Genomic DNA, 107,042 nt, shown 5'->3' with positions numbered 1-107,042 from the left:
CTGCAGGGTTTTCTCCATTGTTTTTCATTTGACAATTCTTCTTCTTTTATAAGGGTCATAAAGGCAACAGTCTGTAAAATCTATTTCAGTTTTTCCTGCTCAGTTGTACTAATCTCAGTATCTTTTTCTTTTCTGTAAGAGGCCGGTGCGGTGTCTTTCTTTTTTCAATTAGAATTCTCTGAATGATTCTTCATGATGTGGAAAGTCTTCATCTCTTCAAGGAATCCAGTTCAGTTAACCTAAAGTGACCTCAATTTTGTACACAATAGAAATAATTTGTTTTCTTTACCTCTACCTTTTAACACAGTCATGCTTAGATGATCTTTTCTGGTAACCTCAGTAGGAACTTAAAAAGAGGATTTAGGTAAAACATTATAAGAACAGAAAAGCTAATTGAAATTTCAATAAAAAAAATAATTGCCACATCCCACTACAATAAGGAGGTCAAATCATCCTCTTATGCTTATAGTGCACATTGTCAGAAATACACTGATGCAGAAAAAAGACCAGTAATAGTACCATTGATCTTGCATTCATTTGCAATTTGGAGGAGAGTTAAAAAAAAAAAAAAAAAAAAAAGCCACTTTATTAACCCTGTTGTCATCACAACAGAATAAGCATACCCAGAGAAATAGGCATTGTTGAGATCTGCACTGTCAGATCCACAGTATTTTTCAAATGCTTAAATAGAAATATAATGTTAACACATTATATACACATTCTGGGATACTCTGATTATGAGCGTCTATCAAACTAATCAAGAATTAATTCCCTGGATGTTTTGCTTGTATTCCTACAGGTTTAAGACAGTGTGATGGGTCCCTTCTTTTTGTCTCCCATTAAGATATATCTGTTCACAGTGGAGAATCCTTTGGGACCACACTGATTATTGTTTTTCCTATCCCAAACTAATCCTCAAAGCATGGTAGTTTCGTACCCATGACGTACTAAAATTTTTCCCATGTTTCCTCAGCCCCAGCCTGGCACTGGTGGCTGCTGCTGTCAGGATTTCTGATTGACATCAGTATATTTTTCTTATATATAATCTATAGTAGTGATGGAAATGAAGTGTATTATACCTGTATTACTAATGGTCTACTTTTATTACAACAGGAATGTGAAACATCAATATCATATTTTTTTGTAACCGGACCAGTTATATTTTCATTCTGTGCTAATGAGACTTCTACCTTTCATACTTGCTTAATCCACTTATGATACTTGGAGTAACTGTTTAATCAGTAATTTTTCATCCAGGAATGGAAATTCTCCTGGATCTTTTACTAAATCCCATAAAATTTGCTGATGGTGGATATTTGTGTGTGTGTGTGTGCATGTGTGTGTGAAAAAGGTTTTATTAACATCTTTTCTATTCAATTTCAGTATCTGGATAGAACTACAAGAACTATGTTGATACATTTTCCCAAAATATTCTACGAAACATTGCCTATAGACCTGTACTCATGTTGGTTTCTGTCCATTGCTAATCTAAACTCCAGTTGTTAAATAGAAAACTACATTCTAAATTTATATTCAAATTCTTACACTATCTCTGAAGAGGTAGTCTGAAATATTGTCCTGGGAACGAAAAAAAAAAAAAAAAAAAAAAAAAAAAAAAAAAAAACCTTCAAAGTTAAAACGCTGAGTTCAAAAGCATACCAACTTTATTCTGAACCATTATTTTATTGTTTTTATATGGCTCGCTTCAATATTTTTTTTTTCATTAAATGTTTTGTTCTAAACACCCATTTTCTTTTTTTCATTGGTTTATACCAAATTAGTATGTAATGGTCCCCTAGATATTTTTGATCCATTCTGCTAGAAAGTGTTTTAAGTATTGCAACATCTTTAATAGATAGTATTGTTTCTTGCAGGGAAAGTCTGAGAGCACTGCCTAGTCATAGGTGTCATGAATACATCATTGAGTGGAGTTTCATGTTCTTGCACCAACTATTTCCTTTTGGAATTGTAAGGAACTGGGAAATACAAATCTCATGCATAAATGACATTAAAGTAAAAGAAGCTTGACCTGAATCATAGCTGCTTCTGAAAATTACACTAAGCATCTACCTATATATTTAGCGACTTCGAAGTTTGGCTTATGTACCCTTAGAAGCTGGGCTGTGTCTGGATTGTGGAGTCTAATGAAGGATGGTGTAGAAAGATCCCCATGAAAATTATTGTACATACTTTGCATGCATAAATTTGTCAATCCCAACAGAAGACTTTCAAAATCTCATATTTTGCAAGTCACTATTCATGTGCTATATACAAGTCACACAGTCCCAAAAGCGAATTGAGAAGGTCATGGGTTAGAGAAAGGCACATTCTTAAGAAGAGTTAATTAATAAAAAAAGATTTCCAAGCATGTCTTACACGTTTTGAAAAGTCATGGTTTGGGCTAAATAACATTGAACATCAAGTTAAATGGTCCTGAAATAGGCATATGCCACTCCCAGTTTGCCATTCAGGAGCAATTGAATCAGCAGCTAATTGCCTACTATCCTAGCATCAGATCAGGAGTGCAATATCATGCTTTCTAGGTAAGAGGTTTCCCAGAGCTAAATAGCAAAGGCAAAAGGCTAAGTATTGGGATTAGTAAATGTTTATTTTAGTAACACAGAAAATGGGGAACAAGGTGATTTTGGTGCAAACACTGGGAACACTCATTCCTGCTCTTATTCTTCCCTTGCCTTCCCTCTCTTCACCAAAACTTGAAGGCAGACCTTTTCACGTAACTCTGTTGAAAACAGCATGAAACCTTGAAAGTGTAATGGTCTTGCTGCATTCCTTAATGTTTAGGTAAAAAGTTTTTGTTTGTTTGTTTTTGTTTTTGTTTTTAAGTTTTAATCAAACTCAGCATCAGTTTGTATTCCTAATTTGAACAACCAAATGCGGAAAACCTTCAGTTATTTTAAGTGTTGTTTTACTCCTCTTATCTTCCACAGCTAATAAATCCATTTCTACCAAAGAGATGTGGAATTAAACTTAGACTTTAATTACACTACCCCAAGATGAAAATCTGCCTACTGGATAATACCAGCACGGTAATACCATTACCAACCAAGAAGAAAAGAATTAATAGATATTGAATGTATGACTAGTAGGTCACTGCTGATTTCAGCAGGACCAGCTGTATAACAAAGCAGATAATCATACTTAAAATTTCAGACTGAGAAAATCAGAGAAACAAACAGTGAGCCTATAATGGGGAGGATAAAGGAGGAGAGGAGACTGGACAGGATATATTAGAAAACTTTATTCAATCATATTGTTAAAGAACTTAAATCTGGTTATGACCACACACTGACATTAATCAAGAATGGCTTTAATAAAGACAGTGTCCTAAGCACTGTATCTTCTAGGATACATCTAGAATACATCTTCCATGGAATAAACAATCTGTGTTTTGGTTTATCTTGTAGCCTGGGGTTGCCAGTCCAATTTTAAGTTCTATTGCAAAGAATGGTATTCACTATTCAAAGTACAGTGAACTGACTCACTTTTCTTTCGACTGGTTGCATTTAAAAAGCCAGGGGAGTTTACAAATAGTTGTTTTCTTTGTATGTATTACATATTCTTCAGAATTGTCCCAGGTGTCAATACTTACCATATGTACAAAGACAAGTTATAGGTAAGGAGACAAAGTGAGAAAAGGAAATAGATTTCCAGTCCCTTCCTATTAAAAACATAACCATTTTTTTGCAAGTATCTCTGCCAGTTCAATGAAACACTAGCATAATACACTGTCAAGTGCAATCAACATTATTTGCTGACATGAACATTTTAATTATGCATTACAGAAATGTAGTCAATTTTGGAGGATCTTTGTACTTGTATCCTCAATTCATAATTATTTCAACAGTTCCATATGTCATAGCTTGATCAATGGAAGGGCACAGGAAGCACTGATGTATACATTACAACAGTACAATATCTGTAATAAAAATGCAGCACACAGCAATCTTCATTACCACTACTTGCAATACAATTTAATCTGTGGTATTAACACTGGGGCTATGTACCTGGTGATAACAGCAGGCCTTGTCATCATTCCCTTGCAAGGACTAGCCAAATATAATGACCAAGAATTAAAGCCATTTGTTGTTTGAAAGTGTAAATGGACTTCAGAAAATACGTGCCTGCACTGAAATAATTTCCTCATTAGCACAGGACTTTGATTTCCACACAAGGACCCTGCAATCAGAATTTTTTTCCACAGCCACATGAGCAAAGGGTCTTTCTTTCTCCGCTCTGTTCTACTCCCACTTGCTAAACTGGTGTCGTGCATAGTACAGCTGAGCTTTGGCTATGTAATTGGCAGGTCCATCCACGGCAAAGAGAAAAATTGCCATTGCTCAGGGCAGTTCTGGCTGCATGTTTAACACTAAAAGGGGCTGATGCAAGAGAGGTAACATGCCACTCAAATCACCTTTCATTGGAGCTGTGCAGGACTCTGGAGCTTATGCTAGCTTATGCTTAGACTAGCACACAGGTGTGCTAGTTTGAATTTGAGTTGGCAGCAGCACAGCAGCAACAGAAACAAGGCTGACAGAGAAAGGTCAAATGTGATGGGTAGATCTGGAAGGTGTCAGTTCAGAGGTGGTATTTAGCAATTCCATCCCTAAATGGGACCAGATGAGGTGGCCTGAGGACAGTCCATAGGACACAAAGGAAGGAGAATGAGTCTCACAGCTCTAATGGAAACTGAAAGTAGACAGAAGCTAAAAAGAGCTACATTGGTTCCAGGAATAGAAAGGAAGCTAGCAGGGTATACAATATCAGTCTAGGGAAAAAAAAAAAAAAAAAAAAAAAAAAAAAGGACTGACAAGAGTATAGGATTTCAGAAAAAGCTAAGGTTATGAGGCCACAGAAATATTCCCAGCATTGTACCATTTTCATCTATACTGACACAGTTTCTCTGGGGGAAAAGCAAAGTCTGTTTAAAGGAAAATTTGAATTTATATATAAAAGGTACTATAGCTTTTCCAGTTGCTGAAATAAATTACTATTTATTAGTGGAAAAACAAAACAAAACAAAACAAATAAAGAAAAAAAAAAAACAACAACAACAAACACCCATCTTTGCATAGCACTTCCCTCTCTTATGATCAACTTTACACGACACAGCATATTGTACATCAGATCCCTGATACTGCATGGCAGTTTACTAACATATAGATTGCACAATCATGTAACTCGTTAATAGAGTTAATGCAAACTTCATTGTCCCACACTGGAACTGGGATTCCTCATTCCCTTTCCAGTATTGGAAGAGAAAGGATATTCCCTCAAGCCTCTCTTACAGGTCAGAGGTTCTTGAACTTTTTGGCCCAAATTAGAATTTTCCACAAAAGCCCAATAATTCAGGTATTCTCCCAGAAGACAGAGGATGTAGACTCAAACCCCCTCTGAAAAAGCAAGTCTTAAATTTGTCTTCCCCATATCCCAGGCAAGTCTTCTAGTCTTCTAATTACCAAGCTGTTGTGGGAGACTAAGACCACCTCTGGGAAGGGACAAGCTAAAAGAAAGAGTTTTGAAAGAAATCACTCAAAGAGTTACAGCTGGTGAATCCAAAGTGAAGCATATCTATAACACCTTGAATAAGATGCCCAGACCTCACAGAAGAGAAGAATTAAAGATATATCCATGTTGTCTGTGCTTTTCATCTCACTCTACATGAGGCAGCAGTCTAAACGGTGCATCAGTGAATGAAGCACCTCTCAATCTAACAAACATTTTTTTTTGCTACGTAGCACCAGCATAAGAATCCAATCAAAACAGAAATAAATTCTGTAATAAATAAATTCTGTAATATTTTCTAAACTCACTCTTCAGTGTTAAAAACTGTATGGATTTCAGCTAGTCTATTAAATGTAAAGGTCCCTCTTGTAACTCTTCACCTGGAAGAGTGGGACCAGAACCCATCTTGACCAAAGATGGGTAGTGAAATGTTTCTTCTTATTTGCAGCAAATAGGAAAACATTTTGCTCATCTGTTCTTTTAGAAACACTAATGAAAATTAACAGTTCCAGGTGCTCTGAGAGTCTGTTCTTAGCGCTATTAATATGGAAGACAGAATGAAACCACATAGTGACAGTAAAATGACACAGTCCACTAAGTATTCTGAGTCAGGGTTGTGGATTTTTTCCTCAAAAAAAAAATATTGGTACTTTACCCTTGTCATTGCGCTTTTACCTTTTGTCCTTTCAGTTCACTGACATCTTGATACAGAAGATCTATAGCAGGAGCTAAAAATAAAATGTATGCGTTATTAATTTGTATCAGCTGAACTTTTGTCCTATAGCTAATACAGGGAGAAAAAAAGAAACAAAACAAAACAAAACAACTTTTGTATATCGCATTCACAGGACATTTGGTGGAAAGCAATGTCAAACTTAAAATCTCTTCCATTTACTATTAGCATAATATTAACATATTGTGTATTTAACCTGATGATTACTCTCTTGGACTGTCAGAGTAAAAGATGACTATTATTTTTAGCTAAAGATAACAAACATCAGTCATATTAAAAAGACGAAATAAGCCACAGCAGTATATATAAATGTCTAGTAATTGCTATGTCTTAATAGGCTTTATTAATATTCCTAGCATTCAGATACTCATAAAACTTCTGTCAAACCAGTCTGGTTTGGATACCACAGTGAAGCTATTACTAAAAAAAATAAAGACTTTTTCAGTTGCTTTATTTGAAGCAGTTGAGATGTGTGTGTAAGTGTGCATATTTTTACACACAAATATGTATAAAAGCATTCAGAAAACCCTAGCCTGCTTTTGCTAACAATCGTGTTTATATAGTCAATATGGTTATCAAGTCTTAAAAATTTGCTAGTTGTATTCCTGTGAGAAAAATACCAGAAGATACATGCCTAAATGTCTAGACGCTGTGGCAAGATGACCTTGGCTGGCTGCCACATGCCCATCCAGCCACTCTCCCACTCCCCTTCCTCAACAGGACAAGGGGGAGAAAGTAGGATTGAAAAGCTTATGGGTTGAGATAAAGACAGGCAGATGACTTAGCAATTACCGTCATGGGCAGAACAGACTCAACTTGGGAAAATTAATGTAATGTACCATCAATTTATTAAACATATACACCTTAGATTCCCTTCTTACCAGGCCCAACTTTACTCTTGATTCTTCCACCTCCTCTCCAGCCCCAAGCAGTGCAGGTGGATGGGGAATGGGTGGGTGTTGTCAGTTCAAAATGTTTCGTGTCTGGCTCCTTCCTCACACTCATGCCCTGCTCCAGTGTGGGAGCCCTCCTATAAGCCACAGTTCGCTGCTCTAGCATGAGTCCTTTCCATGGGTGCAGTTCTTCAGAAACAGACTGCCCCAGCACGGGTCCCCCACAGGCCACAGTTCCCATGAGAAAATCTGCTCCTACATGGGCTCCTTTCCACACAGCCACAGTTCCCACCAGGAACCCACACCCATGTGGGCTTTCCACAAGCTGCAGCTTCCTTCAAGGCTGTCCACAGGTTGCATTGTGGGTATCCACTCCATCATGGTCTTCCATGGACCTCAGGGGGGCAGCCAGCTCTACCATGGTCTTCTCCGCTTGCTGCAGGGGAAAGATGAATTTTGGTACATGGGCTGTTTCCAGGTCAGAAACACCATCAGTGTTACCCTGCCTTACACAGCCAGTTCCACTCTCCTCCATAGCATCCACCCCATGCACGTGGTGGAAGCAGGCAGCATGGTGGTGAACTGCTGACCACAAACAGGAGACTTTCTTCAGAAGCATTCCCTGTGGAAGCTGCAGGCTCTGCTTTGTTGCACTCTCGGGCCAAAGGTTGCCTTTCCATTTGCCTGCATATTAGTGGATAGTGCCAGAAATAAGATACCACCACCTCCTGCAGAGATAATTCAGAGAAAGGAAGTATCCCACGTCACCCCCCATGGACAGAAACTTCTCCAGGGATGTGCAGGAAGTGAGTGAAAACTTTTATACAAAGATAGTTCCATCAGCACCCTTTTCCAAAAATGCTTCCAGGTGTTCAGGCCTGGAATAGAGGGGATTTTGGATACAGGGATTGAAGTAGAGTGTTCTTGTGCAATCCAGACAAATAGAAGGAATTTTCAGAATTCTCCAATTTTGGCTGGAGGCTACAGGGAAGAAAGAGACATAGGAAGTCAAAGCATTGGCAAATTATATTGCCTATATATATATATAGTATGATTTCATAATAAATAATATTTCTATTCTTCTTAAAATTTCATCCTTGACATCTTTGGCACTATAAAAGTTATTAAGACTTCTCAAGTATAAAGAAATATAGGACCTTGTCCTGTACATATGTCCTGTTTCATTCTGTTGTAGATATTGCATTTTATTTATTTTTCTATTTTGACTTTACCTCTGCATCAGACTGTTCTGCGAGAACAAGATCCCAGAAGATGTTTTCACGTTGCTCCTTGGCAATGTTTTTGACAGTCAACTTATTCATCCTGCAATAGATTTTTGAGGGCTCTTGTTCCTAAATGCTTGGCCACTTGCCGAGGTGATCGGCTCCGGGGCAGATGCATTCTGCAGTGGAGCGGGGGATCCAACAGGCAGGGCTAATTTTTCCGGCACCGAGCCCACTCGAGGGAGCCACCAGGACCCGGCAACCCTTCCGAGGGAGGTGAACGAGGTGAGAAGGTGTAGGCGGAACCAGCAGCGCCCCCTCCCCAGCCGTTCATAAGCTGCCCCTAGGGAGCGCAAGCAAACAGGACTGGCAAACAGGGCGTGGCATGTCAGAAGGGAGTGGCACGGCAGTTAGCGCGGCAGTTCACGCAGGCAGGGCGAGCAGGAAGGGCAGGGCGCTCCCCCCTGCCCATACGAACACCTCCTCTAACGGCAGTCTACCGCTAGCTCAGCTGCAATGGTGTACACCAGGCACAGTGTGCTCTCCAGGAAGTCTGTACACACCCAGACCGACTGCCTGCTCAAAACTGCGGCAGTTCAGGTCTCCGGGTGCAGGGAGTGCCTGAGCCTGTTGCTACCACCTGCAGGGGGCAAAGAGACTGTGTGTGTGAGGTGCCAGCAGATGGACGACCTGGTCCGCCTTGTGGCAGAACTCAAGGAGGAGGTCGAGAGGTTGAGGGATATCAGGGAGTGTGAGCAGGAGATAGACTTGTGGAGCGACTCCCTGCATGGCCTGAAGGACAGGCCCCGGGGTGAGACACCCCAAATGGGGCTGGACCCCCTGCGTGTTGCTGTCGGGCAGAGGCAGGGGACCTAGGAGTTGAAGAGGAATGGAGACAGGTCCCTGCTTGACATCGCAGGTGATGCCCTCCCCCACCAGCCCCACCTTCCCAGGTGCCCTTACGCAACAGGTTTGAGGCCCTGGAGCTTGAGAGACCGGTGGGTGAGGAAGAGGTAGAAAGTCTTCCCAGGAGGATGCCTAGGGTGAGGAAGTCAACTCCACGCCTCAGGACTGCCTCCACCAGGACAGAAAGAAGGGTGATTGTTGTGGGCGACTCCCTTCTCAGGGGAACAGAAGGACCTAGTTGTCGGCCTGACCCTACCCGGAGGGAAGTCTGCTGCCTCCCTGGGGCCAGGGTCAGGGACATTGCCAGAAAGCTTCCCAGCCTGGCTCGCCCCTCTGACTATTATGCTCTTTTAATAGTCCAGGCTGGCAGTGATGACATTGAAGAGAGAAGCCTGAAGACCATCAAATGGGACTTCAGGGGACTGGGATGGTTAGTGGATGGAGCGGGAGTACAGGTGATGTTTTCCGTCCATCCCTACGGTGGCAGGGAGGGGTACAGAGAGGACACGGAAAGCCCACTCTGAGCCACAATGGCTCAGAGGCTGGTGCCAACACATAAATTTTGTTTTGTTTTGTTTTTACCATGGGGCACTTTACTCGGCACCCAGCCTGACGGCTGCAGACAAATCCCTATCTCTAAGGGGAAAATGGATCCTGGGCCAGGAGCTGGCGGGGTTCATTGAGAGGGCTTTAAATAGGTGAGAAAGGGGACGGGGCTGGAACAAATAAGGCTTGTTAGATCTGTGCCAGGGGTAACAATGGCAAGGCTGGGAGAGAAGGCAATGGCCCAACTGAAGTGCATCTACACTAATGCACGCAGCATGGGTAACAAACAGGAGGAGCTGGAAGGCATCGTGCGGCAGGCAGGCTACGACTTGGTTGCCATCACGGAGACGTGGTGGGACCACTCTCATGATTGGAGTGCTGCAATGTCTGGCTAGAGGCTCTTCAGAAGGGACAGGCAGCGTGGAAGGGGTGGTGGTGTGGATCTCTATATCATAGAGAGTTTTGATGTCACAGAACTTGAGGCTGGGAATGATAAGGTTGAGTCCCTGTAGGTTAGGATCAGCGGGAAGGTCAACAAGGCAAGCATCCTGGTGGGGGTCTGTTATAGACCGCCGAACCGGGATGAGGAGACTGATGAGGAGTTCTACAGGCAGCTGACAAAAGTTGCAAAATCGTCAGCGCTTGTTCTCATGGGGGCCTTCAACTTCCCAGATATATCCTGGAAGCACAACACAGCCCAGAGAAAGCAGTCTAAGAGGTTTCTGGAGAGCATGGAAGATAGCTTCCTGACGCAGCTGGCACCTCCCTAAGCAGGGGAGGTGCCCCACTAGACCTTCTCTTCACAAACAGAGAAGGACGGGTGGGAGATGTGGTGGTTGGAAACTGTCTTGGGCAGAGTGACCAGGAAATGGTAGAGTTCTCCATTCTTGAAGAAGCCAGGAAGGGGACCAGTAAAACCACTGTATTGGACTTCCATAGAGCTGACTTTGAACTGTTCAGGACTCTGGTTGGTAGAGTCCCTTGGGAGGCTGTTTGAAGGGCAGAGGAGTCCAGGAAGGCTGGGAGATGAGTGGTTGGAAAGCTGCCAGGCAGAGAAGGACCTGGGAGTATTGGTGGATAGTCAGCTAAGTATGAGCCAGCAGTTTGCTCAGGTGGCCAAGAAGGCCAACGGCATCCTGGCTTGCATAAGAAGCAGTGTGGCCAGGTCTAGGGAAGTGATTGTCCCCCTGTACTCGGCTCTGGTGAGGCCGCACCTCGAGTACTGTGTTCAGTTTTGGGCCCCTCGCTACAAGATGGACATCGAGGTGCTTGAAAGAGTCCAGAGAAGGGCGACAAAGCTGGTGAGGGGCCTGGAGAACAAGTCCTACGAGGAGCGGCTGAGGGAGCTGGGTTTGTTCAGCCTGGAGAAGAGGAGGCTCAGGGGCAACCTTATCGCTCTTTATAAGTACATTAAAGGAGGCTGTAGAGAGGTCGGGGTTGGTCTGTTCTCCCACGTGCCTGGTGACAGGATTAGGGGGAACGGGCTAAAGTTGCACCAGGGGTGTTTTAGGTTGGATATTAGGAAGAACTTCTTTACTGAGAGAGTTGTGAGGCATTGGCTGCCTCACAAGGAATGGGCTGCCTAGGGAAGTGGTGGAGTCACCATCCCTGGAGGTCTTTAAAAGACGTTTACATGTTGAACTTAGCGATATGGTTTAGTGGAGGACTTGTTAGTGTTAGGTCAGAGGTTGGACTCGATGATCTTGAGGTCTCTTCCAACCTAGACAATTCTGTGGGATTCTGTGATTCTATCTGAGCTATTTTTCTGGTCATTATGGTGAAAGAGATGCCCTAAAAATGAAATTACTATCTTGCAGCTACTTTTACTTTATTTTAATAAAGGTGGAACTCTAAGAGAAGAAGAATAAGAATTGTATCTGAATATGGCAGAAAAAGTCAGGTAAGGCATTAAATCTGCTGGGGCAACTATGGAAGACTATTCACATACAATTGGAACAGAGTTTTGGGGCAGAGTTCAAATGCAAACCAGGCTCTACTCCAAGCCCATGTGTTCCTGGCAAAAGCAGCAATGTTACATATGAAAGATGAGCAAGAGCATAAGCCATCACATAAATATAATTAATAGTTCAGACTCAGATGGAAGCAATCCAAGTTCACATTTCATTGAGACCCAAAGTAAGGTGATAGAAAAGATACAGCACAGGAAATTCAATGGCACCGTTTGCATAGAAATGTATTACTTACCATTAACAAAAGATTTAGAATCTACCTCTTCAAAAATGTCCTTATCAATGCAGAAATAACATAAATTTGAAGATATTAAAGATCACTCCACCTTCCCGACCTGATCTTAAGGGTCTGGAGAAGACCACCTCAGGAGACTCTCTTATTGAAAAGGCATTAGGTAGGAAGGCACATTATGAAGGAAAGCACAATCTAAAAATCAAAGTGCAAACATAAATGTCACCTTTCCAAAAGAGGTAGTTATGACCAAACTTGTTTCATGTACAGGTCCTTAAATTTATCAAAGTAATTTTAACCAAGCTTTCTTTTAGTTAACCAGCAAGCTGCCACTTAAGAACAACACAGAAAAATAAGAGACAAACATATTTCCCTGGGTAAATATTGCTTTCTTGTTGTCATAGCCACATGAAAAGCATGAAGGCTGCTTCTGATTTGATATCGAGTGACATGTTTACAATTATGTATGGGGAGAAAAGGTCCCACTTATTCTCCTTTTCTGTTCTTCTCCCATCCCCCACCTTCTCCCTATAAACTTTTGTCTACTAACTGCAGGTTGCTTGCAAATCATTTGTACTCTGTGATTCCTTGAAAAATCATTGTGAGGGAAAAAGGAATGGTATTCAATCAGCCCCTACTAAACCAAGCTGGAACTCCCCACCTCAGCCTGCAAGAACATCAAAAGTTCATCTCTATTTCTTGTCCTGTTGTCTTCTGTCACTTTCTGCTTTGTCCATTTGGCTTTGTCAGTCTGCTGTTTCATTTTTTACTTTCCGTCTTCATTCTCTTTCTCTGCCCTGCTTTTATGGTGGCTCAGGCTCCTGCTCCCCATTAAGAAGACTCCCAGACTTCCTTCTTGAAAAATTGTTCTAAATAGCCACTCTCCTGGAGAGTAATACGTTTTCTCTGTAACTTGATGCTGACATTCATCTGTACATACAGAAAGCCACCGATATCTCCTGCATCTTTCTGAGCAATTTTGTCTGTCTTTTAGCCTGGAAGCATCTCAGAGTAGGTGCCTCTGTTCACGTTTCATTTATTACTCACCTGCTCTTACTTAAACTACTGATTATCCAGAAGTTTTTCATTCCCACATGCTACAGAGTCTATAGGTAGGAGTATTTGGCAGTTAAAATAAATAAATAAATAAATAAATAAATAAATAAATAAATAAATTAAAAGAGCTAGTTAACAGAAAAACATGAAATTTCTAGATTTAGAGCTTGTCTTTGCTTTTCTGTGCAAGTGGACAGCAGTAACCATCAAACAGCACTGAGCACTAAAGTGCTGTGAGTTACACTGGACAGAGAAATTTCTGCACTTATCATTTAGAGCTTTCTCAAGTGGAAGAAATCAGCACAACCAACTGATTACATATGATAACCAAATCAACTCTTCAGATAAAGCAAAAGTAACAACAAACAACCCTTATAATCCCATGTGTTTTTTCCTGAGCTGTTGTTCAGATGATGCACATGCAAAACCCTGGTGTTCTTGTGGTGGTTCTCATGGGAAGTGACTACCACTGGTAGGACATCGCCCTTCTTTTCTTTGCCTTCCTTACCATTTTCCATATTGGTTTATGTGACAGTAAGATAAACACAGTGCAAAACATGGTAGAAAACCACTGAAATACTTCATAAATACTATTCAAGGATACATGAACACAGGAACTTAACAGATAAACAGGATGTTATGCCTGCGCCTGGTTAGCATACTCCAATCAGTGCTAACAGCCTCATAAGAACAACCGCCTTGGGAGACTGAGCAAGTCCCAGTGAAAACCATGAAACCCATTCCAATGCATGCCATCTCCTACAGATCCAACCATGACATTTTTTCTCATGTGACATTGCCTCAATATCCTTTCTGCAACAATTATTGACAAATAGATACCCATTTAACAAATTAATACTATAGTATATAATTGTTTGGAGCACTTTTTTTTTTTTTAATCAAATTTATCTGAAATAAGATAGTAATAATGGCCATTTGTCATTGCCTTACCTTCCTGCACATAAATTGAAACTCAAGCATTTTCAATGTGATGTGGCTTCCAAGCAGTAGGAAGTTTCTTTTAGCTATCCCCTGACACCTTCTAGCTTTAATGACAATCATTTTGATATGTTTCTGGTTTCCTTATGATAACAGAAGAAGCTCAGCATACCCTGAGGTGCAAGGCTGTCTTTGAAGTAGCAATCTTTGCTGGAGACCATACATACATAGATACTCTGGTACATGCTCCAGTATATTAGTGATTGGTGTCTAAAAAGTAAGATATAATAACAATAATTCCCTTTTCTCTAATAGTGTCTATTTTATACAGCATTAAAAAATACTTAATGCTGAATTAACTTATCAGAAAAATCTGTTTCAGGACTGGAATGAGGGTTTTTTTTTTTCTTTTGCTGTCTAGCACTGTCAAGTTGCAGATGTCACGTGCATCATGTGGCATGCCTAAAAATTTCCGTTTAACAGCAAGTAAAATGCTTTGAAACTCCTGACTTGATCTAATGCACTAATAGCACAGCGAGCTTTGGATTTCTTTTGGTGCCAGGTATTTTTCTAAACAATCTAAGTTAAATCCACTACATGAAGAAAATTAAGATGCCAGTCAAGACATCATGAAGCAGCAATGACTTACCACTATATGCAGTAGAGACATGCTGATTATCATGCCTTGTCTGCCTTTGCTACTGTTTTATAAGCTGCTACTGATACCCTGATATGCTCCAGCTTTCATAAACATCCCCAGACCTCTTCACCACCTGTTAAGGTAGAATATTGCTAGATTCTTATGACCGTAACAGCTGTTTACTTACTTTTTATTCTTACTATATTAGGATGACAGAGGAACTCATAAGTAATCAGGCTTATAGCTGGTTCCTCTTAGAAGAAAAAGTAGAGGGAAGCTGTATGCTAGCTTGACAAGAAACCCAATGCACTATGTTTTCTGTCATTCATTTCATTGTTAAAGTTTAACTACATCAGAACTAGAGAAGTGTCACTTCTTTAGCAACGTGAAAATTTGAAAAGAGGATTAAAATATTTTCCTAAAATGTATTTGAACAATGATGCCTCTCTTCTCTCTACATTTCCTTTATTTTCTCTTTGATTGTAGATTAGCCGTACTATTTGTGCACTTCACTCTCAGTTCTTAGATTTTAAATCCACATAAAGATCTTGTCATGTCTTGTATTTATTTCTGGAGAAACATTAAGGTGAATTTTGATGCCATCTACATGTTAGAATAAGAAATGTGTTAAATAATAAAGCACGATAAGACAAAAGGCAGAAAAAAATATATAAAAAAGGCTAATGAAGAGAGTTTCCAGGAAAGCATGCAGGTCTGAAAATAGCAGTGTCCTTTTTATAAAAGGAGGTCATTATTTCCATCATTACTTTCATTTCTAACATTTGAGTCTGTTGCAAGTTGGTCATTTCTCAAATACTATGTTTATACTTGTATAAGTATTAAAGAAATTTTATTCCTACATCAAAAAATCATAAGCTTGGAACACATATATAAGTATTTGCTGAATTACTAATTGTAATTTCAGTCTTTCCTACTGCTTGTGACCAATTCCACATTTCTAGTAGTATCTTTACTATGTATTGACTGATGCACTGAATTGTTCAACAGTTCACATGCAAACAACTTTAACAAAATGGAAAGAAATCTCCCTGTTAGCTAAAAAACTAACACTTTTGTGATTCACATACATTTTCACAGACTTCACATTGATGAGCGGCCCTGTGGAAGAAACAGTACACTAAGGCAGCAGAAGGAAAGTGAATTTTGCTATGATTCAGCTAGCTCAATTTTGAAATTTGCATATAGGCGAATTCTGAGCAGGCAGAGGCCTAAATACTAACAGATTTATACCGCTCATTTCAAACACCTATATTAATGACCATTTTCAACTTTTTGACCATTTAATTTCTTATACATCTACGCCAAAAAAAAAAAAAAAAAATCAAAATACCTTTACATTTTGGAAATATTGAAAATTTAAGCACACGCAAAATACCATTAATAGGCTTGCCCAACAAGGAAGCAACTCCAGAGACAAGCAACAGCTGCTACTGAGCCAGAAATTTGTTCAGTTTTTCTTTCTAAATGGCAATCAGGTTAACATTTCTTAGATATTAAACCAACACTTCCCTTGAGTTAAACGGATGTTCACATTTACTACTACTACTACTATTGAACTCAATATTGAAGTAACCTATTAAGTACAAATTCTTAAATATAGTTATATACACAGACCTTATACCATATATAATATAGGACATGTGTCAATACAGAGGATCAATAAATGAATTGTATATATTATTTGAACATTTCTTTGTCTTATCAAACTGCCGATTTGTCACTAAGCATTCAATTGTGCATTAAACTTGACATCAAAAGCCATAAGAGCTTCCATTCCTCTTTTCTGTGAAATAAATAAATAAACATTAAAAAATAACAAATAGCGAACATAAAAACAGATTTGTCCTCTAAGTGAAAGATCCCTTTAAGCATTGTAGTTTTTGAATCCATTCCTGTGCATTTGAATGGCCTGTTTCTTTCTCTGAAAAAAATCTAAGCAGGAAAGCATTTGATTTCAGTGCAGAAGTAAAGCTAAGCAGGCAGCAGTGTCACTAGGTATGAACAATGCCCTTTTTCATCAAGATGGAGTGTAGTAGAAAACTTGAGCCACCATAAAAATCAGACATATAATATAATACAGAATGCCACCTAAGTCTTGTTAAGTTAAGGTTTGTGATTTTCTGTACTGCTTACTTGTTATTTCTAGTATGTTTTTAAATACAGAGTAACTCAATCAAGAATGGTTTCAGCTTACTGGTAAGACAACCGTAAAAATTCATTAAGAAATAAATTGGGATAGCTGCATGTAGTATCTTCAAGATTCATTAGGACGATTAGACCCTTTAAAGAGAAAAGTCCAACATTAGTCCATATCTCTACAGTCTGAGGAAGATTTTAATAGTCAGCTATTGGCTAGTAAAATGTATTTCCCTTCCGTTTCCCTCATGCTTGCATGAACATACACAGCAGACGAAGTCTGACACTCCTTGTTTTTGACAGTACTCCAAATCTTACCATTAAGTGTTAGGAACATGCTGCACAAAATAGTCCATGCAAAGATTCTATCTCTGTGTCATTAAAAGAGCTTGTCAGCCACAATCTTGATATTACTGCTACCCAAAGCCCTAATGGTTGGGGGGATCTTTTGAGAAGAAAATCTAACTAGTTGGACTTCCAGCTGCTTCCAGCACAATTTAATCAGTCTGCCTCTAGCACATCTGGTATGATCCTTGCCTTCAAAGAACCTTTGGAGCAATAACCTCCAGCATGCAGATCCACCTTACATGCTTAAGGATTTTTGTATTTTATTTTTATTTAAGACTTAAGATGTTATGATGTTGATGTTAAGATGTTAAGATGTTAAGATGTTGAACTGAAGATAGATAGAAGTGATTTAATCAAGATGAGCAACGGAGCTCTAAAGAGCATGGGCCTAGTTTTGACAGTGGTCGTGCCAAGTTGAACTGACAGGAATAACCTACTCTGTAAAAAGCAATGGTAAATAAGATAGAACAGAGCATTACATGAACCATGATTATTCAATAACAGCATTAGAAACACTAGCTTAAGATAGGTGCTTCTGTTCATTACTCAAGGAAAATGTTAGTTTAAATAGGTAAAAAATATATATATATATAAAATAGGAAATTCAGACCGCGACAGTGCTTCTGTGCTGTATATACATTTGCACAGAAGTTGGCACTTATAGATACACTGAAACACCTCTAAATTGTAAGATTAAGAAAGTTAAGAAAGATTTCCTCCCTGAGATTAGCCAATTGATAGTGATTTGTGATGTATTTATTTTAAACAACAGAAGGTGTCCATAAAATAATACAGTCATTACTAAATACAACATTTCTCAAACAGAGGTACTTACTAAAGTTTCCATCTTAAACGAGTTGTTTGGTTGGTTGTGTTTTTAGGTAAGATAGTCATTATGTATCAGTGTCAAACTGCACATAAACATTATATAAACACTATTTAACACAGCAAACAGCTTTGCTGTTTACAAGTATGGCTGCTACTTTGATTTCTCTCCAGCGCTTCTCCTGAAGGTTTTATTCAGTTAAAAGCTTGTATCAAAACATTATCAGTTTCAGCAGATGTTGAAATATGAGGGAGTAAAGAATGGAATGTGACCAGGTCTTGAACTCTTTCTTACAAACAAACAAACAAAAAATTATACAAAGACTGATATTTTGGAAAACCTCATGTGCTTTCTGTTATAAGGCCTGACTGGTGCCTAGCACAAATCTTGTATTTCCAGCTTCTCTTCAGTCTGGGACATATAGTAAGTAATTAGTCATGCAGTCCAAGCCTTCAGAGATTTTAAGCATCTGCTAATCAGCATAAGAACCATAAACAACAGTAAGCACGATAAAATCTGAGCATATTCATGAAACCTTAAATTTAAAGCAAGTATTGTAGCTTATCAGTTTGTTGTATTGTGTTGTTTTGTAGGTTTTTATTGCTTATTCTTATAATTTTTGCTTATTTATGTATCATTTTATTTTTATTTTAACTCTTCAAACAAATATTCCATGATTTGGAAAATTCGCATCCATAGGAAAAGTGGATGAGTGTTGACAGGCAGATACCATCAACTCTATTATCTCATAAGAAGTTATCAGTTACTTCACAGAATCACAGAATTTCTAGGTTGGAAGAGACCTCAAGATCATCAAGTCCAACCTCTGACCTAACACTAACAGTCCCCACTAAACCATATCCCTAAGCTCTACATCTAAACGTCTTTTAAAGACTTCCAGGGATGGTGACTCCACCACTTCCCTGGGCAGCCTGTTCCAATGTCTAACAACCCTTTCGGTAAAGAAGTTCTTCCTAACACCCAGCCTAAAACTCCCCTGGCGCAACTTAAGCCCATTCCCCCTCGTCCTGTCACCAGGCACGTGGGAGAACAGGCCAACCCCCACCTCGCTACAGCCTCCTTTGAAGTACCTGTAGAGAGCAATAAGCTCGCCCCTGAGCCTCCTTTTCTCCAGGCTGAACAAGCCCAGCTCCCTCAGCCGCTCCTCGTAGGACTTGTTCTCCAGGCCCCTCACCAGCTTTGTTGCCCTTCTCTGGGCCCACTTCATTACTAATAGCTACACACCGTAACTTTGGGGGAATTTCTACTCCAGGTAATACTTGCAAAGTACATTCCCAAAAAGTAGCACCTAGAGGACAAATAAGGAGAATCTTAGTCAATTGGCAAATCTCAGTAAACATGCTGAAACTGATGACCACTCTCGCTGCTTGACACATTTTGCAAGGCCCTTTCTATACATAAACTTAAGATCCTCTGGAAATCACTTCTACTGATCACTTTGCTTGTAGGAAATCTGTCAGTTATGAAGTAGGGTTGCTTACATAATTTTGTCTTTCTTTTTTTTTTTTCCCATTTCTCTGATATCTCTACTTGTTTGTTTTATTCATAGTTTCAAACAAGATGAATTATCTTTAAGCATTTGCTAAAATTCTGTTCACATAGGAATTTCACAGAAAATGTCATGCAATAAGATCGGTGCATTTTTCAAAGTCTAATTAAAGCCATCAGAAAGAAATGACCTAAGGGTAGGAAGAGCAGTTAATGGATGTTTCTTGTCAGAAGTTATGAAATGTGTTTTAGCAATGGGATTAAACATAGCCATTGAATCCATCGTGTCATACTAACATTCGTTATTTGCCAGTTCAGGCTATGGGAAAGAGAAATATTTCTCCCTTTTTGTAGTCATGAAGCTGCTACACCTCTGGTGACATGAGATCAGAAGCCTTTCTAAATTAGACAGTTTGACATCTCTCTAAAGCACATAGATTATCCTCTTTGCTCTCCTCAAGCCTTCCTAGGAAATCTCTCAGAATTCCTTGCTACCTCTGGATGAAAAGCCCTTCTTGGTGACAGGGTGCTCTAGCCACATGCTGCACATCTACCAAACCATGTCAAGAGCCTGAAGGATGACTTAGTCCTGTGACCAATATATATACTAATACATGCCACTTGCATTACCCTGAGCTCTTCAAACAGAGGACAAAATATAAAAAGCTGGTTTTGTTACCACCACATTTCAGAAGAAAAGAACAACTCAGGTTATTTCCAAACATGGCTTCAGGTCTGCATATAAAAAACAGAGACAGATCCAAAGTTCTGAGCCATGTGTATGTTCAAGAGTAAGTTTTGGATAACGTATAAATAATTGTATTACCACACTGGGACTCATGAGGTGCTTTACTCTGCTTGCACACTGTGTGGGATGCCTGAGTTGTCTGTGGGTTGCACTTTTGGAAGCATAACCCTGAACACTTCCTATTCTATTATTTTTGCTCTAAGCACTGGTTTCATTTGACTCTGGGACCATTTAGTGGTTGCCATAACAGCAGCAGGACTGCACTCAGAATTGTTGGGATGGTGATTCGCTCAGAAAACAGCTGTGTGAAATGAAGCAAAGGACTTCAAGGGGCTTCTGGCTCCTCTGCTGTGAGGAGCAAGGCATGCAGATGCTGGTGAACAAGCGCTCATACCCATCGTGGCATGGAAAAACAGCTCTGAGCATTTTATGAACCTTGAGGATGTCAAGAACATTCTGAACAATTTTGATCTCATTTAAAGCCAAAGCAGAAACAGAAAATTTGCAAAATTGAAACACTAAAGCAATAATGATTCAAGTACTTAATAATCTGAAACTCATGAGGAAACTTCATGTTTAATTTTATGTGTAATGTGGAGACTAAGTTTATTACTGGGTATCTATTAATCTTTCTATGAGATTTGCTAATATTTTTGCAATGCCCTGTGGACAATGATAAATCTTGCAATTAAGATTGGGATAAAGTATCCTGCAAATTTATTTTTCGTCTGTTCTATCTCACTTGCTTTTGATGATCAGCTTTTAAATCTGGGGTGATGGCACTGAATAGGTAATGTCTCAGCACAGCCAAAAATCCTCTATGTTGCCTTTAATGTCACTTGCAATGTGTGAGTTTACTATGTCTGGTTTCTGTTACTGGCTCCTGACAGAGCCAGACTCATCACAAAAGCTACCTGTAGCCCTACCAGAGACTCCTGAAACTCCAGGGCACTGCCCTCTAGGAATCACAATCATCTAATGAATACTAACCAGCAGCCACTGAATCAGAGAATCTGATCTGTTACTCCTGAAGATGTTTCTAATCCCTTTCAGGGACTAGTTTCATGCAGTCTTATCCCCTCCTAGAGTCCAAATCAACAGTGAGGCTGCATAACCAGTACCAAGGGTGACCTCAGTCAGCAGCTAAAGAGTATCACAGCAGAGTTGCCTGCCCAAAGACCTGAATACAAACCTGTTAACTGGTGCATTATATATGGAAAAGTGCATTTTCTTAGTTTTTAGTCTCTATTGGCTCTCCTGTCCAGCATACGCATACTACAATCTGATCTGTGTCCACCTTTAAAAGCATCACTGACACTCTCAGAGACTGTTCCAGAATTTCACAAAAGTCTACTCACCTGTTTACACTTGGATTGTCCTTTGATCAACTATGGAAAGACATTATTAGCTTACTAGCCATGATATGTTTACCAGCTCCCACTAGTATTGACAAATACAGTAATCAGATGCTGTCTTTTTCAAATCTGCTTTTTACCATCATTTTGGTGGAAATCTATATTCCTTATTTGTTTAAAGGGTATTGAAAAGAAAAGAGAAAAAAAAAAAAAAAACAACTACAATGAAAGCAAGCCTGGTTTTGTTTTGCCAACTGGTCTAATATATGCAAAAGATCTCCAGAATTGCAAAAGCTTTCTCTGGCAAGTCAACATCTGACAGAGTTCTCAAGACAGCTTTCTTCATCTAAGAATAAAAAACCAGCCTCTGCCAATTTCCTTATTGTGTATCTTTTTTTTTTTTTCTACTCATATATTTTCACATGGCATCTTAATAATTCCACGCAGTAGCTACATATCAGTAAAGAATACGTATCATTGGAAATTACAAGCAAATATTCACAAGCAACATTAGAGTTGAAAAATAGTCCATGGTAAGAATAATACATTACATATCCAGAACAAATTATTTGTGATACATTTTCTTTGCATTACATGTTTTGTTCAGGTATAACAATGCCTCTTGGTTGATATAGCACACTCCTAAGCTAGAAATAATTTAAAAAGTCAAGTTGTATTAAACTTATAAAAAAAATAGAAAAAAAAAAAAACAAACAACAAAACAAGCAAATTGGTCTTTCTCAAGGTGCATTACCTATATGATATTGCATATCATTCCAACACTCCATATCTCTCCTCAATGAACATTCAGTATGTATCAGGTCAAAATCTTGTGCGCCAGTTGCTGATATTCTGACATGAATGTCATGCTCTCATTTCAGAGTAATAATACCATTTTAGAAAGACTGACAACCTAAATCCTGAAAAAGCAAGCTTGCGCATAAAAAGACATGAAAGAGTAATTGTTGATGTTTTGTTTTTTGTTTATGTTTTTAATATTCTGAAGTATTTCTGATTATTTTCAGATTGTCTGTTAGCAATTTTTAAAAGGGAGTATGACTACATTTACACATAAAAAAATCAAAGTCCAGTATGGACATCATGTGTCAGCAGACAGCCCAGAACCAAGTGGTGTGGACGGGCAAATTTGATGCGTTGTTGTACATGTTATGAGCTTTTGACGAAAGAAGATTATAAATGAGTAATAATATGCTAAATAATACAGGAGCTAGTGTACGTCTTAGTGATTTTCTAGCTTCTGGCATAAGTGTGTTTATATGTGTGTATACACACACATTTGCAGCTATCTTAGTTTTGCTCATATAGGCAATAGTATCTTGAGAGCTTATTAGAAGTGGGTTAAGTGCTTTTGCCTTCCTAAATGTCATGATTTGATATTTAATAAATGCCAAGAAATCTCACCAGATGTCAAGCATGCTGCTGGCTGACTGCACTGGCTCTTTAACACATAACCCTTACTCGGTGGTATCTCTATGCTTGTCTAATCAGTGTCACCTATTTTTGATAAATTAAGAGGATAGTTGTAAAACGTCAGAAATGAATGACATGTCTACATCACACTGCTACTAAACAATAGGTTACATGTACTACTTTACTGAAAAATAGCATCCTGATTGAGAAAGCTTGAATTCTTGACTAAGCCAGCTGGCTGCTTAAAAACAAACTAAGCTGGGATGGAGCTCCTACACAATGTTGGCATTTAACTTCTCAGTCGTGCAACTTTAACTAAAATTTCTGCAGCAAAACTGTGTTGAAGCATAGGACTGAAAAAACTAATCTTTATCCGTTAATAGTCAGTGTGTCAACAAAAGGGCAATAGGAGATCTCAGGTATGCCCTTGTATTAGCTAAAAGGAACTTAAATAATTTCTGTTCTCTCATGGTTCCCACACTTCCATTTGATTTTTGATATAACATGTTTTGTTAAAAGGCACAGCTTCGTACTGTGAAGCATGGCAGGCCGTACCTGTCTTAAATACACACAAACTGAGTGTCAATATAGGTGATTTTATGGGAATACCCTATTTTAGTGAGCATAATTTGATTTTCATTTCATTAATTACCTTTGAGCTTTTGTCTTGCCTAGATGAATACTAAATTATCACAGGCTGGCTAGATTACTAACAGAAAGGTTATTAGTATTTATGATTTTGAAGAACATCTTTCTGATGCTCTAGGCTAGGGATTCGTACCAGCAATAGCTTGTAAAATGGGTAATTTGGCTTGCAGCTATGCAGCTACTGTGCCACTACACCAAACATTAAGATTTACAGTTAATCAATTCATGTGGCTATGACATTAGTTATAAACGTTTTTAAGAATTTAATGGAGTTAATTTTTCAAAATCAAGACACAATTGCATAATCCTTTTATAAAAAAAAAAAAATAAAAAATAAATTACTGTTCCTTACATAATAACGAATAATGAATACACAAAGCTAGTAGAGATTAGATGTTTTAATATGCCTTTGGTTTTCGTTTGGTTTACTCTGTTAGGAATGTAAAAGAAATACAAAACCTAAGAAATTAGAAAGCAATTGATTAACTAGTCTGTTTCATTTATTATTGAGCAAGAGTTACTTTCATTTGAATCTTAGCTAGAAAAAAGAATGTATTTGCTCAGAGTACTCCAAGGAAATCTCAGCTCATTCAAGGCAATTACATTTATATTTGCTTAAATTATGGGAGCATTAAAAATGCTGCTTTGTTTGCCAGTTTTGTAAAACAACATGTAACAGATGCTTCAAAACTGGTTGTTCTGTTTATTTGAAGGAAATAACTAATTTTTATTTCATGTACCTACCAGAATGCACATACACAGGTGTATTCATGTTTTCTCATACATTTCTCAAGTTGCCTAGGTTACATCTGGGCTGCCAGGATGACTTTTTTTTTTTTTTTTTCCTTTTAATTTCTACTTTTGTTACAGTAGGCAGAAGATTTCTGAAAACCAATTTTGGGCTGAAACTGGCAATAAGAGAAGTTTGGATATTTTTTTTTTTCATGTCTTCTCTGTGGATTTTCTCACTGAATGTACTCTTATACTGACATTGATATTTGCAGTTTGGTGGGGCAGTTTCCATTTTGACCAGCTACATGTGTCAGTTATTAATACCAGCCGAATACCGCAGATATAATCACTTAATGATGGATGGAATTTTCCACTTTTAGACTCTTTGCCAGTAATTGTGATCCATATTTGTCTATCTAATAATATTGGGACAACTTTTCCTTCCTTGGCTATAGTTCCTTACTTCAAGGGAAATTTATTATCATACATTAATCTCTTATATTTCTTCTGCATAGCTTAACTGTATCTCCTCATCTATATTTATTAACTACTTCATTTATATAAGGTAAAGTATTGTGTTCATGACATCCCCTCCTGGAATACTAATTGCTTCCTATATTTTAGGCACTTAGGTTTTTGAGTATCTAGCTTAAAATAACTGAGAAGAAAAACTTTTTTATTTGCTTGCTCCTTCATTTACAGGAGGATGCTGAGGCAATGCAGTGAGATCATTCACACTCCAAGGTGACTCTTCCAGCCATGGAGGCAGGAAACAAGCCAGGACAGGAAAAGTCCTGAAAGTCTTCTCCTGGGGTCTGTGGACTTTGATTAACCCAATGCCAGAGAGTCATAATTTATGACAATCTGAGTGCAAACAGAGGGGGGTCTACACATGTGTCATGCTATTATCCTTATTATTCTTCCTTATTAATTAGAATGATATTAACCTCTCCCATCAGCAGGGTTAAATCTTACCACCTACACACCTATACCACTGCAAGTTGTAATCATTCTTCTCTTATTCCCACTTCAGATAGGTCTTTCTCATTAAGTTTTACATTCTGTTTCATTCTACCAGTTAAATTAACATTTAAATAGCTGACCCCCCATCTTTTTGCATTTTTAAACAATACATTCAATGAATAGCACAGCTAGAAACATTATTTTATGCCACTGTAAAATGTAAGCAACCAAATAAAAGTTCATTTCAAATGAGTTTTTTTTTTCTTTTTTAAAAAAAGGAAAAACACCAAACTGCCTTTCTTCTACCATCCCCACTGGAAAGTTGAAAGTTTATGCTGAAAACGAATAATTAGAGACTACTGGAGCTAGAAGACCTTGTTCCTTGATTAACAATTCCATTTGGGAATAATACATATATATATATATATATATATATATAAAATTTATATATATATAAATATATATATATATATTGCCAGGAGGTTCCCATCACACAGAATAAAGAGCCTTTGTGTAACTGCATCCAGAATGATTACTCATATATGGTTTAGAAAGAGAATAGAACTGACTTCAAAGGAAATTATTTCTGAATTTTCCTAGGTTTGGGTGGGTAGGGAAAAGAGATGGCATACCACTGCAAGATTACCTGGAAAGATATAGTAGGTGCCTGTCTAATGACTTCATACTGATTTGTGCTGATTCATTGTGAGAATTTTGATTACATGAGTTACATGAAATTACAATGATTAATAGCAAAAGTTACTTTTCAAAAACTATCTACAACCCTTGCACTTCTGCCCGTGAAGTTCAGTTTCTAAGCTTTCTGCAGACATCCTGCCTGTGTTAGTTGTTGCAATTTACTTTCTCTGTTTCAGCATTATGTGATCCACAATATTCTCAGGTATGAATTCTGCTCCACAGTGTATGCAAACCCCAGACCCCCTACATGGGAGGAGCAAGAAGAGGAATCCTCTCCCTTGTGAAACAATTTGAACTACTCGAGGAATGAGGGAGTGCCATTCATTTTTACCTTGCACCAGAACTTCTCTGACACTTTCCACAGAGAGGGTCTATGTGAATCGGTATCTCATTTTCTTCCTCCCCTGAGCCAAACGGTTGTCTTTACTCAAGATCAAAAGAAACATCACTTTCTGTGGGAGAAATACTGTGACAGCATCAGCTGCAGTAGTTTTGCAGTCACTGGTGCTGCAATGAGAACAGACGCAACAGTGATGGGACAATGCAGAACAGATGTTACCCATGGCACAAGGCTGTCATGAGGCAGCAGCCAGAGATGCCTTTCCTGCTATGCTGATGGTAGGTTGACAATGAATGAATGATATGGACACAAGCTGTCAAGGGGGGTGCGAATAGACAGGGTGCTCATTAAATAAAGTAATGGTGATACTGATAGCACCCTGCAGTGAGTCATCATATAGATAAATGACCAGATATGGGGCCTGACAGATGGTGAATGACGCTCATATAATTGAAAAGTACGTTTGAAGCCTGCTGAGAATGTTCCAGCAGCAATTTAATGATTCCATTCAGTTTTGAGGAACAATGAATGACTGTTTTTTCATAAATTTCACATTTACTTTTTTTTTCGTGTATGAATATTATAGACACCACTGTATCTAATTCACAGTTATTAGTTCTTTCTAAAATAACTTTCATATTCTGTAAAAAGGAACTACCACATTTTTAGGAAACCTCATCCCTATATTCTGTCAATGTACTAAGCTTTGCAGTAATCATAGTTCTAAATGTAACCAAAATAAATTTAAACAAGTTTAAATTAATGCTGCTATTCTCAAAAGATAATTCATTGTCTGTTTCCCCCAAACATTCTGTCAACTATTTAAAAAATAAAGCCAGCAGAGCCAGAGCATTTACTAATCAACAAGAGAAATTATACTATCCATTTTGCTTAGGGCAGTTGAACAAATCAATATCACTTTATCAAAGTTGCTTGGATCTAACTGCCTTCTAGATTAAATGTATTATAAATATTAAAATGCATGCTTAAATAAAGTTAAAATTATACTTCAGCTTTTTCCCTAAGAAATTATTTATGCAATTACAGTATGCAAGGAAAATGCATATTTCAGAATAAGAAGAGATTTCATGTGAACAAAGAAATAGAAAATGGCTCGTAATATCCTAGGCTGACTGAGGGTTGGTTTTTATTTTTTTTTTTTTTTTAAAGGCACAATCAATGTGTTTCCAATATATGAGAAAGAGAACTCATCATTCAGCTTATAGCGGAGGCTTTGCACAAGGGTAATACAATGATTAGAGTCAGAACAACTTACAGTTGATCTTACTTGTGTGGTTTGCATTTTTTGGTAACAATCATGTCTCATTTATTCTTGAACCTTCAGTCTGTGCAGACCTGGTCTGTCTGCCAAATCTTTTGGAATTATATATTCCCTTCATCATTCAGCACAAAAAAAAATCCCTAAAATGGCTCAGAACTGGCACTCTTTTTGGGTTCATTCATTTACACAGTCCTTTTTTTCATGAATAACTTAGTGTGCACAAAGTGTATTTGCAGTATTTTTAAAACTGCTTTAGAAAATATGTGACTTCAACATGTAAATAAAAAAGTTTCAAATTTTAGATAACTTCCATACATTCATTTTACTATCGCTTGTATCAGTCTATCTTTGTTTAGTGAGAGGTGGACTTTGCTATCTCCAGGACTTACTTACCATCATGCTGGCTTGTGAATTCCTAGATAACGCCACATAAATCATAGAGGTGAGAATGCTAAGAACGGAATAACTTCAGTATCAGAAACACCATTCTGAACTGTAAGTTTTTCCAAATCGCCAAACTGGTGGCATAGTCATCTGAGGAGTCAGACCTTTCCTCCTTGTAAAAAAGGAGAAAGCAGAAGTTAAAAACAAACACCCCATACCCAGAACACTATTTAAGCAATATAATACTGTAGGAAAACAGTACAAAAACACAGTTTTAGATCACCAGTGGTGTTTTTTTGTTTGTTTGTTTGTGTTTTTTTTTTGTTTGTTTGTTTGTTTGTTTTTGTTTTTTTGTATCAGGCTGAGGGAGTGCAGTGATAAAGATAAATAAGGATAGAAGCCCAAACACAAAAAAAGGTTTATACAGGGCTGATATCTACAAGGTGAGACTGATTTATAATCAGAGTTCTATGTCTCTACAAACAGTAAAATATGATTCAGTTGAATTATGTAGTCGAAAAGTGATTACAAAATGAATGATGAAGTGATGTGTGAGCAGGCATATGGTAAAATAAATGTTCACACATGTAGCCATTCAGAAAGTATTCATGTTTCTGTTCATTCACCTGAATAGTATATATATTTAAATGCATAGGGATACAGTCTCACTAATGAGAGAATCCCATTCCTCATCAGATAAGCAACTACATTGAAGCAGTCACTTCAAGTGGGATTATTGAGATTTGAGATGTCTGCTTACTTGTCTCAGACATACATGTATCATGCTGAGTTCTTTTCTGTGACAGGATGACAATCATTTTAGGAACTAAAATGAAACAAAACAAAAAACAACAAACAACTGAAGAATAGCAAATGTTGGAGAGGTTAACGTGTTCTCCACAGATTTCTGGTGAGCAATAAATTCTGGTTGACAATTCATGAACATATAGTAATTAATGAATATTTTGTGATTTGCCAATATTCATCCATATTGACATAACTAACCTCATAAATTGTACAGGACTCAATGTTTCTTTTCTTGAAAGCAGAAAAAAACAGTGATCTGGGGAGTTTGTGGATTATTCCCAACTACCATATGAGCTGTGTTTAGGAAGAACAGCAAACAGAAAAGCAAAGCAATACACAGAGATGTAAATAATGAATGTACCTGGCTGGTAGATGACAAATGCAGATAAATGTAGACTAATGAGTTTGGATCCAAAAAAAAAAAAAAAGAGACACTGTGTATCTACTGAGTGGAAAACAAACATCAGGGCATTGACCTAAAAATAGATTTGGGAACTATTATAGACAAATTCTTGAACTCTGTAGCCTATTAGGTGGTTAAACTGAGAAATACAAATGAGACGCTTGAATGAAGCTAAAAGTGTACAATATAAATCAAAGTGTAAACCTAATTTTGTTAATGAAGACCACTTTTGTTAATTCAGACTACTAAACGTATTAGTTATCACTCAGAGACAGGATCCCAAATCAAACCCTAGGTATGACGATCTTTAAAGATGGGTGACAACAATTAGATTTCTGAATCTGTATTTACACCAAAGGGCAAGAAACTTAATTTCTAGAGTGACAAGCACATGGCAGCTTCCATTCAAGTAAACTCAGATTCCTACCTCTATAATCAGTAAGGACAAAGCACACAAAAAACTATATTCCCCAGTATTTTTAAAGCAGATATACAGATTTTATGGTGAAGCAGTTCAGTGCAAATTTGGAGTAATTAATACAGTGTCAATTTTGAATGAACTCACAGCAGATTTCTAGTGGTAACTGTGCAAAGAAAACTATTGTGATATTACTGTTATTATGTAATGTTGCTTTGTGGTGTGTGGGTTTTTTTTTTGTTTGTTTGTTTTTGTTTTTGCATGTTACTTCAAACTGGTCTTCAACATAACTGGCAATCAGTATTCTATACCAGTCATTTTATGTATTGATCTGAAATATAAACATACATATATGCGTACACACTATATGTACTATGCTACCCCAAAATTATTCGTGTATACTACACCTCAAAAAGTGGTGAATTTAGAATGATGGTTTTCCTGAAAACTGTTCCTTTTTGGATGTACAGTCACCAAATACTGTCGAGCTGCTTTCTTAAGAGAATTGTTTGTTAGCTGTAATCTAAATACTTTTCAGAGGTAACTGGCCTTTGATAGATTTTTACTCCAATGTTTTAATATCTTGACATTTCTTAACAAAATTAGTAACAAGTGAGGAAAATACAAGGACATATTATGAACAACTAAAAAAGGGAATGTTATTTCTTTCAGATGTCAGTCAGTAAGGTCTTACATTACAGACCTGTCAGAACTTTCCAAAGATCTCAGCATGTAAAACAAACTGTGAATCTCACAAATAAAACTTGATCCAAGACCAGTCCGAAGAGGAGTTTCCTCAGTTAAACCAAACCTTGCTCTCTGAATTGCTCTTTCCCAACGTAGCTCACTTGAAAATTCCCAAGTCCAATTTTATCTTGAGAATTTCAGAGTGAGTTGCTTACTTTCTCCCCTCTTCAGGATTCTCTTCTAAGAGAGATACATTCACTGAGCTGCCTGCAGCTCTCACTTTTGAAATCTATCTTCTGCTACCACCAATCATCTCACCCTCTTTGAATCTCTTATCTGAGAAAATATGGTCTTCAATTAATCACCTTGCCACCAGGCTGGGGATGTGAAATCATTTGGTTGGAGAAGATCTGCAGCTTTTTCAACCAAGTGCTTCTGAGCTCACTGAACTTCTGTATTGATTAATATAATTATTTGACTAACGTTAAACTTTATTCTCCAAGATAATTCATCTTCTTACAGCAGCCAGATTCCATAGCTATCATTTTGTATAACCACTATAGAAATGTTAATTTCTTCTTACACAGGAAAAAAATTATTTGCCTTCCAAGCTACAAGTCCTCATACAGGAGTTGGAGGCTTCCAGCTTGGAATGGTGCCATTTAAAGTTGTTATTATTAAAGCTGGAGTTTAATAAGGGGTTTATTTAAGGATATTAGTATTATTAATAAAGCTGGAGTTGTATGAGGAAGATGGATGCCATTTGGAAGGCTAGTAAGAGGGAGCAGCAACCAGGATTCTGTCTAGAGCAAAATTACTACACTAAAAACAAATATATTCTATCATAAAAGTTTGCCAAATTAATAAAATTCCATTTACATCTGCATATAAAAGTTGTATATAGATGGGTGCATATCCTAAATTACCAGATAATATCCTCTAACATAGAATCAGCTGCAGTTCCCATCCATCTATAAATGTCACAGCATATTAATCACCGAGACTGCAAACAGTTATCATATCCCTGATGGGACATCTGGCACAACAGACAGGCAGGCACACTTACATCCAGTCACTGAGGCCTCAGCAAATTGCATCTGAAGCTTTGGATTTTGAAAGTACTTTTGTTTAAATGCAGCCCTCTTTGGTAATGATTATATGTTAAAACATAATAAAGGAGTATCATTATAGTTCCAATATGGACATGAAGTACACTATGTGGAAATATTAAAGTATTCATCTCTAAATGTCACTCAACTACAAAGCTCGACAATTACACAGACTCACCCAAACAGCAACATGGGGAGCAATAAAAAGTCCTTGTATTGGACTTACTTTGAAAGGCAGCTGGAGACCACAAAACCACACTGCAACCATTGTCTGACTCTCACCACATAGTAACGGGAGAGCAACACAATTTAAAACAGGATGCATCTATTCAATCAATGATGAGAGCAGAAAAGGGGGAATGGTAGGCTGTTCCTCCAAAAAGATGCAGAGCTTTTGAAACCCACTGACACTTGGAGAAAAAGATAAAGCTTTAGAAAGACATTTGCGGAAACTAGAGTTACTTTTTTTTTATATGCTCTGTGACCAAGCAAAATTCTTTAAACACATACTTAGCTTTCCAGCTGAATAAACCTTCAATTGATTTCTATTGACTTCACTTACACAGTTGACGTTAAGAATACACACATTTGCTTTGCTGGATTCTTTATTCCAGTCCTCTTCCTTATCATAAACCTCTGTAGATAACTGCCAATTTTTTTAATTGGATTAAAACCAGGCAACTAATGTAGCAAAGCAACAGCCTCATCCATTTAACTGCCATTATTATCAATGGAGAAATGAATTCTCCCCTTTTTCATACAAACAGCTACTTGAGTAGTCATATTGCATGATCAGGCATTATTGAGATTTAACGTGAGTTCTGCTATTGATTTCAGCAGGAGCAGACCCACGGTGAGAAAAGGAAACAAAGGAGTAGAGTTCTCTGTAGGTACTGGACCAAATTTTATGCTGAAATCAATGAGGTTATATGCAATAGAAAGCCAAAACAGAATTTAGACTGTATAATTTTGAGTAATTAGAAGTACCCAGACCTGCATGGTATCAGTCTTCTATTGATTTTGTCATTGCCTTACGATGCGTATTTTAATAGCAATTATATATTCTGGCAACCTTTTTTCCTCTCTCAGCATCTAAATTGTTGCTTCTTGATTAGTCAACAGGAAAAATCAATACTCTATACATTGCACTTCCAAGCTTTAATTCAATTACTATCTGTGAACTAATCAAACATTGATCTAGCTCTGTCAGTAAGTAGAAGGCAAATTTTTTATATCACAATCTTTCCTTGTCATTAAAGGTTACATTTTAGTTCATTCACTACAAGTCTAAATCTTTACTGTAGCTAGGAAAAACAAACAAACAAACAAAACAAAAAACACACACACACACACACAAAAACAACCTTTCAACTTTAATTTCATTTACTTAGAAACTTGTAAGACCTTTTATGTCCTTTTGTGTATTTCCTGTCATTCATGCCCTGCTAGTGCAGAAATATTTCCTACACGATATTCCAAATGGCTTTTTCCAGTGTGTTTTAATAGACAAAAGACGAACAATTCCCTTTTTTGTCGTTGTCAAAAATGACCTTCCATCATTCCAGTTTTATTGGCATAGACTTCCTCCTCACTTAATAGCTATGCTGTCCATCCAACTAAGGCCAATGTTTTTTATTGTTTGTTTGTTTGTTTTTGTTTTTTTAATGAGTAAGTCCCTAATAAGGTGGTTTTTTTGTTGTTTTTTTTTTTTTTTTCTCTCTTCCATGGGCTTCCCTGCAGCTAATTATAGCAACTGTGCTTGCTCTAAGTCTGTTGCTAAATAATTTTATCTTAAAAACAGCTACTCACAGCTTTGAGAAAAGATAAAGTTAACTCTTACTTACTGTCTCTGTGGAAGCAATTACCAAATGGTAACTCCACCATTTTTATTACCTTTGCCTGGACCTAGAGATATCATGGTTGAAATGAGTAAAATGATCAACATTATCACTATATTAGTACTATATTAGTATTAAAAGAGAAAGAGAGAAAGAGAGAGCATAAGCAGAACAGACAGTTGAAAGCAAAACTTCAGGTCTCTTTAACACTTTGCTTTAAGAGACTGTTAAAAACATGAGACTGCCTGCCCTAGGGGAAAACTTGCCTAGCTTGCCTCCCACATTAATGACCACTTATGATTACTAAAGCAAGAAATAAATAAGTAAACATTCTTTTTGTTAGTTAACTGCCTTAGGCAGACTGAATACTCTGAATATATTGAAACAGAGCTAGGGGCTGTAACCTATAAATAAATCATAAAAAAAAAAAAAAAAAAAAAATGTAAGAGTTGTCATTTACCTAGAAAAGACATAAGAGAATTTACCTTGAAAGAAGCAAATATTGAACAGAAACAGTCCTCAATCTGGATTAAACTGCACTGTTCCTTCCTTTTCATCAAATGTTAGCTCATGCCTCCCCTCTGAACAAACACAAACATTGAGCAGTCTGGTGTTTCATAGGAATTGGAGGAATTGGTTTCTGCATTATACTGCAACCTCAGATCCATGTCAGCTTTATCTAGATATTTTTAAATTAGTCCTTTGGACAGATTTAAACTACCCCCCCCCCCCCTCCCCAGCCTCAAAATTCCTCACGTACCTTTTAAACAGTAGCTGTATTTTTTTTCATTCACTCATTTCAAATTCTGGACAAACATTTATATTCTACTTGGTTTTAATAAGTGTTTATTTTTCTCTTATTTAAAAAAAAAAAAAAAAAAAAAACACCTAAATTATTGGATCCTTCTACAAAGGCTCTCAACTTCTGAAACAGTGTTAGCAGCCACTGGAAAGAGTGCTCTGGGTTTGCTGTGCTTGGAAGTAATTTGTTTAAGCATTGCCAGGTAATTACTTTCTCCAGTTGGTATCAATGTTCTTAAGCTAATAACCCCTTGTATTATCAAATGACCTCAATATAGTTTTCATAAATCTTGTAATTATTCACCTGGAATAGTATTAAGAAATTATTACATGAAGGTTATATAATGGTGCGCAACATTTACAACATATCTTTAAAAACTGTTGTCATCTTAAACATAAAGAACCACCAGGATTTATTATACTGAGGAAATATAAGTCAAATAGCTAACTGATGGTTTTACTGTGTTCTTTTAATGAAAACATTCTTGTGCAAATTCAAGGCTTTTACTCATGAAAGGAATAGAAGGAAGTTATTTTTGTAGCAGCATTCACAATTCTAATTAGAATCTCAATACCATTACACTACTCTTTGTTCCTCAGTAGAGTATCCTTACATTGTTCTGCACTAAGGATATTTTTGAAATGAAATCTCAACCTCCTTTCTTCAGTTACAAATAATTCCAATAATCCAATTCTGCCAAATGGTCCAGTTTCTGAGGTGACATTCTGTTAGATGGTTTCTGGCTTTTATTTTTATTTATGATTGGTAATTAGAGAAAACACAGTAATCAATGTTTATTCTTCAACAGTATATAAAAATAAGCTGAGAATTAAAATGGCATGTAAATTCTGAAAATCTACATTTCAGAGCCTACACAAATTCTGGCCTTTTAACGAGCTTGAATTTTATCTTTCCTGACACTGCCTTACCCAAATACTGAGGCTCCAGAAGCCTACTGGCATTCTCTAAATTAGCAAGGTATCAAAAAAAATAAACAGCTGAAACACAAAAATGTACAATAACATATCTAACTTCCAGGTAGCAACAGTATACAATTTTACATCTCTTTAAAACGTTAAATAGACATGGAAAGAATTGTAATGACCCATTTTCACAATACGTTTTATTTTAGTCATTTTATTAAAAAAATACATATCTATTCTAATAGTCTGAAATAGCTCTGTCCTATAAAATTCTGAATATCTTCAAAAATAGAAATTCTATTGCCTTTCTGGATAGCCTTCTCCAATACTTCACCACTTTCAACATGAAAAAACATTTTTCTTACATCAAACCTGGTCACAGCTCTTTCTGAGCTCTTTAGTGGAAGAGAGAGATTAGCTGTCCTCTTAGCCTCCTCAACAAAACCCTGTCTAGAAGCCTGTGGCTGGCTACAATCTGGCTAACACAGTGCAGATGAGCATTAGCATTCCTCCACCCCAGGGGAGTACTGCTGATTCATTTGCAAGATGTTACTCTACACTTTATATCTTCATTCAAAAAAAAAAAAACGCAACAACACTTGGCTGAAGTAGTCTCTAGGATAGGAGGACCAGAAGAGGGCACATACACACGTAGAGTTAATACATTCAAAAGTTAGTGCATGCTCAAATGCCATTTTTGAATAGGACTGGATTTAGACATTGGTCTATATGTCTTCCTGAGCAACAGTCCCCAGGCACTAACAGTCAAAGCAGGTTCAATTAAATAACTGAAATTTTTTTCAAAGGAATTGAGCAAATTTCCAGACATAATACTGGGGAAGAAAAAATATATATATATATATATTTTTTTTTCCTCCCGTTTTAGGTAGGTGGTACAATTCAATACATGGTTTCTATTCTGTGGCTGTCTGATGAGCTGTGTGATTGGAGTCAAGTGGTACCGCCACTAACCAGAGCTGACTCCCTCATTTGCTGCTCTGGAAAATCCCATTAAATTCAGTGCAGAATGAAGCCCAGCACAATCATTTCACTACACAATTTTCTTATAGGTGTATTTCAAAACAATTCCTATAGAATTTACAGATACAGAATATAGCCCTATGTGGTAGGTTTCTCTGTTAGTATTTGCTTTCATTTCTCATTTGTTTTACATTTCCATGGAATCTGCACAAATTAACCAAATCTACATTATGTGAGGGTTTTTTTTTTTGTTTGTTTGTTTGTTTGTTTTTTAGCTTTTCTACAGCACGAGTTTTATTTTTATTGGCTAATACAATAAGTTACTCTTGTCCCTATTGACTCACTGGGTAATGTCATCTTTAGTTTTTGGTCTTTAAAATGTAGCATCTAACACCGAGCTCTGTGCTTAGCCTGTTCTTTCATAAAACACATTTTTGTTGGATAAAATCACAGACTTCCTTTCACCCTAGCTACAAATAATGAGATTATTCCTGTTGTAATTTTTGTAATAGAGCAGCACACTCACCTCTCACCAGGCAGCTTATACAAATTACTACGAACATAACGGTAAATGTTACTTTAACGCTTGTTTTGGACTCCAACATCGAACTATATTACATATTTTATTAGCTCATTTACCACCTACTAAGTTATATTATTAGCTAATTCATTGAACATGATATGTGTTAGGTAGGTTTGGCTACCACTTCAAAGGGACTCTTATCTGAGTCTGGTTTGCATTTTTGTGAATCCACAGAAGCCAGTTTTTCCACAGTTTTATAAATAAGAAACAAACCTCAGAGATGTAGGAAAGCATAAAATTAAAGGGTAGGTTTTGCCTCTATCCCTGTCACACACAATACCTTATTATAAAAGTAATTGATTTCCCCATTGCCATTGTTCAATAGCTCTGATTCACAGCCCATTAAGGTTAATGGAAGCAAAGGACCCATGAGTGAAACCTGAACTTCACTTAAGTCATTGTTAACACTAACACTGACTCTGGGAACTGCAATTTCAGTAGATGTCAATATAAGTGGCAGAATGTAATGCAGACAAATCCCTCTAGACTTGAATTTTGGTGGGACGCATCATCTGAAATTCCCAACTTCTGCTGAAAATCCTCATCATAAATGATTTTAATCAGGATTGGAAGGGAACACATGTACTAAAACCAAGCAAATCGAATAGGAAATATAAGAAAAGAGCAAGAGACAGAATCTATCACCATTCCCCCATGATTTAGGGAAATAAAAAAGTCCTTTTATGGCCAGTGTGATTGCAGTACTATGGGGTAATATCCTGTCTTGCATTATAAAATAAATTTAACCTCTGTAATTGCCCACTATCATAGCTATGTTGTGCATTAGGATATCACAAACTGAGAATTACAGTGTTAGACATAAAATATTCTTATCTGCTGGCCAGAATCTTAACTCTTGAATTTCTCACCGAGGAAAATAAATCTGTAGCTACTGGAGTTTTCAGTGCCACTCCAGCTAAACACTATTTTGAAAATGTCTTCACAACACCTCGGCAGAAATGCTGTTCTTGTTAGATTTATAGCTTTATAAACACAAATGCATATGTGAAAGAAAAAGCTGAGCTGATAAATCTGTGAGAGCATAAAGCCTGGCTTGCACTCCCAGTCTTTTACGCTTCTGTTTGCAAAAGGACCCCAGGAGCTTTGAAGCAGATCTGTCTAGGGATCTTCCTGACAGAACGCATGGGTTGTTGTTTTTTTGTTGGTGGTGGTTGTGTTGTTTCATTTTTCCAGAGATATAGCATAATAGTATATGTTATACATGTGCATGTGTACATATATATAAAAATACACCTCTTTTTGCTCCCTTCTTGCAGATGAGGCCTTGCCTCAGTGTCAGGCTATTCACAATGTCAAAACCTGTTCTGGTCTCTGGCAAGCACCTGTGTCAGTGAGGAACCTAAAGGGACATTCATACATACTACCAGCAACCTCCCAAGCCTCATTAGCTCCCAGCTCCATCCTTATAGTTGTTCGCACTCCTGCTAGCCACCAGCTCCAGCAGCTTATCTTCCTTCCACAGACATGCTCAGCTGCTCCCCTCCTTCAAGAACATCCCACCAAAACCAACCACTCTTTTAAAACTTTTAAAACGAGGCAAGAAATGCTTGTTATGTCTATCATTCAGTCTCTCACTAGCATGGCTGAGCACATCCCATCCGGAGGGCTGAAACTTAGGAATTTCACATAAACTACTGTGTGACACAACAGCATCCTTTTCTCTTTCAAGCATTAATGAGTTCACCTCTTCCATGAGTTTAGCGAAGACTTGGGAGAAAGTAGAGATCCCATGGAGATGATTTTTTATCTTGTTAATAATAATATGAAGAAATATTTAAGGTATTTAAGGGAAACTGGTAAACAATATTCAGGGATATAACACCCACTTACTCTCAAAGGGTGTCTGGTTACAGGCAGTAGAATGAAATCTCTTTCCAAAGCTGTGTTGCAACATGGCTAGCAGCCTTCAGCTTCTCAGGACAATGCTGCTACCATGGCTATCCTGCAATACTGACTACAAAGTAAGTATTACGAATGGAGGCACACAAGATTTTTTAAGAAGCTAAGGGCTTGCAAGCCATGTTATTCCAAAATCCTTAGGAGTAAGGTTCTGAAACCTCCTGCAAAACCTGTGGCTATGTAGAAAACAAAATTCTCCAAGATGGATGTTCATGGGGACCACTAGGGACTATGAAAAAGAGCGGAATTAATTTCTTTTTGTTAGCAACTTACATTTAATATGTCATAGTTATATTAATTGGGTGGTTACTCTAATGGCTTTCGTTCATCTAACACTATTCCACACTTTGCACTCATGCTTTTCACACCACCGAAATGTGTCAAGGGTAGGAACTGATGGTACCAAGGTGTGTACTTCAAAGCTTTCTGTCTGAAAAAAAATCCATTTTACTACTATATTCCTGTTTGTTTTGCAGGACAAAGCAGAGTGTATTTGTGTGACCTGTTATCCTATCAGTGCCAAGAAATCTCTACTTCTCTCTGGCCTCTTTTAGGCATACAATCAAGTCCAATTGCCTTTTTGCTCTGATGCCTTTTCTACAAAGAGAGATGAAAGTGAAGCCTTACTGACACACACAGGATGGCAGTGTGATCACCGAAGTAGCTTGAATCTATTGGTACAGGCATGATTAAGCTTTTCTCCTGTCATTTCCCTTAATGCATGCCAATTTGGCCTTGTCAGTCACTTTATTGAGTCTGACAGGAGCTTTCATCCAAATAACATCTCCAGAAGCAATCCAAAAGCACTGTGAGTAGTGCAGGGCTGGAAATATTTTTCCTGTACTTTGGTTTAATTAAAAAAAGTGTTCTCCCTTACTGAACCATAAAATCAGTTTCAAATTTTAGAAGTCATCAAAATATCCACAGTATAGGTTAAGAAAAAAAAAAAGTAAAAGAGGCGTTATCAGAATGACTGGTGTTAAAAAAACAACCAACCAACAACAACACACATTTATTTCCCCTAATGATTCATATGAAAAAGAAAAACACTAGTTTTGGTTTGGCTACCAAGTTGATCAGGATTGTTCACCTTCCTTCTACAACAGCTTATTCAGCTAGTCCCTGACCATTTTCTTTTCGGTGCAGCACAATACGTCTGCTGAGTATTTTTGCCATATGGTTGACAGATCTTCAGTGCATTCATTTAGCTGTCACTTTATTAAAGATATCATTTTATTGCTGAACTGTCAGGCAAAATATCTTGAAGTCTGTCTTTTCATTCTTCTTCAAAGCTCTTTATGTACTAAGGAAGTTAAAAGTAAAGGAAATCCCCCAAAAGACTAATAGTTAAGAACAGAAGGAATTTTTGGTTCAACTTTCCTGATGCTTAACATTTCAGAGGTGATCTTCAGAATGTTTGTCTTTTTGCTGTTTATTTTCAAGTGATTTGAATTAACCATAAGACTCTGCAATTTACTTGTCTATTCATCCTTCTCTGAGCAAGCTTTGGAGAGTCCAGGAAAGCTGGACTCAAGCATCACCACATCAAATCTTGGATTACATTCCTTCCAGAGGTAAAATCTCCTTAAATGTTCCCCATTCCCTATTTATGTATGTATACACACACACACACACACAATATAATTAGTAAGGGGGGTGAAAAATCTTTGGATTCTTTCAAATTAGGATCTCATATTGCCATAAGTCATCTTTTTCTCTCTTCTGTATAAAAATGAGAAGTTATTGGAAGGTTAACTATCCTGTCTGAAGTTGATCATAGTTTCCCAGTGGTTTCTTTTTATAATTTGTCTTGCAGCTTGGGGCATAGACTTGCAGAGGCATTCAATTGTCTGGACTGTTTCACTGCACTATGAAACTAAAGATCCTTTTTCGGATTTAAGGGCTTTCTGTATTTGAAAGAGAAAAAAGAACAACCCATGGATCAGAAAGTGACCCCTTGAGAGAATAAAATGCAGTGGATGGTAGATATATTTCCTGTTTCTTCTTTAATTTTCCAGGGTGAGTATTGAGCAACTCTGGCTCTAGCCTTTCCAAGCAAACCCTGGGACTTTGAATGAAATAGAGAGGACAATGAATAGGAGTTGAGATGAAGAATTAATCATAACTGAGTCCATTATGAAGGACTAGAAAGAAGAGAAAGCAGTTAGAGAAAAATGAGTATTTCCTTGCAGGCTGTGAAACATTTACTCATAACTACATACATTTACTTAGTTCTCTAATCCCTGTGACATCCTGAGGAATAAATAAGGCTGAAAATGCTGACAGCATACCCTCCCTTTTGTGTTTGTGGATAAGCAGACATATTATGCTTACCATGCTTGAAAAGGAAGTAAAATGCATAAAAGGAATGCATGCACAGGAATGAGACCTGTAATTTTTAACTTAGAAAGGAAAAAATACAAAAAGCTTAGAAGGAGACTGAAGTTTTGAATCTTTTACTCAATGTCATACAAGTGGCTCTCAGTAAGAAGATAACTTTGAATGTCTGAACATCTTCAATATCTTTAAGCAAGCTAAAACTTCAATACCATACTAGCCTGTTATTTTATAAACAGACAACCAAGTTCAACAACCCAGAGCAAACACTGATGTGCCTTCTGAAAATGAGTGGCAGACACTGTATTTAACCTTGTTTTCAGTTTGCTATGCCAGCTTTCTAATAGCAAAATCTCAACAATATTTTTGGCTGATATCATCTGTCAATAATAGATCTAGTTATGCTGCTGGGTCCTTTGTAGGCTATGTCTTCTTGCAAATTTTGCAATTTTGCCATTCCTTTAATATTTTGACCAGATTTAAGGATTTATGATTCTTTACAAAAGCTTGTAGCCAGTCACAAGGTAAAACAAAGTATTGTTTATGCTTTGATAAAAACAGAATGCTTAGGGGGGAGAAAGGGCTTTAAAAACAAGCAACATACATACCTGTCTTGCCATTCCCAGTAGTTACCAAAGCAAGACTAGATAATTTATTTTTTTTTCTGTCGATATTGCAAGACATGTCTACAGAGTAGACAATTTAAGCACAATGTTACTGCTGGAAAGAAAGATAAGAAAGCTTCTGTTCTGGTTTGACAATGAGCCAGCTGGGGTCCAGAGGATTACAGCTGTACACAAACAGAACAGCAGACATGCTAGTAAAGTCCTCCCAGCAGAGTTCATAAACTTGGGGCTACCACTTGCAGGCATGTTTAAACTGTGCTCTGCCCCAGAGCTGTCACTTCTTTGAGGCACAGCACAGCACTGTAGTGAATGCACATACACCTTGCAGACCCTTGCACCAATTACCTGCCTCTTTGGCAAGCACCTTCCCTTCTAAATTCAGTACAATTCCTTTGATGCTCCATTGGGAAACAGCTTGCTTCTTATGACATTGTCTCTTACCAAATCTTAAGCACACATTGAGGAATTTTCCATGAGAATATCTAAGCCATGCCACCTACTACATTCACTTTAGTAAAATAATTTCATCTGCCCTAAACTACACTATAGCTGATAAATAGGCATTTCTATTTATTCTTTCATCATGAGATACCCATACTGTGCCTGCTAAGTAGTTAGCTAAACACACTAGATATTATAACAAAATAGTTGTTACACTAAAAATTCCAAGGAGAGAAGGGTTCTGGGGAGGATGGAAGGAAAAAAGTGGTTTGGTTTTGGTCAAGTTTGCAAACTTCTTGTTCCAAAATGAACACACAATAAAGCAAATGCTGTGTAGCATAAATGCAAGAGAGATTAATGTTACAACTTCTGAAAACAATAAATCAGATTTATTCCTTTGCAACTGGTAAGATAAAGTTATATAGGTTTATATATGTGTATACATAAATATATATACATATATATGTGTATACATGTATATATGTGTATACACATATATATAAACTATATATAAAGTGAAATAGAATAGAATCCAAGTCTTTTTTTCAATGTCTGAACCATCAAATAAACACACAAACTAAACAGAGATTTAAAGCAGTATATGCATGAACAAGTACATATAAAAAAAAACTTACTTGGCATTTCATCCAAACAATGGAGAAGCACAATTAAACAGATGAGACATTTTAAAAAAATGCTTGAGTATTGTTCCAAAACTAATTTTGCTATCATAAACATTGTTACCATTCATTTTAACAAAATTTAAATGCATAGACACAACCAAATCAATCCCTTGGAAAGAACTAAATTGAGGACTATCTTGTCCACATTAGTTAATAGCCTTTCGTCTTTGGCACAATCTACATAAAATAAAAGTAAGTTGTAATGTGAAAAGAATTGGCCAGAAAGAAAGAGAAAAGACACGGACATAAATATTTTTGCTTAGCTTGTCCTACAAGTTAATGCTTAGCTGTTGCACTTATTTCATAGTTCTTAAAAATTCTCATTTTACAGCTAATAGCATAATTTCTGCTTGATTTGCCTGCTTTAAAATATCAATTCTCTCTCTAAGGGCCTTGGAGAAAAATCAGATTTTGTAAAATACTGCACATAAGTCAGACTCCTTGAAAAATTCATGCCACCACAATATCTGAAACAGGTAAAATAGTCTAATTGATATCACTATGTAAAAAGCAAATACTTAGAGACCAAAAAAATGCTTAGATGACAGGCTGTGCACCTTTATGCTTCACCTACATGCCTTGATCCTGTTCATCTCCACTAGACCGAACTCTTGCAAGCAGGGGAACTCCAACTTTTAACAAGTCTCCTTCCTTTAGCCCAAATTCTCGAGCATCTCATAACTTTGAAATCAGTAAAAAGCCACGAGAACTCATGTTATAGTGTCTGGAAGCCATTTCACTGACTCTGAGGTGAAAGTCAAAAGCGACCGGTTCAGGTTGGCCCCCTTGGCTCTTCTACAGCAGCTGAAAGATATAAGCACCTAGAAAAGGTGATTTACCACTTCATAAGAGTCTCTGCAGACTTTTGCATCAAGTCCTATCCTAACAAGAATGAATGTGAAAGGGCAGTCAGTAATGATTGTAGGAGGTAAGCCAACAAAAATTATTGTTTATTCACAGAAGTAGCATGAGGTCTTATTGCTGACATTTATATTCTCCTTGGCCCCAAGCGATAACTAAATTAAATAATTCAGAGTTCAATACAGCCACAATACTGTATCACATGCAGTACTCACTTTAATCAATCTATTAACAAGGAACAAGCTATTCTGAAACTGTGAAATCTTAGAGACAAAATGAAAATTAAGTTATTGAAAAGAGAGTTTATAAAGTATGTGGATTGCTGCAATTATTATGACAGTGTTTTGTGGGTGGCTTTGTTGTTGTTGTTTGTTTGTTTTTAAATAAAATACTTGTCCTTTAAAATGAATAAAAGATACAATGCAAAACCTTAACAAAATGTTTGATACAGTAAAACAGTTGAGCAAAACAGATATCACCTCATATCGATTCAATACAATTAGCTAACAGTTACACCTGTGTACTGTTTCTCTGAATTTAATTTGTAGAACTGTAGAGGGTCTGGCTTGGAGATAAACTGATTTGTCTTTGTTTATAACCTTGCATGTTGTTGTACTAGCATGCTAAGCCATTGAGTGTTGTTTTTTATTGCTATTTCTTGCAAAAAAAAAAAAAGCACTGTGTAGCAGTTTACATGTGAAACATCAGAGCTTCATTCTGCTACCTCTGTAAATATTCACACAAAAAAGGAACTGTAAACATGAGGATAGACATCTACTTTTTCTTATTGTTATCTTCCTTATTATACTTCTAAATATATCGTGTAAATATTTTAAGATACATAGATGTAGTCCTTCAGTCCTTACATGGTACAAGATGATAAAAATGAGAGGCAGCAGACTGAAGTATCTTTACAGAAATGCATGGGATAGCACTATTTTCTGTCAGGAAATATTTTCCACAGTGCTTGCTCATTTCTCACACAAAGAAAACCCCTTCCTGAATTTGCACAAGTTCCAGCATGTATCTTTACCTACCTTACAGAACAGTCTAAAGCATCTTCATTCTTATGTCCCTTTGAGGTGAAAACCAAGAGTGCTGTAAAAAGCAATATGCTACTAAAACATAAGAAACCTCAGAAGCTCTATCATTAACTTGGAGTATCAGCTAACTGTATCCAATATGCCATTTTATAACACCAGGGACTACCCCTAGTTTCTTTCCGCTGATGCTGTTGTAGCTAAAATGTGCATTAGTATCGATCAGTTATTCTACCATGATATTTTTGCAGTTAAGTCAGCAGGAAGATTAGACCAGAGTGAAAGATAACTTTTTCTGAGAACATTACAAATAAAAAGGTAATAATTTTTCATGTAAAATGTTCTAAATATTTCCTAGCTGTTAGATTAAAATCATATATATATATATATATATATATTATACAGCTAGAAAACAGCAATTTGTTATATAATTCTTGATTTAAAATGATTTTCATGACTTAGGTATATCATATTAGGTATATCACATATCACCGGTTGCTCTCTGGATACCCAGTACCCAGAACTGGTGGAAGGGGACGGGGAGCAGGATGTGGCCCTCACCATCCACGAAGAACTGGTTGGTGACCTGCTACGGCACTTGGATGTCCACAAATCGATGGGGCCGGATGGGATCCACCCAAGGGTACTGAGAGAACTGGCAGAGGAGCTGGCCAAGCCCCTATCCATCATTTATCAGCAGTCCTGGCTATCGGGGGAGGTCCCAGCTGACTGGCGGCTAGCAAATGTGACACCCATCTACAAGAAGGGCCGGAGGGCAGACCCGGGGAACTACAGGCCGGTCAGTTTGACCTCAGTACCAGGGAAGCTCATGGAGCAGATCCTCTTGGGAGTCATCATGCGGCACTTGAAGGGCAAGCAGGCGATCAGGCCCAGCCAGCATGGGTTTATGGAAGGCAGGTCCTGCTTGACGAACCTGATCTCCTTCTACGACAAAGTGACGCGCTGGGTGGATGAGGGAAAGGCTGTGGATGTGGTCTACCTTGACTTCAGCAAGGCTTTTGACACCGTCTCCCACAGCATTCTCCTCAAGAAACTGGCTGCTCTTGGCTTGGACTGGCGCACGCTTCGTTGGGTTAGAAACTGGCTGGATAGCCGGGCCCAAAGAGTTGTGGTGAATGGAGCCAAGTCCAGTTGGAGGCCAGTCACTAGTGGCGTCCCCCAGGGCTCGGTGCTGGGGCCGGTCCTCTTTAACATCTTCATCAATGATCTGGATGACGGCATTGAGTGCACCCTCAGTAAGTTTGCAGATGACACCAAGCTAGGTGCGTGTGTCGATCTGCTCGAGGGTAGGAAGGCTCTGCAGGAGGATCTGGATAGGCTGCACCGATGGGCTGAGGTCAACTGTATGAAGTTCAACAAGGCCAAGTGCCGGGTCCTGCACCTGGGGCGCAATAACCCCAAGCAGAACTACAGGCTGGGAGAGGAATGGTTGGAGAGCTGCCAGGCAGAGAAGGACCTGGGAGTGATGGTGGACAGTCGGCTGAATATGAGCCAGCAGTGTGCTCTGGTGGCCAAGAAGGCCAACGGCATCCTGGCTTGTATCAGAAACAGTGTGACCAGCAGGGCTAGGGAGGTGATCGTCCCCCTGTACTCGGCTCTGGTGAGGCCGCACCTCGAGTACTGTGTTCAGTTTTGGGCCCCTCGCTACAAGAAGGACATCGAGGTGCTTGAGCGGGTCCAAAGAAGGGCGACGAAGCTGGTGAGGGGCCTGGAGAGCAAGTCCTATGAGGAGCGGCTGAAGGAGCTGGGCTTGTTCAGCCTAGAGAAGAGGAGGCTCAGGGGTGACCTTATTGCTCTGTATAAGTACATTAAAGGAGGCTGTAGCGAGGTGGGGGTTGGCCTGTTCTCCCATGTGCCTGGTGACAGGACGAGGGGGAATGGGCTAAAGTTACGCCAGGGGAGTTTTAGGTTAGATGTTAGGAAGAATTTCTTTACTGAAAGGGTTGTTAGGCACTGGAACGGGCTGCCCAGGGAGGTGGTGGAGTCACCATCCCTGGAAGTCTTCAAAAGACGTTTAGATGTAGAGCTTAGGGATATGGTTTAGTGGGGACTGTTAGTGTTAGGTCAGAGGTTGGACTCGATGATCTTGAGGTCTCTTCCAACCTAGAAATTCTGTGATTCTGTGATTCTGTGATATTGCGGATTTAGTATATTTGCTGCATTCAGTTTGCATTAGCTGATTACTTGTCATATTTTCTATTTTATTACTTCTAAGTTAGATCAGTTCAGAGATTTTCCATTGAGACAATGTCTGTTCAGAACTATTGCTTTATCTAGATATTTGTACACACAATAACATATTCATTTGCTCTATGATTACTCAAATGATTGAAAAGCTTAGATCTTAGGAGAGAGAGAGAAGAGAATACAGTAACATAACCAAAGTAGGGACAGTGGAAATCACAAAAGGAAACTTAGAAAAGGCTTCTCAGAAGAAAAAACAGAGAAGAAAAAATACAAGTTGGTTTTGCTACAAGCAGAGTTCTTGGCAGGTACATAACCCATGCAAGAATGGTAAATTTGAAAAAACTAATGACTGCCTCAAGAAGGTACAGGGAACAACAGTATAACTTCTGTACACATGGGCTTCAGAAGAGTCTTATTCTTGGAATTATGCAGTTGAATATCATTTTTCATAGACTAAAATTTGATATGATTCCTCAAAAAAAAAAAAAAAAGCATTGTATTGAAAATTTCCATAAAAGCTCCATAGCAGCTAACTTCCCACAAAGTTTTTAATTGATACTGCCATTTTGAAGCCTTTGAAGAGACTTTATGACTACCTGAAGCAAACACCTGCTGACTAATCCCAGTAGCATACCTTGTAGGTGGCATTTAAGTACCTGAAACAGATCTGAGAAATAATTTAGGTACTGATAAAAAAAAAATAAAAAATAAAGATTTCTTCCCACTCCAAGCACAGTTTGCCAGAAATGCAATGTCCTTCTGTTTCTTTGATCAGGAAGGAGACAGGAGGATGAGAACTTTAATTCAGCAATAATTAACTTTATCCTAAAAAGAACACCAAAAATACAGCAGAGACAGACACATAAACCACTGTCAAATAGAGCAGATTTTTGTAATTTTATTTGCTAGTTACATTACTAATATTGTGCATTACATGGCAACTGGCTTTCTCAAGTTAGAACTCTAAAAGGTGGGTTAAAACATTCACCCTTCATTAACCCCTCTGGGTGCTCTCCATATTCATTCTGTTTAACTAATAAGACAAGGATTATTTTGATTACATGAAACCATCTTTATTTTTACCATAAGAGCCTATATGCATCACAGATCTTTCTGCAGAACTTGCAGTCGATGAATTAGATCAAGAATCCCAGTGAATGAAAGAGCTCTATCATTCTCATTTTAAAGCACATAAAGCCAACCATATGATCATCTCTGCATGTTGAGCCAATGATTTAGACTGTGAGATGCAACTCAGATAAGTGAGACAAAACTAAAAAAAAAAAAATGGAGAAGGAACAGGGTGTGAAGAGAGAAGTGCCATCATCTAAACAAATAACATACTTCAGGCCAAAGGAAAAGCATAGTTTAGAAAACAAGAAGTTTATCAGAACCCATATTTGCTGAACACAAGTATCTAAGTTACAGTGATTGTTTAAGTCATAGCACCAAGTTTGTGACAAATTGTAAAGAACAACATAATTTCTGCAAAACTCAAAAAAAAAAAAAAAAAAAAGAGTAAAGTGGTAGAAAAGTTTGTGAGTGCAAAGATCTGTGAGGCTATCAGAAAATGCTGGCACATCTGGAGTATCCCTATCATAGCCAGAGCTTGTTCCCTGGCATCTGCACAGTGAACCTTATCTTCCTGCTCTCTCTATGTTTGCCTAATCCTCTTCTGTTATCCAAAAGCTGTAACAGAAGGCACAGAGCAGAAGCAAATGCTATTATGAACATTATAAGCTGCCACTCTTTTCCCCCCACTGAGTTTCCTGAAAAATTTGCCCTCTTTCCCTCCATGCATTGGCGTTTTATAGCTTCACTGCCCAGCTGCCCAGCATTTTGGGATGTTGAGCTCTTCTTTTGCTGTACCCTGGATCACAAAATCCAGGAAGCATTCATCAAACACTGTGAAAGGTTTTTCAACTACTTAGAGTGGTATTTAGAAATAAGTGATAGACTCCCTATTGACAAGGAGTGTTTAGAGAATGAGCTAAGAGATGTGGGAAAAGGTATAGTAGGAAGTAGCTAAGGATTCAGGGAGGTGTGAGAATTTGGACTTGGGAGCAAAAGGAGGAGGGGAGCAGAAGGAGGAAAGAAGTCAGCTATCAGATAGTTGTATGGTCAGATATATATACACATATTCTTAAATCAACCAGTTCTACAAAACTAGTTAAAGTAACCCTTACATGCAAAAATGCCAGTTTTAACAACAAGCTTGAAAAACTATTAAGGTTTTCCTTCACAGAAAGCAAATATATATGTTAGGGAAATAGAGGTTACATGTGTCATTGAATTATTTACCTACTTTTATACTAATACATTTTTTGAACCATCATTATGCACGTGAATGCACCTTTATATTTTTTGAACAATGATCCTTTTAAATAATCATCATCTGTCTTATGAACTTTCCTGCCAACCTTTTCATTTTTAATAGAAAAGTCAGGTGTTTATAAACCTGTTGCTTTGCTGGTGGTGATGGTTTGTTTTTTGTTGGTTTTGGTTTTCTTTTTTGGCCAAGTGTACCACTCCCTGTTTATGAAGTGAGATGAGAACTTGATATTTATGTGGTTAAATATAATTTACACTTCCTGCCTTTGAGGTGCAGCCATATATCATACTGTGTTATTTATCTTGCTTACTCTAGCTTTTTTGTGATGAATTATTGAAATATGCCTGGAAGCATGGAGCCATTTGGAAGAAGGGTCTTACTAGAAAGTAAAACAGATAAAAGCACTGAGATAAAACAAGCAACCCTGTCACCAGAAGACTTGAGCTATAGTGCATAGAAAAGACCATTTTATGGGTCAAATTCTGCTTACAGCCACACTACACTACCTTCAGTGAATATAGTAGGTTGCTTAAATTCAGCAGCTGCTTAAAGAAAAAAACAGTGTAGTGACTATCCAAAGGCAAAACTGCTACAAGAAGCACGGAAACGTAATTTACATCGCTGTTATCTCCACAGCTAGGCTGCTGCTTCTGCTCAGAGAAGCTGTGGATGTCCCATCCATGGAAGTGTTTAAGGCCAGGCTGGACAGGGTTTTGGACAATATGGTCTGATGGGAGGTGTCCCTGCCCATGGCAGGGGGTTGGAATTAGAAATTCTTCTATGCAGGCATAGAAGATAGTTTGATGAGTACCTACAATGGTAATGTGCCTACGGAGAAAGAACATAGCCAGGAGTCAGAGCACAAAAAGTAAAGAGAAGAGCAGATGGTTGGACAGGGACAGAAGCAAGTGTAGAATCAAGCAGTAGAGGACAGCCTGGGGAAAAAAAAAAAAAAAAAAAAAAAAAAAAAAGCATATAGAACGTTCAGAGCAAGAACTGAGGAAATGACCAGGGGAGGGTTTTTTTTTTTCCTACTGAACTGAGAAAAAAAAAAAATGTCAACATGTCATTTTGTCAAAATAAGGGTTATATTTGACTAAATATAAGGTACTTGGGGTCAGGTTAGACTAAAGCCTCCATATTAAGCAATATATATATTTTTTAATATTAATTTTCTTTTTAAGTGGAAAAAAATATATCTATTTTACTTTAGCAAAAAAAGAAACAGGAAAAAACAAACTTTCCAAAGTGTTTCCTCCCATATTTATGGGACCGAGACATTCTGAATTCAAGCAAATTCTATGGAAAGTTTGGCTCAGTCCTGAATTGTATTTCTAGTAGATTAATTACTTTACTAAAAGCATTATGCTAGCACTAGAAAAAAAAAAATGGTTATGAAATAGAACTCTGAAGTTAAGAGAAATATCTCCTGTCGTCAAGAAGCTGTGAATACCATGGACAAGGTGCACGCCTACTTCTTGCTCAGAACAATTATTTTATATAAAGATGACCACATTAACAGCTCCATTGGTACAAGCACCAACGTGTCTGTGAAGTAAATGCAGTTTCCAGTTCTGCTGTTAAACAATTTGGGCAGGTTAGATACAATTTCTGCAAAACTTAATTTTCTTTGTTACAAATGATATACAGGTAGCAACAACACAAGCATTTTGAAGTTGTGTTTAACAGTTGAGAGAAGTCAGACTCACAGTTATCTCTGTTCCTTAGCACCTTACATCAGCTATGCAGAAGAATTATTCATGTGATTGCATACCAGGCTATGAGAATTCCCTCCCCCCTCCCCCCCATAGGACAAGATGAATGATGTTCAAGTCTATAGAGATGCACTTGTCTGTAACACCCCTGTAGTAATAACAGCCAGGTAGCAACTTTTAAATGCGACGATGGTTGGGTGTTGTGCTGGAAAACTGGATTCTCACCTGGTTTCTCCTCTCCAGCAATTTCGAAGCACATTCTTGACAGGAAGCCAGGATTTATGGGAACCTTACTCGAAATCTGAAGGTCTGGACTCTTAACACCGAGTTCACAGTTGCAGCTGAAACCTGTGGGAGCTGTAGTTTCCTTCTCCCTTTGCAAGGTGTAAATCACATACCTCACTCAGAGGAGTTTAACAACAAATTGATCAAATTTTGCTTGTGAAACACTCAGGTGCTATGCTGCTTAGAAACCCAGAAAAGGTTATGAAGAAATTAATATTTTGTATTTAGAGCAAGATATGGATGATTTATAAGTCAAACCTCAAACCACACATTTCAAGATGAAATCTAATTACAATTGTGTCTGGCTCTCCCTTTTTCATTTAGAGAGTCCTGTTCAACTGATACCCTGAGGAAAGCAAAGATTGTGGAAGAAAAAAAAATAGTATGTGATAATATAACTAGCTATAAAAGGTACATTGCACTTAACACAATAAAGCTGTGGCAGTTATGATATGAGCTAGTTTTGGGGGTGCTTTGCTAACTTTTCTTCTTCCTGTACACATTGAAAGTTTTTTTTGGTTGGTTGGTTTTAATACTTTAGCGTAATATCAAAGTAAACTAAAATTAGTGAGAAAGATTACAGTAAAAATCGGAAATTTATGGCACTGTTGACTTTGCTTCCCTTCCTTGTACTTAAGACTCATCCAAGAAGCCCCAAGAAGTCATCATCAAAAAATCAGAAAGCCATTTGAGTTTCTAATCAGAAATAGTTGTGTAGTCTCTAGGATGCTGAACGAAGCTTCACTTGCAAGTTAATTCACTTTTAGTGTGCTAATACATGTATATTTTTTCTGTTCAAATTTCAGCCATTACCTATACAATCATTGATATAAAGAAATTTGATATTTACACAATATGAAGATAATCACTCTGCCAACTGGTTTTCATACAAAATTCCAACTTTTTTTTTTGTTTAAATGACATGGAACAAGACAGAATAATTCTTGTCACAACACGTAATAGTTTATGCAAGCAAGATATGAAAGAACTTTTGCAAGTGTCTTTTCACATTTTCAAGTACAAGGCAAAAAACTACCTGCAAGTAAAGTGACATCCAATATTTAGAGTTCTGACTGTTTTAGGTAAACCTCTTCTACCTTGACACAGCATTATTCAAAATCAAATAAATTCATAAAATAAAGCTGCAAAATTATGCGTTAAGCATAGAAAGAGCCTCCTCCCTAGGTCAGTGAGAAGCTGGCAGTGAAAGCTCAATTTTGGCCATTTTTCCAAATATCTCCCATGAGTTTAATGCATCAGCCTGTTAGAATACATAAAACAGAAGAATCTATTTTCTCCTGGGTACGTTTTATACTAGCATAAGGGAGGGAGAAGAGGAGACTTCAAAGCCAAGCGTTGACCACTACAGCATGTTACAGGGTACTCAGTTCTGCCTGGGTCTGATGAGCACATACAGATGCATGTCCTAATTGAGTTGTCAGGAGAATTCAGTAGACAATTTTCTAAAGACCAGCTGGTCCTGAACATGAGTTGGACACAAAGCCATACATCACTGTCAAAACGCAAGGAGTTTTTCCTAGAGGTTGGAATTAGGGTCCATTCACAGTTTAGTTCCCTTAGGGATAAGGCAATAGCTCGGCAGGCTTTCCAGGACCATAGCTGTGGATATAACTGCCTGAGTGCTGCTGCAGTTTTGGTGCCAGCAATCTTTTCTGCAGTCCAGCAGACCCAATCAAATGACAAAAGCCACCAACCAAATTCTAAGTGAATCATAGTAAGTCATACAGAAATGCAGAAAGAAGAATAACAGGACAGTTCTGGGTCATGTGAAAGGCAAAGTTTTAGAAAGTCTTTAAAATAAAAACCAAATCTCATTTTTGGTAATAGAATATGAATAGTAGTTTTTGGTGGTAGTCCCATAAGGTTCCTCTCTGCTTTTTCTCACATGAACTGTGGCACATTGCAAAAGCACGTTGTGACTTCCAGCCTAGCAACTCATATGTGTCTTCTGCCGAAGCTAAAGGGAAAACTGGACAACTAATGCTTTAGAAATTGTGTCACCTAATGAATTCATAACTGTTTCTGAAGTGCCTTCTTATAATATCAGTTTATGATGTGTGCACCTGCAGCTTGCTGGCAATGCAAAAAGAAAAAGTAAAGGGACAGGTAAATGAAATACACACAGGCATACAAAAAGAGACAACACATTGTTTACAGTCTGTTTTTCAAATCTGCATAGAAACTCAGAGGCACTCTTGTTCAACTGAAGTGCTGCAAGTGAAATGCCCTGGAGCCCAATGAACATATTGCAGATTTTGCAGTGAATTGGAGGCAAGTCACTTAGCATAGATTTTTAGCTTAATTAGCTACATTCTACAATTTGTAAACATAGACAGAAATTCAAGATGTATTTGTTTTCATGAGATTCATTGTGAAAATAGTAATAATGGGAGCTCAGCAATTAGGCTCCATGTTTAATACACTGTACGCAATACTCTTCAGGTGTACACAGATGTATGGTGATGCCAATCCTAAACAGCAAAGCTTCAATATTTAAATACTTTGAGTTAACATACACTGGCTGCTACTAAGATATTCCTCAAAGAGATGTTTTGAATGTTAGTCTAAAATCTAATAGCACTCTGAAGCAATCGACTGCAAACCAATCACATCTCAGAGCAAGTATTGTTAATGGTGCTAAATGCCCTAAATTCCCTGCAGTGTTTTTAGCAGTATTATTTGTCAGTCAGAAAGTGCATGCAAAACAAGAGTTGTGTGACTAGAGCATTTCACCCCAATAGGTATATACAGCATCATTTCAATAGTGGAGATCTAGGGGGTTGCCTTGGAGAAATCACCAACAGGCCAAAGAGACATCTGCCAGCAGGATACGTACATATTCAAAAAGGTGAATCAGTCCTTGATCTAGTCAGTCTTGGCACCACTCTTTTGCCTGAGTCAATTAGATGCAAAATGAAGAGGAGGAAGAGGAGAGCAACATAAGAAAATATGATCTGAGTGGATTGGACAGAATTACTTTTAAGTGCTCCCTGAGGAAAGCAACCTGAGATTGAGGAAATGGTGCAAGTAAGCAAGATCTCATAAGATGACCAGACCAGGATCCACAACTGGCTAGCGTAAAATAAGCATTTTCTGAGTGTTTTGTGTTAGAGTCCACTGGAAGATACTGTTCTCAGTTTATCTTGTTTTTGTAAGGGTGAAGGGAAATTTCACATTTCAGGTTTTTTTTTTCCTACTCTGTTCTGTGACAGGCAACAATACATTCAAACAAGCAATATGTAACTCAGTCATTTTCTGAAAAACACACTTTGATATTTAAATGACTAAATGAATTATAATTTGATTTGTTTTCTATTAAACATTAAGAAGACACAAATTTGTAAACTAAGTCTCTTACTTGACATGAAAATGTTTTTGTTTAAAAAGGCAGTTACTGATTACTTTCTATACACTTCCAACATTTTGAATAATTATTCTTTGTAATTAATTAATGCATAGTTTTATACTTTATTACCCATAACTCTACATTTTCTATTATTTGTATTCAAAAAAACCTTCCAACGGCAATGGCACTTCTTTATTATTACTATTCAAATCTTCAGCATACAAATATTTTCATCACCCAGTAACATAATTTTGACCTTGCTGGAAGCAGCAATTTTTCTTCTGGAAACCCGTAGCCATTTTTTCAGTATTATTCTCTCTGGATGTTGTTACCTCTCAGTATGCTTTGTTTGCAAGCACTTGGACTTAACAGTGTAGAATAACAAAGAAAAAGTCACACATAAATCCCACCAGGCATTCTTCTTTTTTTTTTTTTTTCCCCCCCTTCACCTCTGAAGGACAGATTGAACCTAAGGAAATCTCTTCATATTTCTGAGTTATGTCTGTATTTTCATTTTCTAATTTCAAAACAAGTGAACTCTTAAGACTGAAGAGAACATGCAAATGAACTGGACAAATATTCCCAAATATATTGTGGATTTAATCTTCATGGAAAGATCATTGCCCTTTCAAGAGGATAAACTAGTAAGGACATTGAACCACCCATTTCAACAAGAGGAGTTTTAGAGAACAGAGTTGTCCTACCAAGCAGTAAACTTGCTGTACAAGCTGTCTGCAAGAAATATGTTAACACACAACTAGAGCAGACAAATCGCATTTGCTCTGCAAGCAGTTGGACTGAATTGTGTTAGACCAGTTATGATAAAATAATCAGGTTTGTTATTCTCTTACTACTAAGGAATATCACCTCACTCCAATTCACACCACAGATCCTGGTTCCATGCTCTCTGCAACCCTGCTGAAACTTAAACACTTCTACACAAGCAAATAGCAAAAGACCACCTCCTGTAGAATTAGGACTGGTGTTATCTTTGCAGGCTTGTAAAGCATTGAACTGTTCAGCTTTTGAAGTAAGTTCATTCAAGCTTCTTTCATTAATTCATTTCCTGACAGAACTATGGGTACCTTTGTGCTGGTGATTTACCCAGCTCTCGTAGGATATATTGTTGCTGAGTTTGCTGAGGAAGCCACAGACAGTTTAAAGTTGATAAAAACTTCACTGATTGAAATAGTCAGTCTCAGAGTAAGGACTTCACCAGGTGGAAAGGTGGAAGGGTCTTCAGCCTTCCTATACCCTTCCCCCCAAAAAACAAAAACAAAACAAACAAACAAAAAACCAACAAACAAACAAACAAAAATTTCCATGCACTCAATTCCAACTGCATTAATCCCTATGCACTAACCTCCAGCAGAGCCTACACAGAAGTTCAGTGTTAGATGCTCCTAACCACTGGGATCTGACTGGAAAACAGAACTAAATTACGCCATCTAGTTTCTCTCCCCCCCCATGAGAAATAGTTCCACATTTCAATAGTTCCACATTTTCAAATGCTAAGTCTGATCACATTTAAATACTGACTCTACTTCAGACACAAAAAGGAAAGCTCAGTAGAACATCAGTTTCGGAAATCAGCATGATCAACATTAATGATACTGTGAATTACCTCTCAGAGGGTTTCCATAACAGACGAGGCCTGGTCATTCTCTGACCACTCTGAGCAGCTGTCAAGGTAATTGGACACTTACTCTCTAATGACGGTTATACGGCAATCATAGCTCATTGTGCAGGCTCGAAGGGCTCTGTATGCTGGAGATTTCCAGAGAGCTTTTCCAGCACAAACTATCACAGGTCTGTTGATAGTCATTTAGGTCAATTATTCCTAGCCAAGAAATTCCATAATGACTCAAATTATAAAGAATCCAGGAATAGAAGAAAAAAGGTGTAAAAACAAGTAAATAGCCCATCCTACTTTCCTTTCAGTTCTCCCTCTCCAGAAATAAGAAGAAAGGACAAGTAAAAAACAAAAACAAAACAAACAAACAAAAAAGTAGGACACAAATCTTAGCTATTCACCAGACTATTTTTCATCCAGCTTCATGTTCACTGGGAAGCTATCAGCTTAAACTTGTGTATCAAACATGACACTTTTCAACACCATCACTGGTCAAACTGAATTTTTATTGGTTAGAAACAGAAAAAAGCAACCAGACTTGGTTGAGTAAAAGCTCAACATTTCTTCTGTTGACAAAGCTTACACTTCCCTGAATGACAGGAACAATCATCATTTAGTACTTGAGTATTTGTTACTGCTAGGGCTGGAACACGGGTGTATATTACTTTCTAAGTAAACTTTTCTACCCATTAATAGGCACTCAGTACTATTCCCCAAAACCTCTCCCACCTGGTGAGTATTTCAGTAGTTTTACAGAGTGGAGAAGCAACAATGGAAGAAAGAGACAGAACCTAATAGCTTATATGCCATAAATCACTTGCAAGATGACAATCTTGAGATCTGAATTTAAAATACGGTTCAGAAGTGAGCAGACTCTGGACTGACTGAATACTGAATGTGATACTTGGTATATCGAGCCTCCAGAGCTTTCAGACAAAACACAACATATCCTCTAGCCATACAGGCACTTTTTTTCCTCCTCCTTCTTCTGTTTTAAGAGGGGTGGGGAGTGGAACTGTCCAATGCAGAAAGTAGCCAGAGGTATGTCATCTGTAACGTACAGCTGAATTATCAATATTATGATATTTTAGATAGATTTGAATGCTAGTCTTTAGCTTGAAACTCCTGACTTGCTTGGCTTAAAAACAGACATCAGAACTGCTTACATTCAACATTAAAGGGAATAAAAGCATAATACACTGCTACCAAAGGAGTCTGCACAGTATTCTGGGTACAATATTCTGGGTACATTTATGAGTTGATCCATTTCATAGCCCATTCCATACAAAACAACATATATTCAAAACTAGAACAAACCATTTAAATAGTTTTCACAAAAAATGTAAATGAAATCCAGACTCCAAAAAGAATGACATGCAGCCAACATTCCATATCTTGATGCAATACACCCATCACAGCTTAAGAAATGTTTTCCCTCTTTGATCACAGTGGAAAAAATTTGTTTAATTTTCATCACTCCTGAGTTGTTCCCATTCTATTAAGAAAGCTTAATTCTAGCTCAAGATGTTTGATTATTTTTTTTTTTAAGTATCTTTAAACTTCAGTTGTAATTGAATCAACAGAAGTACTATCTAATCATATTGTTCTGCTATTTATGAAGCTTTCTAAATCTCTCAGCAAGTAAATTAGTGTCATATCAAACTGCTGAGCCTGAATTTTTCTGGCAGAGACAGATATAGGGCACTTTCCTTTAGCAAGTAACAGCAGATCCTGTTTTAAAAATAACTCTACCCCACCCATTGAACTTCATAATCCAGTCTATTCAGGAACAGGACACTTAGTGGGTCAACTACAACTAAGAGGAAGCCATTTAAGATGCAGCTTTCACTAAGTGATTATCACCTACTCATTAGAAGGCAATTATTACTGCTAATTAGAAACTAGCATTATAACTTGTACTAACATGGTTATATTAAAACTTCGTTGTTTGTTTTTTTTTTCATAAAACACACCTTTAATTACTTTTGACAGAAAGCAGCTTCAGTGACAGAATTGTGATGACATAATAGCAAATCAAAACCTTTATCTACTATGTAGTTCAGTCTATACTCAAATGGGCAATCCCAATTGAGAAAGATAATTGCAATCTCATCCAAGAAACCTAAATGTGATTTTCTTCCTACAAAAACAAGTAAACAAACATCTGCCATACTGAAATGTATTATTTAGTGAAATTATGCTAATTCACTTGCATTCTTGCAACTTGTCAACAGTTACTTGTTACTTGATAGGTTTGGTATCAACATCCAAACTCATGTCTATTGACTTTAAAGACTGTGAACTTAATGGAATTTGACTCTACATGTCAAAATGTTTCACATCAGTTTTTGGACTGTATTAGTATATAATATTAACATATATTTTTAAAACCTGCTTCAGAGGGAGACAAGGGGTAAGGATGCTGGTTATTTGGGAAAAGTACTTTACATGATTTGGTAATTCTGACATCATTTCCCTCTCCAAAACAAGTTTTTCAAGAATTCTGAAAATTATGCAAGACCTGTGCAATTGATCTTTGCAATAAGATATTATATATCAGAAGAAAAAAAAGAGAAAATATAATGCACTGCTACATACTTAATTTACAGCATAAGTCACAGCAGTGAATTTTAAAGACATTTATTTAATGCACTTAAGGGTCTGGTGCAATAAGCACACAAAGAAAACTACTTTATACCATAGCCAACATTTCTGAGTAAGACCATGCCTACAGGTAGCCTCTGTAAAAGAAGTGCTGATCACTTGCCAAAACTAAGAAATCAACAGAGAAATCAGGCCACTCTTAATTAAACAATTAAAGATGTATTATGAGAAAATGAGTTTGAAGCATCTCTTATTTTTATGTAATGCATACATCTACTTTTAATTAGCTTGTTAAACTTGCAATTTACACGTATGAATTGGCTGCCCAAATACCTCCAAGCTAAATCCTAAACCCCAGTATTTATTTATTTTTTTTATTAAAAGCATGCCATAAGACAATTAACTCTAAAAGAATAAAAACTAGGCCATACAACGTACATACACAGTCACTCCGAGTTACTTTAAACATGTTGAGTCTATGAGGCTATTGTGGGCCAACATCAAACTCGGATGGACTGGATTTGCAGAGAGATTTTTTTCGAAGTTTTAGGTTTGTTTTTTTTTTGACTCTGTTTATTTTGTTGATCATTTATTTTAAGTATTTATTGTCTATATATTTAGCTCTAATAACACTATACCCACTTCTGAAAACAGTTAGCCAACCTTGAGATACCAACAGGTGGTTGGTATCTCTAAAGACTTTCCATTGTTTGCACAGCAGTTAATAGGCCAGTGCTGCTTTATGATTTTTTATTTGTTTTATAAACATCTTGAAGCTTCTGTCACTTATCAGATAACTGAGGCTTGTTCAGAGTACTCACTTCTCCTGACATTAAACTTTCTACTGGAAGCTGAGTGTCTTTCAACATCTGACTACTCACAATCTTGGTCATAACAAAAATATTTAAGACTACTTCAAAAAAAGGAGCTGGAGGAGAAATATGATTTTAAGAGATTAAATAGAAAGTATTTAGAGGAGTCTGGAAAATTGTGACTTAATTTGTTTTGATAGAATGAAAATATCTATTAAAGATACTTTGAATGAGCCTTAAATTCTAATAGAAAGAGTATCCTTTCTCTCTAGAACACAGTGTAAAATTCATGTCCAGATCAGAATTAATTACAGATACACCTGCCTGAGGCCTAGAGTTCTGCTGACAAGACTTACTCAAATAAAATGCTTCTTTTGCTCCAATAGCTATATTTACATACACCAAAGTGGTGTACTGTGCTAATTCATCCAAATAAGTCCAAAGATTTTCTTGAAAGTAATTCCTGTTGATAAGAAATTTACTTATAGTATTTTTTCTTCTGCTGTGTGCTGTACTTATGTCTTCTGTGATACTCAAGAATTATTAAGATATTCCAGTTATTTCAGGAGGAAAGTTCCCCTTTTCAAACACAGCTGTTTACATATACTCAGATATTTATGTATATCTGTACAAATTTTTGTAAATTTCATTTAATTACTTCTATGGGGTACCTTCATTTTTTTCTTATTCTCATCATCAATCACATTACTAACAGTACTAGCTATCTAAGTTCTCCAGTTGTTACACTGATAACTCTATGCTCCTTGCACTGATGCGGTAGGAGATCTGGAGCATGGACGCAACTGAGTAGCTTATGCATGCTAATCTTTAATTGTTTGATATCTAATCTCAGTTTTCAGTGCTGTTGCTCTGATGAATTGACCTGGTACACACTCCCTGCATTCAGAGCTTGACTGGGCTATCACAAGAGAGAGCCAAGGAAAATCTTACCACTGACTTAACTACAAGTAGAAACAGGCCTCATGTATTTGAAATGATGCAAACAACATCTCACAGCACTACTAATTACACCCCAGGGAAAACTGCTACTGAGATCTATACACAAAGAATTCTGCTTTATGTTGCAGTCATTAATGTTATGCTGATTCATATAAAAAAAAAAGAAAGAAAATGTTTGAATCTTGCTACAGTAAACTTCAGCATTTCAATTACTTCCCTTCTATCCAAGTGTATTTACGTAGAATACACAAAATAGGTATGTTTGTTATTGCTCTTTTCAATATTGTTATGTTACTCTCCTCCTAGATGCCACAGGAGAATTTCAGGTTTTCAGGTAACAAGCTTCACCCCCTGCTGTCTGCCACCCACCTTGAATGGTGGGAGGTAATTTTATATGCTACATTTACCTTAATGATAATGAATTCCTCTTATTAAGAAAATCTATTTTATTTAGGGGATGGGGCAATGATATGTAAAGTCAATCCATTAAGTGTCTGTAATTCTATAAAGCAAAATTATTCCTTCAGAGTACATGTCCTAAAACATATTGCTTATTAAAACACACACAGTCTGTTTGTCCTCTATGTAAAAAGGAATGGCTGTGCTCAGATACCTTCAGTTTTGTTCATCCCACAGGTAAAGACAGTTTCAAAAATATCCGCGAGGAAGTAATCTTACCACAAAGTTTTCTCTAGAAAACTATCCTGTCTGTAATAATTCATGTATGTTTGAGGCACTACACCCAAAGCTTGATATTTACTAAGGGCAGCAAATCCAAAGAAAAAGGATGATACCACCATGCTGCTATGCTTTGTTGGCCTCTAGACTTTAAATCCTGATGGCTTAATGCTTAAAAAGGAAGAAGACCAACAAGTTCTGAATGCCTGAGGAACAGGATGGCCAGGCCAATTCCTAAAGTACTTTGCAGGGTAATGAGGAAGGACAAAGGTTCCCACCTGTTCTTTAATCTTCCAGGGAGTTTGTTGAGGAATTTAGTGAATTCCAAAATCAAACTAAACTAAAATATTCAGATATTTTATACAATACAGGAGTACAAATCATTCAATTTCTTCTTGTCTACTTGTTGCTGGAGAGTTGGAAAGCATACTACACTCTCAATGAGCCATAGTCTGTTTCTCAAGCCTCTGGATGGGTTTTATGATAACTGTAACTGAAGTCTTGATGCTGCAAGTCAGCAGCACGTGTAGTCACCAAAGTGCTTCCTGCTAGAGTGCGCTGTTGATCTGAAACAAGATGGATGTGGAAGCCAGGAGACACTAGACATGGTGCAGGATTCCCATCCCTGGAAGTGCACAAGGCCAGGCTGGATAGGGCCTTGGGCAACCTGGTGCAGCAGGAGGTGTGGAACCCATGGCAGGGAGGGGTGGAACTGGATGGACTCCATAAGATCCCTTCCAACCCAACCCATTCTGTGAGTCTGTGTTTTTACTTAAACTAATAAATGTGTGAGTGCAGCCACACTGTTTCTGGTACCCAGCCTGCTGCGCAGCACGGCTTCCTTTTCTGCTAGTTACGTACAACACTTCAGTTCCTTAAATGCTTTACCCCAAAGAAGGGTCACAGTGCAAACTAAATAAAAACAGAACATCTAGAGAGGAAAAAAGAAAAAAAGGAAATAAAACGCATTGCTTACCAATTTCATCAAGTTTTGTTCTGTAATAAGGTAGTGCATATTAAGTTTCACCTACTTACAGGGCCACATCATGGAACGAACAGATGCTAATTTGCAATACATACTGACTAACAGAAAACTGCGAACATCTACCATCTTTCCAGATTTGCTTTCCAGATTTGCCACTTCTTAATATTTTTGGAAACCAAGATTTTACAAACAAATATTAGAATATAGCACTAAAACTTAATGACCAGGCTTGAATGAAAAAGAACAAACAACCAACGGATTACGCATAAGGGACTAGGGCTTTTTAAGTTTTAGAATACTGTTTACAGCAATGAAAACAAAACCAAAAAATGGCATAACTCTCCAATGAGTTGTGTTTCTGGAACTTCTATCCCCACAGAACACTAAAACAAGCACTTCATCTTGAGTTTTACACACATTGATGCAAATGTGAGTAAAAACGTTCACATCCTAACCTTATTCATCACACTTCCTTCTACTATGAAAATAACATGCAATAGGCCTAAACAAAATTACTGTCCTTCAAATTCAATTTTATGATGCCAAACCTTCATTATTTATTTATTTGTCTAAGTTTTATTGTACAGCACTTTTTTTCAAGTGCAAACTGCAACTGCAGAAATATTCCCTGAAATCTTAAAAAGAAAAATATGAGCCAGAGGAAACACAGAACAATACATTCCTTTAATATTTTCTGTGTTTATTTACCAAGTTATCAAACTTTTCAATCTTGCACTTTTTGGTTTATTAAAAATTAAAATACTCCCAGGGTGCTAGGTCTGTAATATACTTAAGGAAAAAGTATGTTCTGCCATTTTAAATCTGATGAATGGATCTGAAGAGTAAAGTGGACACCCTGAATCTATTCTCTGTATACCCAAGAGGTACACATTTCTGTGTCAAAACCAGGAACACGTTAACTCACTTTAAATTGTTCCCTTTGTTGTCTCTGCTGCAATTTATCATTAAAATATTAAGCATACAGTAAAACAGTCCAAGAAATGTAATTTCAATTCCTTTCTCTTACAGATGGACCCAAGACTCTAAATCATCTTTGGACAAGGTTACAGTGTGTTAAGCATTTGAAAGGGGCAGTGGATATTAGATTGCCACAGAGCTCTCCAAACAAGCACTGATCAGAGCCTAGTAATTTATCTGTGCCCTGCTGATTCCAGGAGCAACCAATTCAATATGCATCTTCTCTTCCATTTTAACATGCCAGGATTTACAAGAGAACCTAAGTCAGAAAAATCCACCCTTTTCTGTACTCAGGGCATCACCTGACAGTTTAGACAGTATCTTTCATCTTAGACATTTTCTGTTCTCCTGCTGCATGGAAGAGAACACAGCCACCCCCCTGCTGATAATGAAGGGTGCATTTGGAGATGATTTCCACCCCCCACCCTACTCCCCTTCATTTCTACAGCCATGTAAATGTTACTTACACCAGGGAACCACCTCTCTCAACACAGTTATTCAATATAGTATAAAATAAAATTTTTGTCTTACCCTTTGAGCATTACTTTCTGTTCTTCAGTGAGGAAATGTCTCTTTCAATAACATTTCTATTATTTATTTTTAATCAGCCTGTGTATTAAAATTTGTATAGCTACACAATCTAGTTCTATATAGCTTGTTATTGCAGATCAAGCAACACAGCAATTTGCTGGACAAAATCATTGGGGCTACCCAATTCACCATTTTAACTTCAGTAAACCATAAGGGGTTAAAAAAAAGAAAGAAGGAAATGGGCACATGAAGATAATTCATCCATATTTCAACTTATTTTAAGATTTCTAGGTAATTGTATGTATATAAGTGAATAGCCCTCCTGTAACAATGATGACATACAATTGTCAGTCAGGTTTTACTTGAAAAGGATGCATATACATAACGTCAAAGAAAAGAAATAGACCGGGTTGAATTGCCTCTCCAGTTTACCTCAGCAAATTCTGGAGTAAAAGACCATTGTATCAAGAATCTCCAATAACTTCAGTGGCAACAATACGCGTACATCTGAATGCAGAGTTTGACCTACAATGCTCCGTTCTGTACCACAATCTCCAGCAGGTCCTCAGAACCTCCCTGTTGTCTTTTGGACTCACAGTGCACAAGTACCCTTGAAACTTACTATAGATGTTTTCATCCATACTCAGAATACACTGAAAAGTACCAAGTTATGAGTAGACTTTTTAATGCTAACGTTGAAATAGTTCAATGCTTCAGAGTTCTGTCAAAACATTTCAGGAAGAAACTACTGCTGAGAGACAAATCCATTGATGCTGTCACACACATTAGAAATGAAATCTGTATAAACTTTGCTGTCCTTCAACAGTTTGTAGATGAAGATTGCTAATCTTGAAAATTTTAAGTACTATATTTGATGGAGTGAACTGAATAGATATACAGCTCTCTCCTGACAGTTTCCTACCTTCATAAAGTTTAAAGCACAGTAATAATCTGTAGCATGCACACTTGCAAAACACTATTTGGTCTGAAATAATGTCATATCTCAAAAAGAATTTCAAAGTTTAACTGACTAGCATTAACATTATAAAGCTCAGAATTCACTGGGAGCATAAGGCAGTGAGCACATTAATCATTTATTTCAATACAGAAATGCCAAACCAAAAATCAACCCTCAGTGCAATTTCACCAACTTCCAAGCATGTACTCAATACACCATAAAATGCCTGGGTGGAGCTATCTAAGCTCTCTTGTGATTTTGTAGGTTTAGTTGCTAATATACTTACAAAAGCTTTCTTACTCTTTCACAACCACCATATAGTATGCTGAAGATAAAAAAGTGTGACTAGCCACTTTATTGATGGCACAGTATAGCAAGTTACTGTTACATCTATGTCTTCATGGAAAAATTAGCTGCAAGCTCAAGATTTCTCCTGCTGAGATTCTAGGAAGGTGCTCATGTTACCCTTTTTCATGACAAACACGCAGCATAAGTTACTATAGAGAAGCTATACTTCATGTGCCTTGCCAAGAAGATGACCAGATGATATGGCAGAGATAGAAAATCATTGAATGTTGCTTCCAATATCTAACCTGGCAGTTGCATCAAAAAATAAGAGCTATGATCGTCACTCATATGGTCAGAATCAGCATGATGGTGCAGACTGTATGACTATTTAAATGAGTGCAAAGATAGAACAAAGCAAAGAACAAAACAGATAATAAAGTCAGACTGGCAGTATTTTCTCACTTTGCATTTGCAATTATCAGTGTAAGTATCTGTTTTAATCTGGCGTGATTATTAAGCACTTCCAGAGACAGATTCTTGGACAGGATGAGCTTCCAGTATACTTTTGTGTCTTCATATTATTCCTATTCCACCTGAAATACCATATAATCATGCCTTATTGTACATTTTTAGGCATTGTTTGTAATACTCTGATACTTCCCATAACAACGAGTGCTGTTGATTCCTTTGCATTAACATTTCTCATTTGTGTGTGCACAACATATATTTGTATTATTGAAATACAGAGCAGTAGTAAATAGCAGAACATACCTGAACAGCAAATGCAGCCTAGGGATGACTGACACTTGCAAACTATCAGCAGAAGTAAATGAAACTGAAGAGGAAAAGCAAGCCCAGCAAAAAAACAAAAACAAAAACAAAAACAAAACAAAACAACTGCAAAGGGAGAACAGAACACTTGTCAAAGCAGCTACAGTACTGAAAATACACAGAAAAAAAAATCATATAATACTTTGAACTTAGTTTCTGTCAGCATGGTACTGACAGTAGATCTGTAAGTTTATTAAACAGTAACCATAGGACAACAGAAAAGAGTTTATTTATAAAAAATTTATAAAAGTGAAGAAAAATTTTTTAGCTAGCACCTTAAGCATGAATATCCACTTGCTTAAATTCATGCCTAATTCAACTCATGAGACTCTTCACAAAAAAATTAAAATGTTTTGACCATATTTGAAAGGTAATAAGCAAATAAATAGTAGCATATATATTTACAGTTTATGGATCAATAATTTTAAATGTTGTAACGAGTATTCAATATTTTAAATTCTCCTTATAAATCAAAGAGATCACTAAAATCAGGGTATATTTTCCTTTATATGGCTTGTTGTCTATGATCTCTAAAAATAAGAGAAGCATGTCCTGAGGTCAGTACCCTTCATGCTGCTGTCGTATCTGTCATACAATCTAATAGAAACAGCGAAGCTCGACTGAATAAATAACAAAGCTAGGTAGTTTCTGAGAACAAGACACCACAGGCAATGCTTTGGGAAGATTGACCCAATTCATTCCTGGATGCTCTTAGTCCATGGTTCCAATTCCACTTGTTCCCATCCAGCTAGGAGAGCTCAGGCCAAGGCTGTCTGGCTTGTCTCCTCCTCTCTGATGCACTTGGCTTTAAAGCACACAGTTTCTACCCTTGACCTTATTGTAGCCATAACTAGTTTTGAGCAAGAGAAGAATTTTAAAGATATTTCACAGAAGCCTTAAAGAAAAGCCAAAAGATTTGTCCAAAATAAATAATAAAGAAATAAAAAGATAAGAGTCAGACAATCTCGCTTACAGAATTAAACCTTTGACACAGGTTAAAATAAAAATGCCTTTAATTATTATAACTATGTGGTGGCATCTTTTGATTTGCAGATTAATTACTTATTCTCCTGTAGCTGGAGTTATATATTTACACATCCAAAGCCTTGCTGGAAGTGAGGGTACTGGAAAATGACCTGACTTTTATTTATGTACTTCAGGGTCCTGGAGATAAAACCTCACATTCCAAGGTAATGAACAATATACTTGATTTAACTCTTCTTAATGAAATGAATAAAAAATGAACTTATCTCTTGACAAGAGACAGAAGGTAGTTGGGATGAGAAATACATAGAGCAGACTGAAGAGAATAATGCATAATCACGAACACTACGGAAAATAAAAGCAAAACATAGTGTTTGAATATGTGGCGTCCCAGAAACAGCAGCAGCAGAGCTTAAATTCTGACAGAGGGGATTGCAATCCATGTAGATGCTTTTCCTAATTTCCATCAAATACTGTAATATCACTATAAAAACTTCAAAACAAAAAACTAAAACAAAAGAAACAACTGCCTTGAGAACATTACAAATATCATTTTGAATGTTGCAAGAGCTCCATGTGATATTAAAGGTCAGAATTCCAATACAATTTTTTTCTCTGTTGCTCTTTTAAAGGAAGAGCAGAGTTTTTTCTCTTGTAAAGCAGCAATTATAGTCTACTGGGCTATCTTGTGCTACATCATACCCTGCTGGGCAGAATGCAGAATATACTAGTCAATCATATGTCACTTTAACCCTACAGGAAACTTCTGTCTTCATGAATCAAAGGATTAGAGAGGCTCATAAAGACACTGACAAACAAACAGACGTGAGGGGCAGAATGCAATTCACAGTGGGCTTAATCCGCTCCTGACTCAGAACCTGAATTCAAGCTTTCAGTCCTTTCAATGAATGTATTTGATGTGTCTATTAGATTGTCAGCTTTTGTATTGTGTACTTTCTTTCACGGATACAGATTCTTCAAAACAAGAATAACTAAGGATAGATTAGATAGGATGAATAGGACAAGGTAGTATGAATGAAGCATATAGGCACCAAAGCTGCCTTAGGTGTTTAATTCAATTAATATTTGCATCACTATCAACACCTGAGGCATTTTGAAGATAAGACAAATGTGTTTCTCAAGAGTCTGAGATTTTAAAATTCAAGACTGAAAACTAAAGTGTAAACATTTCTGTTTTGTTTTTTTTTTCCCTGATTATAAAATCCCTTTGAGCCCTTAAGCTTTAAACTGTCTTCAAATTATTTCTTATTTTTATTTAGATCAAGAGGAATAAAATTAAAGATAGATTTTCATCATAAAAATCCATAATTTTGTCATCTTCCATCCCTTATCCACTTTCTCGTTCTATTTCAGATTTAAATTTGTAATGAATGCGTTTTTTTTGCATACTTTCCAAATCAGAAGCTATCACATCTTCTTTGCCTCTCATGCTCATAAATAGCCTCAACTACAAATCAACATTACTGTGTCAGTTTAAAGTCGCTAATACCTCCATGTCATAAAAATCTCACTGGCTAGAAATTGATTCTAGCTCAGGCCACCAATGTTACTTTGCAATAAGCAGAGAATCATAGTAACTCCACACCAGCAGGCATGGACAGTCACCTTGACACTGCCAAGCCACATCCTTTTTTAATTAGGATTTAATTCACGCTGAATCCCTGTTAACCTTTCATATAAGTTTTTCCATACCTAATAAATGTCACTCTTTGATAAAAATTAAACAAGTTTCTTTTCCTATCTTATTTCTCTTGGAGAACATTTTATTAACCTTTCTGACTTTATTAGAAGTCATCTTTCTTGTTATCATCTTTCCCTCATCTAGATTTCATTCTTTTATCCCACATAGTCATATGCAATTATCTATACCTTCTTATCTGAAAAGGAGCTTGCACTTTATTCCCTTGGTAAAATTCTCTCTCCTTCTCTCACGTGCACACACAAAAATGTGTGAATAGTACATGAACAAGGTTAGAGATGGGAGATGTGCATAAGGAAGCCTAAAAATGGATAAGAGACAAGTCCTACGGAATCACAGATTTTTCCTTTGAAATCTGTAAGAAGCAATAACCTCCTTGTTATAGAGTTCCAGAACATAACCTCTTTCAAATTACACAATTTACGAGCTAAAAACAAATGATGGATCATCAAGCGCACACATCAAATACTGTCCCCAAAAGACCACAGACTGTTCCTCTGTCACCTGCAAGAAAATTCTGCAATGTATTCGACAAAGCTACAGCTTGCTACAATAAAATAGTAGGAGAAACGTGGAGAATCACAAGAGCCCTATGTTTCTCAATACCATCATTTTCTATTATGTTTTCGAGGATGGGCTGATATATTTATTTATTTTGGAGCATATCATTGTGTTCCCAGGCATAAAAGATTTTAGATAGGTTTGCTTTGCTGTTATTGTTTTGGTTTCTTTTCTCCTCTTTTAGGAAATGGTGAGACCTTTATGAGTCAATTGTAACAATAGCCTACCTTTTTCTGTGTGAGATACAAGGAGACTCTACTTTAATTTTGATTCACCAAAGATAGCCATTAGTATTTCTTACATATACCTGGCTAGTTGTCTTCACAGCATGCTTTTTAGAGATTATTCCACCTTTCCATGAGCATTTGAAACACAAATACATTTAAAACCATTAATTCCCTTCTCTAGCCACACTCTGGCAGTGCTTCAGCATGAGAGACAGAAAAGACGTCTGGCCATCAACAAAGCAAAGTGCTATCCAGCCCAGCTAGATGCAAGAGCTGTGCTAGGGTGTTACAGGGTTCACAAAGGTGTGCCACAATTGATAGCTCTTGTAACAGAGAGAACAATCAGAAAAGCAGACTGGTGGAAGCATGGAAGGTGGACAGCACCTCTGCAGTGAGGAAAAAGTGAAGAAATATGCACTTAAAATGGGGGCGGGTTGGAGGAATAAGAGATAGAAAGAACATTAAATGGTTAAGTCTGCCAATGAAGATAAAAATGGGTAGGAGGAACATCACAAAATGAAAAAAAAAAAAAAAAAAAAAAAAAAAAAAAAAATAAAGCTTTGGAGTTAATACACTGCAAATACTTCATCAAGTTGTATTACTACAGATAACATTACCAGTATTGATTTGGACAAGTCAGGAAACACATTCTGGATGAGAACTTCATAGTTCATATTTTGCTAGAATCACAGACTGCCTTGGGTTAGAGGGGAATTAAAGATCATCTAATTCCAACCCAACTGCCATGGGCATCTGTGGGGATGCCACCCACTAGATCAGGTTGTGCAGGGCCTTGTCCTACTACAATAACACAAACAAGTGACACCCCTTACAAGCTCACCCTGCTGTAGCTTATTTTAATATCTGTGCTGATAGCAGAACACTAGTTCATTTAATTAATTTGATATTCTACAAAGGAATTAAAACTTCAAATAAGATTTCTTAAACAGCTACAAACTTTATTCATGATTTAAATAATGTAAAAAAAAAATAAAGCTTCTATGTGAAAAATCGAATACTGTGACTAATAAATTGGTACTATTTATTTTGGACTTTTGAAGTTCAGTAGAAAACAGATTTATCTTTTCCAAACATAAAGTCCCTCCTTCAGTTCCATATTGGGTAGAAATATTCACAGAGAAGAAACAAGAGTTAGTTATCCATCCATGACAACAACAGCATGTTAAGTTAATTTTAGTATTTGTCAGAAGGATAAAAATAGGATGATACTATTTTCCAAAGCTGATGATGCTGAAAACCACTGTTGGATCTCCCTGACTGATCACCCAATACACAAATACATTCTAAAAATACTTTATCAGATATAAGTGGACCTTAAAGAACAGACTGCAATGATTTACATCATAGATTGTAAGAAGTATGCATTATTAGCAGAATACATAGACTGCAGGTGATGTACATTCATCCATGTACATTAGAACAAGAATGAAACACTAGAATGTTCCACACAGATTTGTTGTCCACAGAGTAATCTTTGTAGCAAATTGATCTCTTTGTACTGGTAAAATATGAGTAGAAAAGTGTTTTCATCTCCATTAGCAGCCAGGAGACTGGTTCTCAAAAAGCTACATATTTTATGTATTTCTTTGTACTCAAAGTTGCATAGGGAGTGATCTCAGCTGATACCTAAGACAATCTTTCTACTAAGATTGGACCTACATCATAGACATTCTTGATTTTTTTATTTTTTTAATTTTTTTTTAAGCTAACAGTGTGCAATGCTATAGCAAGAATAAGACTCAAAAACTACTGGGCACACCAGTCCAGGTATAGGCTTCTGTCACCTATAAGCAACTACAAAGTATTCTTTGAAGATCATATTGACACAGAATGACTCATGACGAAAGTAAGAGCTTACACTTGCTTAAGGTCTTTCCAATGGTAATTACCTGTAAAAAAATTACCACCTTGAAAAGTTTTGCTGACAGAGTGGAAGAGGAAAGCTCTATACTTCTTTGTCAGTATTGTCTTTAGATTGGAAACAGGAAAATACTGTTTATTTCATTAGTGAAAATGACTTGCAGTGAAAATTGAAGTGCTAGAATGTCATGCTATAACTGATCATGCACAGATAATTCATTCCAGAAACAGACTAAAATTAGAGGGAGACCTTTATCCTGATGTGTGTCTCCCCACCTCCCCAGTAGGAACAGTAGGCAAAAGATCTATCAATTCAATCTATTTCTATCAATTCTATCAATTTCCATCAACTACAGAGAACCCCATCAGCCAACCTATCCATACAAAAATGGATAATAAAATACAATATTTTCAAGGAAGCATAGCTTTGTTTTCTAGCATGATCAATACTCTGGACCTTGCCAAGATAAAATTTAAATGAGAAGTTCGACAATCTATCTACCACATATATCAATCATGTTAATATTCAACTGTCTTGTCATGCCTAATAAATGCATTTCTGGATTAATACCTGTATTCTGGACAACACTATATACGGGCAGATAAGACTAGATGTGCAGCAATTAAATATTCCAAAACATATTGTTTAGAATAGTCAGGTTGGACAGGCTTCAAGTCTCATCTCTGATATAAGTTTTCTCAAGGAGACTTGAGCTAATTAGTGGATTTCTTGGGATTTCTTCCAAAGTGCTTTGTTGCCCTCCAAGTCTGAAAGTTACTGGCAGGCAGAAATGCCAACCAAAAGACAACAGAAGAGATGAAATGGAAATTTCCTTCATAAAGCTACTTGCTTGAAGGGTCAGCCTGCAGAGAAGCTTAAGTACCTGAAAGACGTATGGAGTCTCTGTGAGAAAGAGCAGGAGTTGGCCATATTAGCCAGCCCTATTGGTGTAGAGTTTTTTATTCAGGTTCACATACATTATGCCACCTGCATTCTTTTTTTTATGCTGCACAATGTTTACTAAGTGTTCATAGAAGCATATGAACAAGATGCTCAGTAAACAAAAGTCTTTGCACTCAAGTAAATAAGCTTTTTAGTCCAATTAGATTAAGCTGACTGAGATTAAAGAATATATAAGCTAATTAAAGGGGCACAGATGACATTCCCTTTTGTACTGAAAGACTCCAGAAGACTGGTTCCTTCTCCCTGTCCACCCTTCTCACCCCCCAAAGAAAATGAGTTGAACTACATGCTGAACTGAACTGTCAGAAATGCCAGTTCACTCATCCTTATCTAAAGGCACTTGTTTGCAAGAGTTTGAATCTCTGGTGAACAGCCTGATGCAGTACTAATCAAAAGGTACATGGCTTTCCTTAGATGTGAAAGATCAAGTTTTCACTGAAACTGTCTGATATTCATTTTAGCATCAAACCATCAGTAATAGACTGCCACTAGCCAGTAAAAAGTTCACCATAAAGAATTACATGTCCTTTCTGTCCTTGATCACAGTTACTGTGTTATCTACAGCAGGCAATTTTCTCATATGTTCTTCAGAAGGTCATTCAAACTCTTTTACTTGGCAAGATGAGGATCTAAAATATTATGATCTCCAGGCATTTAGCTTTAGTTAAATTTCCCAGCATTCAAAATAAGATGAAAGTCAACAAGAAAGGTTAAATTCAAACAATCTGGTGCCTATAATTTACAACATAAGAAACCAGAGCCCAATTTTGTAATTCTTTCAGGATTTTAAGCTGTCATATTTATTAGAAGTACTAAGGATACTCAATATACATCAGCCACTCCTAGAACACTCCTGTGCTTTTATATATATACACACACACACACACATATATGTATGTATGTATAACTCTAGCTTAAATACACATGCAAATTTGTACCTTCTAGTTTAACTGTTAGGTAAAAGAAAAAGCAAATAGCCTGGCAAGGTGAGTATTCATACACCATCTCTAAGAACATGCATTTATTACATGTAAGTCATAATACTTCAAAAGCATACACAATATGCTTGGAGAATTACACACCAACCCCCTCCCTCCTGGAATACGTGTGCTAAAAGCTCTCAAGCTGTGTAAGGTTTTAAGAGAAGGGGCACAGAAGAGCTGTTCAACTTCATTTTTGTTGTTGTTTATTTTTGGTTTTATACCAAGATTGGTATGTATGGTATAAAATAAGTTTAACAGCTGTTGCTTTAAATTCCAGTCATTACTTTTTAAAATATTTCAAATGACCCCTTGTCAATACATACATTCCTCCACTTGCAGAGAAATGACTTACACTCAGCTTTCTTTTGAGTGCACGTGATTTTTGAGAGCTAGCAGCTGTGCACACAAGTTCCAAGCTTACTGATTTACTAATTCTGATACAGCTAGCATTAAAAAAGACCATAGCGAAGGAATTTGTAAAATATGCTTCAGCTAACAAGGACTAAATAGAAACAAGGAAGGAAAGATCTGCATTTTTCACCAAAATCATCTGCTTTCCTGCAAGAATGGCTCTAAGAAGATGAGCTACATGGGTAGCGTATAGCTTGTACCAAAATGTGAGAACTGTCTGTACCCTGAACATAAAGAAGCCTAGCAGTATAAGGAGTCTGCCTGGAAAGGAGAACGCTTGGTTCAAATTTATATTAGAGATATAACAGCTCACTGCACACCACATATTTTGGCATCCTATAATAAATGCAGATCAACTGAGCAGTTCGAGAATGTTACTTAGACATTCAGTCCAGCCCTGAGCAGATGGCTACATGGCTACAGTCTGAGGGGAGGGGGGAGAAAAGAAGTGACAAAGGAAAAAGAAAAAAAAAGTCATCATAAATAAAAAAAAAAGTCCGTCAGGTGTAGCATACATAGTTGGCACTCAGCTATCAACAGCTATTACAAACCTTTCCCCTAATGTGGCCTCTTGGTTTGCTTTTAGTCTTTAATCTTCACTTAATAAATGTCTCAAACGTGCCTGGCCAGAGTTGGTAGGATATTACCAGTCTGTAATTGCAATGGTTAGTTACAGGCCAGGGTTTATTTTTTATCTAATAGGCCCTCGTAAAACAGAAAGCCTAGTAACCTCTTAACAGCTCATCCCATGAAAAGAATATGGTCTGAAGCATCATCTTTCATGAAGCTTAAGAATACTGAGGTCTTCAGCTATTTCACATTCAGTTCTGTAACAGCCATTTTCATCTTCCTACAGGAAAATTTTGCTTGGGTAAGGAACAAAGGACTGCCCAGAATCTTCCATCTACAAACAGACAAGGTGGAGAAACCAGTCTATCCAATTTTGCAACTGGCAGGGAAAATAGGGAAATTTTTGAAGTTCTCAATCATTTTATAATCCCTCTGGCATCACCTGATGACACAACCCTATTAAATATCATTGTCATGTCTCTGAATGCTGTCAGGCTTCTGCCAAAACAGTCAAAAAGCTTACATAAAAACAAATGACACTGAAAACTTTAAACTCTAAATGCTATTTTAAGTAAAACTGAAAACTTTATTTCTTAACTTTATAAAGTAATGCATACTTTACAAATGAATTTTTAAATTGCTCATAGTATAAATCGTACCTGAATATACTTCCTCTTCTCCGTCTGTCTACTCTAACTTAGGAAAAAATATCAGGAAAAAAAAATACAGTGAAGTCACAGCTATCTGTGGCTGGATTTCCAAATTATGCATTACTAGGTCCCTATTTCCCAAGCAAGTACACTAAGCTAAGTTATTCTGTGTGCAATGGGAAGGAAGAAGAAAACAAATAAGTAAGTATGATCTTAATCCAGTTCCCACTCTCCCTCTCTGTGTTTTTCACAGGCAATTGAAGGCACAGGGTTCTGCTCAAATTCATTGTTAAGATGAAGCAGCCCAATTCTTTCAAGTATTGAGAAAATAAATCTGCCATGGCAGCTCCCCACTGTCCTGCATGTATTCTGTCCAACTAAACAAATAACCACAATGAACCACATCATCATCATACTCAGACCGTATTACCACAGCTCACTTTATTTAGGACAGACTGAAAATAGTAGACAGAGCCATTCGTCTGCATCTCATCCAGTGGCCCATTATCTCATTGAGGCCAAACAACCATGAGTGTATTCCCCCAAGTGCCAGTCTTTCCACCAATTCTCAATTCAAAGCCTTAATTCTCAAGTTGATCTATAGATCAGGTTTTACCTACCCAGTGACAGTCCATTGAAATGAAGCTTTTACCTTTGCAATTGATGAGGCAATATGACTTAGAAATTTAGGACTAGGCACAATAATAATAAAAAAGCAACAACAAAGCGGTCTACTCCCTGAAGGGGATATGAAGCATTATAGCTCTTCCTAAGGAAATTAACTGTAAATCAAATTGTAGGAGAAATAATTTTGGCAAACACAGAGCTATAAAAACAAAGAGATGTATGAACTGTAAATTATGCATTAGCACAGGAAGACATTACAAGAATGCCAAAATTCCCAGCAAAAAGGTAAACAAAACAACATTTTGGAGGAATGCAGTTAAGAAAGGAAGAGAACAAAAAAGTTCCAAACTGTTTTGAAAAGAAAATATTATTACTCTCATTTTAGAATAGAACAAAAGGCTTTGATATAAGTTTTTCAGAAAGACCATGACCTTAACAAAATATTTTAGTAAGCAAGCACATGTATTTTCCATAGTCAATCAAGGTGTCAGTGAACCAAAGATATATAAGGAAACTAAATAATGCTTCCTTCTTCAACTTTATCTTCAGTGTGTTTAATAGCAAAGTCTATCAGTTGTTTGTTGAAACACTACTTGGAAGAGTGAAATTAGTTCAGGAAAACGATATTAAATTCTCAGATATGATTGTGAAAAAAATGGATTAATTAATTCTCACCAACTTTCTTTTGTGTCTACTTGAGCTGTGTACATGAGATAACGTAATGTAAGTAAGAGTTGCTAGTGTGTGCAATGAATGTTTAAATATCCAATTCTCATGAAAATAATGCGGAAAACATTTCAAAACCTGATCCTTAAAATAAAAGGAACTATATAAGGAACCACGATAAGTGTTTTGTAGGTGGTTCTCAAATTACCTTAAAGTTTCACAAAATAGCTTATTTTTTAAAAAATTATTTAATATGTAAAATCATGGCTACCTAGAAGAATGTTTGAGGATCTATTAATGTCAAGAACATTTCCATCTACAAGTAGCTATCTAAATGAAGCCACATAGTTTTGCCTGAAGGAAAGGATCCTTTTCTGCATTTTCGAGTACTGATGTGTGCCTCTAGAAACATGAGCATTACGGACGAGGGTAGAAAATAGCTAGCCAGGGTATAATGATCACGTAGTAATACAGTGGAAGAACAGCTATTTTTTCCGGTGCATACTTTCATAACTGCTTTATAAGCATTCATCTTGAAACAAAAGGCCATTGTTTATAAGCTTATATTCAACATGCAGACCTTTGATAAGCTTCAGTATTCCATTAAGTTGTCACAAGCTTCTCTTAGGCAAGGAAAATGCATCCTTCATGAGGGGGTTTTTATAATGGTTAAAACCACCATTCCTTTTCATTCTTATTCTCCAAGACAAAGCAACAGACTACAGTTATTTTTTGAATATATTTGGTTAAAGCTACTAGTATTCAAGTATGGATACGACTATCTGAATCTTTATTACATTCTCATTGGATTTCATACCATTCCCTTGAGATGCATGAGGAATTATGAAGCATATTAGAACTTCATTATAAAGCAAATATGATCAAACCCAAAAGTATAATCAATATAAACATGTTACATGAACTTTTGTTTCAAAAGACAACAAAGTGAATTGGAGAACTATGTCAGGCAGTCTATGTTGGCAAGTACATGGGATAAAACAAAGGGAACTTGGGCATGGAGGCATGTTGAGATACATGTTCAATTAATTCTAAATAGCTATTTAGCAAAATTTTCATGATTTTGATTAAATTGTGCAAACTTATACTCCTAAAGGAAAATAATGCCTTAGGTTACTATAGGTTACTATGCATTTCTACCTGAATTTGAATTAGTAAGGAAGATGAATGAACACCTTTGGAAAAAAAAAAAAGTCTATATTTAATTATCTGAGAAGGCACACATCTCTAAAATCTAGGCTCTCAATCCTGTCTTCAGTTTTACAATGAGTAATTATTATGCCATTGTCATTATATTATTATATATATATAATATATATATATAATGACAATATGTATTATTGTCATTATAATGACAATACCTTAGCATCTCAACTTCTGTACTGAATTTACTTCAAATACCTCATTTAAGTTTTAATTAGTCTATAAATTGTTCATTTCCTAGCACATACAATTAGATGAACTACACCCACAAAAAGCACATTCATTTAGGATTTTTACTTGGGTCTCCAGCTCTTATTGTTTCAAAATTGTAAATTAACATCCATCCTTCAAATTTTTCCTCTAATTTACAGTAGTGAGAGAAGCCTACTTACTACTAACACTCTAACACTGGGTGGACCATAAAGTGATGAGAATCTAAATGATTGCTTTTGTAGAAGTACCCCAAGGAATATATGAGTAACACTGAGCAAGATGAGCAACACTGAGCAACACTTGGAAGATGACTTACAGAACAAGCTCAGGAAAATCAAAAAAGCATCCTGTCAAAACCCACTAATTGGGTTGTCTACACAAATTGGAACAAAAATAAGTCAAATGCACTGCAGTCCACAACTACAATTATCTCTGAATAAAGTTGTTTTGACTTAGATAAAACAGATCTTCTTAATTACCCCCAATAACAGTGGCAATTAATTGGTTGTGCGAGGGTATTGCTTGCCAGATAAAAATAATATTTTGAGAAATCTATAACGTTATGTAAAAATCCAGCAACACTTTCTCAGAGCTATTACAAAGGCAACGCCAACAGAAATCAAGAAATGGCACACATTTTTGTGGCAGACGGTGTATCAAATGTCTAAAAGCAAAACAAACAAAAAAAAAACAGAACAGCTCATCTTACTGTGTTATTCCAGTCACTGTGGAAAATGTTTTATTGGATTTGATTATAAACAGATGTTTATTCAAATCACCTACGGGTTTCTTTTCAAAGAAGATGCCTCCTATCCTTGTAAAAATAAATTACAAATAATGTATTTTGAATCAATGGAAGTCTCTCTAGTTCATTCTTACTTGTGATTTTACTTACATTTAAAGTGCCAAAGAAAGGACTGAAATTTATCATTGCTTTTTAATACAGCCCTTTGTAGGTTTAATTGGATGTCGCCCTTTGTCAGCAAACACAAGTGAAATACAATAAAAGCCATTTGATTTAAAAGCAACTGATTCTAAAGACATTATTTACTGACTTCGCTGAACTTCATAATCTGAACCTGAAACAAAACTGTTAAGAGGAAAAAAGAGGAAAAGGATGAAAGAAGCCATTTTAAATCAAGAATTGGAGAAAAAATGGGAATTGAAAAACACATTAATACTTCTAGTATTTTTGAAGCCATAATTCAATGTCAACAAAACAAAACAAGAAGTGGAAGCTATGTGGAACTATCTTATGCTGCTAAAGTATGTGCTAACTCATGCCTACCTGAAGCAGCACATTTTAACTCAGCCAACCATGAGGAAAGTAATTGGCTGATGTTTGGAAACCATGCTGAAAGCAAAGGACTGTTGAAAAGTACTTTAAAAAATGCCCTACCATAATTATGTAATACGAAGAAGATGCATATGCACATTCCATCCCCCCCCCCAAAAAAAGAAAAAAAAGTTCATTTAATAATTAGAAGTTAACTTCAGAGCAACGGATAATGCAAAGTATTACTAATAAAGTATATCAGTTCTCAAAATAAGTCTAACTGTAAGTGATAATGATCTGAAATTGATTTGAAATTACTTAAAAATCACTTCCATATCTGATGGTGCTTTTATTTAAAGCAAGCTTAAAACACATAAGAAGGATAATAACAGGCAGATGGAGAGGTCTGTCACACTGTTAAAAAGAGAAGTCTCAGGTTTTGCTGAAGTTGTCTTAAAATTCTGACTCTCTCTCTCTCTGGAACAAAGCTATCAATTAAAAATAAAAATCATACCACAAAAAATGACTTGCAATTTAAAGCTGCACTAGCTTCTTCATAGATTAGTAGTGCAGTTGATTAAGATCCACTCTGCAGCTGTGTGCCCTGTTAAGCTAGCAGTTCCTCAGAATTTGCTTGCATGCACATAATGAGCCATGTACTACATGTACCTACATGAGAGTTGTTCTCTCCTGAACCAAGGAGTCATTAATATCCAGAGAAATATCCAGAGATTGTCCAGAGGCTGGACAATCTGTCCTAGGTGTCCCTGCCTGTGGGCACAGGTTGGACCAGATGACCTCTGGACCCCTCTGCCAAGTTCAACCTGCTCTTTGATTACTTAAAGATATAGTCACTTTTCTTTCACATTTACTTAAGAGTTCAGATTTAATCTGTAGCATATAGTATTTTCTATGTCTACAATAAACAAGAAAATTGCCACTTATCATCTGGCTACCTGAATTTCTGTAAAAAATAAATAGAAAAGCCCCTCCATACACACACCAATGTCATCTTTCCTGTTGCTTTATAGAGTACAACAAACGTATGATAAATTTAGGGTTGCACTATTGCCAATCTGATCATTCAGAGAAGAAAGGGGAGACGACACAATTTGGTAAGATTCAACCCATTTTCCCTTTTCCTACATATTCATTTAATGATTTGTTCTTCATACTCAGAGCAATACTAAACTTATTCACACTTCATGATTAAAACAGAACATGAAATTAAAGGAAACACAATTAAATGAAAGTAACGCATTCTTAGAAAACACGTTTTAGGAAGAGTTCTTTATTGGCATTTGTCAGAGGTCACTTGCTATAATAAGCAACAAATTTGTTTTCTGTATGTAATCATGTAAGTGATGTAATATGTTCATTACAAAAATCATGGTGATTTGTTTGAAGTTCTACAAAGTAAAACCTTATTTAATTCACTTTTGAAACTTTTTTTTTTGGGAATTTTAGTAAGATACTCATTTTAGACAACTCTGTATTAGGGATCTTACAAAGATCATCCTAGATTAAAGATGTTCCGGTCAGGTACCCAGTACATCACGTTCAATTCGGTTGGAAGAAAAAAAAGTGTGGCCTATGAAGGAATAGTTACCAGCAGGAGATGGATATTCAGATATTATCCTGTACACACTGCACTGCAAAACAATAGTATATCACAGGCAGCTGGGATATGATGGGAGTGCATTGTAATTGTCTGTGGATGCGTGAATGGCAGCTGGCTGAATCAAGTGGAAAGATAGAAATAGTAATATTCTATTTGGCGGTAAAGGGAATACAATAAAAAGTAGAAGTGTAATTTTTTGCAGCTGCAAAGCCTTTTGACAGCTATTTGCTTCCAATCACTTTCAAGTAATGCATGAATAGAATAGTCAATGTCATTAAAATAATTTACTAGTCATCAGGAATAATAACTGAATAGAATAATTTACTATTCACACACATATATTGCTAATGTAGACACCTAAAACATGTGGTTAGAGACAGCACTCTGCATGCTAACTTGTCAGATGTGATACTGAAATCCAATCCTCAGACAAAAAGTAGTACTGGGGAAGAGCAGCGACTGCAACAACTTTAGTGATATTTATCAACCATCTGCCAATGCATTTCTTCAACACACTGCTCCCAAAATAAATCTTTAGAATTACTGAAAGAAATTGTGTTAACCTGACTTGTCCTAAGCATGGCATGAAGGAACATAGACGTTCACACGCAAATACAGTCTGTCTACTGAAGGTAAAGATACTTGTATAAAAAGAAATCTTTAAATCTTGATATTTTGATCCTTCCAAGGAGCATAGAAAAGAAACAGCTGTTGAGAACCAAATGCTGTAGGACAGTTACATGGCTCTGCAAGCTGCTCACAGACTCCCAGCCACCTGCCCGCCTCTGTGCTAGACATCAGCATAAGCTGATGCAGGCTGCTGAAATCCACTCCAGTGTTTTTCCCCCTCTGCATTTAAAGTGTCATCTGACCAGATAACTGAAGCAACCGTCAAAGGATCAGCTTGTCCACAATCTAATGAAGGAAGTAAAATTGCATAATGGTATCTGCATATGTTTAAAAATAAAATCTGGCCAAATGCAATCATCTGTGTTACAAATGCTCTATATCAAGGGTAAAATGGGATTGGCCTTTGAGGCTGATAAAGAGTAGCTAACATGCATTGCTATGGACTTAAAACATTGAGGAGTACAAAATCTATGTTTACACAGACCATTACAAAAGCCATTGAATTCAAAGGACGTCTAATTTAATAAAGGAAAATTCAAAAGTTTGCAAGGATCTCTGGATTTTATTCCAACTTCTGAAAGGCTTTGTGTGTGTGTGTGCATGAACGCAAGAGGAAGAAATGGTTGGCCATGTCACTTTAAAATTTTCTTCTCTTTAATCTTCAGCTACATTTAAACAATTATCTTAAGTGACACCAAAATTAAAAAAAATACATAAGCAAAATATACAAAATACATAAAACATTAAGCAATACAATAAGCAATACATAAGTACATTTATCTTATTAAATGTACTGATTATTCTATGATCATACTGGCATCATGAAACTTTACCACAGGAATCTTGCTCCCAATGGTGGTGAAAAAAAGTTTGTGCTGTTTTCATTTCATTCATTCATACCTATCCTGACTCCATATTTTAGAATAAACTTGGGAACCTACATTTATAGGAAACAGTGTGTCCTCATGTCTAAAGAGTGCACTATTGTTCCCTTTTATATTACCGAAAAGCTTATGACCTGACAAAAAAAAATAATCTAATGGTCATTTTAAAGTGTAACAAATCTGAAAATTTACCGTTTTCTTTTATATCTAGTGTCTTCTGCTTACATAAAATTGAGCAGAGAAGCAATTGCTAAGTTGAGTGTCATGTTCAGATCTGGGCTCCCCAGTACAAGAGACATAGAACTACTGGAGTGAGTTCAGAGAAGGGCTACTAAGATGATTAGAAGACTTGAGCACCTGTTGTACAAGGACAGGCCAAAAGAGCTGGGCCTGTTTAGCCTGGAAAAAGAGAAGACTGAGGGCAGACCTCATCAATATATATATAAATACCTGAAGGGAGGGTGTTGAGAGGATGGAGCCAGTCTCTTCAGTTGTGCCCACCAACAGGACTAGAAGCAATGGACACAAACTGAAGCACAGAAGGTTCCAGCTCAACATGAGAGGGCACTTCTTTACTGTGAGGGTGACTGAGCACTGGGACAGGCTGCCCAGAGAGGTTGTGGAGTCTCCTTCTCCGGAGATACTCTGCAGGATGGCATCCATGTGGGTTCTCAGTGTGCTCTAGGTGATCCTGCTCAGCAAGGGGTTGGAGCAGGTCATCTTCAGAGGTCGCTGCCAACTTCAGCCATTCTGTGATTCAGTTTTGTACACCATTTGCAATATGGTGTGTGCAAATAACTTCATTAAGATCCTACTTAACACTTCAAAAAATCCTCTTTAAAATAGAGGCAAGAGAGAAACATTCTCAGTTACGAGCTCCGAGAAAATGGCATCTCTCTTAAGCTACTTCAACCTCCCTGTTCTCCAAAGGATGCTAAATGCACAGTGATCCTACACCAGCTATGGGTGCATCTTCATGGCACCCATACATATAGGTTCATTGCACTCATTTCAACAGAATATCAACCTCTCCTCCTTCCTCCTCAGACTCCTCACAGCTGAGAAGTTCAACAATTTTCCTAAGGTGTACTAACATTTACCTACCAGGAAATTAAGGGGAAAAAGGCAGTTTTGCTAGTGCCACCCTACTGCCCTCAAACAAAGGTAGAGTTTGGAGTACAGCAGTTCTCCATGGAGCTTTCTGATAGAGATTTAATATTCCTGCTTAAGTAGAAATATTTAAAAGATAGTAAAAATAACAATGCTGACCTACATTTAAACATTATCTACTACAATTCCTTTTAAAACTTTTGCAATACATTTTCATAATAATATTTTTAGTACTTGATTTTTTTTTATATTTATTTTTTTAGCATTGTAGTTCCACGTCTTCGCTGCTTGTATTTCAATTTCTTTTAAACTTGAATTTTTGCTGAAACTAGGGAGGTGACACATAGCATTTGCTATTATAATACAAATCATTTTCAAATATTTTGAATACTAAATCAGTGTTATTCAGCTACAAGTCGGTCTTAATATGCTGCAATCCTACAAAATATATCTTCTGAAAATTTCTTTATTCTCTTGTGAAAACTCTGAGTTCCTTGTATGAAGTGTTAGTTAAATACACATATCAGAAGCAATGCATTTTTTTATTCAAATAAATGAAACACTATATTCAGCAAGTCTTATTTGTAATTACATGAACCTGTTCTTTCTACATAAATTATCTAGTTATATACACAGTACTATGACAGAAAAAAAAGCTCTGCGGTTCAGGGAATTTACAATTTTTGGAAGCTGAAATAAATTCTATTTTTCCAAACCAAATAAAATGTTGATAATCTCACAAATACAGCTGCCAGCATCAGTCCATTTCTTTCTGTAAGCAGTCCCAAGGAAATCATCATAATGTGACAATAAGAAATGCAGTCTTCAGAATTTCACCTAATGATGGCCTCTTCTGTTTCAGAAGCACAACACACATCAGAAACAAAATCACATATATATATTACTAGCAAGTGACTGAAATGAAAAACAGGCTTTGCTAATCATTACAAGGGTTCTGTGTTTTATTAAGAAATGTACTGTTCATTCTGTGCAAATTAAGGTGAAACATTTTTAGAGACACTAAGTCAGTTTGAAGGTTAACTAAAAATCAAGAGAATATTATATTTTTAGTGGTGGCTTAAGGCTTTATTTTTGTTTTTAATGCAAACCTGAAATCAGGTCTCTCTCAGCATACTGGATTCAAAGCCAGTATCACAATGAAATTAGCTTTTGTCCTGCATGTAAATTGGGTCACTCATTTTGAAAGCCTCATGCTGCATTGTCAATTGGAAGTCTTCAGTGTTTTTACTAACCATCACTTAATGGGATTATAAACAAAACAAACAAAAAAAAAAATCTACATTAAAAAAGAAGAATCAAAATAAATTAGCCTATGATTGGAAAGCTATGATTGTACCGAAATCCCAGACAGTCAGAAAACTACAAAGTGAATACATGCCTAGTTTTTATCTTGATAAATCCAGTTAGAATGCTTACTAGCATCTAATACCTAAATCAGACTTAAAATATCAATTGGCTTGGGAAAATAAAAAAGTATAGGAATTGGGACAGCTATTGCTATTATTAACAGCAGAGTTTTCTGTTAAGGAAAACTGTGACTCCAGACACAAGAAAAATGTAAAATTCAATGTAAGGCTGATTTTTATCTGGAAATAATCAGACTCAGATTCTTGACAGCTCCTGTCTTGATTTACCTATCAGTCCAGACAAAAGAAAGACAGGAGTATGTGTGTTTCTCTCTCTATGCAGAAAAAGGATATGATTTAATGAATTTAAGCATTCCCATGAGAACAAAATATATGCTTTGCAGAATTGCCATGCTTTTAGATGCTTATTTAACATAACTTTAAGGCAAGACCTGTAGTGCCAGAATTTTAAGAACTCCAGAAACTGTGATACACAAGGCAAGATTCAGCGGCTAAACATTTTATTTGAAAGTACTCTAAAGACCAAACACCTCAAGTTATTACTGCCAGGTGCTGTTCTTCTATACTCCCTTTGCTAGTATGTTTTGAGCTCTCCAAAGACTGAGTGTACTAACAGGTTGCTATATAAATTAACTACTGCATTAGTCCTTTGATATACTGGGAATTACTCCAATAACTAATCACATAAGACACTTTAAAAATATTGTATATTCACTACTTTAGTTTCTGGCCTGTTTGGAAGCAACTTTTTGTATTGAGAAATTTATTTTTTAAAAAAATATCTGCAATAGCAAGCTACCAAGCTTCACTACTGGGTGGTAACTAGTGAGATCTTGCTCCTGACTCTTCCTTCTGTGCACCTTCTTCCTTCAGGTTTCAACAGAAGCTCTTAAAAGCAAGCAGCACTTGAGACAATACCTTCAAGATAACACTGCCTCACTGCTGTTACTCACTATTCACAATACATTCATAGCACAAGAAATATCTTGTGGTATGAATGTACCCTACCAGGCAGTTCAGTTAGGTGTGCCTACATAGCAATGACTTCCAACATGACCAATCCTCCTCCTTTCACTAATTTGTACAGTTCCTTACCTTCTGCATGAGCCTTTACAATTTGGTTGTCACAAACAATCCAGAGGCCAAGGCACCCAATCTGGAACATCTGGCAATCTACTAACACAAATAATATGTGAGAACACAGCTTCCAGCCAAACCTGAAACAGCTTTCATGGGTTTTTATTTACAAAATAAAAGCATTTTACCTGGATGGTGGACTTAGCAGCCTTCAAAAAGCACCATAGACAGCAATTGTTAATAAGAGAGGACATCATCTGCACCAGATGGTAATCTCTATGTAAGGCAAAAAGAAGGTCAAAGAAGGAAGGAAACCAAGTCAAGACTAGGTCTCAGACCAGATCATTGGAGAGCTGCAAATGGAAGTAAAAGGCCTGGCTTTACACACTGTAGGTCATGCCATTTCTAAGTCAATGGACAAATGAACCAAATTTAGTTGTTTCAGCATTTTGAATAATTAATTTAAGGAACTAGAACGTAAAATCCATTTCCAGTAAGTAAAAGTGTCACATAAGTAGTGCCCTGCACTTCTGTCACACTTCGGTCACTGAAATATGCTTTGGCTTAAGACCCTGATATTCTCTCCCCAAGCACACAAGCATCCAGTTTCAAGTATACCTCTCTGATTTAAAACAACTTAAATGTAAATGTTATTCAATAAGTATTCTATACCTTTGAATCTGTCATAGTATGATTTGTTATTAAAATAAAAATGACCATCATCTCTGCATCAATAAGATCAATAAGTCCCCAAGAGTCATATTTTTTTCAGCACATAGAAATGACAGGTTTATCAAACAATATTTTGCTCCCTAATACATACCCTTTATTCACTGTTTTCTCAAAATAAATATCTCAGGCACCTATAGTTCTTGCAAAGATTTATTAGTTTATCTTCCATAGGCTGCTTCTAGTATGATTACTTTTCATATGGATGAGGATTAAGTAGTGAACACATTTGTTCAAATATCTCTACAGAGCCAATCATCTCCCTCAAAGTACAGATCAGCTTACATTATTTATATGTTAATGGTCAGGGTCACACTGCCAAGTGATTCCTAAATTCCTGCTCTCTAAAAGAAAAGAAAGCAAAAAAAAAAAAAAAGGAAAGAACCTTTAAATAATTCAGATATCATTGAAGAGAAATTGGAAGACTCGTTGGGCAAATATCAAAGCAATCTAAAGCTGGTACGTGTAGATGACATACTGCACAATGACATGAGCAGAGTTATTGTTTTGAGAACACTTCTACTTGCACCACAAAGTTTAACAGACCACTGACTGTGTGAAACATCTTCCATTTATGATTTTCTTCCTTCTATTTCTACCTACAGTATTTGTAATTCTGAACTTTCACCTAATGAATAATGTTTAGTGATTATTGCTCGACTTTAATGCCCTCCTCCCCTCCCACCCCCTGGCAATTTAACAAAATTAATACAAATTCAAATAGATACGTGCATTCAAGCCAGGTGCAAGAAACAAAGTTTTGCAAGATTGAACTGTTCAAAAGTCACGTACTTAACAAGAAGTGCATGCTTAACTTGTAAGACATCATGGTATAGTCCAACACCCAGAATTTAGACTTTTTTTTTTTTAAGACTACCAAGGAGCATAGAAATACTGCAATATGTGTTTAACAGCACCCCTATTAGCTGTAAGTTTAAATTTTACACACTAAAAAGTCACTGTTCAGGACTTTCCACTTAACCATTTTACTTTCCCATTCAATACCTTCAAGTTCTTCTCCCCTGAATGACCCAGTTACTGGCTCCAAGATCAAAGGCACATAGAGGCCAATATATTCATAGGCTCAGGCCAATAAGAGGTCTAACTTAAGCTTGTGAAACTCAAGGAATAATGCAGAATCTAAGCAAAGAACACATCTAAAAATGCACAGAAAATTTTCAGCAGTATGAGTACAAGCCACAAAAACGAGTGATTTCCTGCTTAAGTGACCATCAACGCTGATGAGATGCATAGTTTTCAAAAATAAAGAAAATCACTTACAGGATAATTCTTTCCTTTCCAAGTAGATCTCTTGGGACTCATGCCCAGGAACTCTGCTCTGTACGTACATCAAGTAAACAGTGTTTCTCTAAAAAATTTGAAATACTGGGACATCTCCTATCCTATAGTACTTTTATGCTGTACACCAATGTACAGAATTTTTTCCATAAACTATGTAGAACACCAAGACTCAAACTCTTCCACTTCTCTACATTTAAACCAATAATAATAGTTTCATGAAATTGCTCTAAACCTTCAGTTAAAATGGAACCTGTCCTCATACATACCAATTCAGTTGCGGGTTTTGCCTAGGCAAACACGCCACCTGTTTTCACTGTAAGTATGTGACTCCTTCTGAGTCAGCTTAGCTTTTTCTTGGATCCTAGGCCGTAAGTCCATAGTTAACACAAAATGATCTTCAAAGCCTAAATGGAGATAGCTGTTTCTCATAACTACTGACATTTTTTTTCATGAACAAAATAGAAAGGCCACTTGTCATCTTCAGTGCCACAAGTTCAGAGAACAGTGCACCTCATGAAGTCTCTCCGCTAAAGAGACTGTTTTCTCCTACTTTAGAGAATCATCCTAGAGTAGAAGATGTTAGAGGGCCTGTTTCACCACTTCTATGAGAAAATTGCTTGGTTTGACAACTTCTAGTCTTCCAAAAGGGGAAGAAAAAAAAACTTTGAAAATATCCCTCTCATGTTTTCCCTCTAATAATAAACTAAACAACATGGAAAATTGTGGGCTTGTTCTCCAAAATCTTTTCAATCACAATACTGACTAACACAAAAAAGGTTGAGTTAAGGAAATAAAAATCCCCAGAATGAAGTGAGTCGTATTTTAAAACGAGGTAACCAATTCCCTTTCTTAATTGTGCTGAAGCCTAGCTCACTATGGGGGACTAGAATAAGAATAGATACTTGCATCATCTCTCGAGAAGCCTTAATAATTCCTTTGTTTGCAGCAGCTCTGTGAAAATCGTGCAGCATAAAAGAGAATAATAATGAATCCTTGCTTTGAAATTGCACTTCTTACCAGCACAACTCAAAGCATTTTACAAAGAAACTAGTGTCAGTGTCATTCAGATGAGTAACTAACACTGAAAAAGAATTTCTTGCTCAAGGACGCAGGTCATACTCAACGCTATACTCAAAAAGCCACACTGTTCTGCAAAGAAGTTATTTCTTGTCTTTGTTATGACATTACTTCAGCCATGACTGACAAGTTTTCAAGTTATTGTGCTCTATCTCTAATATGCAGAAGTCACAGGAGTTTCAGGTGCATGTTAAAATAATAGCCGTGAATATAGGAGTCAAACTCAAATGGAGAAACAATGAATAGAAACGGTTGTTAAAATAGCAAAGGAGTGAAGTGACAGTGGGACTGATTTTCCCAGAAGAGCATCAGCTCTGAGCTCAGTTCATCCTCTCAGCTGATCCCATATGATTGGAGTGAAAACTGTATCATAAAGGATTCATATGGTTATAGCACAGGTTAAGACGTATTGTACCTTTCACCTAATAAAAGAAACATATAAGGAGAGAGCTTTTCAGATCAGCCCTCTTCCATATTTATTTCTACCCTTCAGGAACAGAGGCGTGGTGCTGCATTTGTTTGGCAGCTAAGTTCATAAAGCTGCATTAATGCATGTTCTCAAAGTGCTAAGAATATGACTAGAAGCTTCTCCACCAGACATTGTTGTCTGAATAACCACTGATCTCCCTGTCCATAGCTGCTCCTCAAGCTTCACATCAGATTTGTTATTTTGGCTTGTGGCTGTTTTTCCAGGTATGCAGGTCACGAAACTTTGAGCTACTGGAGTTTTGCCATGTTTTGCCCTCAGAGTTATGACTTGTCTCTTAGCTACTGTCTTGTCTCTGTCTGCCCCCACAAACATACATTTCAGGCTCTTCCCACTAGTATATTTAAACTGAAACTGATTTCCTGCAAAGGAACAGAATTCTAATCATGTGTGAAAGTATTGATTCACATAAGTGCCACCAGGCATCTTACCGGCCACTCCCATCCTGTCTCACACTCCAGTACAGAAAAAATATATTTAAAAAGCCTTTCTTCTGCTACAAACTTTTTTCCCCGTGAAGGGAGGGAAAGACTTCACATCTCTGAGGATTTAATGTGTGAACACAGAAATTTAGAAATAGTGTGACACATTCTGAGACTGTGAAACTCTACCTGCAAACTTCAAGATCCTTTCTATCAGTCAGTAGTGTCAGCTGGCACAAACTGGAGACCTATACCGACTCCTTATCCTCCCTATTCCTAAACTGACTGACCATTTTCTCTATAAAAGCATTAAATGGCCCATACTTTGAGAGATTTTTGCCACCCCATGTTTAGCCCAGAGTTTAGTCCCAAATAAGCCCTGTACTAGCATTAGCAATAATTTGGCTTGTCACTATTCACTTTATAAAGCCTCCAGATAAAATGCAGATTGTCTCCTGTATCCCTCCTAGTGTCTGCAGGAAGAGTAAAGCAACAGAGAGGAAGGAGAAAAAAAATGGCCCAAATTCCAGATACAGGGTAAATGCTGCAGTACAACTGCTAATCAATCAAACAAAAAAAAAATTATGGATTCTGGCTGAGAAGTTAACTGCCATTTTAAGGTATGCTTTGACAACAAACCTGAAAAACAAAACAGCCTGGACATCTTTCTTCCAAGAAAGAAAAAAGCACCAGCTATAGATTAGAAGAAGTCTTTTTTCAATCGAGTCCCTTGTTTACTATGCATCAATGAATACAAAAGATCATTGAGTGGTGTTAGGAGTTATAGATCATGTTAGAAAGCTCATGGACATAATGTGGTTTTTATTCCCTTGATATTTTTTGCCACAGCACATGACTCATGCAAAGTTGCCTAAGCTCATGCAGCAGCTTTACCCAAGCTCAAATAGTGACATCTCCACTTCACATTCATGCACACAACTAGTCTGTATGGTAAATTACACATTGATTGATCAGGGTACGTGCCAAGAAGAGGCCATAAGAAGATATAAATTACCCTTTGCTCTAATTTGTAATCATGCTGTCGAACAGCACTTTGCTGTACTACATAGACCGTATTGGCTTTAACTCACTCATTCAGTTACCAACTCATTTAGCAGCATTAAGCACAATGCAGGAGGATTAATGTGTTAATATTTCATGAAAATATGTGGCTAATTAGTAATTTATTGCTCTTGGGGATTGTTTCACCTCTGTGCCAGGCAGAGAGCAACACTTTCTAGGAATCATGCAACAGAGTGATACAGGACTCTGTGATGGTTTGGTGTGTGCAAGGCTGATGGACTGATCTCTGAGGAAGATGTCCTCTAATGACTTGTGGTAGTATATGCATATAGAAATAGACTATAAATGTGTATAGTATTTAAGCAGCATAAAGGCGATGAGCTACAAAAAACTCACACATTTTCTTATATACAACTGGCTACATGATTATTCACTAAATCACTCCCTGACGCTTGCCTGTCATAGGATGAAACCAAAAAAGGCCCCAGACTGCAGTTACAGAACCCACCTGTCACCCCAACCCTGGCAGAAATTACTGACAATGCATGTCAAGGATGCTGAGCAGAAATGACAACCCTTTCCTAAACCGTGTTTGAACACAGCTCAGTCACTTCACTAAACAGTAACTGAGCTGCTTCAGTAAGGAGCAGCTTAGAGCTGCAGGCTAAATTCATAAGCTAGGAGTACACAGGTTTTCCAGGACTTTCAGTACCACACTCCTTTACACAGACTGCTGAATTCACTTCAGCATGCGATGCTTCTCTGAAACAGATGACTTAGCAATCCTCTAGCTTTCTTCATAAGATGTTTTCACTTCCTTCTTCAAGCACTGTAAATCAGAGGTCTCCATTAATGTCATTACAAACAACACTTTCAGCCTGATCCCATTAACCAGCTCTGCATTCACATAAAGGATTGCTGAATGGTAGCATTCTATCAGGAAGAGCTTTAAAAAAAAAAGGCACATTTCTGTGTTTGTATGCAACACTAGTAGTAGGAAATACTCTCAGGCATTGAAATATACATATCCAGTATGCCTGAATTAATGTTGGAGGCTTTGTGTACATGCCAGAAATGATACAAGCAAGAAAGATGACTAGTAGGTAGTATTTGATTAGTATTGGCATAAAACATCACATTACCATTTGTTTCCTTCATGAAGCTCAAGACTTAAATGCAAGACTTCTAACTTAATATACGTACGCACAGGGAAAGTAAATATTCAATTTAGCACAAAAACAACAAAGTTACAATAAAAATAAGAAAATCACTGTTGCTTTGAAATGTAACTTGGAGTAAAAATATTTATGAAGTATTCCATAAAAAGAAAAACACGCTACCTGATGAAAAGCACAGTTTTAATCTCATCTGTTTATGCAAGATGCTTTAAAGTTATACTCTGAAAAAATATGCTGAAAATGTTACTCTATTCATGTCCCCGCACACACTATATATACACCATTATGACATTTGGATATATATTAGATGACGGTAACATCACTAATATTTCTTCAAAAATAAATTCAAGATAGAATAAAGTACAATATAGAATAACCACATTCAAAAAATCAGTATGTTCCATTTCATTTATATTACAGGGTTTGTTTTTTGCCTCATATTTGAGGCACATTTCTTTTTTGTCCTTGTGTCATAAAGCAGATATACTAACATGCACTGCAGTCCCTGAGGGAAAGAGGAAAACCTCAGAGGGAAATATGACCAAGTTTAACAACCCAAAGAAATACTTGCTCGAATGAGTTTACACCCTTTTTCCCCCCTCCCCTCCCTATTTTTCAGAAAGCTGTTAGACAGACTGTAGAGGGCTTTTCCTCCAACTTTCTTCTGAAAAGTGACCTCAAATAGCACAGTAATATTCATAGATATGACATTCAGTAATCAACAGTTTCTATCCCTACTTCCTCTTCAAAAAGAATACGTAGGTCCTTGTTATTCTGTATAACACCTTGAAACCACGATAACCTGACTTCACTCATGTATCAGCACTTCATGCGACCACTGAAGTTTGTTTACTGACACATCTCTTCCATACACTGGGCAGCCTGTCAACCTGAATGCTCACCTTTCCAAAGGCTGCAAAATCTCACTCATCATATTAAGAAAAAGCTGGCATCTGGTACATTCACAGGAATTCAGATGAAAGAGAAACTCTTCCCCCAGCACGTTACTATATTCACTTGATCTGCAGTCTGGAAATGCCGTGTGTCCTTGCATGCTACTTTAAAGTGTTTTCTCCTTCCTGCTTTAAAGTAATTCAGTTTGTCTTGCATGAACTTTTTTTTTTTTATGCAAGTTTGGCCTTATCAAGAGGGCTCAAGAAATACAGTGGAAAGTTCCCACAAGAAATTGTGAGATTTCAGCCACGTATTTTACATCATTACATCACTGTTGAAAATTATCACAGGGGAGACAGGATATATTTTTAACCAATTAGCAACCCACAGATAATGCTGTAGAAATTCAGCTTGCAGTCCTAAAATGTAGCAAAAAAAGTGATTTTGACATCAGCGCCCCTGAAATAGGTCCCAAAGCAAAGTTAATTTTTAAGTATTATCAAATTAGATGCTGATGCAGAATGCAGAACATGCCAGACATGGTATTTATTATTTTAATCCAACTACTCTCCAGAGAAAAAAAAAGCCTGGATAGTAAACTAGCTTTGTAGTTTATAAATTTAAATCGGAAAGGAAATAATACTTCCATCTACTCAATCCCTTTTAAACTCCTTTCACTTTTGCTCAATGATAACATATGTAGGACCCAGAATCAAAAAATTCATTTTACAGGTTGGATAATTTGTTTTCTCCTTGCAAAGCTGAGAAATTATTGGGAACACTTGTAGCACTGACCTATATTACTTGTTTAAACAATGCCCTCTAAAAATAGGCAAAATAATACAGTGGAAGCTTTTCTACATAGGATTATTTGAAAGTATCGCATTCATAAGAATATGAGAATGGGGCAAGGAAAAACACCAAAATTTCAATGATTTCAAAGTATTAAAGAGTAATTAATTTACAGGATGGCTAAAAATAAAATAAAATTTAAAAATAATTCAAGATAACAAAAGGTTTTGGCTTGGACTTCACAACTGAATTCATATCATAGTTAAGGAAGGCTAACAGATGACTTCTACACATGACCAAAAATTCATTACTCACTAATGAAAAAGAAAAAAAGTCATGCTAAACATGATTACTGCCCAATATAATTTTATAATATTAGTTATTCAGTATATTGGGCTTTGATACAAAGTGATATATATATATAGATATACACATACCTTGTCTTAATGACAATTTCACTTAGGATGAAAACCAAATTAGCTAGTTTTCCATGATGAGAAGCAGTATTTTCATTAGGAATTTGCTGCTTTATGTTTTCTAACTACATAAATGTTCTGATATAGTTCCCTCAGATTAAAACCGAACTGCAGTCTAAATTTTCTCATTGAACAGCATTAAGTTAACCTGAACAGTAATTTCTGTTTAACCTCTTGATGCTTTTTACTTTTCTGTACAAAGCAAAGCCAAAACAAGATAAATATTTGCATATACCATTAAAAGAGGTCTAAGGAACACCAGCATGAAAGCCATCTGCTAGATTAGCTAATCCATTTTTGACCTTCTTAGGCCATTTCTTCCCCTTTAGTTTTAATCAGTAAACTTCTTTCACAAAACCACAGAACGTTAGGGATTAGAAGGGACCTTGAAAGATTATCTAGTCCAATCCCCTGTCAGAGCAGGAATACCTAGATCAGGTCACACAGGAACATATCCTGGGGGAGTTTGAATGTCTCCAGAGGAAACTCCACAAGGCCCTGGGCAGTCCCCCTAGAGCTCTGTCACTCTCACCACAAAAAAGTTTCATCTCATATTTAAGCAAAACCTCCTACATTCCAGCTTGCACCCACTGCCCCTTGTCCTGTCAATAGATGTCACTGATAAGAGCCTGGCTCCAACTTCCTGACACTCACCCCTTACATATTTATAAAGATGAGGGCACCCCTCAGTCTCCTCTTCAAGTTAAAGAGACCCAGCTCCCTCAGCCTGTCCTCATAAGGGAGATGCTAGAAAACTATTCCTGCAAAACAGAAATCTTAAAAACTTCAAGCACCTATGACAAAAGTATTTGTATGCCACACTATCATACCTGAAAACATGATTCTTCCAGAGCTCTCAGTTTGCTTTCTAACACAGGGAAACAAATGCAACCAACTCTTACTGCTAACCCTACCTGGGGGGAAATATATAACCTAGCTGCAGCACACAGTGTAGTCTTAAACCAGGAGTTCAAAGCATGTGTTCAGACTTAAATCCTTAATTAGAAGCCCAATTACTGTCAGGGAAGGGTGTTGGCTTCAGTGTGAATTACAAAATTAGTAAGGTCTGGAAACAAATGTTTTGCTAGCTTGTGTGCACAAGGCTTTTTTGATTATTATTTTTTTTAAATACATGAAAGAGTGCACCAGATGAGGCAGTCAGTATTACAGCTCTGTATTTATAGCCATCTCACTTTATTATGCCGTAAATAATACCACTGCAGAAATAATCAATGGTTTATTTGCATTGAGCTGCACTTCTCAGTGAGATAATACAACAGGAAAATATCCTCCCTGCTTCATGCAGCTTGACTCTTACAGGAGAAGCCATTATCGTGGAGAATTCAGAAGTATTTCCTTAGCGGTTTATCCTCAAGATATAATCATGAGTCTTGGTGAATAAGTTTAACACCACAACTACGGGTGCTATAATTGTTGAATAAGGCACAGACATAAACCCCTAATGTATGGAGCTGTCAATATTCCAGCTCACATCTTGACTTAAAAGCTAATAGTGCTCTTTTATGGCCTTCGTACTGTCCTGCACTTGGAAGGAATCATCCACTTACTTTTCCAGAAGCTAAGGAATATAGATTAAACTCTGAGGAAAACAGATTAAACTCTCCTTTCACACTAGATTTCCGGACCACCTAGATAGTCAAAGTGCCTTCATGGACACTTAGAAAATCTGGAATTGAGTATTCTTCAAAGTCAACTGGATTGGATTGTAATATGATTTGGAAAGCAGCTGTGGAACCAACCACCCCATAATTCCAATCATAATTCTGGTCAAAACAAAGCAACAGCAAAAATAAGTGAAATAATAATTCACGCCACACTTCAGTATATTCTACTAGAAAAATCATATCATTAAATACATTTTATGAGTGCTTATGAAGAAAATAAATACCCTGGGGTGGAACACAAGAGAAAGACTTAGTCCAAAATATACACTGCATTTTATATACACAGCAAACTTAAAAAGGCTGCTACATCAGCTTCTGCAAATTCCATGAATTTTATGTGCTTTCTGTTACTAAACAAAATAAAAGCACCAAAGAATATGCGGTGCTAAAGTTTATACAGGCTACAGATAAAACATCTTGCCTCAACCACTACAGCACTAACTGGTGGCTATTGGATCTCCTGCTGTTGATCTACAAAAACAGTAACAAGAATAATACTGAAGTATAGAGGCTACATCCCTGATTTAAATTTAGATTATTAAAGCATTTAAATAATCTCCCCTTCCTTTAATCCAGCCAAAGTTCTACTGAGAAGCCACCTGTGTGGATAGCACTCATTTATAAAAAGTGTGGGTGAATGAATGTTAAATTTAGTTCACCAGATATCTGACTGAAGCAAATCTCTGCATCATCTGGGCTGTCTTCAGTACTGGGCACTAGAAAGCTCAAGAGCATGAAAAGAGTCTCGTTCCTGCACAACAAACCAAACATGGCTGAAGTCCACTGATGTTGAAATTTGCATTGCCACTTTCAATACTCAAGTATTTTGTGGTAAAATGTCTTCTATCTCCAACAGTTTTGAGATAGGAAGTTTCACTACCATTACATGCTTTGAAAAAAAATAATATTAATAGTTCCATTAAATTATAATAAAATAAATACAGTGAATGCATGCATACATTAAAAAATGGGTATAAAAGATTTTTACTCACGATTTTCAACTTTTTGAGTTTTAAATTGTATTTGTTGTACTTGTTTCATTAAAACACACATTTTAATTTTGCAGAGTATGCATTGTATGACAAATGTCATACATTGTCCTTTAAGTCCTTTCCTTCTTTGCCAATTCCCTTAAACCGTATGCAATAGAAGTGAGATATATTAAGTTTCATCTTGCCAGGAAGAGCCCTTGCTCACAGGTATAGATGTGTAGGTTGAAAGGAAGAAATAGGATTGTCTCAGCACTCTTCCTTATCTCATGCAGCCAGAGCTACAGTTAAGATGATTTTGGAAGTATTTTTGTTAAAAAAAATAAAAAAATAAAAAATATATATATTAAAGGCTGAAACAGACTTTGTGGATTGCTGTGGGTTTGATTTTTTATTTTTTTTTCTTTACCGAGCTGTTCTGGAAATGCTACAACATAACATGCCTCAGGTTTGCATATCATGATGAGCTATGCAAAAGGTTTTCTTTAAGTAGTTCTTTCTTCAAGGGAACAAAACCAAGGTTGGGTAATGCTTGGGCACCTGTTTCTTCTGTCACAGTCAACAACTGCAGGTGTCAGTGTGGCACTGGTAATACCAGCTGCTGGTTTCTCAATAAGGAGATGCACACAGGAGACAAAACAGAATAGACCAAAGACAAAAGCTGACTAAAGCTTTAATTCAATCTTTATGTGCTTCCTGTGATAGTTCTCAAAAAGACATGTAAATAGTTGGGGCATCAGTAGTCTGAAAACAAGAGATGCTACCAGTGTTAAGCTACCGGCTATATTAGCAGAGCATAGCTGCCAACCAAGACAAATGATTCTTCCCCTTTGTTCATCACTTACAAGAACAGGTCTGAAGTGCCATGGAGTGAAATGAGCTGACAGTCTGGAGCAGCTCCAGTGCAGAGCCACCAAAATGATTTGGGGGCTGGAGCACATGACACAAAAGGAAATGCTGAGAGAACTCAGCCCTTGTTCAGCCCTGAGAAGACAAAGCTGAGAAAAAAACTGGTGTCTACATCTATATGTTACATGTTGGGATGACACATGTTGGGATGGAGTCAGATTCTTCTTTAAGGTGCATGGTGTTATGACAAAGGGCATACCTTGAAACATATTAAATTTCCTAGAGAGGTTATGGAATCTCTATCTTCGGAGACACTCAAAAGTAGACAACAGAGGCTTGAGCATTGCTGCCTGATGAGACCTGCTTTGAGCACTGTGTTGGACTACATGACTGCCAGAGGTTCCTTCCTACCTAAATTATAATTCTGTGCAGCTTTCTAACAAAAAACATAGACACACCAATGGGAGTGGTGAAGGAAATCACTATCTAGTAAAAGGAAATACAAGAGAAAGCAAAAATGTTTGATTGGGAAGGTGGGAAATACAGACACATTACCAAAGATGATGTAGGACAAGAAAATTTATGTATAACGCAACGTTTAAATTTACAGAAACTAAGGAAGAATAAGAGGCATGAGTTACCACCAAAATGAGCAGATTATTAACAAACTGTCCAAAGACAGTACTTCTCAAATAGAAGTGCAGTTAACAGCTTCAGTGCCCAATAGGGAAAAAAGAAAATAGCCATTGGCCACATGGCTAAAAACTACATTCAACAGAGCTTCTGTAAAGCATTTGAATGAATTCTGTGACCAGGCAATTTTGACAGTCTTCTGTCAAAAATGTATTTTACATGCATTAACATTGTTCCTTTAAACTTTTGTTTTTCTATAAAATAATTCACAGTTTTCAATTTGGGGATAAGACAGGACATTGTAAAATTCTGATATATTCAATATGTTTAATACTCATTTTTAGATTTTCTTCTTTCGTTTTTGCTTCATTTGCCAGGGAGTATAAAGGAAGGAGCACTGTGTAGGTATACTTACTTCACTTTCGTTTTCTCTGCACATTATTTTTTGTCAATCTATACCTCTCCATAGCTTATTGCACTTCTTCAAATGAAAAATAATAATATCAGTCAGTAAGAAAAGTAGTTAACAGGAAAAAATATCAGTGAGGAAGAAGAAAGAATTAACCACAATATAAGAAGATATCTTTCTAAAGCATTTTTCATCTGAATATAGTTTCAAAACACTGTTTTTTAAAATGTCCTATTTTTTAACATTTTTCTCAACCATTTCTAATTTAGCTTCCTGAGACAAAAGCATTTGCTGTCATACTGTGAGTTTGTCTGTTTATCCCTTATGCACAGCATGGTTTGGATCTATCAGCCAATTTCAGCCATATTTGAGAAAAGCAATTAGGGGATCAGCTCCTACAGCACCTGTACATGACATATGGATCCAAAGCCAATGAAGCTATAGGTCCTTGGCCTCTGAGGAGCTGTGATGCAGTGCATTCTGCTGAGTGGTGGTCAATGGGCAGCAGCCAGCTTGCCTGTCAGTACGCTTACAGAAAGCAGTGAAGGTTCACCTTCTATTTATTTCCGGCCAGCCATAAAATAATGAAGAGCTGGGGTACAAGGTCCTGGACTGGCCCATAGTTTGGGAGTGAAATTCTGCTTCCTCAACTCCCACTAATCAGCCTAAATACCCCAAATATCCAATAAAATACTCCAAATACCCAAGTTGAATGGCTGTGGCTTAGCCACTCTCTATGACCACAAATCATTATCTATGAGACTGTCTCCCAAATTTTGGGAAGAAAATTTACCAAAAAAAAAAAAAAAAAAACATTCATAACTGGAATGTCTGCTGTCTATACACAGTATGTCGTATGCAGTCTTATCGTTTGTTAAGTTATGTAGCTTGAATCTTTACATTCCCTAGACATATGAAATTGTGCTTATATTATGCAGCAGCACTGCAAATCTGCTTCCTTTACAATTTACTGTAGGGCTTTAACAGTGTTATCAGAAAATTTAAGTCTGCCTGGATTTCAGTTAGACCATATCTACTTCTGCAAATGTTATTACTAGGATGTGTAAGATTATACAATCAAGCCCATTATAATTACATTGGAGAATAATAGCACTCTGCAATTTCAATGCCAATAGCATTTCAAAAGCATCCATAATAAATTTCTAGACGTAATCCAACTGATTTCCTGTCTTTGAAATCGGATTTTCTTCTTTTCTGAAGGTGAAAAACCTATTTCCATTTCCAAAGCTCAAAACTGAGTTAGACTGCAATTTTAATGTAATTTGTTTTGTTAGTATAATTAAATCAATAACTATCTTTCAATAAATACATTAACAATGCAAAATGAGAGATTCATTAACATTTTAATCCCCAATTATGTTATTCCAGCCACCAAATTTCTTCCCCTTCTAAGGCATCTAAGAGGAAAACATATTCAATTGCATTTAAAAATGCCTTGAGGGCAGTCATAAGTACTAGGGATCCTATTGACAAAAGCAGAACCTTTCTGTATAGCCATTTCTTTTGAGATGCTGTTTATTAAGTGACTCCAGTAGGACTACCGCATTAATTACTTGTTAATTCTAGTCTTCTTTTGATGTTCTCCCCACTCCCTGTCTTTCTGAATTCTCGTTATCATGGGCCAACCATTTTCCCACATGAGGAGACCTCCATAAGGAGGATCAGGAAAGAAAACCTTCAACCACAAGACTTTCAGACAATTTCAGGGATATATGTGCTCATTCATCCTGGAGATTTTTTCTTTCAGTATTAGTGACCTGAGCATTTTGCAGCAGCAAAAACTTAAAATAAAAATACATGCAACTTCTCTGCACAAATAAGTCTGAAAGAATCAACCAGACTTAGACAAGAAATCCAAAAAGCAAAAGGCAGGTATGAAGACCTCAGATTTTCTGAAGTCTAGGTATGATTCATTATTTGGAAATGAATAGTATAAGCAAGATTGGCTACCTGGTGAAGCTTTTGTTTTACAGAGAATGCACTGAAAGTTATATCAACTATCTCACATAAGTTCAACCTCAATGTTGATCTAGAATACATAATAGGGCTTATTCTATTGAAGGCATAGTTCTGCCAGTATTGACTTTTTAATGATTTGTCTTATTATTAATAATTAAAGGAAAGCTTCAATATTTGTAGCTACTGCTAACACTAAAATCCCTTTTTAATCGATGAAGGTCTATACAGAGATCATTTCTACTGACAAATCACTCTGATTCTCATAGCACTTTATACAAAATTTTTCATCATTTTTTGATACGGTTATATTGGATTGCTTTATGATTTGCTTTGCAATCTACAAACTGCTGCAGTAAAGATAAAAGGGATTATTAGGGTCATTGGGCAAAACAGCAGTTTCATGATCTGACAGTGTACTGATCTCAAAAAGGTCTCTTTTTTAAAAGAAAAAATATGAGTTCCCTGTTATAGAATATTAGTGAAAATAAAAAATATTTCTCCAGCAATTTTTATGGTTTTAACTGTCCTTCCTTTAAAACAAACAGAAAATATTTGGATCTAAAGTTCCAAAGTGCCTTTGGATATCTGCCTAGGTTCCTGGCTCTGCGCCTGTTCCTGCCTTCTGCGCTGCTTTAAATAATTCAAAATACTACAAGGAACTGAGCATGCTAAGGAACTCCTTTTTAATGGTAAATATTGCCGATAATTTAAAATATTAAGAAATAAATAGAAACAGGATATTTCAGTCCTTTAAGGCATGCAGTATGCCTAGAATTTTCATTTAGTTAACATAGAAATACAATTTCTGTGATAAGTTTTATTCTGAGCCATTTTAGTAGTTTTTGCACTTTCGCAAAAGTTTTGTAATATGCAGACCAAGAATTCCTCTCTTTCCTCTCCCTCTCAGATACGTGCCATACAACTACAGCATTGACAGTATTGTTATCACAGTTATCATCTGCATTTTGGTGACATATAGACTGCAGTCATCAATGAGGTTCTTAACTGTGGTAGTGACTGTGCAACCATGTGCAACCATGGAGGACTATTTTACATAAGCACTAGAAGTGGTCAAACTCATAGTAACTATTATGAAGAAGCCTATTCCTAACAGCTCTTCTGTAAGTCAGAAGGGTTTAATCATCAGAGTAATAGAAAGTTTTCATTTTGCCTTGACTCAACATTTATATGACACACTCCTACATTTCCACAAAGTTGTGTGGGATCTGTATAATGCTGCTCATCATATGAGTTTGCTCTATGGGGCAAAACCATAAAGTGTTAAGGTTCTCCTGATGTATCCTACAGGTATCAAAGAGTAGATGACAGTGAAATGTGAAAGCTATTCTGAAAAAAAAAATGCTACCACAACGGAAGAATGATGTATTCTCCACAATACTATGAGCTATGACAGGAGCTCTTTAAGCACAGACTAATCTCAGAATGACAAAAAATAATAGTTTCTTAGAAGGTTATAGAGCTATTTTATTATTATTATTATTATTATTATTATTAATATTATTATTTACAGGAAAGCACTTAATTCTTTGTAAAAAAATATTTTGAAGATAGCTTCAGCTTATGAGTAAATTTATACTCTGGGAGTGTGATTTATTTTAATAAATGAAGGGGGGGGGCTTCTTCCTATAAATTGCAATTATACTGAGTGCAGGCAGCAACATACTCTCACTTCAAATTACTCTGTTATTCAAAGCTGTTTATGGTCTTCAGTCTGAGGACATTCACATACTAAGCATGTTATAACTGTAAGATTTTCTGCAGTATGAATAACTCTACACCGGACATTACCACTTTTTTATATGAAAGGTAAATGTTTCTCCTAATTTGCAACACACTTGAGTATTAGATTAAAACCATGTCCAGTTCATGTCTATCTACAACCTACCCCTAGTCACCTTTCTAATTTTTAACAGCTGCTATAACGGATTATGTGTTATATCATGTTCCTAACCTCTATTACTTTCAGCTGTGGAGTTGGGCATTTTCATCAATGTTTTACTTTTTAATTCAACTGCATGACTTGAGTGAGTTTCTTAGCCTGTACCCTTCATTTTAACTCTGAAAGCAAAAGGTATAAAAGGGATTTTAGGAAGGGATTAAAGTATTTAGTCTTCCAGAGAGCACTAAAGGTTATTTATCACCTTAACTCATGTGCAACTCAAACATCTATAAATCTCTCACCATGTCCCAAAGTACTAATAGTGACAGTAGGCAAAATTAAAAAACACCCAAACTACTTCAGAACATTTTATGTCAAACTGTATGGAATGCAATGTCAAATTTCTCATCTAATATTTTTTCCATGTTGACACTAAACTAAAATGGCACCACAATCCAAACAAAACTTTCAACACAGATCTTGACATACCAGACAGTTCCAGGCCTGTAAAAGCTATTTCTTCAAAATTATACATATATAAATATTACATCTTTGTCTTTTTGAGGCAAGGTGTGAAGTTTTTACTATATGGAGAGCATAATTCATACAGAAAATTCATGTTGCGGTTTAGCAGTGTTTTTACTTCATGCCTGTTAGCTTCTCCACGTTTTCTGAAATTCATCCTTACGAGTTACAGTACAATTATTCTTGCAGGAGATATAGTGCAGCCAATGAAATCAAATACTATGCCCTGAAATTAATTTTGTACTTCCAGTGGTGGCTATTCTGCAGAAATCTTTGCTTAACAATGTTATTTCCTCTCCTACCACAGAATTTATTCTTTTCATGCATATTCAAAACTTGCTACTAGAAGTAGAACTAGTAGAGACATTCTGAAGAAAATAGGTTGCTTAGCTAAAAAATAAGGAATTAAAGCATTTGACTAACATCAGAATTGCACTGAGAGTTGTATTACTAACTTCAACCTGAATTAGCTCCTTCTACAAATGCAAGGAAGTTTACCTGTCAAGGCTTTTTCCCCTCCTTTAGTTCTCAATGTTTTTAAAACAGTGGATAAAATTCAGCCAGACATTTCAAATCTCAGTAGTTAAGAAGCTGAGATATTCACTGACAAATAACATACATATAGCTGTATTATTTACTAGCTGGAAAATATGCACCAGACATGGCTGAAAAAAACTTGCACTGGAGCAAGATGACCAATGCACAACTGCTTGAGGTCCCTTCCAGCCCAGTGTTTCTTTGATTACATATGACTGTGCCATACACGCATAATTTTAAGAAAACTTTATCACCTAAGCCTGTCATTACAGCTTTTGTTTGTTGCTGTAGCTGCTGAAAGGTTTCAAGTTAGCATTAAGGGCTAAGTTCTCTGTTACATGGAGGGTGGTCTTGTTCCACTTCAGGAATACAACAAGAATGATTTCTATGCCCCTGTCTGGGCACTGGTGAGGCCAGGGGCTCCATGGGGACAGCAGGGCAGGGCCCCACAGCCAGGGCCCATCCCACTACCCCAGCCAGGAGCCAGGCAGCTGGGGGCACTGGGGCAGCTCCAGGCCCAGGCATTGGGCCTCCCTCTGGGGATGGGGCCAGGCCAAGGCCAGGCCGGCACGTGGGGCTGCAGGGCTGTGGGGAGATGGGGACCTGCCCTGACACAGGCTCTGGGGGCTAAAATGGTGTCCTGAGCTATGGATAGGGTCAGGGGAGACCCAGAGGAGCAAGCAAGGACTGTCAGGGTTGTTGGTACCCTCAGGGAAAGGACAACCCCTGATAAAGCAAGAACAGCTACACAACAGCTGAACTTTGAGAATGCATTGCGTGATTTATAAACATACCAATTTTTTTTCAAGAATCACCAGATGCTTTTTGGTACTTCTTTGTTGCCTTTAGACTACTTGCTTTTTCCTTCACTGAAGAGCCATTTGGATGTCAGTCCCATTTTCAGCCTTACTTCTGCTTGTGTTCTTGTTTGGTTTCTGCTCTTTCTCTTGCTCATCCTACCTCACAGTTTTTTCAAGAGCTGCATGGAGGAAGCCACTGGCTATGCACAAGATGTTAGTTTCATTTTATGTGTTATTAAAAAACAGCATCGCATGCAAGCAGGTACTAATCTTGGCATCCTACATTTCTCCCCCTAGAGAAGCAGAATAATAAAAAGTAGAGATGAAAGCAATCCTGAGAGATTACTTAGGAGAGATTACTTGTATCCCAAGACTGAATCAGTAACATCCAAACCATCTTTGACACATTAATCTATTTTACTAATATTTTTTTCTCATTCTCATCAATTAAACACTTATCTTCATAATCAAAGCTTCTAGGTGGAAAATGGGACATGCAGTCCTACATTATGACACAGCTGTGCTTTGCAGGCCAGAGATCATTAATCATATACATCTTCATGCTTCAAGAGAAAAGAAAGAGAGATTATCGGCCCCTATGTGTCCAGACTCCAACTTATACCTCAGAGTATGAAGAAAGCTGAAAGAAAGATGTGAAACTATCTGAGTTCTCAATAACGAAAAGAGAAAAAAAATGCGATGAGTCCTCAGATACACCAAAAACAAAGTCCAGCCATAAAGTTCACCAAATACATGCTGTCTTTATCTATGGAAATATTAGATAACCACCCTGTAACACACCAGTATGTTTATTGTAATGGATGAGATGCTTAAGAGAGCAAAACATATTCCACCATTGGTCTCTGGTACTTTAATAATGTAAGGCACAAAAAGGCACAAAACAACCAAGGATTCTTTCAGGGAAATTCTGAGACAATAGCACTAATCTAAGGGGATTTTTTTTTCTTCTAAGGTTTCAGTGTTAAAGGGAAGAACACAAGGGGATCTAGACAAGAACAGTATCTGGAAGAGTATTTCACAGTGCTCCTGAAGTCCAAATAGCGCTAGATTCGAAGTCTGCAACAGACCCACTGTATTTTCCTTAAAGTGGAAAGTTGCCAACGTGTTTGTGACTCACGTTACCATGTCAGGTGACGACTACTCCCATGAATCAAGGTACACACTTGTCTATGCATGCAGAATCACAGCTTTAAATTATAAGAATGTAACTAAATATCAGAAAAAATGAATTTGATGATAATTAACTTCCCATTTCTTCCAGAATGGAAAGAAGTATGCCAATCTTGCAGTAAAGACAGAACTTTCAACCACTTGGGTTCTATCATTAAACAAAATACAGTCTTTCCATGGGATCTCTGCTTACAATTCATAAAGCTTATAAAAAGACAGCTGCAAGACTCTGTCATTAAATTATATGTATTACTTCTTACATTATATGTATAACCTCTTTGGTTTAATGTCTAAGATAATCCAGATTCAAGTTAGGCAGTTCATTTAGCTGGACATGATCTATGCTACCTAGTGCAGACCTAATGCATCTAATGCATCTCACCAAGACCTAAAGTTTTTGTTGCCTGTCATACCTCATTTCATGCTTAGGTACTAAATCCTTTGATGAGAGATCATTATTTGTTTTTGCCTATATAGTTTGTAGAAAGGTGGAATTCTAGTCCGTGATAGAATCATCTATCTGCCAGGAAACAGCAAATAATGAAAATAACATCTGATATACTTGATTTGACTTGGAGATCTCTCTCAAGTCACTTTCTCCATGTACTTTTTATTCAGTAACACAATGCTCTTTGGCTTCTGAACACTACAATATGTTTTATACTTTATTTTAAACAAACTTTGTTCATAGATTAGTTATATAATGTTTGTATCCTTGAACAGCAAAACACAGTGGAGATCCTAAGTATTATTTATAGTTTTTTTAATCATGAGTTTTTATTTTATTGTTCCAAATTCCATAAAGACTTCCACACTGCCAATACATTAAATATATTCTTGACAGTTTCTGTTTACTGTCTGAATTTCATGGGATGTAGCTAAATCCATAAGTGTGAACATTAACATTTTCTCAAATACTTAGACAGAAAACAACTTCAAAAAGGAAAGTATCTGGGGACATCATTCATGTGCAACCATCAGACAAGGGCTAGTGCTGTCTATGATCCAAGGCCCCATTTGGTTCAGTATAGATGTGTGACCTGTGGTCAGTCTGGTGAGAAAACAGTTGAGACTAGAGAAAGTTTGTTTACTTACTTGAGAAAGTAAGTAAACAAAAAGCTGTGTGAGGTAAGAAGAATACAAACAGAAAAAAAAAAAGTCTAAGCGTAGATATGGGCACAGCAGCATGAGGACTCAAGGTGAAAAATACTGATGCTAGAAGGTCTAAAAACCTAAAACAATGAGGAATCAGAAGATGGCATATCAGCAACATCAAGGATCAGCTGAATCTAAAGAGCAAAGATAGTTGACCTCTCCTCACCTGATGTACAACTACCTGTCCAGCAAGGACTTGTCAGATGTCTCATCAGAGTGGTGATCATGTCCAGTAATATTAACTGGACATGATATTAATACCAAATTAATATCTCAGTCCATCAATATTAACCCTTAGCCTACCAGCTCACTAGTCCTTGCTATGCTATGTGCTTACCAATAAATAATTGCTCTGTACTCTGTAGCTGTGCAAATTCTGTGCTTCTTGCTCACAGTAAAATGAGAAAAAGGAATAAAAGTTGCCAGAGCAAAGTGAATCAGAGAAATGGGGTTATAAATACAATAGTTGGCTTTAAAAATAAAATAAATAATAATAATGGTTGCAGTACCATAAGGCTATTATGTTCTGACGGCATTTTCATACACAAAATACTGCAAGGAGCCTTTATACATTCACAATGAAGTGATTATTATGAAATATGTAGTCTCCTGGAGTCATTGTGCTGGTATATATTCCA

General features: G+C 36.9%; 1 long non-coding RNA gene across 1 annotated transcript; it reads right to left on the bottom strand.

The window, feature by feature from the left end:
- Positions 1–3,295: 3,295 nt before the first annotated feature.
- Positions 3,296–94,641, bottom strand: LOC137856166 (uncharacterized). The gene is made up of 4 exons (XR_011096244.1): positions 94,582–94,641; positions 7,120–7,585; positions 6,199–6,251; positions 3,296–5,521 (listed from the first exon to the last, which is right to left on the bottom strand). It is a non-coding gene; the product is annotated as an uncharacterized lncRNA (long non-coding RNA).
- Between the last annotated feature and the right edge of the window lie 12,401 nt (positions 94,642–107,042).

The sequence above is a fragment of the Anas acuta genome, chromosome 4, assembly GCF_963932015.1.
Source record: "Anas acuta chromosome 4, bAnaAcu1.1, whole genome shotgun sequence".
Classification (NCBI taxonomy): Eukaryota; Metazoa; Chordata; class Aves; order Anseriformes; family Anatidae; genus Anas; species Anas acuta.
Note: the sequence above shows the minus strand (reverse complement) of the source record. Positions and strands in the feature narration are given on the sequence as shown.